Source organism: Arvicanthis niloticus, chromosome 6, assembly GCF_011762505.2.
Source record: "Arvicanthis niloticus isolate mArvNil1 chromosome 6, mArvNil1.pat.X, whole genome shotgun sequence".
Lineage (NCBI taxonomy): Eukaryota > Metazoa > Chordata > Mammalia > Rodentia > Muridae > Arvicanthis > Arvicanthis niloticus.
Genome location: NC_047663.1, coordinates 78,383,111 through 78,527,289, shown reverse-complemented (window position 1 = coordinate 78,527,289; position 144,179 = coordinate 78,383,111). Strand labels below are relative to the sequence as shown.

The window sequence follows — 144,179 nt, the reverse complement described above, 5'->3', positions numbered from 1 at the left end:
TTTTAGTCATTAGCAGAACCCTGTCTATACACAGTGAGGTAAAAACCTATGATGTATTACACTTTCCAAGGCTAAATCACGATCTTTTAAAGATATCTCTATTGCTAGTGCTTGATTTTGTTTTGCCCAAAGGTTCATGTTTTAAATACTTGTCTTCCAATGTGTTGTTTATGGAAGTTGAGTCAACAGAACAGAGTTACATACTTTGGACCCTCAGTCAGACTTACAAACTCTTTGGCTCTGTCTACCCCTTAATACCAGACCCGTGTGTGTGTGTGTGTGTGTGTGTGTGTGTGTGTGTGTGTGTGAATCTGGACCCAGAAGACATTAAAACTTAGAGTTATTATTTGAGGCAGAAGGAAAAAATCAACCTCTGGATACCTAGTGTATGCTATTAGCTAGATATGACCTGAAAGCTTTCTTTCTGTGTGCTACCTTCTATGGTTCCTGAAAGTTCTATGCAAGGTGCCAAAGGAGAGAAACAAACAGTGTAACCCAGATGCAACATCTATGAATCATGGCAGTTAGCATCATGCCAGAATATGCATAAAGATGTAATAAGTGGTACTCTTATGCTGGTGGCAACTAACAATTGTCTAATTGGACTTCATGTCCACTCAACAGTAGGGAAATCACTCCTGATACTGGAAACATAGTCAGGTTTCTGGGTATAGTGATGTCATAGACATGAGAAAAAAATCTACTAGTAACTTTTTGTTATAACAGCATAATTTCTCACTACATTCTATATATGTCTTTATACACAGCAATGGAGCAGATAAAGAACATCACAAGAAAGGAAGGAAGAAAGGAAGGAAGGAAGGAACTAAAGAAGAAAGGAAGGAAGGAAGGAAGGAAGGAAGGAAGGAAGGAAGGAAGGAAGGAAGGAAGGAAGAGAAAGAGCTATAACTATACTTAGTGCAGAGATGCAGGGCAGATGGCTGGGAACCCCAACATACATGTCTATATCACTGTCACTACATATATGGCTGGAGGAAGATTGTAGAAGTGGGAACAGAAGAAGTGAAAGAGCCACAACTGTGAAACAAATCTTTTATAGAAATGACTACATAAACATGACTGAAAATATGGCAATATACTCATGTGGAAGCAAGAGAATATAGGGTGTCTTCCCCTAGACAAAGAAGCACAGTTAACTACTGATTGCTGATTGCTGAAAAGAGAGTCAGCTTCTCTCATGGATGAGCCTCCTTATTGGTTATTGTCTGTATGTTAAAATCCTCTTTGAAATTGGTTTGTAGCACCCAGGATTTTCACATCTTTCCAGGTCTCCATGGAGCTGAAATCACAACAGAGTAAACTAGCACACCTGCTTTTATTTAAAGCTGACAGCAAGGCATTTGACCTTCTTAGTTCATCTCTTATACTGTGTACAGGCTCATATTAATGATCTAGTTGGTATTGTAATTGTCATCCACTTTTTTGCATTCAAACTGATAATTTTAATGTTTAAAAGTATTATGTCAATCAAAAGGACAGCAGTGCTATGTAGTATTAAGTTTCAGGAGGGTACAATGTATCTTATGGAGGAAGTGTGTGTTATTTATGTTTTATTTTATTGTTGGGAAGATAGTTCTAATGTCTATGTGTTCATTGTCATTTCTGTGTTTTAGAAATTCATTGAAAATAGAATCATTAGTTAGCAAACCCGTGGCTAACAGAATCCTATATGTTTTCCAAAGGCAAGTGATGCTGTTGTGATTTGTACAGTGTCTACAATGATGTCACAATCACATAGCTATTACATGAAGAGTCACTGTGTCTATATCCCTGTGTTACTTAATCAAAATGCTGTTGAACCAAATCCCCCAGTTTCTGAGACAGAATGATCTGTGGCATGAGATATTTGGTAAGCCTCAATTCCCTCATCAACAAGCATGAATATTCATGCTACTATGGTGAATTATTTGGATGTTCTAAAATCAACTAAATAAATCAAAACAAAGAAAAACATTACTATAAGTTTCTGAAGATTTTTTGAGAGTTAGCATAGTTAATATAAAGTGTTTATATTTTAGTGCCTTCCTGAGAGAATAAAGGATCAGGATCCCATTCATCCCAAAGGATGCTTTTTAAATTTTCATGTAAATAGTGGCACTGTGACTTGTGATTTTTCTTAGAATTCAAAATAGATTGTACTAGAAGAGGTACCCAGATGACTGTTATTCTTGTGTTGCCTTCTGGTCCTTGAAGAAGATTATTTTGTTTAATTTTTTTATTATTTCTGGTTTTTTTTTTAATATAATCTCACCCATAATGGCCTCAAAATCATGTCAATTGCCCTGCCTCTTGCCTCTGCTACCCAAGCATATTGATTCCATATGAGTACGATCATGTTAGGCTAAGAGTGTGGTAATTTTAAGTCATGTTCAATTCCCACTCCACAACAAGACTGCTTTGTGTGCTCAACAAAGCTCTCAACATCTTTGGACTCAGTGACAATGTCACCGCCTGTCCATCCTTCCCTGCTCAGAGCTGAGAGCTTCCCAGCTCCCAGTGTTCTGCTATTTAGTTTGCTATGCTGGTTGGTTGCTTAAGGATTGCTTCTATAAAACTCTAGTCAACATTTTACTTTTAGAACAAAGAAAAAAAGTTTTCATTCTTTTGTTTTTACATGACAAACCATTATATTCATTTATTTTTTTAAAAAATGCGTAAGTCATTGGGTACATTCTAAGCAAAATCTGGGTGACATGAAAATCTACCTGCTCATTCCTTTTGTATGGAGAGTTTTTTTTGCGAAGCCCTTGCTCTTTTGGGCTTTAAATTTGAAGAGGCCTCTGGCCATGTTTCAGACTTCACAAGAAGAGCATTTTCTTTAAGCAACAGCACAGTGTTGCATTATCACGCTGCCCACACTGTGCTTGAGATGAAAGGCCTCTAAGATGAGCAAGAAACTGGAGTTTTGTAACCTTGCATGGATTTGGCCATCAGCATCTATTTTCTTGTTAAATGATGAGGCCCAAATACCAGGGTTAGGGCTTAGTTTTAGCTTCCAGTGTACTTTCTGAAAAATGGCATTGCTGGTGGTTAAATGAGGCTTCTCACAAATGTGCCCTTAATTATTTCCTTCTATGTATTACATATTAAATTGTGTGACATTTAGAGGTATCTGTATTCTACATTCCCAAGTGCCCAGGATCTGTTCCTGACATGTCTCTCAACCACTCTTTATTATTCTTTCATAAGTAAAACCATGCCCCTTTGTATACATCTTATCATTCCTCTATCATTAGCTCTAACCAACCATTCTGTGACTTTGACCTGCTTAGTTACACACAGGAGTGAGACATAGCTATATGTTTTTCTTTATGTGCATTATGTCTTCTAGATTTGTTCATATTAATTCAACAGATGGTATTACCTTTTAGAAATAATGTTCATTCTTTAAGGTAAAACATTGCTTTTTATATGTATCGCATACTATATGTGAACCACATTTTTAATAGTTCTATAATGGTCATTAAGTACAAAGGTCTCCTAGATATGCTCATTTCGTTGTTTTTGGTTCCATACCTGTAAGAAGGAATGACTTACCATTTGGTACTTCTGGTAATTTTTTTAGTAACCTCCTGAATGTTTACCATAGCAGCTATATCAATTTATATTTCTACCAAAAGTGCACACATACTTTCTTCCTCCACATATTCAACATTATTCCCTGTTTTACTTTATTTATAACCATGCTAAGAGGCAAGAGTGCATGTCTCATTATGGTTTTCAGTTGTCATCTCGGGGCCCTGGTTTTTCTAACTAATGAGTTTCCTCGCTTGTGGGAATGTGCACACTGATGGGTATTTGTGCCACTAGAGTGTCACCCTACATGTCATATCTTGTTGATGCAGCAGCAAGTTTAAGACCTAATTATGAAATAGTGGGAAAAGCTTTACTATAGTTTTTTTTTCCTTTGCTTTGCTCCCATGTCAGCCTCACTCTTGTTTTAAGGTACAGAACGAGTAGCATGTGTCACAACAGAGTGAAAGAGGCAAAGTCTTTCTGAGTTTTAAACTCACAAACATGTACAGGAAAGTCCACAGTAGAATTTTGTCCAGAAGAGAATGACAAACATGATTTCGAATGGCAGATTCAATAACACTCTGCTCTGATTTGCTTCTAGAAACAGTATTAGTATATATTTGCTAATGAAAACTATGTATTTTAGCATTTCTAAGGAAATCAGGGTAGTAAGGCTGGTGTGAAACAAAAACAAAAGAGTAGCAACAGTAGACATTTGACACTTGTCGCATCCCACAGAACTAAAGAGCACAACACAGAAACCATGAATTGAAGCTACCTGGGTTACATATAAATTCTCTGTCAAATAAACAGACACGTAGCTTTGATTTATCAGGGAGGTTGTAAAAAAAATGCTTAATTTCCTTCCTCACCATGATCAAGGTCAAGAATGAATTAGTGTGGTTAAGCAGAGAATCCCTTCTCACACATGCCAGTAAGCATATATTATTCAAAAGTGACTAAGGAAATACCTGAAGAAATTAAGGTTGGAATACGTGTGGATGGAAAAGCAGGGCAGAAACATTTCTGGCTAGCCTTTCATAGATTTAAGGATTGGTTTCAATACTAGACACCAAGGAATATTTTCATGGCTGCCTTCTCTAAATGATCACTCTAATTCACTCTCATGGCAGCCTATTGTTTCTTGCATAAAGGATGCTTTGCTTGCATTCTTTACAGATGCTTCTGAATCCAAATGATTTTCATTAAACCTCTGTTTTGAAAATATGTTACACCTCCATGTAATAAGTGTATTTACTTAACATACATGCACTTTTAAAACCAATAAATATTTACTGAGATTGTACTAGACACCAGTCACCAAACAAAACAAAACAAATTTTAAAAAAAGAAAGCATGTAGTAAATTTTCTGAAAGAAAAGTCAAAAGATTCAAGCCTAGGATGTCCTTCTCAGTAGCAGAACATTTTCCCAGCCAAAACACTTTCTTTTGACAATATAAGCCAAACCTCCATGTAGTAAGTGTATCTGCTTAACATATATGTACTTTCACTATCAATAAATATTTATTGAGAATGTCGTTTATGCCAGTCACACACACACAAAAAAACAAAAACAAAACAAAAACAAACAACAAACAAAAAACATTGCATTAAAATTTAACAGAAAAAAGTCAAAAGATTTGGATCTAGGATGCCCCTCAGTAGTAAAACATTTTCCCAAAAGGTATGAATCAAACACAATCTTTAATGCCAAATACATTTCAAGTCAAGTATCCTGGAACATACCTGCAATTCTCATATCCAGGAAGGTGAAGCAGAAGAATTTTAGTTTGAGATTACTCTGTGCTATATATTTACTTTGTTGCCCTCTTTCAGAAAAAAATAAAAAAATAAAAAAAAAAACATAAAGCTTAAACACATACTGAAGGCAGCAGGGCTGTAGAAATAGCTCAATAGTTAAGAACATACACTGATCTCTCAGGGTACCTGAGTTTGATTCGGGCCATCCTCATTGGGTGGCTCCCAACCACCCATAACTCCAGATACAGTGGATCTCATGCTGTCTTTTAGATTTTTAGGGCATCTGAACTCATATTTTTTACATATTCATACATATATGTGTATATTAAAGATAACAAAAATAAACCTTTAAACAACCCAGCTCTTGGTTAGCTTCTAATTGTAGTCCTTGGAGTAGAACCTCAAAATGACAATTCTTCTTGTTAATAAATATTCATGATCTAATAAAAATATGTATAACTTTATGCTATACATGTGTTTTATTACTGTCATAAAACACACTAAAGGCAACTTATAGGAGGAAAAGTTATATTTACTTTATAATGCTAGGTCCCAGCGTATCATGAAGATTAGTCAAGGCAGGATATTGAAGCAGCAATCATGGAAGAATGCTGCTACTGAATCACCTAAAGGTTCACGTTTTGTTATCTTTCTCAGGGAGCCCACGCTCACATGCTCAGGAATGGTGCATTCCATACTGGCATAGACCTTCCTACATCATTTGACATTCTTGCAAAGATGTGTCTGCAAGCTAATTTGATGAGAACAATCACTTAATTGAAACTCCTTTCTCAAAATACTCTGCAATATATCACAGAGATAAGTAAAGCTAACTAGGGCAAGAAGAAAAGTTGTTTATAATATCTCCCAATTGAAAGAAGTGTTTGTAGAAGTTTCTGATGTTGACTCTCATGTTGTATACCTGGCTGGGATAAAGGCCAGCTCCGTGAGAGTCTGTCGTACGTATCATACATTGCCAGTTTGGAAAGATCAAAATGCACATTTTAAGTACGTATTCTACTGAATGTTTATTCCTCTTATACCATTACAAGGTCAGACAATTTTATGTCAAATAATTTGATATCACAAGTTAATGCTTGCATTTACCTGTGATGCTGTTAATACAATACATGGCTTCTTTACTTGATGATAAACCCCTTGACTACCTAGTACAGTACAGGGAACACTGAATTTATACGTACATGAATACTCCAAGATAAGATGGACCACACCTTTGGTTCATTGCATCAATAGAAGTGCTTAGTGTACATATTGTTGTATAATTTGTCAGTGGTGTTTCTATGCCACTTGTCCTTAATATCTTAAACCATCACTTTCAACTGGGCAGTGATTTTTGCTCCATGAACCCTTAACCAGTAAAAAAAATGTTTGAATTTTACATCAGAGAGGACTGGAAGAGGAATGCTGCTGACTTCCACTGCAGAGAGTACAAGAGCTTCTTAACCCATTACATAGCACAAAATACCAGTTTTAAGACTAAGAAAGCTTGATGTATATGTGTTGCTTTATTACTCTCTCTGACCTCATTTCCCCTCCTTTTCCTGACACCCTTCATTATTCCCCAGTAAACTGCCTCCGATGTGTATTAATCAAATTATTGAAAGGTACTCAGATTCATACCTAATGTTCTTAGAATAATAAATGCACTCCCTCAAGAATAACATTTGAGGAGTGGTTTCCTTTAACTCAGACATAATTAATGTTCATGTCTTTTTCTAACAACCTGTCAGAAAAAATATATAAAAAGAGGAAATAGTTATGGAGCCAAACATTTCTTCACGGCTCCAAACGATTTGAAGCCAAAAAGGAAGTTTTAAAAAAAGGACTAGAAAACATAAACAAATGAAAGCTTCAAAATATGCAAATGATGACGTAATACATACAGTTGTACAATTGAGCCTAAATCTTTCCGAGGAAAATGAATGATCCTACCATCCCAGAGTGTGAATTTGGTTAAAGAGTGGCTTAGCATTTCTCCTTCTTAGGAAAGACACTCTGTAATGCCTTAAGTAGAAGTATTCAAGGAAAACCAAATTGCTTCTAACCCATCTCAGTAACTCCACAGAAAATGGGCTGACCAAGACTATAGAGTACACAGGTTAACTTCACCTAGAGCTGCTCAACATCAGACCTTTTCACTACCATGGCTCCATTCTTCCAGTATATTATGCACATACTCCTAACACAAACAGAAAGGATAGTAGTACTCACCTCTCAATGTTCTAGTATCAAGCAAATACATTACAAAATACTGATCCGTTGTTTGCCTACCATATCATTCCAGTGATTAACTTTATAGAAAGTTGGATCATATCTCAAGAAGACACCTTTGTCCCTATTTACCACATCCAAGGATTGTTATGCAAACTCCATGAAAACTAGTAATTAGGTGTAGAATTTGCAATAGCAATTTCAAGTGATCTTATATATTAAGTGGAATGTGCTGATAACAACAAGCAAGAAAAACTCTGACTTCAAAAATGGTAGATGTCAGCCACAGTAGCTATTACACACCTTATAACAGTAACTTGTCTATGAGACTTAACGTATGTTAGGGGTGTGTTTAGTAGAAGCAGCAGTGCTGGAATAAAGATTAACACTCAGAGTCTTTTTTGGAATGTATGCTTATGAGTTGAAGAGAGCATGTTTGAGCAGGGTTTTGAGCTGTGACACAGCCAGTTCATAAACTCTCCTGGAGCTGAAGTAGCTCTTTGAAATTACCCCAGGCTGAAGCACAAGAGTCCCATGTTAATCATTTACTGGCATTGGTTGCCCTTTGAAAAAACAAATTTTTTAGAGACCACCTGCCTGAGCTATGGTAGTCTTCCAAAGTAAGTCACTCAGTCTTAAAGACTAGAAAGAGGGAAGTTTTGCATTTTGTGTTTTAAGAAGGATCATGCTTTCCTAGCTTCACAGTCACTGAGAGAATTCCTGCACTAACTTTGAAAAAGTGCTGATAATTATGCACTATGTCCCTCTCTTTGCCTTTGAGATGCTGTTTCAAAGCTTTTGTCTGTGGTGTAGAACCACTGGCGTCACAGAAAAAACAGGATGAAATAAAAGTCTTAAGGTTCAAATTTCACAGTGTTTGTTGTGACTCACCAAACTTGAAATGTCTTCTTAATGTCTTCCTTTTGTTATTGACATTAAGAGTCAGCTGTGTGTCCTCAAAAGTCTGGCCTTGGAAGGTACCTGCTATGTGATGTGATTGTATGTGCTTTGAATTCTAGTCTCCCATTCTCACTCTCTCTTGCCTTCTCTCCTTCTCTTTCGTTCTCTCCTCTAATCCATTTTAAAACGTGTTTCACATGTATAATTATATGACTCCAGTAACAATACAAAACCTATGTGTGTCCCCATTCGTATCAACAATGAAGAAATTAATTCACAATTTTCTCCTCTAGAATTTCTCTATGAAGATCAAATGAAATCATAAGTGCAAGGTTATTTATAAACTGTGACATGCAGTGCAATCACAAGACAGGGTAGCAATAGCATCACTCTAACCTAGACTGCTTTAGCAGCCAGGAAGTACGATTTGTACTTGATTAATTCTCATGTCATTTTGATAAAGCAACCTTGTTAAATAATAGTTTTAGTGTGATTGTTCTCACATACCAGCAGAGGAGAGAGAGGGGAAATAGCATGTTCAAAGAATTTGAAAAAAATCATTCAAAACACACAAACAAAATAAAAACAATTTTTTTTAACCTAACATCTTTATTTTTCCCATGACCATGAGAGCAAGAACTAAAACCTTTACAAGTATTTAGTGTTCAATATACTTTCTGGTCCATGTTGTTTCTCTCAGGGACATTCAAAACAGTAGTTACAGAATGCAGGGATGAACAGAAAGAGGACTTGAGGATTAGATCATCATATTTATAAATGTCTTGAATGTTACTGCAACCATCCATAAAATAAAAACTGGTCTCAATGGGCCCATAACCCATCTCTGTGTTCAGGATGGTCTTCAGAGAGGCAGTCATGTGTATATTTCAGTGCTGCCAGCTGAGTCAGAATGGAGTATCTTGGACCTTGTGATAGGAGAGGGGAATGACTTTTAAAGCTAGCTGGCAGTTTCGTCCAGTTATGAGGAGTCAAAATGTCCATTTGAAGGTTCTCTTACAGTCCTCATTGGAGCTTGAATAGACAGTGTTGAGACTGCTTTACTTCTAATAAGTAGGACAAAATTGAATTAATGGATATGAGTCTCAAATGTTGCATCAATGAACTGTGACGGGTTTTCTCCCTTCATCCCCCACTCCTCTTCTCTTGCCTATTCTTTCTCCTCCCACACACCTCCTCTCTCTCCCTTACTCTGGGGAAAATAAATTTCCAGGATATAAGCAAGCTTTTAAGAGTCACATGGGAAAGAATTCAAGCTTCCATGATGTAATTAATGAGAACAAGACTGTATGCATGAGAGGAGCACAGCTGTGGCCCATTGTAGAAATCAACCAGAGATCAGAACCATTCCCATAAGTTAACTCTCAATGTCTGGTGCTCAGAAGCTTGTAAGATTTTTAAGCTTGCTGCATTTAAAGACTGTTTCAGGGAAATGTTGTATGTAAAAATCGAGATAATTTAAAAAGATCTTATCACAGGTACATGACTGTAAGAAAACAAAGTAAGGGAACTGAAAACATTGCACTGTACTCATATATCAACATAGTCACCAACAGCAGCCCAATTACAAAGATGGACTTTTGCAATCCACCATTGCCTGATGACTAACTCAGTGCACAAAATGTTTTTGATAAAAGTAGAAAACAATGCTTCTTATTCATGTGGAGTAACATGCTTCAAACAGAAAAAAATGGCTTATTATCCTTGCTTTTCAAGAGACATGGGAAAAAAATCGCCTGCTGAAATCTCCATGTCACTTCATAGAATATATGGCCTTTGAGAAGATGCAGCCTATTCCATGGAAAGGCACTTGAGAGAGCACGCAGACTCGAGACCAAACTGTAATTGCATTGTGAGCTCAGATTTCATTAGAAGTATCACAATATACTGTATTATCTCCCCATGTTTTTCTTACCTTTTCATGGTAAGGAGAACAGTGAGAGAAATCCCAGACCTTCGGAGCCCTCATATGTGTGTCTTCTAAGAACTCATGGTGCAGAGGCACATTTCATTTCAACAGTGTTGTCTACAGATGACATACAGAGGAACAACTTGGACTTTCCAATGTTTACTTGACAAAAAGCTATTTCAGAGACCATTTCAGTATTGCTTGCTCAGTCAAGCATCTGTGTCCAGCACAACGTCTGTCAGAACTTGTCACATTTATTTAAGAAAGGCTTTGACACATAAAAATTCTATTCTAATAAAGCTTCTGTTTGATGTTGACAGTTTCAGAGTATCTCATGCATGTGTCCACTGTGCACGCTCGGATCACTTCCCAGCAGGTTTTCCTCCTTTGCCAACTTGGATAGATTCTCACCTTCTTTTAGCCCAATTTCTAGTGAACTAAAAAGTGTATATGAAAGATATCACAGTTTTCTGAATTCTCTGAGGATTGTGTGAGAAAACCTATTCTAGAGACAAATGTAATTTACGGCCGCTAAGGGAAATGTCAATGTAAGTGGTACAACAAGACACATAATCACAGAGAACTGAATCCTCAACGACATGTTTTCACTTTGAATATTCTATTGACTAAGAAATAAAAAGTATTCACTTAGTTTTACCTACATTAGACACTAAACCACAATGCAAATTAAGTGTGAGACTGATGAAGTCCAAATTGCATCTCCTTATCTGATCTAATATAATCATCTTCTATAATGAATTGCTACCATTTGTGATTCAAGGAGAGGGTGTTTTCATAATCTTGTCAATATTTCTCACTCATTATGATGTGTATGTGACTCAAAGATTTGACTTATATGCACTAGTACATATAACACATTCACATTTATAAAATACCAACTCTATTTAGTACTAATGAGAATAATTTTCAGAGCAGACAAACATATCATTCAAGTTTATCTTAAATAAAGTTGCCCAGGAAAGATGGTCATTTATAAGACAAGTGAGTAGTTATAGATACATGACGTTGGAAGTCACGAATACATGCCTATTGAAGCAAACCAATGTTCTTCATTAGGATGAAGAATAATGACCAGAAAAATAATACAAAGTGTTAATGGTATACACCTTAATAGATAAAGGAAGATGAAATGACTGATACTGAGGTATAACAACACCTATACCTAGTTTACAGAGGTTCTTAAAATCTGAATACCTGGACACGCTGAAGAAATTGATTTTATTAATTGTGTTATAACTACCTAATTTAGGTACACATCATTTTTCCTCAACTCACATTCACTGTCTTGCCTAATCTTCTATAATTCTTCTCATAATTCTGAGACGGATATATATTAACACCAAGCCAAGAGAATTATAGACAAAAGTATCAGTGACTATACTGCTGTTTGTTCTAATACATTGATATTACTGTGACAATGTAACTTCTGTATAATGCTAAATGTACAAACCCAAGTTAAAAAATTTAAAAAGGCTGTATACGATGTTTTCAGCTTTTATAAGTTTGAAATTTGCTCAAAACAAAATGTTCACAAGCAAATAGCATGCTTACTCTTCTTACAGTTTCAGACTGGTAAAACTCTGAGATATGGAAAAAGCCACTGTGCCCATAGAAGACTCCAGGAGAAGGAGAAGAAAACACTTTCATGGTGTTAAGATGCAGAATTTAGGGTTTAAGATCGATCTAATTGGTATAATCATTTCCTTCTTTCAGCGACCTTCAGTTTGTCAGCTTGGTGGTAATGTAGCCTATGAATGGGCATCCCCGTTTCTTTCAGCTCGGTTAGGTCCAGTCCTTACACTAAAGCAATTAAAAAGTGACTGATGCTGAACAACTAGAGAAGAGGTAAATCTCTTGTGTTATTCAAAGCCCAGGGTTTCTCAACTACTGAATTACACTCATCCTCCCCAATCATAGGCCCTTTGTCAAATTTAGAGCTGTTTCTGTTTTCATAACTGGGGAAATAACAAAAGGAGACTGCTATTGCTAAGTACACATTAATAGAGCAGTAGCTGGCTAATTTCAGAAAATTATTCCGCTAAAACATTGGTAGCATAAAGGTTAAAGAACTTTGATCTTTTTAAAAATGTTGATATGTCAGATATAAAATAATGACCTGTATCCTATGTCAAAGACAGAAATGTCACAAAGATATAGAGCTCAGAAAGGTGACAAAAATGGGTTCTTTTTGCAAAAATATTTTTCTTCATTCTTGAGAATTTCATATATGAAATCTGTATCTTATTCAGCCTCACCGAACCAACTCCTTCCATGTTCTCTCCAGGACATCATCTGCCTAACTTTTAAACATGGGATTTTGTGCTGTGAAAAAAAAAAAGATTCTTGAGACATCTCATGGTGTCTTTTAAACTTGTCATTTTATAGCTGGTACAGTCTGTGACAGTATAAAGCTATTAGGCAGAAAAATTCGATATTGTTTCAAATGTTAGCATATGATATGAACAGTATTATAGTGTTAGTAGTGATTGTAAGTAGATTGTAAGTAAATCCTCCTAGCACTCTAAAGGTGCTGCCACCAGGTACATTCAGGTGAAATAATGCTGTCTGAGTTTCCTTACACAGGGCTGGTGTTGTGTTCCCTGGCTGTGTGGAATCTGATGGTTTAGTTACCACGTATTTTCTTTAATTTCATTTGCTAAATGAGTGATTTAGTTAAACTTTAAGCTATTCTTCAGAACTAAGATCTATAAAATTATTATAAAAATAAGACCATAGTATGTGTGATTGTGTGTGTGTGTGTGTGTGTGTGTGTGTGTGTGTGTGTGTGTGTGTAGGGAGAGTGGGCATGTGGGAGTGTATTTGGGACAACATGATTTAAAAGGAACAACTACTTTATAGACTAAGCCTTTGATAATTATTACAAATTTTATTTTTAGATTGATTAAAGTGGTGATATTGTTTGTAAAAACTCCTATTTCTTCATGTTTACCCAAAAGGCTGAAAAATCAGTGAATTTAGTTTGGGCATCATCTGAGTCATACTGAAGAAAAATCTTAAAATGATGTCTTGATCAGAATTAATATCAAATTTGGCATCTTGATATAAAAATATGTCTCACTGCATAATCTTTTCATTGGGCTTAAGTGTGTCCAATCTGAACTTTTGAAGCTTGGAAGATAGGACATAGCAAGAGATGGGAAAAGAACAGAGGGTACCCATATCCTTAGAATAACATATGTGAGAATGCAATTGTCTATGGTATTTTTATTCTTATTTATTTGGCATAAGGAATCCACCCCAAGACACTTAAAATAGAAACAATAATATAATTTGGGGATAAGTTTGCTAAGATATAAATTAATAATTGAGAACCACTGGATGCATTAGCTAGATATCATATTATTTACTAAGAAGGCACATGGCATATTTTAGTTTCCCAGGATCCCAGGTGATGCTGTTGTAGAAATAAATTATTAAGAAACTAACAAAATATGCCAGATCTTTAGAAAACTTGATGAGCAAGTGATGAGACCCAACACTTGCACACTTTTGGTTTTCCTTTAAAGTGACAGGCAGTGACATATCAGATATATAATACTGACCTTCTATATCTCATGGCAAAACGCCCAGAAATGGTACTAACATTAATACTGGCAGAAATATGTGAAGCTAAAATAACAGAAAGCTTTTAAATTCTGCCCACATTTTCAGCACTTAGGGAGCTTTTGACTCAGAACTACAATTTTAAACCCCAGTTATTATTTTTCATATATTTGATTAGTCAAAATCTGTTTATTTGTTGCACCATTTCTTTTCACTGAGACTCTAAATGAAAACACATTTTACAAAGAAAAGTGGTATATCCTTATATCTCCTTCTTAACATTATTCAGATACTTATTATGTACACAGAAATCATACAATGTTATTTATGGTCTGACTATGTAACCTTGATTGGCCTAGAATTCTGTATGTAGGCAAGGCTGAACTGAACTTAGAGATATACCTGCATCTGCTTCTTAAATTTTGGGATTAAAAGCAGGCACCATCCTTCCTTGCTTATACAGTCTTTCTTACTTTAGTTTTTTAAGTCAGCATATAATGGAAGCATTTTCCCACTTCAATTCTCTCCCTTTAATACTTGTTCCCTTTGCTCATTTTCAAATTTACAGTCATTATTATTATTATTATTATTATTATTATTATTATTATTATTATTATAAATGATCAGCCCTGAGTTCATTCACATACAAGTAGCATACACACTGAGAAGGTTGTATTTATATTTAGGGATATATACATATATATGTATGAATATACTTCTTAAACAGATATCTCTTTGGAAAGAATTTAATAAGGGAACAAGCCAGGAAGTCCTTGCAGAAGTGGAGATAGTCTTTCTAATACATTCATAATTGAGCAACGTGTGTACTATAATTTTATAAGGCACAAATTAGGAATTCTTTGGCCACTGAATTACCGTAATTGCATGAAGTATAATTCCAGATAACATAGTTCATTCAATATATTGTGAAAAAGATGAACAGGCAGACTAGTAAGCAAAAGTACCTTTATGCTTACTTTTCTACTGTTATTAATATGTCCAGGTTTACTAGTACTAAATGAAGATACATATGTGTGGTTAAATTTAAAATTCAATAGCATTAACTCTGATAAAAGCAGTTGAAATGTGATTTCACTCCTGAACTCCTCTCTGTAATGGCTTCAATCAGTGGAATTAAATTTAATCAACACTTTTATGGCTTGGACAGTCTGGTATTGCATTGTTTGTACTAGAACAAATTCAGTCATATTCCAGAACTTAGCCATTGGTGCAGCACTTTCAATAAAAAGAATAACCTTCTTAAGTATTTGGTTCATGCAGACTCTACAAACACATACAAAAACAAAATCAGATATGCATAGCATGACTTCACAGGAATTTCAATTCCATTTAGGCATTTTTAAAGATAAATAATGAAAACCAAACACAGAAGAACTTGTCCATTTCAGTGACTAAAATTAACAGAAGTGAGCACAGAAAATGTTTTGTGGGTTTGTACAACTGGAGGGATTGATTATATATTCTTGTTGAGGCTATGAATTTCTACAATGTAATAGGCTAAGTTCTAGTAGTTTAACTCTAAAATTCAACATGCCACTATTGTCTGATCTAAAATTCCATCACTAGCTATCTGTTTAAGATATTTGAATTTATATGTGCCTAAATGACTCAAAAATCAGTATCTATAGCAGATTTGTTAGATATCATCTTAAAATAGAAAAAAATATTAGATAACCTTCATGGTAGATGAAAAACAAATAGCATTTTATTTATACAACATCATTGTAATTCAGAAATATGAAGGAGAAATCTATGTAACAATATGATTATCAGATGTATTGTCCCTTTTAAAAGAAAATTTGCAACGAAGAATTTATGTTTCCATTTTGGGAGGACATTCTAGAACAAATAATATCTATACATAAAAATTCAGAACAAGATAGTTTTGCAGAATTGATTATAAGTTCCCATGATTAATCAGGAGGAAAGTCTGTGGAGACAATAAAATGATATTGTTAAATCAGTTCCCATTTATTGGAGAAACAAGAATTTCACTGCTTGAGCTTGCCTCTACTCCTTGGTAACTTTTACACAGATTCCTGCTGCTCATTTATAATTAATCATCTTACACACAGTCCTGTTCTCAACCCTGAGTATTATACAGAATACCAATTCTATTAATACTGTAGTGTATCACTCATGGAGCAGCACTCCTTCAGCCTTTTAATATTGCAATTTTTTGTTAAATATAAGCTTAGTATTGATTCTTTGAGAATTTAATACAATGTATTTTGTATATGTATTTTGGTCATATTCACCACCAATCCTCTTACGGCTGGTTTCCAGATCCACCCACCAAATTATGTGTCGTTAAATTTGAAAAACAATAGCATTAACTGTGGCCATTATCCTTTCCCAAATTTGGGTCATCTTTTAAATTTTTTAAATATCCCATCAACCCAGTTTGTGCTGACATCTACCCTTAGGTATAGCGCCATCCACTGGAACATGGTTGGCCAACCATGGCCATATCCTTAAAGATGTCTGTTTCTCTCTCCTCCAAAAGCCATCAATGTCAACAGCTCAATAACGAGTCAGGGCTTGAGAATCCTGCTGCTTTCCATATTAGAATAGTGACTAACTTGATCATGTGCAGGCAACCAGAACTGCTTTGAGTTCCTGATTGCCTCAGTCAGTATGGTTAGAAGAGATGGCTTCAATCCAGTCTTCCTGATCTCTGACTCTATCTTACTGGCTTTTATCCAATGAGCTTTGAGTATCTATGAGAAGGGTAATAGAAATGTCTGATTTGTAACTGAATATTACACAGTCACCTTTTCTCTGCACTTTCACTACTTCTGAGGCCCAACACTACCCACAATCCACTGCACAAAGAAACATTTTTTTTTCTGACTTGGTCTTTGAGCTGAGCTTATCCATGAGAATAAAGATACAAATTTAGACAGTTATATGGTACTATATCCATTTAGCAAAACAATTGTAGCAGGTTCACCCCTAGGGCCTCTGTGTTCTGCACCCCTAAGTTATTGACTTGATCTGTAGCAGAAGGCATTTCATTGTATAGGTAGATCATTTCCTTGGACAGGTATATTCCACAGGTTTGTTGTTGTTGTTGTTATTGTTGTTAGTTTTTGTTTTGTTTTTGTTTGTTTTGTTTTTTGTTTTGTTTTTTGTTTTCTTTTTGAGTATTGGGTATATTGTAAGTGAGACTGTTTCTGTGACTTGTTTCCAGGTTTGTTTGTTCTTGGTGACTTGAGTATGTCATGTAATCTTGGCAGTTAATCTTGTAATCTGCTACTTTAGTGGATGTCTGTATCTGTTCTAGATGTTGCTTTGTGGAGGTTTTGTTAGTATTTTTCATGGGTAAATTATGTCATGAGTAAACAGTGATGATTTGGATTATTCCTTTCTTGCTTATATCTCTTTTATTTTGTCCAATTGCTTTAGCTAAGATTTCAAGTACTACACTGCATAGGAGTGGTAAGAGTGGACATTCTTGTCTAGTTGCTCAATTTAGTGAAAACGCTTTAAGTTTAATTTTCTTTTTCCCCATTTGACATCATAATGGGTATTAGTGTCTCCATAGATGCCCTTTATTGTATTGAGGTAATTACTATATAGAGAGCTATATACCTCTATCTTAGACTTTCTAGGATATTGGTATTATTTCTTTGAAGATCTGAAAGAATTTATGCTGAGTCCAACTGGCACTGTACTTTAACATTGGGAGATTTTTGATTACTGTCTCTACATTATTGTTTGTTATATGTCTCCAAAAATGTTTACTTCACCTTGACTCAACTTTGGTAGGTCATATATATCTTCAAGTTTTTTTTTTAACTTTTCCAACTTACTTGAATATTACATTTTTAAAATACAGCCTCATGATTATGACTTTTCTCAAGTCTGATGTAATGTCTCTCTTTCCATCTCTAATTTTAACAGTTTGAATTTCCTCTGCCTTTTGATTAACTTAATAAGGTCTTGTCAATTTGTTTCTTTTCACACATATACACAAACTTAAAAATTATAACATTCACAAATGATAAATAAACTGAAGTTTTGCAACTTTTAATGAATTATTCAATGTATCCTTTTATAATCCAAACAGTTAAATCCCCAGTTTCATGTTATCAACCACTTACTATACAGCTTCAACTAATAAAGAGAAGCTTCATGACAAAAGGTGAAATAAAAAAGAGTCCCACATTGAAATCCTCTTTCTGATTTGCTATTGGATAAGCTTCTAGTTCTGGAGTAACATACTTGCTAAAAGCTTAGACATTTTCCTTTACCACCTCTCTGCAATAAATCACAACTCTTGTAGCTTCTGAGGTTATTTCATGTTATTGTTGTTGAAAATAGATTTTTCTTTCATCACCACAGTTTTCCCTCCCTCCACTCCTCCCAGATCCCCGCACCTACTTCACCCCTAGATCCCCTTCCCCTCTCTTTGCTCTTCAGAAAAAGCATGCCTGCAAGAGAAAAGCAAGGCTCCAGACAACTGCAAACAGGACAAAATACTGCAAGGATATGGTACTTTCCCTCCATCATTCATGTTTACCACAGTATCTCTACTCTAATTGCCTGTAGCATGTTCTTAACTGAGGGCCGTGTTTTAGGTCATGGCTTCTCCAATCCATTTTTTACAATTTAGTCTCTGTGAATTTCAGAAGTCAAATATGATCATGTCACTTTTTGGTTTATTTAAAACCTGTCAATATCATTCTACTGCCTTCAGGATAAAATCCTCATCCTTAGCAGGGCATGCAAGGTCATTCTTGAGGAAGCATATGCTTAAATTCCTGCTGCTTCTGTCAAAGGTATTCTCCTTCACTGAAAGCTCAAAAATTGGGACATTTGAGGTCCTCAATCGTGCTGCATTTTTTTAAAAATATTTTTTTAAAAAGGTAATTTTCTCCTGCCTAACAATTTTATTCTCTTCCCATACTTAATATTATCTTTCAAAATTTGGCTCAGAGGTAATGTTCTTCTGTGGTCTTCTCTCTCCAATGAGGCTCTACTTCTTTTGTTCAAGAGAAGTGGGCGTTTTCATGATCATAGAATTCACCGGAAGCTTTCATAGTTGATTTTATGCCCACAGCTTATACCCCCCTTCAGAGCTAGATAGCTTGACTTTCTTTTAGCTTAGTTTTCTCAGAATGAAAATCCAAGGGAAGGATTCAATGCATGTGATTTTGAATGTGACTACAGGAAGGAATAGCAATAGTATAGAGACAGATAGGAGACATTTACCATTATTAAAGAACCGTCTCAACAGGTATGTGGCACTTAGTATATTGGGGCATGCTGGGAGTACCTGTAAAATCTATGTCTCTACTCACTGCAGCTTAGTAAAGATTAACATTTACAATAGAAGCTGTATGCACAGCTTCCTGCAAATAACTCCAGCTTGCTTTGGTTACTGATTGGAAGCAGGTTAACTGTGGAGGTAATTAAGTGTAAGTCTTGGAAATTTTTCGCTCAGGGTATCTAACAACAGATAGATATGAACTTCTGTTTATTAGCAACAGGCTTTTTCATTGTGCTAGTCTTTGCCTTTATAGGTATTCAAAACCATTTACCAAATAAGTGACAATTTAAAATTTAAAAACAAAATTTTAGGATTTTTTTTCATTATTTTTCTACCATCAAGCATTCTTTCTGGCAACTGATACTTTAGATGTTTCAAATGACTAATATAGTAAAGGCATCACTGAATAAAGCAGATTAACTTAAAGGTATATAGATGCTGTGAGATTTCAATATATTTATATTATATACATACACACATATACACACACAGAGAGAGAAAGAGAGAGACAGAGAGAAAGGGAGACAGAGAGAGGTATACACATATACACAGCAGATAGAGATAAATTTCTGTTGTATTAACAATAGGCTTATTCACTGTGCTAGTTTTTGCCTGTAAGTATTTAAAACTATTTACTAATTAAGAGAATAGTAATTCAACTCCACAGTTAACCTGCTTTTCACCAGCAACCAAAGGGATCTGGTTTTAGGTGTAGTGTATACATAGACACCCTATCTTCTCTTCTTCTTCTTGTCTCTCACTTTCTCGTTCTCACTTCAGAGTGCCTTCTCAAACATATGGCTTTATTGTCTTCCATTCTTCTTGGTGATTTAACTGTTCTTCGCCAACCCATATTAATGAAGAGGACTTTTTAAGCCTACTTTCTTCAGTGTTACAGCCTAGTGGCTGTGAGTGATGTCAAGAGAGTCAAGATGATAAAGCTGGGGACCACTTCAGAACTTCTAAACTCACAGTGGGGCAGTGGAGCACAGACCGACTGTTGCCACCTGGACGCCACCAGTGGCATAAATGAAAAGACATCTCCAGTCTCAGGGCCACTACCCTCTGGATTTTCAAGAATTCTTTCTGTAGTTTTTTTTAACAGAAAGGGAACAAAAATAGAAGCTTGGGTGTGGGAGAAGTTGAGTCATCAAATAGTTTCCTGAAATGTCTTATAAAATGAGGCAGCCTCCTGGTGCAGGACAAACATCAGCAGATGTTCAACATCAGCAGAAAGTGAAGGCATACAACTTTGAATTTTTGAAACAACTGTCAAAACCAAATCAGAAAATTTAATTTTTTTTGATTTGGTGAATTTATATAAGGTCTACTATTTAGTTCTTATTCTGTGGTAGAATTTTCATTTGTCTAAAATACAATTTTATATTAATTATTTACATAAAATTTAAATATTTTAATCAGGAATTTCTATCCTAGTTCCATACCACTCGTTAAAGATAAAATTAATTTATAATTATAATTAAATTATACTGATCACAGTAACTCACACACCTGTATTATACCCAAGTGCCCGATTAGATCTTTTATAGTATGCCTCATGCCTTCTGTATGATAAAATAAATAAATATACATACATATTTAATAAATTTGTATTTTAAAGACAGGTATGGAAAGTATATTTGTGAATATGCCTTTATGGGCAGCCACACACACACACATGTGACTACATTTACATAAATACACACACAAAAGAAAAACCAAATTTTAAGATTAATTTGGGCAGTAGTACCATTCATTAATCCCAGTACTTGGAAGGCAGAACATGTGAATCTCAAGACCAGCCTAGCTTACAGAGTGAAATCTAGAATGGTCTGGGATATACAGAAAAACCCTGTCTCTAAAACCAACCAACCAAACAACAAAAAAGAAAAGCAAAAGGAAACAAGCCAAAAAAACAAAACAAACAAAACAATTCAAAGAAATAACATTTCTTGTTGAAGCTTGACATTTGCTCTAGGTTACCAATGTCGTCTCCAGCAACATACTTACTGATAGGACTGTTGTGGATTCTGTAGTTTAGAATACGCTACTGTTAACAGTCTGCCACATCTTTTCAAGATGAAGTCTGGTTGCATGATTTTGTGATGAATAATTTTATGTTATCTTGACACAAGTTAAAGTTACCTGAAAGGAGGGAATCTCAATTAACCAGATATCTTCGTAACATCTGCTATAAGGCATTTTTTCAATTGATGATTGATAGGGGAGGACTTAGCTTATTGTGAGTGGGACCATACCTGTGTTTGTGGTTCTGGGGTCCATAAGAAAACAGGGTGAGAAAACCATGTGACAAGCTAATAAGCCACACTCCTCCCTGCCTCTGCATCACTTTCTGCCCCCAGGTCTTCACCCTGCTTAAATTCCTGTCTTGACCTCCTTTGATAATTGTGATGTGGACATATAAACCCAATAAACCCTTTTCTCCCCAACATTTCATTATGGTGTTCCATCACAATGAGAGAAATCCTAACTAACACATGAGCAGAATATTAGTATTGATATTCTTCAACAGAATTTAAAATGTTTGAAATTTTCTGTCATTTTTTTAAAAAAATGTTTCGATATACGATTAGCTAACATTAACTAAATAAATAATTAGATATCTTCGTTTGAAAAGAGTGACATGGTTGGATCTTGAAGTAAATCTATTCTCAGCTGCCTGAGGAATGGCCACACTATTTTCACAGTAAGTTTATACTCTCACCAGCAATAAATAAAATAGATAGATAGATAGATAGATAGATAGATAGATAGATGATAGATAGATAATTAGCCCTCTTTGGATGTAATTTGTAAAGATATTTTCCCATTCTGTAACCTTCTTTTCCCAGCTGACAGTGCCCTTTGTTATACAGAACTTTTTCAGTTTTATGAGGTCCCATTTGTTAAGGTTCTTGATCCATTTGGAGTTTTGTACAGAGGGACAATTGCACTCTTCTACACATGGCCATTTGTTTGACCATCACTATTTGTTGAAGATGCTAAATTTTACCAGTGACATACATATATATATATATATATATATATATATATATATATATATATATTTGTGTGTATTTATTCCTATCTGTTTATGAATTATTTTCTTAAATGTATCTTTTGAATAAAGATTAATTTTACGACAATCTAATGCATCAATCATATTATCATTAACACACATACATATACATACATACACACATACTTATACCTATACCTATACATCATATACATCAATCATCATATACATCATATACATACACATACACACACATACATATACATCATATATATATACACATACACATCATATACATACACATATACATCCTATATATATACATACACATACTTATATTGTATATTGATTAACATTGCTCTTCTTTAAAGTGCTTTTAACTAAAGTATATTAAAACATAGTTCTACAGGAAAAATTTGTTAAGGTTAAAAATGGAGGAGCCAAATATAGTAATATAAGACACAAACCGTTCAGTCTCACAGGTTAATTGTATTAGGAACGTAAATACTAAAATTCAGAGATGCATCTTTTTTTGTACATATCTTTTCTTCTGTCTTCACCATGACTACTAAACAGACATTTATTGCATGCAAGCTATGAGCTACCATAAATGACAGAACATTTGAGAGATTATAGAAAGTATTTTCTATTCAATGGACTAGGATAAAAAGAGGAATTCAGATGGTTAGAAGTTACAATGTGCAGGTTCATGTGACAATTCAAATATGAAGAAGTACAGTTGGAATCTCAGTTAATTACTTTTTATATCTATGTTGTTTATTCATCCCTAGCTCTCTGCTTCTTCTTAGTGAAAGGTCTAAGACTCCCCAGAAGGGGACCCCACTTGAGTCTCAGGACAGCACGCACCCAAAGACATATGAGAGACTGACTTGATGCAAGTACATGAGGCAGTTTAATCAGAGCTCTGGACCAGTCCATATCTCCATATCTCACATAGGGGATAGAGGGACTGACCCCTCAGCTCAGGGGTCTAGGGTTTATATATGGACAGGGTGAGGAAAAGGGGGAACTTTCACACAGGTGCACACAATTGGTTGTTTTACTTTTTTGAACATGGGTCCATGAGGGCAGGGTGTAGTTCCTCTCTTGGCCAGTCAGTTTCTGGGATGTTTTAACAGGCCTTTGTCTTGTAACTCCACCTCCTCTGTAACTAATTAACTGGACCCAAACCTGCTGGCAGGCACTTTTAACTATTTAGGTTAGGGAAAAGGAATCACAAGGCCCTGTTATTTTTATTAGTTTGGGCCTATTTCAAAATTCTCTTTCATTAGCTGTAGCTTTTCACTTACTTTCAATCACTCTGAAGACATAAAATGGCTTCTTTCATACATCTCATGTGAAGTATATAAAAGAATCAAAATTATACTCTAAAGTATACATATAGCAAACTAATATCAGGAACATTATCATCCTTTTATTTTCTTCTGTTTGGTATGAGGACACGCACACTAAACCAAAACTTCTCAAAATTGGTTTTTGATGAAGTTTGAAAAAAATCAATTAACACAGTTATAAATGTGTCCTCCCCCCTCCCCCCCCCCCCAGCCTTGAACAGGCCTGAATGAGTCATTTACCACAGTGAACCAAAACAATAGGACCTAGAAGGCATTGCCAGCCTTCGGACCCACAGTTTGCTACAGGAGCTAAAAAGAATGGACTGCCTGCTGAGCTTGCCTTGACACCTCTGGGCTGCTATCACCTCACCCCCAGCTCTGGGCTGAAGAGACTCTGGGGGTGGGGCTTCCCCTTTATATGTGAAAGCAAAATATTAAACTTCCGGCCTTGATCAGAATACATAGTCTTGGCCCCATGTTTTCTTTTGCCCTCCATTCCCCTTTCATTCCCAGCCTTCCTTTCAGGTGAACCCAGTTACCCGTAGCTGCAAGCAGCTACAAAAAATGTTTGTCTTAAAAGAGTAATATTTTTGGTTTTGACTATTCTTAGACTGTTTCTGTCTTGAAATATCTCACTTAAGGAAATGGGTTTTTTGTGTGTGTGTTTATCTCCAAAACAAACTGGTGTGTGTGTGTGTGTGTGTGTGTGTGTGTGTGTGTGTGTGTGTTTGTGTATTAAGTACTGGTTGTAGGAAATAAAGATTGACAGGTAGACTCTGCAGTCTTACTTTAAGAAGCTTGTAGCTTCATAAGAAAGGTTGATTCTGTATACATGTTGTATGTCTTCTACACGGTTTACGTTTATTCAGCCTCACTCGAAATATTTAAGAAACACACAGAACAAACTGTTCACTTCAAATGGTTCAGCTGTTGTCACTTAGGCTTAGCTTGTGCCAATTAAAATGTAATTGTCTCTGTAGTCATTGCATTTGTAAAAATAGGACTTTGCTTTTGTTATTTTTAGCTTTGAACCCATATAAAATTGTGCTCTTGGGCCTCCAATGACTCAGAGCTCTGTCTGTTTTTAAGCCTGGCGATAACAGAGGATAAGTGTTGGCTCAAAAGGTCCACTCTTGGCTAAAACAGCTCAGGGCTGTCTCGGCCTGTGAATGCCTGACTGACTTGGCAGCCTTGCTGTGAGGAATAGACAGAGTGCTGTGGCTATTAACCCACATTAACTTGTGGAAATCAGTTGTATGAAGACTTCTACATGACCTTTATAAAACTATTTGGAAACTTTTTCAAAAAAAATCATATGGACCTCTAATATTCTAATATAATGTTTTTCCTAAAGAATTCTTTATTTTTGTCATATATAGTTATATAGATGAAATGTATATATGATACATATGTATGTATATATACATAAATACATATATACATTATATATACACATACTCACACATACATCATATACCACATACATATACCATATTCATATACATATACGGCAATTTACCTGCATGTGTGCCTGTTCTTCATTTATATGCTTGGTGCCCAGTAAAGCCAGAAGAGGGTGTTATGTACCCTGGAATTACAGATAGTTTTGAGCTTAGGCACTTTCTCTCCCATTGAGGCCAGACAAGGTAGCCCAGCTAATAGAACATATCCCACATACAGGCAAGAGCTTTTGAAATAGCCTCTGCTCCAGTTGTTCAGGACCGACATGAAGGTCAAGCTGCACATCTGCTGTATATGAAGAGGGAAGGCTAGGTCCAACTGAGTATATTGTTTGAGTAGTGGTTCAGAATCTGAGAGCCCTAAGGGTTCAGGTTAGTTGGTCTTCCTGTGGAGTTCCTATTCCCTCCACAACCCACAATTCTTCCTCCTATTCAATTCCATAAGAATTCCGACCTCCATCCACAGTTTGGCTGTGGGTGAGTGTATCTGTCTGAGTCAGCTGCTGGGTGGAGCCTCTCAGATGACAATATGCTCTTGTCTGCAAGCATAAGATACAGATAGAGGGAGGGATCTGGAGGGAGAGGTTACAGAGAGGGGAATAGGAGAGTAAGGATCATATGTGGAGAAGGACAGGAGAAATGGCTAGATGGCTATGAAAATGAATGAAAATCTGCAACTGACTGGTGTGAGGAAGTGGGGGGCATCTCCAGGAAGAGACAGGGCCTGGGACAAAAGAGGTGCCCAAGAATCAATGGTGTGACCTTAGCTTCGACTTACTACACTTGGGATATGGAACCTGTAGCCAGAAAAGAACCCCATTGGAGTCATAAAGACACCAACATACCCACAAAATATTCAACCCAAAATTCATCCTGTCTACAAGTAATACAGGCATGGGGTGTTGGGGTGGGATCAGAGACTGAGAGACTGGCCAACCAATAACCAGCCCAACCTAAGACACAGCCCATGGACAAGCACCAATCCCTAACACTAATAATGATACTCTGTTTTGCATCCAGTACTCGTATCTGAAGAGCTCCAACCCCCCCCTTTTTTTTTTTAATTTAGAGATTTATTATGCAGCATATAGAACTTCCCCCTTGCCTACCTTTTTGTTCCAAACTTTTAAGTTGGTATTACTCTGAGGTTTTTGTCAACCTCCTCTATTTATTTTCTTGTAGAATTTTGAAGACAGTATGGGCATACAATCCTTTTAAAAGAACATCTTTTTGACACAATAACAGTACAATTGAAAAGGCCAAATCTCTCATCTTCTTCAAACATGTATAATAGCTGAAGACTGCAGATGTAAATTCTTTCCTTTTTGTTATCACAGATGCTAAGTTTTGGAGAGGTTTTCAGGGTGATATCCATTTTACTTCTCTGGATCCACCATCCATCAGTCCACATCATGAGTCAATGAGGAGGCTGAGACTGACCCCTTTGGGAATTGAACCCTTGACCTCTCATGACTGAGCACTAATTAGAAATAGCTGCCTTTATTAGATCTAATGCTCTTGGTGTGCAGCTTCTGCTTTTTTAAATTCCATTTAGGACTCCTTTCTCTTTTATTTAAGTTTCAATATCTAACAACAATAAACATATGTATGCCAAATTTTCCAATGTTATAACTGAACAATAACAGAAAGACAAAAACTATTATATAAAGTCATAGTTGTATGAAAAAATGTACTAAAATATAAATATGCACAGTATCCACCCTTATACTTATAAATCTCCAGAGCTATATTCGTGATTTTTATCAGTTAATTTACCTTTCTGTCTACTTCATCTATGTGTTTAAACACTCGTGGACAGGAGAAAAGGTGCATTTTTAGGGATGAGTAGTGAATTCGTGATACTTCTTCAAATTTTGTGAATTTTTATTACTCATTAATAATCACAAATGAGGTCCCTAAATCAATGATAAAGTCTTACATTTGGCAGGGCTTTGTACAAAAAAAAATGTTTTTGTGGAGTTACTCGCAGGTAGAATAGTGTTCTTCTATAATGACTATTGTGTCTAGCCCTCGTAGAGTTATTTGTGTTTTGGTTTATTCCTTGTGTCGTATTCTTGATGTTTCAAGACAAGTCATGCTTGCAATCGTTCCCTTTCTAACCTCACACTGCCTAGCATGAAACTTTTGCTTACTGAAAAGCTTCCTGCTGAATTCACTTTATAGGTCCTTAATCAAAATTACTTTGATGAGAGTTTATCTCAGAACCTAATACACACAAGGTTCAGAGAAAATATGCGGAAAATTTATATAGCAGTAAGATAGACATAAAGATAAACACCCTGATTTAGGATGCAAATGAAGGCTGAATTATGCATGCCATATTTTTGTTGCAGCATTTTCACTTAAATTATGTTTACTAAGAGGACTGGGTGCATGTTCAGTATTTTGATGAAGTAAACACTAGGATTAGGTCATTCTAAATCATATCAAATAGTGGACAAAATAAAAGGAAATACCTTACTCTGTTAGTAAAGCCATAAAAATATCCTAGATCTAGTAGAATATTCAGAAATGGGAAAGTCTCTTGAGAAGTATTTTGAGAGGAGTCTCAATGCAAATTAATAAATGGCCCAATGTGTCTATGTGGAGATAATATAGTTTAATATATACTTGGAGGTTCAATTTGAAACCAATAATATTAGCTTCTAATAAATGAGAAAGGAAACATAAAATAAAAGACCACTGGAAAAAGAAGAGGTCTAATCCCCTCATTCAACTATGAGAAACTAATCTCACAGCAAAAGGAGTATTTAGGCAAATTTTTCTTTTATTGATGGGCTAGTGATTGTTTTCTTTCCCATTTTAATGATTAAAACAGTATTCCTGTAACTGATAGCCTCTGAACAACATAAACATGGTTCTAACACTCAATTGGTTTTGTTGTTGTCGTTTGTTTTGTTTTGTCCGTTCATTTTTAAGCTGAGGAAAATAACATTGATTCATTTCATAACATTGTTTCAACTATTCTGTATAATGAAAGTATGTGATCCATTTCAATACTGTCTCTATTTTGGAGGTGAGGAAACGGAAGCACATAAGAATTGTACAACACTGAAACAGGTATGGAGTAACCTGTTTGTAATTCTAACACTTCAAATACTGAAACTGAAAGACCAAGAGTTCAAGACCATCCTGGACTATACAGGGAGATTGTATTACAAATAAAGTAACTGATATAAGGTGTTTTATCAGAGCCCGGCTTTGTACATATGAAATATGAGACAAGAGCCTCTGACTCTCTATCTTTATAACTCAAAGTATTTCAAAAGAAACTTAAAATTGATTAATTGTTCTATTTTCTGTAGTCATAGAAGGAATCATAATGGCCAGCCAGCGCTGACTATAATACACAGCACCATTGCATTGCAGAAATAGTAGAAAGAAATATCCTGCAGAGAAAGAATAGCTATCAGAGTTCTCAGGCAGGCATCTCTTGTCCCATGCCTTAGAGACAAAGCCAACTCTAGGTCTGGACATTTTTTTTTTAAAGATAATTTCAGGTCTCTTTATCTTTAAAAGAGGATTCTGAAAAAAGTAGAAAAAATATTGAATGGTAAGTAGTTGTCACATATGATGAAGAGTAAAAGAAGTACAAAATGTCAGTAATTATTATAAAAGTGTAGTATTTTTGTAATTAATAGAGTTAAGGAAAGTTTTAGAAAAGGAATCTTCAAGCACAAAGGATATTAATGGATTTACAGAAAGATAATATACACCAGAATTTTACTTCCAAATTCAGCAAAACTATGAGACAAGGTGGAAAGAGCAAGCCATGTGACCTTCTGCACTGAGAATACTGCAGTTACTGTGGTGGAGGTCATTCCTCTACCTTCTACACTTCTGACAAAAATCCATAGTGACAGAGCATAGAAGCAGCACTTTTTTTCCCCTACATAATCCCCACAGACAACACCATTTGGTTAATTTAATTTGACCTTCATCACAGAGTTTAATGCTAGTAGTCAGGATAACATTGAGATGAAAGAGAAATGCAGGCTTTACAAAAGAATATGCCCTTAGCTGAAGATAAGGCACTGGGTAAACAGCAGAGAAGACCTCTGTGAAAACTATCCTGACCTGAACAGAAGATGAGAAACAGATGTTTAAATCAGATGCAGGAAAACACAGCAGGGCAAGACAATGACAGGTAGGAAAAGTTAGAACAGATTGTCAGTACCTTGTTTCATTATTTTATTCTCAGGAGAATTTCAAAGACTTCTGAGAAAATGGGACACTGTCATTGAATCAGAGATCATTGGGTCTCTCTGTTTCAAAGTTTGAAAATGTGATTCTTTAGGGGGTTATCTGGGCCTTAAACATAACTATTCCAGTTTATAAAAAATTTTTTAACAGACCTCAATTTTCAACCTATATTTCATCTCTCTTCCTCCTTCCCTACTTCTATTCTGTCTCTGCCTCTCTGTGTATATCTCTGTCTCCCTTTCTCTCTCTTTGTCTCTCTCTCTCTCTCTCTCTCTCTCTCTCTCTCTCTCTCTCTCTCTCTCTCTCTCTATCATCTATCTACCATTATCAATCATCTATCTATAATTTATCCATCTATCTATTATTTATATCTATCTCTCTCTCTCTCTCTGTGTGTGTGTGTGTGTGTGTGTGTGTGTGTGCATTTGTGTGTGTGTTTGTATGTAAGGGGCAGGGGTGCTTTTTCATGTCAGTCCTCACTTTTCACCTTGTTTGAGACAGTAACTCTTTTACCATCACTTCATGGACCCAACTAAGTGACCCTTAGCTGTCTAGGTATTCTTCTGTCTCACAGTAAGAGCACTGGGATAAGAAATGTGCAAGCTAATGCATCCAGCTTTGCATGGATTCTAGTATTCTGAATTCAGGTGCTCACGGCAGGTGTTTTCTTCATTCAGCTGTCTCCCTGACCCCTACTTGTAGTTTAATAAAGTAATTGTATAGCAGGTCCTCCTAAAAGAGAACAATGTCACGTAGCACCATCTTAAAAAAGATATATTTCTCTCCTAGAAGGGGGGCTGATTTCGTTGGAGTGGAAGGAACTGAAGTACATTGGTACACTAGAAGTGAGAGAAAATGTCTGACCATCTATTATTAGGTATCATTGACTGGGGTAATATCTAATTTATAGCTTATACAATAGAGGCTTTTAAATGTTGCCTTGTCAAGCAGCATTCCAATGATACTTTAATTTCAACTTTGAGACAGAGTCAATGGATGTTTACTTTAAAGGTCCTGTGATTGATAAGTCTGGGGCCTCCTCAATCTCATTAACTCTTGTGTCTTACTTCTTCACTCTATCCGCAAATGCTTAGCTCACTTATTCACTTGACTCTGTAGCAAAGAGATTCACTTGCTGAATGCCAGAAACAGAGTTCACCAATAAAGCTCATGGTCTTTGTGGAAATAAAATTGGAAACAGAAGATAACTCTTGAGAGAGAAACAGAAAACATTTCAACCAGAAAACTGAGGTGCCACCATGGAGTAGAATGCAGCATTTTTATTGTAAAAGTTCATATGTTAGGCAATTCTCTTGTGAAAAGGTTTGCAAATACATAGACAGGGAGCAGCTGATGATTCAGAATTGAATGGTGCATAATATATATATCCATATTTCCAGTGTTATACACATGTTGGAAATCTAGCTTTAATTTTTATTTCCGTGTCCCGCCTGCAAAACACATTTCAAATTGACAATAATAACTTGTTTCTCACAAACTAAATTTGCCAGCAACTCTCCCAAAGAGTCAACATTGACTATTTTGACACTTTAAAATGAGAAATTAATCATTTATTTACATCTGTTTGAGGTTATATACTGAAGCACTGGTATATTAAAGGTTTGTAAAACCAGCAGCTGAATGTTTTCAAGATTCATCCAGATGAATTGTAATGACTTCATGTGGTTTTCTATTAACAGAGACACTTTCTTTAATTGGCTTATTATCTATAAAGTTACACTATGATTTAACTTTGATTTGAATCAATATTTTTCTTAAAGAAGAACTGACCATAAGGTCATAGTTTAGAAAAATAAGGATTCAGAATAATCGCATTAAGGTCCTACGCATCATGTCTGAAGTCAGTCAATCACTCCATTTAATTACTATGGAGCAAAATGACCCCACAGTCAGAGGCTCTATGTCCTCCATGCAAGTTACTCAATGATGTTTCTGTTTTTAATTTAACCTTCAGTACATTGCTTCCAAGCATACTGTATACCAGTCAGGTATGAATATTGCTCATACTTTCATAGGTTCACAAGCAGAATTTTTAGCAGATATAATTAATTCTTTTTAAAAATGGGATAGTCAAGAACTCTATGCTTAATTCATCAATTGCATACATAGGTATAGGAAACAGATATTATTTTAAAATAAATACCCTTTGCATAAAACAAACTTTTGAAAATGAACATATAGGCTACAGTTCTTTAGATTCTCTGGCTGTTTCTACAGATGAAGAAGCATCACATTTCAACAGCAATGTGAAAAGATGAATCACTTGTTCTGGGTCAGAAAAAGTTATTCACCAGACTACAAGAGGACGTGTTGCTCCCAGCCATATTTATTGAGCACTGACTATATGCCAGGCACAGTGCAAGATGTTGAGAACTAAAAGAAGAATTGACAAGGACTCTGCCCACAAGGCATTCACAATCACTAGAAGCAGATATTGAAATAGAGAGCAAGTTCTCTTAAGAATGCACATCTTCAAAGAAAGGTAAAACATCAGCAAGCATATACATTTACTTTATATGCTAGTGATGAATTTGGGTGTATTTAGAAGCTGTCAAATGTCAATCAGCCTAAATTGTACTCAAGATGTTTTAATGTCATACAAGACAAACATAATTTTAAAACCTGAATTTTCATGCATGAGGGAGAAGGTAGTAAACTCCCTCCAATTTCAAGCCCAAATCCTTGTAATTATATTAATATATTATTTTATATCCCAAAGGAAAGAAAATAAAAGACAAAGCTATATGATGATAACATGAGTTTATTTATTTTTGACTCTAAAGAGATGCATGCATTAAACCTGAAGCATTCTACATTACTGAAATATTTACATCACTGTACATATGATATGAAGGAAATTTGCTTCCAACCTTGGAATAAAGGTATAATAAGAGTTCTAATCTAGGCTTTTCGATTGTGATTCTTCACAAACACGGGAGGTATTCTAATTTGTTCCAATTTACCACAACTTGACCCCCAAGTGAACGTAGCACACCGCTTTATACCATTTGTACTAAACTATACATGAATCAAAGACTGATAGTGCCACTTTAAACACAGCTTTCACTGTTTCCATTGCTGTTGCTCAAAGATATCTTGCTCAGTGTGACAGCTCTTGTTCTAACTCTACTTTGCTTGCAGGTTTGAAAGACAGTGCACGCTGAAATTCAGATTACAATAACCAAAGGAGAGTTGGGCACGGATCACATGACATTATATGTATTACTAGGTTGAGACAGAGAAACACATTCAGTGACCACATAGGGGATTATATCGTTGGACTTAGAAAGGACGTTTTTCTCTCCACGAGATTCAGCGAATAAGACCCCTATCAATAAAACCCATACTTCCTCACAGATAAAGATAGGAGACCCAGTAAACAAGATTGAACAAGCAAAAGGCGGTAGGGAAGAAGATCCGAGCATAGGAGTCCATTTTGGCAATGCGAATATGTATCCTCCCATGTCTCCAGGCTCCTGTTCGGCAATCTTCAAAACAGCAGAAGAAACTGGCACAGTCCTTGCCATCCAAACACTCATAGCCATATTCTTCATCCCTCTCTTGAAGGTGTGTGGCATTGTTCATTTGGATGGTTGCTGATCTGGGACGGATATCAATGGTAGGGGCCTGAGACAGGGTAGGTAAGGAGAGAGAGCAAATTTAGTTACAGTGGAACTATATAACACAGTCTCTCCACAATGTCATCAATGAGATGATGAATCTGAAAATGAGTATTCAGAAAATTGCTTATGACATCGTGATCTACGATGGTAAAATTGAACTCAGAAAGATAGCACGGTTGCAGGTTTCAGATTTTGAGCTTAAGCAGTGCAGCTGGAAATAATGTCATCAAGCTAATAGCTACAGCAAGACTATTGAACACCAAAAGAAATCAAAGTATAAATATTTAAATCAAACTACATGGAATCTCATTCTTTTAATTATTAGATGTGAAGCTGGTTACATGAAACTAGCTAATGATACTGCAAGTGAGTAAAATAGATAAATAAAAATGCATTGATTTTCAAATCAAATTGCATGTCATGCTAAGTTATAGGCAAATAAGAGCCATCATACTGAACAACTATATTGAACAATTTTAGTAGCAAATGCTAATATGCATGGAGAAATGAAGTTCATTGATTTTATGAAACAAAGATTTAATTTATATATTAAAAGTATGTAGTTTGTCTAAAATTCACCAACTTAAAATTTAAAATTATCAGTATTTACATACATTGAATGAGATTGAGAATTCCAAAAAACAGGACATTATTTTTGTTCGTTTTTCTTAGCAATATGAACTGTCATTAACGACAAGGTAATCTAAGATTCAGTGCATAACCAACAATAAAATTAAAGCAAAACTCAAGGCTTCTTTATAGCTTTTAAAGTGTATCAAAATAGTAAATGGTAGTTTATAAGTCAGTTATTAGAGAGAACAAAAACCTCTTTTCAATATTTCACAGAGCCAACAGGCCCAGCAATCACCTTGGCAGAAAAGAAAAGAGTTTAACCTACAGTCTGGTAAAGACAGTTCGATTATTATAAAGTTCTCAAGTATATAGAGATTAAGTTCATAAATTTTAAATCTTTTAATTAGTCTTTAAAGAGTTAAGTTTTAACTTTATCAGTATATATATGTATGTATTAACATATACGTGTATATGTATAAAGTATATGTAAAATATGTAAATTATAACAAATGAAATGGATTTTATTTACATATGATGAGACATGGACTTTGGGTTTATAGAAGCCTTGTTACCTATGATAGCTCGTGGTTTTGAGCTGAATGTAGAATCAAAGCCTATGCAAATTATGTCTATTTGCTGAATCAACTCTAGAGGTATGTGTAGTGTCCTCCACCTTGGGTGTCTCATTGTCTAGTAGGTTATTTAAATGTTTACTCATTAAAAACAATAAAGCACCATGGGAAGCATTAATAGTTAATTCAGCAGTCGCATGCAGTGAAATTTTCATTCCAAAAACAGTATACCTTGAAGGAAAACATCCGAAGAAGCTTTGGATTTGTAGACAGAAAAGAGAATTGCATATTTTTTTTTAATAAAAAGAAGGAAAAGGAAAAAAAAGAGAAAGAGAAACAAAATAAGACAAATTAAAAATACATTTTGAAAACGCAGTAAGTAAAATGAACTGAAAGCATAAACACAGAAGGTGGGCTCTGAATCTGTCGAAATTTGCATATCTAAAGTTAGAAAGTGAAAAGGTGTGATTGGTAATCCAATCTTTTACAAATTAACACCCCCCCCCAAGTATGGTACTATGAAAGCCAATGTTGTCAGCTGCAAGGATGCTTCCTTGTGAATACTTGCCTGTAGAAAAGTAGTATGAATTGTGTAATTGTCCTTTAAGAAGACCCCATATGTGACTCCTGACAGTAAGGAATGAAGGGCATGTCAAACAGGAAGTTTACAGCTTCTAGTTCTGGTAAATAAACAATGTGGCTTAAAAGGAGAAAGTGTGTTAAAATTCTCCAGAAATTATATTTTCTTGCTTTCTCTGGTCTCTTTTCCTATGGGCTTTGATTCTTTTTTCCTCTTTTGCTATTGCTATGCACCTAGGTTAAAGAATCCAACTATTTCTGTCTTTGTAGCAGTTTCTACACTGAAGTGACAGGAAAGCCAGGAGGCTTTGCTAAAGGACCTGAGCTTTCACATAAAAGCCTGCATCCCATCTTCATCCCAAATGTGTATCAGCACAGCCATCTTTTGAAGGAAGAATGACTTAGGAAATGAGGGCGAGAGATGAAGTAGAGAAACAAAATTTAAAGCAAGAAAAATCAAACAGGAACATGAAAAGGTGGAAAGGTCGAGACCGAAGAACATACAGGGAAAGGAAGGACCACATAGAGTACAATCAATATTTGGGACATTAATATCAAGCATTTCCTGTTTTCCTTAACCAGTAAGAATAATGATACTATTTTATTTACCTTCCACCAAGTCTTACTTTCAAACAAACATGTCATTTGTCAAGTTTCTTCAGTATTTCTGAGGTGCATCGGGGTAAGAGTCAGATGCAAATAGAGTTTTTTATAGCCACCCTACAGTTTACGGTCAGATAGCTAGCCACTGTGGTGTTGCTCATGCCTCTCAGAGCAGAAAATCAGGAAAGGATGCCAATCAAGAAGGTAAGACTCCTGCCATCCTCTCAAAAGGAGGTAAAATTTTACTGTCATGGGGACTCCTGTGACAGAGACATTAGGCTCAGGTGGGTAAGTGCGTATCTTCATGTTGCCCTCAACAGTCCCAGTAAAAGGTGAAGACTCTAGTTATTTATATTTATTCCTCATCCTCTCGTTTAAAGGTTTAGTACAATCAGAAGTCATCTTACCTGTCTCCAAATCAAGCAGTTACCCAAAACAAAAATCAGGTTGTCAACGTCCATTGCCATCCATCAAGGTTAAAAACCCTCATATGACTTTTTCTAATGTTTTTATGTTTTGTTGGTTGATTGATCTTCAACATAAATTTTATAGAAGCCTTATTTGACATTTGTTTTTAATATATTCATCTTATTTTATATGAGAAAGCAAAGACAAAAGGCCCACACAATCCCAACTCATTTGTTTTGAAAACAAAACGATACGTGTAGGGATATAACTAGTAGAAGTATTTTAGTAGTAAAATGCATATGCCTGCATAAACAGACAGACAAACATATGTGCATGTGCGCGTGCGCACATACACACATCCATGCACTCACACACACATACACACACTTATACGTACCCACCTCTACACATGCATATGCACACACATTAAGTTATTTACAAATCGGTATGACTTAATAAACTAATACAAGAACCTAAAATTTGGAATGCCTTTGATGTGGATTTTAATAAAAAATTAGTTAGGTAAAAATAACTTGACAATAACTTGATAATAACTCAAACACATATGCATCTCTGAATATTCTTTAACTGCCCCCACCCTCCACCCCCACACATGTGGAAGACAATGGGTCATTATATTTGCATAAAGAATCTGACTTAGAGTATCTTGGAACTCTGATCTAACTAATAATAATAAGTGAAACTTTATGTCCTGATTGAAATCTCACTTATTTTCTTTTCATTACAGAACTCAAAGTACTGAGCCTCAGTGTTCAGTTAACCTAAGCACATCAAACCCAATGGCCTGTCCTCACAAAGAGTTCACTTGTCCCGATAGAAAATGATACATACAGGGTTTTTCTTCTTTTTGTCTTTATCCTTGCTTGGTTTCCGGTTGCTGACAAAATAATGCAGGGTGCCATACTCCACCAAAGCAGAAAATACAAAGATGAAGCAAACAGATACAAAAAGATCCATTGCTGTGACATAGGAGACCTTGGGCAGAGATTTTCGGGCTATGGTACTGAGAGTTGTCATGGTCAGAACAGTAGTGATTCCTATGGAGAGCACAGTAAAATAAATCACATGGTGACATCAGTGATATCCTAAGCAAAAGAGGAATGATGCTCTGTCCATGCTCCTATGGGTAGAGATGCAATTAACACATGGACAGCCTGACAACAATTATTTTACACTGGACTACATTTTTAATTTTCATATGTATTTATAAATACAGGAAAATATGTATAATGAAAACCCAGGAAGTTGGAAGCTAATGAAACATCTGGATTTGGAAAGGGATATGGTTGGGAGTCTCCACCACCAGCTATTAGTAGAGAGATTGCCCTAGGATTTTTATTGGCTTTTAAAGTGTTAGATTTAGGGTTGAGGATGGGAAAATAATGTCTACTTTTATAAGGTTTGTGAGAATTAGATAATGTATTAATGTGTTGTTTTAAAAATCTGGACTGTTGTTCAAGGTTTCATGTGATAAGAGTCTTCATCTTGATGCTTTTGGGACATGGAAGAACATTTAGTGGCACAGGGGGAAGTTAGGGCATTGGAGGTGTACAACTGAAGCGACATTAAGATTCCAGTCCCATCTCTTCTCTCCACATCTCATCTATCTGAACGACCTAAGCAGGTTTCCTCCTTATGGAACTTCAAACATGATGTCTCATGGCTCAGAACAACAAGGCTAAATGACCACGTTCTGAAACCATTGAAACTCTGAACCAAAATAAATCTTCCTTTCACACTGATTTATTTTATATACTTGTTACTCTAATAGAAAACTGACTACCCACACCACTGAGGTCGAGTAACGTCTCAAGTATGCTTACATACTCATGTTGTTTATTTTGGAGATGATCTACTTCCTATGCTAAAAGAAACTAATTAGGTTGGGTACACATTAATTCAAATTGAACTCCTTGATTGTACCTAATTGCCTCCTTTATTTTTGCAGAGACCTTTAAAGCTGATGTGGAAACTGGGCTTTTATTTCCACAATCAGGCCTGAATCTATATTTGAACATTGAAAATGTGAAAATGTAACTATTTTTGGTGGAAACTTCAGATGAGTTCATTTCAGAAGACCCTGCATGTGACACTTAATTCAAAACGAATTCTGACACATAACCTAAGTACTGATCTCACAAAGCAGAGAGATGTTATTTAAAGGACACAAGAAAGTTCATCATGGCTACACAATGTGTAGCTTGAGGAATTGTTTCATCATAGTTCCAGGGTTCTTCCTGGGGTCACAAAACAACAAAAAATAGTAAAGCTATGACATTTGGAAGGAGGGAAGTCATGGTTTTACCTGACTCACCAACCACCAATTAGGTAATGATGAATTTGAAGCCCAGTTTTACCGAATGGACAAATTAAATTTCTATAACCTTGGCAAGAGAAATGAGATGTGGAGCATTCACTAATTACTCCAATTTTGGCATGAAGTGAGATTCTCAAGGATGCTGTCTTACCTTAGAATACTTGAGTGAAAAATACCAGCACATGTTTCATCTTGCTCTGCACCCATTCTCATTACAGCATGATTAACTTTTACCAGTACCAACTGTGCAACAAACCACATTCATGTATTACAAGATCCAGAAATAAGTCACCAAAAATTGGCCCATATCTCTGAGTGTTATTAGGACCTCTGCCATTGTACAAGTCAGATCTATCTGTTCTGTGATGAGAAGCTCAAAGTCTGCAGATGTTCAAGGTAATCTCATTTAGATTTTGATGATAAATACCTGAAAAGATCATGGAGCTTCACAAATATGCAGTCATGTTTTTAAAAGTAATGGCAGACTTGAATCTTTGTGAAATAAAGCATTAAAACACAAAAGCCTAAGACCTGGCATAGGCTTGAGGTAAATTAAATGAAGTACCTCATGGGTAGGAATAAGTTCCCTCTACTTCTCAAACATTCTTAGTGTTAGAGATGCATAGCTACATCTTAAAAGCACTAACCTAAAGAACTGAGAAAAATTTAAAAGAAATGAATGCTCAGCTTGGCTTCTTTTCTTGGGTGACAAATAGAATTGAGCAAGTCCTCACACCTAGGACAAAGCCCTGGCCAATTTTCCAAGTTGCAGGTTTGTTATAAACTTACTGTGTGGCTTTGTGGATATCATTTAACATTCAGCACATCTGCTCGCTTATCACAGCTCTAAAATATGACAATTTGTATTATTACAACTTTGACATGTGATTGCAAAGCAATGAAACTGTGCTAGAAACATCGAGCATTCCTGATTAACACACCCTCAAAGGAGAACCTGTTTCTTGTCTAATCGAGGGCCTTCCGTCAAAACACCTTGATATTTTCTTTTTAAGGGGTTTGTTGCTAGAGAACTCTTGTTACTGAGTAGTAGAAATGAATTGGTCATGTGGTCATAAAAGATATATCAGTCAAAAGAATCAGGCCTTCTAAAGAAAAGGCTGACTGAAATATGTTTTTAAAAAATAATTTGGGGAAGATGGTTTATTGGAATACATCAGTGCATTTGTTATATCTAATCATACACATAAAATTTTCAGTGAATAATTACTGATGCAGTCGCATGTTAGAAGCTCTATGCCAGGCATGAGAAACACATCTACTATTTCCTCTGAGAGATGCTCACCTACAAAAAAGAAACACTCTCCCAGGGTTTTGCTTAACATACTTGGAATTTGTTTCAGTACATGGCATTAGACAGGATATTTGAATTTTTGAATAGGATTTGTAACACGAAGTACTGCATATATCAAAAAAAATCAAAATAACTTCATTTTGAAACAGATGGGAAACTAAATTGGGTTTGAAAAAGGACAGATATGCAAATGTTGTCTTTTTCTCAATAATCACTTCTGCCCTCAGTTTAATAACCTGGTACAGATCATTTTGTCAGAAACGATAAGAGTCACTACCATTTTTGAAGCATTTCTCTGTTCAATGTGCTTTGCATAAAATATGTTACTTTAGCCCAAGAAAAACCTTCACGTTATGAATCGAGAATGATATCTGCTTTACATGTAAGGAAAACATGGGTTAGAGAGAATGCAGTTTACTGAACCACCCTATTCTATATATGGCTGGGAATTTAAATTAGTAGACCTTATAATCCATGTTGTTCTACAACATTCCCCAACATGGGTTTAGCAAGGCCTGTGTTACTCGGTTGTACATAAGGAGCCTGAGGTTTTATATTAAGTCTGTGGATGGAGACTATAATGTCCATATGAGGCAGCCTTGCTTTGGTCTGTAGAAGTCTTCTTCCACAAATAAGGAAAAGATGAAAACCCAAGATAGGGATTACCATACCCAAAATACTGACTAAATTACAAATTATTACAAAATAATTCTATTGCCTAGATTTTTCAATAAATGTTTCTTGCTTATTAATCATTTAGATCCTCTTCTGGAAAAAGTCAGTTTGTCTAAATATCATCACACCAATTATTTGTGTTGGAATTAAACAAGAGTGGAAAAGGGAAACAGTTGACTCTAAAAAACAACTGTGTCTGATTTTCTGTGATTATCTTCCCAAGATACTAATACTTCTACTTTGTCAGATCTCAAACTTCTTCTGTGTCATCATTAAGCAGATAACTGAGAAAGGATATCCATGGCTAGCTCTTATGAGTAGGTACGGAGAGACTAGACAGCTGTGTGGAAAAAATCACAAAGTTCTCTTGAAATTAGGTTTTTGTTTGGTTTTTATTTTGTTTTAAATTTCTTACTAATTGTACTAAAAATACCTATGCTAATTTAAAAAGAACTATAGAAGTAGTAAACTTTAAAAAGGATAGATAGATAGATAGATAGATAGATAGATAGAGAATCATATTGACTGTCTTTAACATAATAAAACATGGATTTTCATTTGGCCTTTGAATTCAGAGCAAACTTGCTTAGAAGGAAAAAATAAAGACCCCTTTTCTTGTATACTTATCTTGGTTGATCACAGCACCCAGAAATATCTCTCACCTAAAGATGTTCTGGCAGGAACAGCATCCTTATTGATCCAGAAGGACACCCAAGACAGGACCACGATGAGTGTGCAGGGAATGTAGGTCTGGATGGTAAAGTACCCCATTCTTCTGCTCAGATCAAAATACACAGACATGACCACATAGTCACCTGGAAGAGAAAGACTAAGCTATGGGAATGCACCAAACACTGAGTGTATGTTCAACTCTTACACACTCACATTTAATTTCTGACTTTACATGAGAGCTAACTTGAAAGCTCTTTTCTAACTACTTGATCAAAAAGGCAATAACAAAAGTATGAAATACAATCCAGCCTGGGGTAAAGCCTAACCCTTCTAGAAGAAATGGTACTATCAGAGAGAAAAGGGAGTATTTTTGCATTTTAAAAGTATTTCTTCTTCTGGATGATTCTGGATCTTGACTTTCATATGTAGCAACAACATACAAGATCTTCTTTGGTGTGGGTGAAAGGATATCTTCTATGCATTAAGCCTTGCTTGTGGGTCATTTAGTGAACATTCAGTAACAATAATTTCCCATATTACCTCTATATATACAGACCACTAGAGAGTGTATTGGTGACTGAGACTTGCAAAATTAATATTTTACTCAAAATTTATAGTCCCTTGCCTACAATTAGATATTTGCTCACGGTTTCACTGAATCATATGGTAGTTTCATAACAATTGCATTCATCCATGACTATGCTTTCATTTGAGTGCTGTTGATGTTATAAGTGCTGTCATCTGATTTAATGTGCATGCATGAATCCCTGGATGGTGCCCATTTTCTCCAGGATCACACAGTCTGTACTTAGCATAGTGCTTGAGAGAAAATGAACAGCCCTAATATTTGATGATACATTCATAAAATTATAATGAGTATTTGAAAGTTCAAGAAGCATATTATGAAACATTTGGGTTTTAAAAGTGGGTGTGGATATAGTACAACATTTAGATTATCAAAAGGTGATGTTAGGGGTTGAAAAAGAATGGAATTCTGGGAAAAGGTTACATGAAACTTGAAAGGGTGTATACAGCTATTGTTTTTCTAGTTTCAACTATTATCATCCTCTTTTTCTTCATTTTTCAGGTAACTCAGTGAACACATGTAACTGATAACAAAACTGTAAAGCTGCAATATAGATCCATTGCTTCTGAATGAGGATTCTAATGGAACAGAAGTCCACTGAGACATGTAGACTCTGAGATGGTGCAAGTGTGTGATGAGTGGCTACCTTAAATCTCAGCAGGTGAAATTTGTATTTGTGAGTTCCGTGCAATTAGTTGACTCTGTATTTTTAAAAGAATTTGTTACTTTTAAAATAGATTTTGGAACTTTTCTATAATCCCAACATGAAACAGGATGATAGCCTAATCAGTTTGTATAGCAGTCTAGGCTATATAGTGAGTTCCCAGACAGCCTGTGTTATATAGTAAAACCATATCTCCAACCAACAAATAAGCAAGCAAGCAAACAACCAAAACTAAATCAAACCAACCAAACAAAAAAACCTCCCATCTAAGAATTTATATAAAACCAAACTGACAGATTATTATTTATAAATCAAGTTTGATGAGGCGATCACTGTCTACAGTGGTTCAACTTTTAAGTTAAGGAAAAACTTTTTTACTTTTTAGATAATATGAAATAAAAACTAAAAAAAATTAAAAAGTAAGAAAATTTTAAAAACTGAAAAAAAGAATTTATATAAAAGAATTCAAGAATTTTATTTTAAAATCTCTGAGATATTAAAGAACAGCCGCCATACAGCTATTCATAAAAATAACATACTTAAGACAATCTAAAGTCAATGCTTTCAGAAAGCGAACATGAATAAATTGCTTGTAAAACACTGTCACCAGCTTGTATCATTCCTATAAAACAAACTACTGTCTCCTTCAAGATTACAAGACACGACAGGACTCATCTATCAACTAATCTACATTTGTACTTTCAAAATAAAGAATTTCAACCACTTCAATTTTAGTAACTGTTTTTTGGTTTTTTTTGTTTTTTTTTTTTTGTTTTTTTTTGTGTGTGTGTGTGTGAGCAAGTGAGAGCCTACACTTTTACCTTAATGGTCTGACTCCTGAAAAGTGAACTTTAATTTTGTTCACCATTAACAAGATTCTAATCTTGGTTTGATTCTCCACTTCCCTAAAGGGTCTGGCCTCTCACAGTTTGCTTATCTGCCAGCCTCTATTATAAGTTGATGGCTTTGGAACACCTTTTCCTTGCTTGCAAACCCTGTACCTTTTCTAGCAGTGGATTATGGATGGAAACCTCAGACCAAGCCACTTAAAAGCAAAGCAGCTTCAGAGAGACAGCATGATGCCTGTCTTATCACCAAGCCCACATCGCCTTTTATATGCTTAAAAACTCTTATGCTGAGGAGCCCAGAAAATCTAATCCTCTTAAAATGCTGCATCAGTGATTTCCTCAAGCCCCAAAGGTTAAATGCTAAGCAAGTCAATGATGGTGACACTTAAATCTACCTGTTCCATTGATAAGTCCGGACACTTAATACTTAAAGTCATAGCATTTGGTAAATTAACCCCATCTCGGTTTATACTTATCATGGAAAGATACATTCTATAATGGAAGGACATGAAAAGTAAAATTTGAATTAATAAACACAAATATTAATCCTTTTTAAAAATTTTTTTAGGAAGTTTCCTATGACTGGTTTGAGGAGTCGAAGCCTCAGTGTCAGTGAAGGATGAGGCCCTAGTTACTGTTTAGCTATGGTAATAAAAGTAGTCATATGAAAGCATTGAAATTCTTTAGTTAGAGTTTGACAAAAGCCAATGAGACAAATAGCAAAACTACTAAGATATGTTAGATTTTAGAAAAGGCTACTGAATTAGACCAGCCTATAAACATACTAATTAAAAAATGGGAGCAACAAGATATGTTATATTGGGAAGGAGATTTTCATTTGTTATAACAGGAAAGAAAAGCTCTATCTTCCACCCAAATTATTCTGTGTTCCAGGTCACTGGTTTGATCCTACCTCAACTGCATCAAAGCTGTTTCCTTCTAAGACTTGCTTCCAGGACAACTCAAAACAGCCAGCTCACTTGGTCCAGAATCTTAGACTGTTCCAGTCGGGATTTCATTTAAGCCTGTTCTTTCTCAGCACCCAGAGACTGGACAAGTGCTACAGCTATCTTTCTTAAAACTAAACATGTTTCTAATTTTCTTGGACGACCCCTCCCCCCAAAAATATCTTTGTCTCAATTTCACAGGAAACAATGATAAGAAAACTGTCATCTCTATTCCTTAAGTTGAGGTGCATAGTTCTGGTAATTTTATAAGTTACAGAGATATATTATCAGTTTAGGGGATGATTACAAATAATTATGGTCTTGGATAGGAAGGAAACAAAACAGAGGTTAGAATAAAAAATTCCTTTCTTTATCTTTCTTTCTGCCTTGGGTAAGTAAAAGGGGGTTGAAAACAAACACGGAGAATATAGAATTATAAGGAATTAGACAGATAGGGGTAGATTATTGAATGAACTCTTAAGCCTAAGAACATTTCATATACATAATCTTACATTGGTAAAAAGCTTTATATTTTGATGCAAAATTAAGGTTGTATTTTGTTACATTGGTGCAGAATTTTGTATATTTATACAGGTTTAAGGTGTATACATTGGTATAACATTTTAGATTTTATTTTTGTAACATAATTATTTTATGTTTCAATGCTTGCATAGCTATAATTCCTATGCAACTCACTTAAAATACAAGGTTTAGTTCCAGTCCTTTTAATACCTGCTGTTACAAACTCTTTAGATTAATTAAGTAATGCAAGTTAATAGTCAAAGTCACAGGGTTGAAAACTAGATAGTCATTGTTTTACTATAAGTTTAATTTGTTTAGGATTTAAGACAATGTTCGTGGTCTAAGATGATATTTTCAGGTTGATAATACAAGTTAAGATAGAAATTGACTTAAATACAGAACTCTGAATTCATCAGGATAGGATACATAACAGAATACTTTCTCCTGAGTTTCCAAATCAAAACAAACTGGACTTTTATAATGAACCTCTTATCTAATAATTTTCATAATTGTTTCATAATTTTTCCTAGTCTATGTTGTTTTCATTATAAGAGAAAGAGCCTTTTTATGTAGACAAAGAAAGGAGGAAATTGCTGAGACATGGTCTATTGCTATGTATTATAATGCTACACTCTGTACTTAAAGATCTAGGCCTATGAGTGAATTCTCACAGTTACCAGCTTTTGCTGTGCAAACCTTCTTCATTAATTTAAAACAGTTGGCTCCAGCCAATTACTGGAGGGATTATAGGTGAGTGGGTTTTTGAGTTACCTGTCTGAAGTGAGAGATAGGAGAGAACATTGAGGTGAGGAGAAAGTACCATGACAGGAGGTATACCATGTGCACATGGCCAAGAGAAACAGCAAGTATTTGGCAACACCCCTGGCGAGGTAGCCAGGCCAGCATTTAGAAAAGTAGATTAGTCTGGGTCTCATTTATTTGTAAAGTAGTCATGGACAAACCTAAGTTGGTTCTACGACATTTGACCTTGTCTTTTATACACAAAATTGTTTACTCTGAAAATCTTAATGGTTTCATGGAAAGAATACGCCTCTCGAGGAGCTCTGTGGTAATTAGAAGGTACCTTGAAGTTGCCAGTAGTAAGGGCTTGCTTCGTGTAAGCACTAGGTTGAAGAGTTGGCATGCATTTTATGAAAATGTCCTACATACTTTGTCATAATAATGAAAAAAATAGAAAGAAAAAAACGAACTTCAAGTACACTTTCTCTTCCTTCATCTCTCACAATGCTAAATCTGCTTACATATGGTACATCTGAGTACATCTACTAGATTAACAGTGAAAGCAAATAACGGTTTACTCTACCTTCCTTTCACATATGCCTTTCTTACCAACAAAAATAAAGTTGCATGATGTTACAGTTGGTCCTACTTTAAATGGGTTAGATGGAAGGAAAGTGTCTAGAAGCCAGCAATAAATGTGATGAGGCAAAGCATTCGGCCTGCTTTTATCATCTCCTTCCACATTGAGATTGAGAACACCCTCCATGGCAGGAGAGTTGATTGACTCACTTTCATTAGATAAAATTGTTTTCCAAAATTAAATCTGTCCTTCACCCTAACACACAAACTCCATACACACTTCATGTATAAATAAACTCAGAAGCAAGTCTAAATGCAACATAGAAAAAATAGATTACCTTCATAACACACAAAAAAATTAGGTAGACTGCCTTTATAACCTAAAGTAGAAAATACTGCATATACATCATGAAATATAGGGGACATAGAGAAATATAAACAAATATACTACTTAAAATGAGAGCTTATAATTATAATAAATTCCATAATTTTTGTGCAAGGCAAAATGACAACCTTGAATAGATTATTTCCCAAATAAATAAAATAGCAAGACTAATGTCTTTAATATTTATACAGAATCCCCAATAGTCATTGAGGAAAGAAACTTTTCATAGATCTGTATTTCTCAAATATATAACTTGATCTTAAGTCAAGAATTTCTTGGTAATTCCTTTTGTGTTCTCCAAACCCCATCTAAATGAAGTTAAATATTTTTATTAGATGCATCTGTGATTTCTCTACCTTTGCTCTCCTTTGCATCATCCCCTTCCTAAATAGTTTCTTGCTCTTTTATTCAATTCAACATTCTGACATACAGAGAGAGAGAGAGAGAGAGAGAGAGAGAGAGAGAGAGAGAGAGAGAGAACCACAGCATCTAGATCAGTGCTATTATGGGTCATCTTGATGTAGTTTATATTCTGATGTTAATAGTAATATGTATGTCTCTGTACACAGAGACAAATCTGGGACCAGCTGGACTATATACAGCTAATAACTCTCATTAGATACAGAATTATCATGACTTATTATTTCATACCATCCTTTAAGATGGCATGAACGAAAATTTATATTATAGTTTGACTATGTAATCAAACTAACCTCTAAAGAAAGACAGTTTTCTTTCTTTATTGATCTTTAATTGATCTATACACCTTATACTTTCCATATGAATGTCTTTGCAGAGTTATGTATTGCTTGTAAGGTTTGTGTGTTGCAGAATGGAAAAGGAGAAAGGTGGCCTTGACAAAATTTACACTCTAGGATGCTAAGGTTCTGGGACTTTCCATTTCAGCTCCTTGCTTGATCGTACCTCAACTATATCAAAGCTGTTTCCTCTAAAGACTTGCTTCCAGGACATTTCCAGAAAAGCTAGCTTGTCCATCTAGCCTTTCAGACTGTTACAATCAGGACTTCAGCTAAACCGTAAACTTTCTTAGCACATAGAGAATGGATGACAAATGATACCAACTAGCTTTCCTTTGACAAAATCAATTTTCCTATTTCCCTTTGGGACCTTAGGAAGGAATTCTCCACCCCAGTTCAAGAAGAAACAAACAAAAGAAAATAGTCATCCTAGTTCCTTACATTGGGATGGGTGGTTTTGATTATTTTATGAATTATAGATGTATTGTCACTTGAAAGAATAATTTACAAACAGTATAGCTTTAGACAGGGAGTTTAAATTAGAGAGCTTAGACTAAGGAATTTCTACCTTTCCTTTCCTCTTCTTTATCCTTCTTTCTTAGATAAAGGAAGGGTTGGGAAAGAAAAGGGGGGATATAGTAATATTATAGAAATTAAACAAATAAACAAATTAGGAATAGGATATTAAATTTACTCTTAAGCAAAACATTATATAGCCATAATCCTACATTGGTAGAAACCTTTATATTTAATGCAAAATTGAAGTTATAATTTCTTACAGTGACATAGAATTTATGTATTGATACAGATTTAACATTTTCATTGGTATAAATTTTTTATATACTGATACACAATTTAAAATTAATATTGTTCCTCTTAGATAGGCATTATGCTTATACAACTCATTTAAGAATTCAAGGTTTAGACCCAATCCTTTTAAAAGGTGCTAGTACAAACTGTTTAAGATGGTTAAGTAATGCAAGTTAATACTCGGATACTAAAACTCATGGTCATATTAGATTCTAATTTAGTTAATTACAACAAGTGTTTTCAAGATTATTCAAATAATAAATAGCAAAGAATAATCAGTGCTTGACAATTCAGTTATGCTATATGTGGAGACAGACAGTCTTCACAAAATCAGACATTCACAAAATATGACTTTTATTGTTTTTTCATTATTAAAAGATCTTTTGACAACTAGGCATGTCTTCTCCTGACAGTATCCCCCATTCCACTTCGAAGAAGATATTGAACACCATTACCTCCATATGGAGTTGTCCCAATTGTGTCAAGATAGCCACTGGGCAAAATTTGCCTTAATTCCATATGCAGAAAAAAGGCTGCCCCCAAAAGAACAAATTAGTGCAGGATAGTGGATTAAAACCGAACTAAATAAAAAGAAGCAGTGGTCCAGCAATCTAATATACACTTTCAATGCTCAGTGATACAACTGCCTAACAACTACGGAATTCTTGGCACTGTGAAGCTTGTCAAACAGTTGTATATTTTTTTAACTTTTTTTTTACTGGATAGTTTATATATTTACATTTCAAATGTTATCCCCTTTCCCAGTTTCCCCTCCAGAAATTCTCTATCCCATCTCCCTTCCCCCCTGCTTCTAAGAGAGTGCTCCCCAACCCACCCACCCACTCCTCCCTTCTTGCCATGGCATTCCCCTACACTGGGACATCAAGCCTTCATAGGACCTCCCATTGATCCTTCACAAAGCCATCCTTTGCTACATATGCAGATGGAGTCATGGATCGCTCCATGTGTACTCTTTGGTTGGTGGTTTAATCCTTGGGAGCTCTGGACTGAAGGAGCTGAAGTGGTTTGCCACCCCATAGGAAAAACAATAATGTCAACAAACCAGACCCCAGAGAGCTCTCAGGGACTCTGGAGGGTGAAACAGTTTCTTAAGTGTAAAAAATTCTAGCTCCTATTAACCTAGATGAACCTTGACTCTTCATATCTTATGACCATGTATCTAGATCTACTTTACATTTTCACAGGGTATGCTTTTCTAGCCATTTTAACTTTATAACATTATGAAACACCATTCTGAGCCATAAGAGAAATGTTGTTAGACATGCAGTAGAAAATTGACATTTGAAAGAACCTTGGGAGGTATCTCCACCACTCTGAAAGATTCAACCTGTTAAGGTCCATGCATGAAGAAGAAGACATATTAATCCAAGACAGAACTTAGCACTAGTAAACCCAGGACTCTTGTTTCCTAAACCCTAATGCTTACTGCAGAAATAAAATAGGTCTCTATTTTCCATCAGTGGTTATACCATGGTTATACTGTAGGGTCACACCATGAGAGACTTGCTAACATCAGTTCTCTGCATAGAGATACATAGAGAATAGAAAGAGTCAAAAACTAAGCAACAGTTACATGAAGTTTTCTTATAAAGCTGATTTGTGTCACTGGAACTCCTGACTGCTGACAAAAGTTGTCTTGATTTAATATTGAGCCTTCTATGATGCATATTCTAAGAAGACAGTCTGAGTAGATAATTTCAGAGTTTTCCCTTTAAAAAAAAAGTTTTAGATGAAAGAAACTCAATGTTCACAAACTTTTCAGAGTACAGTGGTTTCTCTGTCAAGTCACACAATGAGAGACTTGCTAACATTGGTTCTCTGCATTTTTTTTTAACCAAAACTTCTCTCATTAGCACAATAGATTCTTTCTCATTTTCTAAAAGCCCACTACAGATGCCTAGCCCAATGTAGACCTTTGTAGCACAATTTTTTATTCTGAGGCTGTCATCCAATTCCAGAACTGCAACCAAAGAATTCATCCAGGGATCTATTTAAATAAAATAACTCTGGCTCTTATGTCTGAAACAGTAACTTCAAATGAATATGTGTGTCACTGTTATCTATCAGAAGAGGTGGTGATTTCCCAGTTAATTAAGTCTAACTACCGCAAACATCTGACCAGATATTAAAACATGTTTTACATAAGTACAGAATAGTTCCCAATAGCAAATCTAGTCCCAGAATTCAGGCACAAGCAACAATGGTAGCAAGAGATAAGAAGGGTAACAAGGTTCCTAGACTTGACTAAATCATCTAAATTCCCAGAGCAAAATAATGAGACACAGACTGTTGTTAAAAGTATTATGTAGATCTCATTTGCTCATGGAATGGAAGTATTTTGTAATCTTTCAAACCAATGTCCAAATAAGGAGCAACTTCTTGAAGATAAGTGCTTGGGGAAATAACTTTTATGACATTAATAAGTAAGTTTCTTGATGAGTGGCAAAAATTTTAATATTGTTAAAACACTGCATGCAATTCTTGGGAATAATAGAATAGCAGGATATCCTATTATTCTTGTTTATAGCAATCTGAGTGCATCCATGAACATCATTAAATATCCTCTTACCTTAATGTAACTGAAGAATTTGATACGGAAAAATTATGTTAGTCTGTTCATCTCAGATTTTCAATGGCAGACAAGTCACAGATCATAAATAGTATTTAATATACAGCTACTCATTGTTTTACATAGTGTGTGGCAGAAATGAATCTCCTAATTTACCTCAAACAGAAGCCCTATTTGAGAGAAATTTGGAATTGGAAGTCCTCAGGCTGCTATTAACTCTTAACAGTGCAAGGGAATTATTTTAAAGAGTTAGTAAATACTGTAGCTCACTTCATAAGTAAAACTAGATGGTAATAAAGAAAACAGGATCTAAATAGGTATTAGTGATGCTCGGAGAAAGCATACAGTCATTAATTCCTAATCAACTTCACAGTTAAACAAGTACGTAGAGGGGAAGGACTCTATGCACTTTGAATTAGACATGATGGTTAATTTGTCAAAGTTGTTCACTCAGAAACACAGTGAAGTCCTGAGTGTATTATATGGAGTCATGCTGGTGCGAGAATAACAGATTGCACTAAATGGAAAAAGTAAAGGGGAAGCAACACTTCCACAGGCCTTTCCTGGAACACATCTGCAGCCACCCACAGCCCCTTGATCCATTCTCTCTTAGGATAACAGCACCTTCTTCAAATAGCTCTTATTGCCCAGCTCTTTGTTTCTGTCTTTTGTTTTGTTTTTATTTGGGGGGGGGTGTTTTTGTTTTGCATTTTTGTTGGATATTTTATTTATTTACCTTTCAAATATTATCCCCTTCTTGGTTTCCCCTTTGCAAACCCCCTATCCAATTACCCCTCACCTCTGCTTCTATGAGGGTGCTCCCCCAGCCACCCACCGATACCTGCCATACCACCCTAGCGTTCCCCTACACTGGGACATCAAGCCTTCCCAGGACCAAGGGCCTCTCTTCTGGTTGATGTCCAACAAGGCCAACCTCTACTACATTTGCATCTGGAGCCAAGGTTCCCTCCATGTGTACTATCTGGTTGGTGGTTTAGTCCCTCAGAGCTCTGAGCGGGGTCCTCTGGTTGGTTGATGTTGTTGTTTTTCCTATGGAGTTGTTTTTCCTAAGGAACCCCTTCGGTTCCTTCAGTCCTTTTCCTAGCTCAGTCCAATGGTTGGCTTCAAGCATCCACATCTGTACTTGTTAGGCTCTGGCAAAGCCTCTCCAGAGTCATATCAGGCTCCTGTCAGCAAACACTTCTTGGCACCCACAGTAGTGTCTAGGTTAGGTATCTGTATATGGGAGTGGATCCCCAGAAAATATTATTATAATCACAAATACTGAAGACACGACATACTTATTTCACCAAACATGGAATGAAAGATCTGGTGCTCAACTTGAGATTCATGAATACTGACAACTGTTTGCAGTATTGGAGGTACTCTACAAACTCTAAACTCCCATGTGCTAGAGAGATGGTTCAGCAGTTAAGAGCCCATCTCTTTGTAAAAAAAAACAAAAAAATCGGCATTAAGAACTGAGTTTGTGTTCCAAATTAGTCCAGAAGTATTTTGTGATGTTAGATTATTTTAAGTAAATAGACTGTGCTTTGATTTCTTCTACTTTTCCCATCTTTTATCTAATTAGTCAAGAGCCATTGAGATCTTTCCATACTACATTCATCCCAATGATCTGGTGTTTGTTCTCCTTTAGAGAGGCCATCTGTGTGAAGCTACCAACGACCATGAAGGGACTTCACAAATGGTTTGAATCCATTCCTACCTTGGATATCAGACAGCTACTCTAAGCAAGCACATCTATCTTGCAAGTCTGCCTTCTTTTTCAGTTAGTGAAGAGCAAAGAGGAGTCTTGGAGAAATATTAAGCAGCCAATCTTTAATTTAGCTAATTCTCTAAAGTAATGGAATCATCAGTAAGAACATACTTGAACTCAGCCATAGGAGAGAAATGTTCTTAATGATTATATCCCTACTATTTTTTTTTTTGAGAAATAAGCATGTTAATAGACATGCTTTATTTTTACTGCCACCCATCTTCTTTCAATGAGTTTCTTAGGACTGCATTTGAAGCTGTGCTGAGGGGTGCAACCCAGGCCTTGATGTTTTCTTAAAGAAGAAGTTCTATCAAAATTGAAGGACCTGGTGTTAGCAAAATACCAGGCCTTGTAAAATCATTTGCAAAGCAGCTGGGAAATAAAACCATGAGTGTTCAAATCCAGGCAACCATAGTCACTGCCTGCAAAAGGTCAAATAACAAACTGAAGCCCAGGATGTCAAATTATTTTTCAGGGTGTTCCGAAAAATTATAGGCTTAAAAACTTGGCCTTTAGTCCTCAGCACTCAATTTTAAATTCTCCCCAAGTCAGTGGAATTCTTTCACTCAGGAAGTCTTCTGGCTTGTGATTAGGATATTTTTAAGATACTTGCTAAAGAAATAGTTTTCTCCAGGGTTGAGAACACCAATTTGGTATCTAATAACAAGTGGTTTGCCCTAAAATCATGGGTACAACTAACATTGTATAGGCTGAGCAAACTATATATAGGTATGTAACACACACACACACACACACACACACACACACACACACACACACAAATGCATATACACAGGCATACATGTGTGTACCCAAATGTGTGATAACAATTATTGAAAAAACAAAGAGGCCACAAATTTGATAAAGAGCAAAAAGAGGAATATGAGAGGGGTTGCAGGGAGGAAAGTGACGGGAGAAATATTATAATTACATTAAAATAAATAAGAAAAAAATCATTTCACACACAGAGTTCTGTGTAAATGATACCATATTTTAGGCAGTTAGTTTCATATATCTTAGCTTCTCTCCTTAAGGAAACCATTTTGTGAGGAAAATAAGATGACTATCAGAAGTACTAGAATTTAATTCCGACTTACTATGTGAAGCTGGGTAATACCATCTCCCCTTTACTTCTCTTTATCTAGTCTCGTAAAATATATTACAAATTCAGTCAGATGATAGATTCAGTGAAAATACTACATAAATATTGATTATATTCTCACTAGGTTTGTGTCATTTTGATAGTTCCATTGGCACATTTGGAAAACATGTCAAATTCCTACTGAAAGTTCTAAAAAATATTTATTTTTACATGTAGAAATAAATAAACCACTTGGCAGAGAATAATTAGAAACCAGCTTTTTAAATTTTTTTTCCTAGTTTCATATTGGAGAGTTCTTATGTGGAAAACAGGAATAATAGTCATCCCCACCACTTACAGCTATGGCAAAGCTAACAGATATGGGTTTCCACAGAGTGTTAGAAAGGTGCAGAGATGAAGCAATGTTAATGGATGAAGTTGAATGTTTTTATTTATTTTTTTTTATCAAAGGTCTTCCTTTCCTAATGTTTACATTCAACCTTAAAGGTCTTCTGATCTCTAAAACACAGTTGTGGATTAGATCTTGTTTAGATTTCCACTTATGATGAATTTCTTTGCATTTTTTACACATTGTGGTACAGGATATGTCGTAAAGTCAAAAATCATAATCAAATTCCTTTGTGATCCAAGCTAAAACCTGTTAAAGACTTGGTTATGACCTCCTCTCTTGAGCTGTAATGTATGCTTTTAGTTCCAGACAAGATTCCACTATGGAAGCAAACTAATGAGGCATGTGGCCCATCTTAGTTATGGGAAGCTCCTTGTGATGTTTGGTGCAGAGGGGGCTGGTCTTTATGATACAGAGGCAACTGTTGCAGACTGAATGGATAAGAAAGATGGCATCTTTCACTCCTCTGCTCCCACTGGATGACATCATCATCTTCTTCGGCCTTCCAAAATGTCTTTGCTGCATTTGACTCTAAGGATTTTTCTTTTTAAGTTAAGTAAGTAAAATTATGCAGAGACTGAGAGAAATATGTAGCCTTGAACATTTTCATATTACATTTGATTTTCAAGACTCCAAGTTGTTTATGTTTTCAGTCCACACGTCAAAGATTAAGCTATACTGTCAAAGTGTTTGTCTCATGTGTGTTATGTGTCTGCCATTTTCTAAAGAGCAGATCTGGAAAAAGGCTATTAGCATGCATTTTTTTCGAGAGAAGATTTGGAGAAGTTTTTAGCAGAATATCCTCTGAGTGCAACATCTCAAGAGAAGAGTTGTATGAGTCAGAAAGTGAAGGCATCTGGCCCACACCCACTTCCTACCCTTGCAAGATTTGTGTGGAGGATAACCAGAGGCCATCTCTCCATTCTTTTGGACTTGGTACCTGTCTGTTGGTTTGATTTTGTATAAATGACATTCTATTTTACCTTACTATCAAGAACAAAAGAAAAATCTGCTCATCTACACAAAACTTTATCTGTCCTTATTTTATGGAAAATCTGCCATTTTCTTTGATGCTGTTAGAATTTAGATTCCATGCTATAATGTCAGAGCTCAAGAGAAATGGAGAAAGGAAGATGTCCTTCATTTTAACAGGTTAGAAAGTGGAACCCTAAAGAGCTGCTAACAGTCACTGACTATACCACAGACTTTACATCTACAACTGGGCTTTTCATTTCATCCAAAGTGAGTTGTTTTTCCGAATACTGTCACATAAATAAAATTTGAATTATAAAATTCAAGGTTCATACATTAAAATTTTAGTAGACTCTATCATGCCTTTCCTCTGCTTAATTTTCTGAATTATCTTCAGAGTCGATGAATCCTTGATGTGGAATAAGTACTTATATGATTTGTAAGGAAAAGGGTGAAGAATGGCTTTTAAATTTGAAAGAACCACATTAGCTTTTGTCGCGGTTCTCTCAGCATAGAGACAACCATTTGCTGATTGGGAGCTATCCCTCTAGGAAGGAAGACTTGATGCCCACTTTAATGCATTTGCAGCCTACTTGAAATTTGTTTCTTCAATAATGGAAGAATTAAGGTTCCTGTCTTCCTTTCTTCAGTCTTTCACCCAGAAAAGAGAAAAATCTCCCTCTTTTCTAGCATTTGTGCATGTTTGTTGCAGGATTATATGTGTTAATGTAGCCCCTTTCGCCAACGTATTTTTTAACATATAGAACATATATTTTTTAGCATATAGAATTCAGTTGCAAGAGGTTAGTCATGTGATAATTGTGGAAATCTTTGGGTTTTCACACGAGACACCAGATAAAAGAAAATGGCTGTTCTCAATTATATTTTACTGTGTCATATTTTCCTCTAATATGAAAGATGCAGGCAATGCTGTCTAACACATGGATCAAACTCATCAAGTTTACAGAATTCATCTTTTACAACAGGAAACAAAATTGAGGCTGGGCTATAGAAGAATATCTAATTAGCAAGTTCAAGGCCTGAGGTTTCATAAACACACACATGTGTGAGTGCGTGTATATGTGTGTGTGTTTGTGTGTGTGCACACACATGCACATGAGGGAAAAAGTCCATTTACATAAAATTTCTTATGCTACTATGACTATGATAAGTGAAGCACCCTCCAATTCAGAAATCATTTATTTAAACTAACATTATTGTAAGGTAAATTAAAAATATACCAATTAGAAAAGTATTCGGTTTAGACTACTTTCATTAAAAGAATATTAAGAAAAGCTGGGCTAAGAAAAGTGGCACACTTCGTTAATCCCAGCACTCGGGAGGCAGAGGCAGGCAGATTACTCTGTGAGTTTGTGGCAAGCCTGGTCCACATAAGCAAGTCTAGGAAAGCCAGGGCTCTGTTACACCAAGAAACCTTATTCTGAAAAACAAACAAGCAAAACCAATAAGAAACCAAACAAACAAACCAAAAAATTAAAAGGAAATATTTAAGTTATCTACAAATGAAAAACTGGAGAATTGAGATAAGCCAGATTTAGGGGTGCGTTGGGTAACCCCATCATTTGATAAACTAAACAGATGTATTTTGAGCTCAAAACCAAGAGGCCACTCTTGCATAGCAAGAAACTGTCTCCAAACCAGAAATATAGAGCAAAAAGTTAGAGTTTAAACTGCATCCATAGAGTCACTACGGTAATTTGTTCCAGATCTGTACCACTGAATTTCACTTGCTGCTTCTGAACTTAAAATATTCTATTGTGAACTTCCATTAAAAGCTCTGTACTGCTTCAGTGCTTCTTAGAAGGGGGAACAAAATACTCATAGGAGGAAATATGGAGACAGAATGTGGAACAGAGACTGAAAGAAAGGCCATCCAGAGACTGCCCCACCTGCGGGTCCATCTCATATACAGTCACCAAACCCTTTTGCCAATGCTATTGCCAATGCTGGGGAAGTGCTTGCCGACAGGAGCCTGATATGGCTGTCTCCTGAGAAGCTCTGCCAGAGCCTGACAAATGCAGAGGCTGTGGCTCCCAGCCAACCACTGGACTGAGTGCCCAGGGTTGGGGGTGGGGTCCTGGTGGAGTAGATGGAGAAGGAACTGAAGGAGCTGAAGGGGTTTGTAGCCCTGTGGGAAAGCAAAAGTATCAACAGGCCAGACCCCTCTCCACCCCCACCCCCCAGCTCCCGGGGACTGGACCACCAACTAGAGTACACATGGAGGGACCCATGGCTCCAGCTGCATACGTAGCAGAGGATGACCTTATTGGGCATCAATAGGAGGAGCAGCCCTTGGTACTCTGTGTGTGTCTGATGCCCCCGTGTAGAGGAATGCCAGGGTGGGAAGGCAGAAGTGGGTGGGTGGTAGGGGGAGAGGAGATGGATTAGGAGGTTTCCAGAGGAGAGACCTGAAAAGGAGATATTTAAAATGTAAGTAAAGAAAATATCAAAACAAAACCTTACTGTACGTTTTTTGATGGGGGGAAGTACTTGTCCATACTTGAAATAACACAGCATCTATAACCAGAGAAACTGGGATTCTACGACAAAATTGTTTAATCCTTTCAATGTAAATAAAACAACTAGCATCCTTCATGTCTCGGCTTTAGTCCTGGAAAATTTGCAATGCAAGTGCTCCTGTGTTTGAGCAGATAGTGTATATAGCAGATAGAGAGAATCCAAAGAAGCCATTGTGGTTTGGCATTGGGAGATGTTGATTATGTACCTGCTGAGAACTAAGCTTGGGGCAAGGATCGTTTTGCAATTGCTCATGTTTCCCTCCCTGATGTGAGGAAGAAGGGAAGCCAGGGCAGCTTCTAGAATTGTTCCCTGAAGAGTTGTGGTATGTGATTATGTAAAACAAACCCAGACAAGCAAGCTGTGTCACCACACTTAGTCAGCTCTCCACAAAGGAGAGACTGACAGTGTCTCCACTCACAGCCACTTCGAAGGAAAGTACTGTGCTTGCTGAATGTCGGCTGAACAACCCAGATGAGAACCTGAGATGAAATCAATACACTCTCCCACTGTATCTCCACCAAAGAACAGGCTTGCAATAGCTAATCAGAGGAGATGCTTGCCTTGGTGCATTGCCAGGCTCTGTGCTCTCCAGTCAAACTAATGGCATGCAGAAAACTGGTCTGGTACTGAAAGAAAAGTGGGCTTTCCTACTTCTGGTTAATTGGCCACTGAGTAAATCATGACAGAAGCCAAATTTCTACTACCCCAACACCCAACTCTCTCTCTCTCTCTCTCTCTCTCTCTCTCTCTCTCTCTCTCTCTCTCTCTCTCTCTCTCTCTCTGTCTTCCATGAAGCACAGATTTCCCTTCTACTTTCTATCCAGTTTCACACAGGGCCTTTGCAAAGCTTGTTTATCTGAACAACGTCTAAGCACTCACTGTGCCAGTTCACGAAAAATATGTGGAAGTTGAAATCGAATTGGCACTTTGGTTCCTGCCAAGTAGACAACCTTCACATAACTATTTGGCAAGTGCTCTGCAGCTCTGTTCAGTTGCCACGGCGGCGTGACATTCCCTACCTTCTGGCTGCTCTGGTGGGGAAAGTACAACGTAAAGACACAAATGTAATGATTACTTTTCTTATTTTACGGAGAATTCTTAGAGAGACAATGTTTTAAACCACCTCCATAAGTTCTTTCCTATGTGTTTTCTAGTACCACGGAATAAAGGAAACTAGAAACACTCAGAGCCTATGTGACCACAATTTAACAAGATTTACTCTCATGTGTACATTGATATCACAGTTGTTTATGTCTGTAGATATATCAGTGGTGGCTAAACTTCATAATACTAACAATGCCCTCCAGTTGATAATCCTATAAAACCTTAAGATTAGTTGTGCCTCATAGTAATTTCCTCCTGTGCTGTCTGTGACAGTGTTAACAACTGAGTTTTAATCTTCTCTGTCCAATCATCTTGCTAAGAAAACATCAGTTGTAGAAAGGAGAAGCAACTGAAGCTCATGGAATTAAAGTTTTTGTTAAAGGACACAGGACCAATATATGCTCGTAGATGGTCTGACTTTATTCCTGGTATTTTTTTACACTATGATACAGCATCTAGCTCAGGAATCGTATTATGTACAACTAAGTTTAAAAAAAAATGCTTCCACAGAAACAGTAACGAAACTTGAAAATTCCATTTCATTGAACTTTTAGATAGCCTACTGACCCTTATTCAGTTACATAGTCCTTAAAAGAATAAAGAAACACTTCAAGTCTCCTGAATGTCTAGATTCTAGTAGGAAACAACCCTCATCCCCTCTCAATCCCACCATCTGTCGTTTTCCCGCCTTATTAATTTGCATTTGTATTATTAGATTTTATTTAAATTGTTAAATTTAACAAAGCAGACTTTGACTAATCGTGCTTGGTAACAACACTCTCATTTCTTTCATTGGGCTGTTTCTCTGGTTAAATTAATACACGAGATCAGAATTTTTATTACTGCCAACCCCTGTGCTTAACATTAAAGGAGAAGTGGAAATTCTAACAATAATATCTCTAAATTGGCTTAGCTTTTCATTTCTTTCATTTTTCCCATCTTTGAATTTATTTTAATGTTCTTCACTTTAAAAAAAAATGAGAACTATAAAAATAATTACCTCTCAGCTACTTGTTTGGTTAAAATTCCCTAATTTTCTTTTAGGAGTGTATGGAATTTTTCCCTTAGCTATTAAATGTGAGTAGAATTTGGGCATTTATAACACTTCTAAAGCTAATATAAAGATATAGAAGCATAATTCCTGTCATGTCTGCATTGTTTGGTGGAGGGATGGTTATATAATCAAATTTAACTCGATAAAGGGAGATATTAGGGTTCTGATGAGATAAATTCTCACTAAGAATTGATAATATGGAAAGAAATATATGATCTGGTCTCATTCACCATAGATGTTATATTTAGTAAAAACTGAGGAAAAAATCTGAATTGTCACGATGGCACTGCCCTGGGTAACCATGCAAAACATGGAGAAAATATGTACCCATGGTTAGATGTTGGATCTGAAGGATGTGTGTGGTTCATTTATTTTAAAAAGTGGTCTGAGTAATTAAAGGAGGAGAATAGAGTTCTAAGGCAATGGTTAGCAGAAGTGACACTATTCATCATTACCCCACATTCTGTTTCAGGCTAGGCCCATTTTTGTCCATCTATAATTAATGACAATTATAAAATATATGCAGTCAGTTTCATAAACCACTTATCACACTTGTAAAAGGTTCAAGTAGGTATTCAAAGCCCACATGTCATGGGACACTACTCTCCTTTAATATTTAACAGTTTTACATAATTATACAGCAATACTCTCTTCTTCTATGTTCTCAGGTTTATTTTGAAGATCATTACTTTGTCCTAAATAGCACACCAGCAGGAATTTTTCTTTGTCAATATATTCTTGTGAATACAAACCCTGATACTTTGATTTGAGTAGAAAAAGAGCAGCTGTATTAGCCACTGCACCCAAATATCAAAACAAAAGTGAAAATCCCAGGCCACTGCTAGTACAAAATACCTAGAAAGTCATCAGTGATTCTGAGGTTTACAATGACAAAATATTTCTATACATGATTAAAAACTGAGTACTAATTGAAGTCTGCAATGTGCCAAGAAAAAGCCCTTCCATTCTTCATCCCTCTTCCTTCCTTCCTTCCTTCCTTCCTTCCTTCCTTCCTTCCTTCCTTCTTTCCTTCCTCCCTCCCTCCCTCCCTCTCCCCTCCCTCTCTCCCTCTCCCCTCCCTTCCACCCTCCCTCCCTCCCTCCCTTCCTTCCTTCCTTCCTTCCTTCCTTCCTTCTTTCCTTCCTCCCTCCCTCCCTCCCTCCCTCTCCCCTCCCTCCCTCTCTCTCCCCTCCCTCCCTCCCTCTCCCCTCCCTTCCACCCTCCCTCCCTCTCTTCCTTCCTTCTTTCTTTCTTTCCTTCCTTCCTACAATCTTTCTACCTTTCTTTCTTTCTTTCTTTCTTTCTTTCTTTCTTTCTTTCTTTTCTTTTCTTTTTTCTTGGCATGTGTTTAAAGTAATTATGTGGTCCTGACTTGGCTCTCTCTGCAAAGCTTGGAAATGGAGTGTGGGGAGAATTGTAAAGATCTTTGAACCAGAGAGAACACCAACATGTATCCTCTACAGGTGAGTGTTTTAAGTTCTGAGCAGAAACTTGTGGCACAAAAGACACAATGAAACAGAAGAGTCCAGCATGTGTTCACTCCATCAAAATTAAAAATTGACATACAAGTTAAGTTAGTATTCACTAGGCACCTACGTGCATACATGCGGTGTGCTACTTCTGTGAGAAAACAAATGTAAGTGACCACACTTATATTTTCAAGCATTTATATTGAAACATGATTGATATATATATTAGGCTATATAGGTTTAAAACATGCAATCCATTTAGTTTTATATCTTTACATTTTGACCCTAGCTGTTTTAATTATAGTCATTCTGATAGATTGAATGAGGAATCATGAGGTAGCTTTAAATTTCACTTTTTTAATTGCTAATTATATTGAGTATTTTTTCCTGTACTTCTTTGCCAGTCATTACATTTTTCTCTGTGATGGACGGGATCAAACTCAGGGCCTTGAGTATGCCAGAACAAATTCTGTGTCTCTGACTAGATCACTTGTCCCCAGCTACCTGTGTTGTTGAGGAAGTATGGTTGCATCTTTACCTTGCTCATCAGTTGCATTTTTAAAGCCTTATATATTCTCCATAATAGGTCTCTCTCTAACAAATTTTGCATAGTTTCTTCCTATGTGTAGATTTCCTTTTTCTTTTATTGTTATATTTTTAAACAGAGTACTTTTACTTAGTATAAAATACAATTTATTTTTATGGATGCTGAAAATAAGAGAAAAGAAATTCAGTCAACATTTTTTACTTCCCTTTCACAAAATCTGTGGCATTAGAGGTTTTTAAAAAAAATATATCTACTATCAAAATATATCTACTCTCTAGATTGCATATTTTAAAACATTATTACAAATTCATCTAGATGTTTCTTTTCTGTGTAACACTTCTATTATTATTGCTTCAGATTTCTAATATTTTTTCTACAGTATCTAATCCTCAATTAAGTATACCCACTGCTTTCCTTGTGCCACCTACTATAACCTTAATCTTGAGAAATTCAATTTGTTCTTTAAAGTTTAAGATATAAGCCATATAGGTGCAAGTGTTTTAGTGACCATCTTTGAAAATTGTAACGTTTGTCAATTCTGAATTAATTTCTAATAACAGATTTTTTAGAATATAGTATTTTTCTATTAAATGCTAACTCAGAACCTTCTGGAAATTTTCCAGTTCTTTTTGTGCACATGTCCTTCTGTCCAAAATTCTGTCTTGTGCACTCTTTGCACATGGCACTTAGGACTTCCTCAACTCCCTCTGATCAAGTCAGTGACCTGCGTGTGCTAGAGAGTCAGACAGCCACTACTGAGGATCTGTATAGGGCTATTCACACAACTCCAGATGCATTGCAGGCTCAGAAAGAGGATTATACACAAAGACAACAGAGGTAATCTATAAATATATGCCAGTGATTGTAGAATAACTTCAAGTACTAATTGAGGTCTTTAATTTTGAAAGTTTTTAAAAAATTATTTCTTCTATTTTTCAGATTATAACACAATTATATTATCACATTTCCTTTCCTCTATAAACTTCCATATATCCCTCTTGTGAAAGCATACATACAATTAATTATACAGACTGAGAAATTCTATGTAGTAATATATATACATATATGTATGTATATATATATGTGTGTGTGTATACATGCACATACATATATTTATATAGCAACCATTGATGAAAAAGAAACCATAAATTTCGAAGAGAACAATGAGGTTTATTTTGGTGGATTTGGAAGGAAGAAAGGGAAGAGAAAAATGATGTAATTGTATTTAATTTAAAAATAAGAGTAATAAAAAATAAATCCATAATACAGATCCCATTGGGCTGCTACCCTGTCTTGCTCCTCTCTTTGGATAGGTGACTTTAATCTTTTCTTACTCAAGAAACTTCTACTTAAACTGACAGTGTCTCTTAGCCAAATTTCTCACTGTATAAAGCTCAGAACCAAAGATAACCTGCTACCCAAGTTAACTACTTCTATTTTCCCTGGCTCAGAAGTGGATAGATAGATAGATAATAGATAGATAGATAGATAGATAGATAGATAGATAGATAGATAGATAGATAGAGACAGATAGCGATAGATAGATAGATAGATAGATAGATAGATAGATAGATAGATAGATAGATAGATAGATAATGGATGGATGGATGGATGGATGGATATATAGATAATCCAGGAAGAGAAAGGAACTCCCATAGATTAAAACTTGCAAGGCAAAGGCAGGGAAAAGGCAAATAGGAACCACACAGCATCCAACTTAGCATTAAGGTAGTACAATAATGGAAAAACCTGGCCATTATTTGTTGTGTAAGCAAATACTCTTCAAAGTAACAGCAGCTATGGATTTCTGGAATGGCAAGAGAACCCCGCAGATAATACTCCTGCAGGAGCTGAGTTTGGAAGACACTAGTCATTGTAAGCAATTGATGTAAGACTCCCAACTGCCAGGAGGAAAGGTGGGTGGAGGCAGGCAACTTGCTAAAATGAGCCCTGTAGTGATAATTAACTACAATAGCTCTTAAACAAGATAATGACTGCTCTGATACCTTCAAATTATATTTTAAATATATACTGAGGTATTTTAAGGATTCGCAGTATTTTTAGAATAATGATTTTTTTTTTCATTCAGAAAAGTAAATGTGAAGATGCATAGTCTGGAAGCACATTTGAACTGATGCGCTCTCCTGTCATAAAAAAAAAATGCAGATGCATATGGTCAGTGATTTGTAGATGCATCACATAGACTAATATAAAAAACTATTTTAACTCCAACTAGATATGGCTTATCTTTATTCTAATGAATAGTTTGCTCTAGAGAAATTTATCTTTAGGAGATTATTAGTAATATTACAAACATAGGGGGCCTTAGATAGATAATCAAGGTGCTGAGTTGAGCTTAACTAAGATTTGGACCACTGTCAGGGGCCTCTTGCAGCATCCTGCACATGTATACAGGCAAGTGTGAGGGATCTAGCCTTTACTCAATGGCTGTGTCACTTTGGCCAGTTACTTTTTGTATCCTGGCATCATACATTCTATCTACAGAAATGCTGTATGGCAACTCATTGAGTGGAATAGTTGTAGACAATTATAATTGATACTGTGAATCTATTATTTAAATAGCCACAGCCTGCCTACTTAGATGATTTGGATGTGTTCAACCACTAAGTCACATAAATTCTTCACATATATAAAACTGCTGACTATTCCTCATGTCAGTGAAATTCCATAGTCAACACGACTTTAGGAGGTAAGAAAGTTGGTACATGGAAATATCCGTTAGCTGACCTTTAATTTTTTCCTCACTTAATACCTGGGGAGAATTATGGGTGTGTGATTGCCTGCCGGGCAGCCTATAGCTAGCTACTGGAAGCCTGGCAAGCATCTCTCAGAAATGCCTGTGTGAGCATACAGTGTTTCTACAGCAAACTGTTCCTTAGAGAATTCTTTATACCCTTCCATTCCTCCTTATCCCCCTGGACAGAATTTCACAGAGTCTGACATACAAAAAAATCCTGAAGAGCAAATTTTCTTTGACCTTGGTTGGCCATTGTGGAAGACTCTCTCTGATTTCAAATCTATTTTTTCCTAATGGCTGGAAAGAGGTTGGACTAGTTACTGAATTTTCTTGAGTTCAATATCCTTATCTATAAACAGTATTAACATATATTTTCAGATTTTTGTGGTAATCAAGAGAGACTCCTTGGGGAAATTGCCATTACAGTTTGCTGTATTTATTATTCACTCAAAAATAAAATAAATTATTAATTATCACAACAGTGGCTAACTAAGAAGTTTGAATATAAGTAGCAATTATCCTGGGAGAAGTATATAAGTAGGTTTTTGGTTTTCAAAAAAAAAATAAGTTGAAGACAGAATATAGGCTAACACTAATGTAAAGTTTTGTAATTTCCCTTGCACAGCAGTTAGAGGCTAGAGGATGCCATGATTGTTTTAAGATAAAAAAGGATAATGCTTTAAATCTATTTATAAATCTCTCTGGAGAGGCTAATTTTTAATTTTTTTCCCTATTGTAAGTTTAATTTTGATTCCCCAAAGAGGTAAAAGAATGTTTTAAAGAGGTACATACAATTCTATCTCATATCACTGGAGGCTTCAAAACTAGGTAAGGTGATAGGTCCTTTATTGGTTTTAGGTAAAAATGCCGGAATATAAGTGCCGTCCAAACCTTGTGTTCCCATAGGTTTATCTTAATGTAATCCCTTTTTCTTTCCTCTCCCCAATTAGTCTTCATTCTTTAACAGCAACAAATACCAATGTGTAAGGAAAAGCTTGAACTCTGCCTTCTGAGTGACCTTGACAACAGACTGGCTGTGTTTGTTTATCATGGCTCTAAAATCCTACTAAGTCTGATAGCAGGACCCCAGGAGTGAGAAGCAGCCATTTCTGACATTCTCAACCTCTTTCATTTGGATTTTCGATACTATTCATTGTTTTTGTGGTTGTTTTTATTGTTCTTCTTTTTATTTTTATGCCACAAATTCTCATTGGACCAAAGTACGTCTACATTTGTAATCTTAACCACAAAATCTGACTTTAAAAGATCAAACCAGCAAATCTTACAGATAATGATGAGAGAGAGAGATGTGTGAGGCTTTTTGTCTGGGAAACACTTGAAATATGCTGTAAGGACTTTTGACATCATTATCTCACTGGAGTTTCTCCACAGCTTTCTGAGTAAGGAAGGCTATCAATATCACCACATCTGGAAGGTAAAAGTCCAATACACAAAGAAATGAAAAGATTTGTTTCTGCTGGTCAAAGTTATAGGTAGCCTGGGTCTTGCAGCAAGAATTAATGCCTTTTACATGAGGTTTTTTTCTGTCAACACTACATGACATTCCAATGAATAATTAATAATTATATACACTACCAAGAAACCTAAACCAATTGTAATATCCTTCAGAAAATAATCAATATCCAGACCTTCTAGTCAATGCAATTTTTAGGCTTTATTTGTCACCGTTTTTTACTCTTAGGTTTAATTTTCATTGTTATGATATGTTCCACTCTCGCATAAAACAGAGATCTAAGAAAAAGAATGTTTGAGTAGTTCTAGAACTGGACATGAAGGATAGAAGGTGATTTATTAGAGTAGAATCTGGGAATTGGTCTTTATATGCTACCTTTCCTATGAGTTTATTTTATTTGGAAGGCAGTATACAAGACAATGTATTTATGCACACTTCATTTCTAAAAGTATAGCAAATAGTGGCTTGTAACATTACTCATTAGGTAAAGGTATATCTCCTACAAATCTGGCGACTTTAAGAATTTGACCTAAGAATCCTTGTGTCATAGTTTTTGTCAGGGTGAAAAAGTTAGAATCACCTAGAAAGAGAGAACCTCATTTGAGGAATTGTGTCTAGCAGATTGGCCTATAGGCATGGAAGGATCTCTTGTTGACATAGAGGAGGTCGGCTCACTGTGATATGCCAGCCCTGAGCGCATGGGCATGGGTGATGTAGAAAAGGTAGCTGAGAAAGTCAGAAAAAGTAAGCCACTAAACACAATTTTTCTGTGGTCTCTCCCTCAGAAGAGACCACAGAAAAATATTTTTCTGCTTCCAGGTTCCACCTTAAGTTCCTTCATTGGTTTCCATTAATGATGGATTTTTAGGTAGAAATATAAGTCAAATACTTTACCTCCTAAGTTGGGTTTGGTCAATTACAGTAATGGAAAAACAAAACCAGAAGGAGAGAACAGGCTTCTCAAAGTTATCCTCCAGCTTCTAAGAGTGTACCCTGGTAGTACCTTCCTTCCTAGATATATGTCATGAATACAGTACCATCATCATAAAAAGGAATTTAAAATGTTTTTTTTTTAATTATAGAAAATAAAGGTATTCAGCTAAGAAAGCCAAGGTTGCTCCTGATTTGCATACCTTTTTTTTTTTTTTTTTGTATTCTATGACCAGGATATAAAGTGTTATAATCGTATAAAATGGAAAATAAAATCAGATATTAAATTGGGTGTATAGGGCACCCAGAGCCACTCAGATTTAATCAAAAATCAGCATGACCTTGACACGGTACTACATGCCTTTAATCTAAACAGAGATAGGAGGATCTGTATACACAGAGAATTCTAGCACAGGCAAGGATACACAGGGGGAACATACACAGTGAGATAGAAAGAAAGAAAGAAAGAAAGAAAGAGAGAGAGAGAGAGAGAGAGAGAGAGAGAGAGAGAGAGAGAGAAGAGGAAAGTCAAGCCAATGAACAAAAATTCCCATCCTTCAATCTTTTTGACAGTTTCTCAACCACCACTCCCAAAGTCACTGTATGGGGCAGCATTAAAACGGCCTCACTATCACCATCCACAGCCTTTCTTTCTGCTGTCTTAATGAAATGTTACCAGGCACACACAATTAGACTACTGCATTAGTCATTAACTCCTACACACTTTCAATAAATTATGAATCACTTCTGTTTTTTGGAAGTCATTAAATATGCCAGACAGTCTTTTAGCAATTTTGATGCAAACATTTTAAGGGATAAAATGCTGAAAATCATACAGTTCTGATCATATGGTTATCTGTTTTCAAATAGTTGAAATACTCTATGCATGTACGGTTATGTCACTTAGCAATTCTGCCAAGGTAATCATAATTCTTATCTATCTAAAATGAACAACGTGAGATCCAAGATGTTTATGTGACTTGCCCTGCTATATACTAATCTTAATAAGCCTAACTGGAATGTCAGGCCCATTCATTTCATGTTAGTCCAGTAGTCTTTCTTTAAACTTCTTACTGAATGTGATGTATTACTAATTTTGCACCCCTGTGATTATACCCAGAGTTTCTTTCAGATATAGATAAAATATTTCTAATCATGGGAAACACTTAAACTGTCTTTATTTTTAAGATGCTACACATAATAATATGCCAAGTTAAAGTCAGCTATAGTACTCCAAATACTGCTGTCACCTTCATTATCATATTTAATAGTTTGTGACATTATGCAATTGGCATGTTTACATTGGAAATGTATTCTTTGTTTTATTCACACACACAGGGGAGAGAGAGAAAGAGAGAGAGGGGGAGAGAGAGAAAAGAGAGAGAGACAGAATCAGAGCCAGAGGGTGAGCACAGCAACTGTTCACATAGCCTGTTTCTTTAATAAAATTACTAAGTTTCACTCTACCTACCAGCCAGACCCAACAGAAATTCTGAATTTGCCAGAGCCTGACATATACAGAGGCGAATGCCCACAGCCAACCATTGAACTGATCACAGGGTCCCCAATGGAGGAGTTAGAGAGAGGCTGAAGATGCTGAAGGAGTTTGTGATCCCATGGGGAGAGCAACAATAACAACCAACCAGAGCTCCTAGGATCTAAACCACCAGCCTGTGAACACACATGGAGAGATCCATGGCTCCAGTGGATGGCCTTGTGGGGCATCAGTGGGAGAGGATGCCCTTGGTCTTGTGAAGGCTGGATGCCCTAGTGTGGGGGAATTCGAGGGCTAGGAGGCAGGAGTGGGTGAGTGAGTAGGAACACACCTTAATAGAAACAGGAGGAGGGGAGATGGGATAGGGGGTTTCTGGGAAGGGAATGGGGAAAGGAGATAACATCTGAAATGTAAATAAGTAAATTATCCAATAAAAATAGAAGAAAGAAACCAGGAGCCAAAAACAAAAATGAAGCAAACAAAAAACAAAAACAACAAACAAACAAACAAACAAAAGCATGCTCTCACAGCTACCAGATATGTGATTTTGAAGATAAACTTGAGAATACCATCTAAAGTCATTTAGCTTCACAGTAATTACCCATTGGTAAAGTGTCTAGCATATCTCTAATACCTATACCTAGCATCAGCATACCATTGTCCATAGATTGAGATTGGCAGAAGTTTAAAGCTTCAGTGTTCCTCTATACTCAGGTATTTCCTGTCAGCCAATGAAATGGAAGTACTCTTTTATTCTCATTTGCATAACCCAGTAGACAGGAGCAACTGCATCTGGAGCGCTTGTTGATTAGCTCCAGTCCCTGCTTTCGGGTTACCATGTGATAACTTACCAGAGCTATTGCTCAGAATTCATTGATTAAACAGAATTCGAGAATAGGGGCTGAAAAGATGGCCCAGCAGTTATGAACACTTGCCTCTATTGCAGAGGCCTTGGGCTGTTTCCAGCATTCACATGGTGACTCATAACTGACTATAACTCCAGCTATAAGTTCTAATGCTTCTGGCCCCCAAGGACACAAGTATCCATGAACATGTGGCCACATGCGCGCGCGCGCACACACACACACACACACACACATACACACACAGACACACACACACACACACACAGAGAGACAGAGAGACAGAGAGACAGAGAGACAGAGAGACAGAGAATTAAAAGTAATAAAAGTAGGAGACAAGGGCTATGACCACAGCTCAGTGCTTCACACTGTCCTGACAGAAGAATAGATTTGGGTTCTTAATATTCACACAGTAGCTCACAATTATCTATAACTCCACATGAAGGAATCCAATGCTTTCTTCTGACCTTTTCAGGCACCAGGTGCACACATGGTCCACTTACATATGTTACATACATGCATACAAGATACACATATACAGAAAACAAAAATAAAATGATCCAAACTTTTTAGTAATAAAAGTAACTTAAAATAATTGTTCATGAAAAAACACTTAATATATACCTCATTGTTAAGATTCACTACAACAAAGTCTTTAATTTTGATTTAGACTACTTAACTATATTTTTTATTGTACACAGCTTTACTAGAAGCTTAAGGGTTTTTTTTTTACATAAATCATACAAAAACAAGCCATCAAGATAACCTGGCCTTTTCATTATTTTTGATCATTATGTATTAGAGTACATTCACTTATTCCCTGCTACTGACAAGAAGATAATTCTAGTTCATTTTTCTTACACATCAGCACCGAATAATATCTGTAAAATTAAATTTAACACAGTTTGATATATATGAGCTTGCTTTTTGTTGTAATTAATAAAACTATATCACGAATACAGCAGAAATAGCTTATCCATATTTATAGCACATGACTATTCTCACCAACATGCGATGATATTCATGTTAACATCATATATTCTTAACTTGTCCTGTGTGCAGACACGTTTATGTAAATAACAAGTCCTTGACCAAGTTAAGTCTCTTGACCCCACATTACCTCTTTGAAAGAGAATACTCTGAAGCTGAGAGACATTTTTGGCATGTGCTCTATTTTCCTTCAGAGTAACTTATTATTTCATTTTTCAAGGACAATTGATACTAAGATGGGACCTTAAATTTGAAGTTAAACAGAAAGTGAAAGTAAAAAGTTACCAGCAAATGTTTTACCTTTAAATTATAAACAGTTTGAATATTATTTGCTATTATGGTCTAGTGTAGTTCAGGTTTATCTGTGCACAGTGACTACAAGAGAGAGAGAGAGAGAGAGAGAGAGAGAGAGAGAGAGAGAGAGAGAGAGAGAGAGAGAGAGAGAGAGAGAGAGAGAGAGAGAGAGACAGAGAGAGAGCAAGAACTAGAGATTTACAAAGACAGATTTATAACGATATAGAGACATGGCAGAATAATAACAAGAAAACAAATTGCAAGATAAATAAAGTAATAGAAACATCTTTCTGCAAACACAAGTTCACCAAATTCTTTACCTTAAATAGAAACTGACTTGTTCAAGGTCACTAAACCATATGGTGTTATGATTAAAATGACAAGCCTTATACAGGAATTATACGGTTTTCCCCCTATACCAGCTGTCGCATCACATTGTAGAAAACGAATAATAAGATTCTGTTGCAGATGTTGTAGATCTGAGCACTACAAGAAGACTATGTTGATTGGCTCTGTAAGACTGCTGATCAGTAATATGCTGGAAAACAGCAATAGAGCTTTGAGCTCCTTACATGAGATCTAGGAAGTCAACAAAATGCCTGTAGGCACAGATAGTTGTGCATAGAACTGTATGGCCCTATTTTTATCTAACCTCCATCTCCTGCGAATGTGGATAGCAAAAGGAAGTCAGCTAAATTAAAATCAATTTAGTTGTTCATGGTGGATGTTTATGATATATAATTCCAAGCATAAAGGTGAAAAGGACATGATTCTTAGAAAGAATATGCTCCAACATTTCCTTGGGACCCATCTCAATGCCATTTCTCAAGAATATTTTGCTTGTGTGCTTTTTTCATATTTATCTCGTAGAGTGTTGGTCTATGAAGTAATTCTCTTTGTCTTTTAACAATCAGTAACGTTTCTTTCAAAATGTATGTGCTGTCACTCAGGATTTATTATGTTTAATTTTTCCCCATTTTCCATAATAGTATAAGTTGACTTTGAGTTCCAAAATAGGGAAACATTAGATCAGATGTAAAGTCAATACTCCTGAGGGACAATGAGAAGACATCCTGAGGATTTGGGTAAATTGAATTATTTTCTATTCTTTGTGTTTAAGCAGTTGCTGACTCCTCTCTTCTCAACAGTTTGCCTTTGGAAATGGGCTTAGATATTTAAAATATAAGAATGTTTAACTTTACTAGACACTTCCTTGTTGTGTAATGTTCACTGAAATGAACCAAACTGCTCAGATTCCCCCTCTTCTATTTAGGTGCTTTTTAATTGGTTGTCACTTTCCAAGGTTTTTGACTTTACCTCTATATTAATTTCTTTCTGAGTAAAATTATAATTACCACTGATCCTTAAATCCTTGTTTTGTAATGACTTAATTTCCCTCTCAGTCACTAATATGCTAGCCAGAATCACCAACCAAGGAACTGTGATTATTTGATATTACAATTGTTGCTCCTGATTCGCTATCTTTTTAACAACATGCTATTACATGGCTCGTGAGTTAGACATCATTTTTCATATTTCAGAGATTCTCACTATTCAGCATTGAACAAGAGATATAATTGAAGAAAATAAAAGCACTGGGCCTTGATAGTCACATAAGTGTAAGCAGATTAGAAATCCTGTAATAAAGTACTCATGGGTAAAGGTTTTATATTGTGCATTAGTTTAAAAATGAACATTGAGGAGATGGCACTTTCTAGTGTATCTTTGTGTCATTTTGAAAAATGTTTACTTCAATCAACAGATAATTTTAGAGTATATGGAGATTGAATTGGAAGATAAAAAAAATGCACATCCATGTTGAAAGTCTATGGCTATAGGAAGCACTATCAATTTAGTGTATTTTCATCATACATTTTTCCCAAGTTCAATTGACGTTACCTCTAGGGGCTGAAGGGATTTTAAAGAGATCACCCCTAATGTAAGGAATGGGTCATTGTGGGTGTGCCCTTGAAGGGACATTTGGGACCTGGCCACTTCTTTCCTTTCCAGATGCTCCGAATATGCCATTCTCTCTCAACACATACTCAGGCCAACAGGACCAAGTGGCCATGGATTGAAGTTTCTGAAAGTATGTAAAAATTCAAAATTTCTTCTTTTATGTTGACCTTTGAGGTATTTTAACACAGCAATGGAAAGCAAATACAGAGCCACATGATAAACTCAACAGAGAATTTTATTTTTACTCATGATTGACATATTTGTCAGTACTTTTATTCCAAGAGATTTTCAGAACTTTTGAAGATGTTCTTTTATATTTATTCGTGTGTGTGTTTGTGTGTGTGCGTGTGTGTGTGTGTGTGTGTGTGTGTGTGTGTGTGTGCACTGTGATGCATGCATAGACATCGGAGGAAACCTTGTGGGAATTGTTTCTCTCCTTCCATGATGTGTGTCCCTAGAATCAAACTCAAGACTTTAGTTTAATGGTAAGTACCTTTATAAAAATGAGCCATCTTACCAGTCCTGATTTATTTTTAAAGTAGTTATTTTATGAGGTAACTTTTGTGAGTAATAAGTGACAAAAGTAAACTTTGTTTTCTCAGTCAGGCAGAAAATTATTATTGAGGGTACATAAAGGTCTAGGGAGATAAATTCCTAAGAACCTAAGTTCAGTCCCCACAACTCACATGAAATTCCAGGTGTTGGGACATATCTTTGTAATCACAGAATTGAAAAGGTGGAGACAGAAGGATCCCTAAGATTCATGGGTCACTATAGCATTTATAGTAAGCTCTAGGCCAGTCAAAAGCCCTGCCTCAAAAATTACAAGGAGAATAATTACTGATCAATAGTACCCAAGGTTGTTCTTTGACCTCCACATACCTGTGTACACATGGGTCTGCTGTATGTGTGCATGTGTGTGCATTTACACCCACATGCCTGCATGGACATAAGGCACACATAAATATACACACACAAACACACACACATACATGCACAAAGGGGGAGAAAGATAGAAGGAGAAAGAAGAGAGATGAAAAATAAATTTTTTCCAAGCTTTTATGAGAAACAAAATGTTGTGACCTTCATAGTAATCTTCTTTTAATGAAATAAGTATATTGTTTTCTCCAGGTATTTGCTCTTCTTGGTGTGTTACATACATAAGCTTTTTAAGTCTGCAATATTGAGCAGAACATTCTATAAAGGCAGATCATCTGTTCACAGAAAATAAGTGTATTTGTTTGCAGTTAAAATACTGACCTTGTGCTCTTTGTCACATTTCCTCACTCACATTTTAATTTTCATCATGCATTTGATTCATTTATATTTACTTCAAAGCATCACATGTATTAGGAGACATTCATTAGTTTCATATTCTTACACCAATGTGTCTTTAAGAATTCTACTGTCTTCGAAAAACAATGTGTATAAATTGCTATGCTCTAACCTCACTGGTTTCTACTTACTATCAAAACAAGAGAGTCATTCTTGCATTTATTTTAAATAGTAATCACAACATTTTTATATTGCATTTATTTAAATAATATTTTTAAGAAACAAATTTTTATAAACATAGTGAATTCTTATTACATATAAGAATTATGATGCAGAGATTTCTTCAGCTAGTAAATAATGGGATCATGTTAACTGTAAATGTATTTCTAGAACTGACAGAATATTATTTAATTAAATATATGACAATATTTACCATTTATAAACACTTCTCATGTTACTAGTGACCATAACTGGTTGTCATAAGAAGCATTTTATTTCATTAATGCATGTCTATTAATGTTAGCCATTGTTTTTTAGTGGTGATATGTTTTATTAAAAATTAGTCAACATTGTAAAAAAAAAAAGAAAACTGCAGCAATATGTTTTGTGACTACATATTAAAATAATGTCTAAAATACTAGCCAATTCAAGCCACAAACATAAAATGGTTAATATTATATGACCCATTGCAGTAACGCAATGCTCAGGATTGTATGGTATAAATCACTATAATAAAGTTAAATAATTTCATGATAATATTAGTTGATGGTGAAAAACTTTACATTAAACATCTTATGTTTCAGAAAAATGTCTCAGAAAATGCATAAGATGGAAGTTTAGCATGATGAAGGACATTTAAAATACAAAACAAAATAGTATTAAATTTTATTATGAAAAACTGAATGCCTCTACCAAAGACATAGGATGCTCACTCTCCACATTCTAGCTTTTTGGTTCCAAAATGTTATATTTAAGATTTGTTTCAGGTCATTAAACCATCATCCAATGTTTTAAAATTGTACTTATCTCATTTGTCATTAAGTTATAACATCTATTTGTATAGAGTACATTGCTTAGGAAATGGCTTTAGTTTAAGTATTGTCTGTGGTTTTCTTATACCTTCTGTATCACTTACTGAAATGTCATATATTCACACTAGAAATATCTTGGTCCCTTATAAAGACTCCTTGAACTGTATTCATGTAAATGTATTATCAGATAGTTTATTTAGTGTCCTCTTATTATTATTATTAATTGATTATTGTATTTATTTACATTTCAAATGTTGCCCCCTTCCCAGTTTTCCCTCCTTATACCCCCATCTCAACCTCACTTCCTTTTGCCCCTAAAATGGTACCCCCGATCCATCAACTTCTGCCTCACCCTTCTAGCATCTCCCTAAAATGGACAACAAACCTCCACAGGACCAAGGGCCTCCCCTCCCATTGATGCCAAATTAGGCGATCCTCTGCTAAAAATGTAGCTGGAGACATGAACCCACCCATGTATACTCTTTGGTTGGTGCTTTAGTCCCCGAGAGCTCCTGGGGTCCAGTTAGTTGATATTGTTGTTTTTCCTATAGGTTGCAATCCCTTTCAGCTCCTACAGTCCTTCCCCCAGTTCTGCCATTGAGGTCCCCAGGCTCAGTCCAATGGTTGTCTTAGTCAGGTGATGGTGGAGCCTCTCAGAAGGCAGCCATACTAGGCTCCTGTCTGCAAGCAATTCTTGACATCAGCAATAGTGTCAGGGTGTGGTGTCTGCGGATGGGATGAATCCCATGTAGGGTGGTCTCTAGATGGCTTTTACTTCAAAGAATCAGCAAAACTAGTAGCTAGTTCTTTAAGAAAATCGACAAGATAGATAAACCCTTAGCCAAACTCACCAAAGAGCACAGAGGCAGTATCCAAATTAACAAAATCAGAAATGAAAAGGAAGACATAGCAAGAGGAACTGAGGAATTTCAAAAAATCATCAGATCATACTTCAAAAGCCTATAATCAACAAAACTGGAAAATGTTAGCCATTGTTAAATTCAGCCATCAGTTTCTTTTTTAAACCAATCTGACTTTTCATGTACCATGCTAATGAGTAGTGTGGGTAAAAAGTTATGGGTCTGGTAAAAGACTCCATTTAATATCTTTGAGCACAATACTTAAGCCTGTAAATTCCCATGTCTCCATTTATCAAATAGAACATAGTGATTCCATCCTCAGAGACTTATGGAAATAAAACCGTATTGTGCATAATTCCCAAACGCTAAATGATAATAAGACTTTTGTCCCTTCCTAGAACACAAAGAAATGATACTTTCTAGTTATGCTTTGTCTTCCTAGGAGCATACAACAACTTTTTGCCAAGGAACACATGTCACCTTGAAACCAATCAATTGCTTTTGGAATTCATAAAGGGCTTCTCTTCACCCATGGAAACCCATTTTAGGAAAGGTTCAGAATAATACCAGAACAATATTGGAATTTAAAAATCAAATGTACAATATGTAAAGTAGCAGAATAGTCCAGTATTACAGCTGATAAAAAAATGAGATATCATTTTTGATTACCAACTTTAAAAAATATATCTGTTAGTATCATGAAAAACAAAATAGGTGGAGAATGAAATTCCCCTTAAACTTATCACCTACATATCAATATATTTGTTTGCATTCGATTTCTTTTCAAAATCATATTGAAAACCCAGAGGAGAAGAAACGTCCTAAGAAAACATTCACCTTTGAAGAAAAAAACTGCTGCACTTATATATCTGCGACGTATCCTTGGTTGCAGCAGGAGCTGTGGAATGCTCAGGACAAGGGCTTTAGTGACACATCTATTTAAGTACACTCCTTTTATAAATAAGGGATTTCCATTCCAGAGCTGGAAGAGCTTCTCCTGATGCCCCAGGCCAATGGCTAGTTACATTATTTAATATTTCCTTAAGTAAAATAAAATTTAACTTTTTAAATTGAATCTTAAAAATAAAATAAAAGCCTGTGGTTGTACAGTCATTCATGGATCTATTTCAAGATAGCATACTGCTATTTCAAGTACTCTATAAATTAAGTATTGGTTAAAATAGATTCATGACTCACATAATCTCAAAAATACAAAGACTACATGCTAATGTTACTGTAGCTGAGTTTTCATTCAGTTTCCTCTCGTTTAACTTAATTAGTATGAGAAAACCCTACTAAGTTTTATTTTTTTCATTTCACTTCCTGCCTCTCCCATTAATAGAGTTCACTTCAATAACAATCCTTTGATCTCTTTAGTTTCTTTAGCAATCTAACTTAACCTTAAGTTAGGAATTTTGATTGGTATCCAGAGAATTATTTCACTATACATCAATGTGTGTGTATAAATGGATTGCACTTGGACTTGATATCAAGTAAACAAGTGGAAATGAGTAGAGATGGCAGAGTAGGCAGAGATCCTAGGGACTAAACTACCAACCGAAGAGTATACATGGGTGGATCCAGGACTCATGCCACAAATGTGCCGGTTCATACTGAATAGTGTTGTATGGAAGAGGATGATGTCCAAGGTTTGATGATGAAGAATAAATAGCAGGTAATTCTAGACATCAATCAATAAGCATAAACATTACCCAAGGACTATTATTCTAAATTGGGGTCTATGTATCAGAAATGCTGAAAATAAACACCCATTTAATGGTATGGGCATTTAGAATATTTGGACTTATGTATCTAGTGTAAGAAAAAAATTAAGAAGCAAATATATTTACTTATTAGTAATTTTTTGGTTACTATGACAAAATAGCCAGGCAAAGCAATTTAACTAGGGAAGAGTTTATTTTGGCTCAGCGTTTGAAGGGTTGATACATTATTTTGGGGAATTTCTGGTTGCAGGAGCTTTAGGCAGCTGATCATGCATGGTCAGAGAGCAGAGAGGGATGAAAATTGATGCTCAGCTCAATCACCATCACCATCACCATCACCATCACCATCACCATCACCATCACCATCATCATCATCATCATCATCATCATCATTATTATTATTATTATTATTATTATTTTGCCCTTTCCACTTCAGGTAACTGTGAGCCTGAGGTCAAAAAGTAGGTGCAGAAAACAAAAGAAGTAAAAAATCACTAATCTGCAATTTCTGACAAAATCTGTATGAAGGTGCTTTATGACAGTGGATGGTTCAAATGCATTGTGAACAATGATGTGGGAAGTTCAGTGGATAAGAAGGATATAATAATTTTCTTTTTGGTTCCTTCTGAAGGTATTTAGTTTTAGTTGGTAATAAATTTAAGTTCCTCTATGAAAATCACTAATTTATTTTCTTTATCTCAGAGTGAGAACATGGGAGAACAAAGTTCTCCTTCACATCACACACACACACACACACACACACACACATACACACACACACACACACTATGGAGACAATCTGATAAGCAAATTCTATGAGTATTAATAATATGAGCAGAAAGAACTGATATCTGGCTTAAACCTGTAAAGTGGGAAAATGAATTCTGCATTGCTTATTTTAGTTGATGAAACAGATATAGTTTTATCTAAATAAATGGTCACATTGGTAGCCTGAAGGGTTAGGAATTGAGAATAAAGGTCTCTGTGTAAAGTTAGGGACTAATTATGTTTTCACAGGGTAATGGGATTCATGGTAGGCAGTTGATTGGATTTTAGTAATAGTTACGGTGGTCATAGTATCTGTAAAGAAATTTCTTTCCTTTGACAAAGGGCTTCCAACAAGGCAGAACACTTGAAACTCTTTTCACTTGGCTGTACTTTTTCATGTGGGTGCTAGGGGTACAAAAGCAGATTATAATGTGGCAAGCATTCTTACCCAGTGAATCATCTCGATTATTCTTAAGTTATATAGAATACTCAACTTCATTCCTAGGGAAATCCTATGACAGACAGTAATGATGTTGAGTTCAAATATACTGAATGATTTCTGAGGAGGGCACGTGAATACCAAGAGTAGAAGCTGTTTTGAAAACTTGAGTAACCAGGATCTAAGAGCGCATGCACACTGACTGCCGAAGCATGTTCCATATAGTTTTGGAGCAAGCACCAGAAAAAACACTAAGCGGGTACTTGTTTATGAGAGTTTGATTCTCAGGACCTACATGGTGAAAAGGGGAGAGTCAACTCCCATGGGTTTGAATTGATCACCACATGCACAGTTCAGTACACACACACACACACACACACACACACACACACGCACACACACACACACACAATTAATAAATGCCATGTTGCTTTAAAAATACTGTAGGTGGGTTTTTAAGAAGACTCTGTTAGAGAGAAAGGAAATTGAAATTGAATGTGAGTATGGGGTGGAGAAGATCATTTCAGGCCTATATTAACAGGTAAGTTTTGTGACAAGCTGAAAAAATACAGAAAATGATGCTGAAGGTGGCATAACACTGGAACCTCAAGAATTTGCTTCATTCTTGATATAGCTGGGCTTTGTATACTGGGGGCTCCCAGCACCAGCATGGGAGCAAAACCGTGTAATAAGTAAGAAAAACCAAGTACTTGGGAGCAGGCCCATTAAATTTATGCTCTGCACTTGCCCTCGATTCTCCCAAAGAATTAAGAAGCTCAGACACTGACTTTGCTATCAGCATAGTTGGTAATTGGTTAGGATTGCGATATGAGTGATATAAGCCATATTCACAGAGTGAATTCTGGAGCATGTTATAATGTTCAAGAAGTTCTGCTGCTTTCTGTTTAATTTACAAGGCACACACCATAGCAGAGAGAGGCTGACAGCAGGGACATGCCTTAATAAGCTGCCGACATAGTCCAGATAAGAACAGACACATTTGTGAACTAGGACAGTGGCAATGGCAACAGAAAGGAGGACAGTTACACAAGAGATTTCAGAGGCACAAGTGCCTTCATGAATCATTAGGTGTGGGAGGCAGAGACATGACTCTGAGTGTTCATGCCTGCCTCACGGGGTCACGGTGGTGCTGCCGCCAGATAACGAACTATCAAGAAGAGATGGAGTTTGGAAGGAGAATTCTTAGATCAGGATTCGTGATAGTGTTGTAACTGAATTGAAGGTACTCACTAAGTGCTTCACTAAGTCTACCACCCGGAAAATATTTTTCTCCAGGGATCACACAGAGATACTGAGATACATACATATGTGAGATATATACACAGAGATACAGATATATGTGTGTGTGTGTGTGTGTGTGTGTGTGTGATATGTAAGCTTGGGTACTAGTTGTAGTACATTTTGCTGTTTCTTCCTCTCTTTCAACATACTTTGTTTTGGGAGCACAAATATACATACATACACACATATATACATACATACATACATACGTACATACATACATACATGCATACATACGTACATACATACATACGTACATACATACATACATACATACATGCATACATGTTTATTATACTTCACAGCAACTTCTATTTATAGTAGCTGATTCTGGCTTACTACTTTTGCTAATTTAAAAAAGCATTAATTTAGCTAAAAATACAGTAATCTAATTTTAAAAAGCAACACTGAGCATAACACAGCTTCAAATTCAGCCATGACGAGCCACGGACCACTTTCCTCAGTCTTTCCACACCGTTTTCCCATATCCTATAAAGGACCATAATTAAAGTAGTATACAAAATGCTCCTCTAAAACCAGGGTTTCATCAGTTCTGGAAATGCACTGGGCATTTTTGATGTTAGCTTGATATCAACCAGGAACATACTGGCTTTGGTATGTCACCTTTCCCCTAATCATTCAATTACCTTTCTCTTCCTCTAACCAAAATTCCAGATAACCCCCAGTCTTATTGCTGCCTTTGCCCATGCTGTCCACTCATCCAGGCTGTAATGCATTGCACTCCATGCTGTTCTCCATCTGTCCATCACCCTCTTCAGCCCCAGAGTACTTTCCATCAGTTCTTTTTACACTAGGTTTTCTAGAATCAAATTTTTGGAAGAAACAAGCTCTGCTATCAGTATTGATGTTAATTTTCAGTCCTTCATTTTCAGAGAAGCCATTGAAATAGAAATGCACAAAAGGAAGAACAAGGAATAGAACGAAATGATAAGTGTGAAATCTAGCCACCCATCATTAAATGAAGTCATTGTATCAACCCTGGTATTTTCCTTTCCTACTGCCTCACTGTGGTTTCCTCCAAACGATTAATATTCCTATGGGACCTTGGTAACTCATACCACGTGAAAATTGATAATTCTCTTCTGTATATATATCTTAATAAGGTCCCTCGGATAACATCCAAGTGACATTGAGGGTAGGGGATTATACTAGCAATTTAGGATGCAGCATCTGCCTTCGTCAGTTGCCATTTGTGCTGAACATCTTCCTAGAACAAAATGACTAAACAAAAGTGTGCTAGTCATGAGTTTGTGATGCTGTTTTAGAGTGCGGGGACAAATATAGAAATGTGGATATACAGCAGAACTTAATCCCAGTTTCTCTTTCTGGAAGCAATAACAACTGGAGATTATTTTTATATTACTTTTATAGATGGGAGGCTTTAGTTAAAAGGTAGCCTTGAGATTTTGTTTTTTTTTTTCTGCCTGAAACAAATGAAATATAAAACTGATCTAGTACATGTTGATCAGTATTCCTGTGAATCAAGGAACAGAAGGTCACCTTTCTAAGCACTGCTTTGACCTTTTTGCTTGCTTGTCTAAAACAAAGGAGTGTTTAGAAGAACGTTGTGGGTGGTAAAAACAGTGAAGGGATCAGATTCTTCTCTATTTTGGAGAGTGATGTGTTGAAGGCAGATTTCTAAATTTCAGTTTTGGTTAGTTCCTGAATGTATTCAGTCTCTGAGCAATGGATGAGGTACCTTCCATATTACTCAATACAAAAATTATGTCCTATGAATGTATGAAAAGGAACCATTAGAAATCTGATAGAAACTTAGGTACATAATTAAGGCTTGCCTTAGTATTAATAATAAGGTGAGAACATAATGTTTATGTCTGAAATATTTCACTTGGCATGATAACACTGAGTTGTTGGAACACTGCATAAAGCTTGCGTTCAGCTTTTCTGAGTTCAAATTGGCTACACATGTGTATAGCTGGTTTTTGCTACTTTATGGGTTCTTTTTTTCCCATCATTGATACCCTGATTTCACCATCTATCACTAGATAGGAAAGCACGAAGGATAGAGGACAGAGAGATAGAGAGAGAGAGATCCTTGGATTTAATTTCTTTCTTCTTGTTTCTTCTTTAACCATGATTACTAACAAACTGCAACCATCCCCGTTGAATGACCAACAACCACTACCAACACCTCTCAGAGCCCTAGAATTTATATATACTTTGAAAAGTTCCTAGAATTCCAAATGTAATGCAATTACAGAAGCTATCTCTAGCTGGCAAAAACATGCCTCTGCTAGATCATGAGGCAAATCACAATCAGCTGCTGAAGACAATCCAAAAAAGTCCCACACCCACATGCCTACTCCTGGGATTAAAATGAAAATATATTCTTAAAATATTTCTGTGTTTTTTTTAAAGTAACAAAAATTCCAAAATTGTCACTACAAGTATAAAACATTCCTCATCTTAAAATATGTCTAATTTGCTCCCATGAAGGGATTTTAATCTATAAAGCATATATATCTATATTAGTTACTTTTATATTACTGTGCTAAGACACTATGATCAAGGCATCTTACAGAAGAGTTTACTGGAGGCTTACAATTTTAGTGGATAGTCAATGACCACCATGCTTAGGAGCGAGTAGGCAGGCAGAGTGCTGGAACAGTAACTGAAAGCTTGAATATTCGAACATAACCATGAGGCAGGATTTTGAATGCTTCAGGCTTTTGAAATTTGAAATCCCATCCACAATGGTACACCTTGCATTAGTTTGAGTTACTATTGTTCTGATGAAACACCATGAGAAAAACCAAATCGAGGAGTAAAGGGTTCATTTCACTTGCATATCCTGAATCACACATCACTGAGGGAAACCAGGGCAAGAAATGAAACCAGGCTGGATATTGGAGGCAGGACTACACAGACCATAAAGAGTGTTGCTTATCTCCCCCTGTGCCCCCGACCCCCTGGGGCTTGCTTAGTTTGTTTTTATATAGCACCAAGGACCACCATCCCAGGGATGGTACCAGTCATTATTGGATTGGATCTGCCCACATCTATCATTATTAAGAAAATGCCCTACAGTCTTGGTTTTGGCCCAATTTTATTCACACATATTCTTAGTTAAGACCCCCTTCTCTCTGATGGCTTTATCATGTGTCAAATTGACATAAACTTTCCAGTATATATTTCCTCCTACAAGTCTGTACCTCCTGATTTTGCTTAAAGAGTTCACTGACCTGGGGACCAAATATTCAAAACTGAGTCTATAGTAAGCAGCCTCATTCAGCTCACTGTGCCATTAAAAGTCATGAGATTTCATTTTCAAATACTGACTTTCAGCTTGTCTTCATAATTTAATGTTCCATGTGCACTTAACAATTGCAGTTGTAAAAGCATTTAATGATTGACAACTTCATCAATGCCACTATCATTTTATAATATATATATATATACATATATATATACACAAATATACACATATATACATATACAAGATGTATACACACACATATATACACATATACATATATATACACATATATATGTATAGACTCTCAGTATTTCTTTTAATACATATAAAGTATTTGGAAATTTTGGTTCCATGAGAATTTCAAATAATGTCGCAGTAATTATAGCTTATAAATTGATGCACTTGTGTCATGAGATAGGTCTATCCAGTATGTAAAGCTTGTTATCTCATCCAGTTTTAGAGCCGGTATAAAATTATTAAATTGGACAGTGATTTCCATACACACTATCCAGTTGTCACTAAGAACTCATAGCAATGTGACAGTGACAACATGCACAAGGACTATGCCAGCACCAACCAGAAGAAATCCTGGTATAGAGGTGAGTTATCTTCTAGATGAAGAGCTATTATCATCCCATAGGCTCTGGGAGAAGAGGGTTCAGAATTTTGGTTTTATTTGTTTGTTTTATGATGAAACTTCTGATAGGCTAATCTTTATACATTAGAACAGACTATAATTCCAATACTAGCTGGACTACAAAAACTAGATGAAAAGGGAAGAAAAAAATTAAACACAAAGTTGGTGAAAAGAAGTGAAATAATGGTAAGGGTTGGGTTGGAGATGGGGCAATATGTTAAAAATACATTTCATGAAGTTCTCAAAGCCTTAAGAAACATAATTTGAATACATTAAATTACTCAGAAGTCAACAAGTCCTCACCTACTTCAGTTACTTGTATAATTATTAAAAATGTTACAATTTCAGTATATTAACAAACATACACCCTAACAGAATAAGTTAATATATACCTAATAAACATGTTGTTTTCACAAATAATCACAATTCATTTTAATAAATTAGTACATAAATTACTAATCCATTTTAAATCCAATTTATCTTATATTGATGAAGTACATGTGTATTTATCTATGCTACTAGAATACCAGCTATGATTTTGTCTAAAAAAATTAATCTGCTTTGTTATGTTTTTGAGTGTCATTTATAAGATGTGCATTAAAAAGCTTTGCAGACTGTGCATATGAGTTAAAATCCTTTTCAAGAATGTCTTACCAGAAGTTGTCTTCACTACTTCAGTGGTATTCCTCAATCCAACAAAGGAAAATTGATACAGCCTCCATGACCTTGTGTCACCCACTTCAACAGAACTGCGCTTCCATTGATAAACAATTTCTTCACGAGGATAACCATCTACCATGAGATGAGAAAGCTTACATTAAATACAACAATGAATGACCAGCCATAGGAAGCAACCACCTTCTTTGAACAAATTGTAAATATCAATAGAGAACAAAACTGAAAGTCATATGAGCACCCTGGAGTGACCTTGAGGAATTTGCCTCACAGAAACTTTACATAATTCCTATCACACCCTGTGGGAAAATAATGTGAAAATAATAAAATCAAAACTGCCTTTGAAAAGAATATTGCTTTTAATTGCATGTAATATAAACAACAACAGATATTCTAAATGTTGTATTTATATCACCTGAGAAAAGATATAAAAATGTCCAGTACAAAATGAAAATTAGATATGTAAGAAAATGTTTTATAATGGAGGGTGGCCAGTAGTTCAAGATTTTGACAGTCATGTACACATAGGAAACACTGAGAAAGATACAATAAAGAGACTTCCCCATTAATTATCCTACTCTCATGAGCATTTACATTATCAGACAACAAGTTTTCAGTCTCCTGATTTTTATTTTTAGATTTGTGATTGGGGAATAAGAAATTTCTATAAAAGTAGCCCATGTTAGCTTGAGTCAATCATCTCTTGTATTCACCTGATTACAAGGATTGCACCAATTGTGTATGACAGAAACCAAAGAGAAAAAAAAATAGGATGCTATTAAGATACAGTTTGAACTCAGTTTTAACATACATTGAAAAACTTAAAATCATTGTGTCCAAATGCCAATGGGAACACACAAAAAGCTTAGGTAAAAGTCTTCATGAGAACAGGAACAGTATTACTCCCACAATCAGGGTAAAACTGTCATGAGCATGATTTCCCTAGCTACAATAGGAATTTTTAACTACGTTTTAGATAATTCTTAATAGAGACTATTATAATTCCTATACCATACAACTAATTGTCACTGTATATTTCCTGAGTGAAAAATGCTATCATTAATTAACTCTGGAATGTCCTTTTCCCAGTAAAATATGAATGTAATGAAATGTCAAGGTTGGCAATACAGCTAGGTGTTAGAATGTGTGTCTAGCATGGGACAAGGCACTGGTTTCATTGTCTAATGTGGCCCCAAATGAATGGATGCATGAATAAAGAAGTGAAGATAAATAATACTTTAACTGTTTGCATATTAACAATGTGAAGTGAAGATAACCATTGACTATAAAATATGAAATTCTGTTTGAAGAAAATATTCTTTCCTTTATACTTTTATTTATTTTTGTTTAAATCTTTGTTTGCTCTTGTAAGAAGTGAGCAGAAAAGCTACATCTACTGAATTGTTGGGGATGTGTAAAAGGACTCACTGAGAATGGAAAAAGCATCATGCCACATGGGAACACTAAGGAGTGTAGTGGTGACTGATTTATTTTTGAACAGTAAATGGTATTACATCGTGTGTAGGTTTAGGGGAAAATTGTCAGTTGTCACCTGGTGACATGAATTATTTATTGTTTCTGAGTTTTAGCTGACTCAATAGAATGGCAACTCTGCTTGGCTAATCTCTCTAAAAGTTAAGGAGATGTCAACTTTATAACTGAACACACTCTACTCAAATAGATAAACATAAAATAGGATATATAATGGACAATTTTATATATAATACAATTTTATATAATTGTATAAATTATACATAATACACTATATATAATATATATGTATATTATATATAATAAATATTATTATATTAATTACATATTAATATATTATATGTTATATTATATATAATATATGTAATATATATTATATATAATATATAATATATTATATAATATATAATATATAATATATATATGATATAATATATAATATATAATATATAATATATAATATATAATATATAATATATAATATATAATATATAATATATAATATATAATATATAATATATAATATATAATATATAATATATAATATATAATATATAATATATAATATATAATATATAATATATAATATATAATATATAATATATAATATATAATATATAATATATAATATATAATATATAATATATAATATATAATATATAATATATAATATATAATATATAATATATAATATATAATATATAATATATAATATATAATATATAATATATAATATATAATATATAATATATAATATATAATATATAATATATAATATATAATATATAATATATAATATATAATATATAATATATAATATATAATATATAATATATAATAAATATATAATATATAATATATAATATATAATATATAATATATAATATATAATATATAATATATAATATATAATGTATAATGTATAATGTATAATGTATAATGTATAATGTATAATGTATAATGTATAATGTATAATGTATAATGTATAATGTATAATGTATAATATATAATATATAATATATAATATATAATATATAATATATAATATATATGATATATGATACATCATACATCATACATCATACATCATACATCATACATCATACATCATATATCATATATATATTATAAATATATATATCAGCCAGAGATGGCTAATCTAACATAGATATTGAACAGATAGGAGAACATTTAGAAACTGAGGCCTGTTTGCTTTCAAATGTCTGTGGAACTTTTAATATTTAATTGAGAGTTGTCAAGATCTTCTTGATATGTTATAGTCTGATGAAAATAATAACAAGTCAGGCTTTTATAGTATTGGCATGCCATGCATTTTTGCAAACATTATACCAACAGAACAGTGTTAATGTGAGGTTCACTTTGCCTAAGAATGTGCTATAACATTATCCTGAGTCCCATGAAGAAGGATATTGAAGGTATATTATCAACCATCTATATCCTTTCTTATTGAGTCCTGGCCTGGTCTTACCCTTCACATCAACAACTAGTCTGGGCTCCCACTGTCTATTTACGAAGAGTTCCCTATTCCATAAATTCTTTTGCAAAGATTGCTTTAATTGGGACAGTTCTGAATTACAATAAAATGATTTAAAAATCAATAGCATAGCTCAGTGCCACTATGCAATTTCTCAGATTCATTGCATTAATTGACAAGGCAATTAGAGTGGCTACATGTGGCAGCAGGGCACAATCTGGAGAGAATATACTTACAACTGGAGAACTCCAGGGGGCAGGAGTGTTCATCCATTGGGAAGTTGTGTAATTGCAACTGGCACTCAGCATCAATTGTTAGCCTAATTAGAACAACAATAAACATACAGAAAAATTGCTAACATCATTTCTACAATGAACACTTAAATCCTTTCCAGAAGAATCTTACATTGTGATTGATAACACAAAGTGACCCTCTATGAAAAAAAAAAAAATCCAAGTTCTAGGTAAAAATTATTTCAGAGCAAATTTGATTTACATAACAGACAGAACCACCTAATTCACTTCAACTCCATTTATTCAAAATATGTGGTTACTTGTTTTGTATTTTATCTTATTTATTTTTGCAAATTGACTGCACACTGGAGATTTCTCAGTGAATATATTTAACTTATTTAAGAGAACAAACTGTTTTAGGAACTTTAGCTCATTTAATGTTTGCATCCAATGAATGCTGACAGTTCTCTGATCTTATCAGCTAATTAACACGAAGCCTTCTGTTGGCAAGAACTTGCTGCTTTTAAATTGCCATAGGTGTGTTTTAAAATATCTCAGCTGCACAAGGGAATAATGAGCTCTTTTATGACAAATATAGGTAAGTAGATAGATAGATAGATAGATAGATAGATAGATAGATAGATAGATGATAGATAGATGACAGCATATCCTGTCCTGTATAGAGTGTATTATATAGAAGGTTATCAAAATGCAAACAAGAGATGCTAAAGGCACATATACTGAGACAATGTGAAAGACTTCACCAGTGAGTCTCAGTTTATACAAGGATAAAACTCCACGATGTGCAGTTTTAAGCCCTGGGCTGTGACTCAAGAAGGAATTTAAAGCTAAAGGAGTCTAGATGTTCTGACCACCTTTGGAGAGGCATGGACAAGAATCACACCTTAATGGTGGTTGGTGGTTTTCAAAATGTTCATGTTCGTGAGCTACATTTCTTATACCAACAATACCAATACTTAAATAACAGAAATGTTATTTTACAAAAATTTAATTTAAGGAATTTTCTAATTAGCATGAGTTTTCACTAGGGCATGTTAAATGTTTTGTGGTACAATAGAGCAATGAATAATCTTTCTGCATATCTTCAATGGCAGACGATATTTCAATGAACTGAATTACTTCTTTATTAAGTGCTGCGATGGTTCCATTGCACTGAAACTTATTCAAGGTCATAGGGACCAGGGACACAGTTATGATTTGCACTGAGACACTTCAATCTTCACAGCAGGAGATTTTAATCATTTTCTCTATGATCATTCTTCAAAGAAAAGTTTGGCTTTACTCACAAATGAGATTTTAATTAAATCTGGTTTTTATTAGAATTATCTCTCAAAATTAATGTGATATTACTTTATAATTAAAGATACTATAAATAGATTGCAGATATAAATATATATTTAGAAGTATAAATAGCTACAAATATATGCACATATATATTCAGACATTTATAGCTCAGATAAGCAACTAAATTAAAAATCATCTTTCTTTGTATATACACTGTTTCAAGTCTTAAGCAGATCATAATTGACACTTAAGGAGGTTTCTATAATTAAACACTGTTATCCAAATTGATAGAACTCAAAATTGACTACATTATGAGATAACAAGACTTGAGATAGAGTGAATGGTTGCAGATTTCACAAGCCAAAATGAAATCTGATCTATCAGACAGACATTAATTTCCACATTTCTAATTCTAGTCATTACCTTATCAGGAATTCAATAAATTCCCAATGAAAATGAATTTGAAATAGACACAATGGGTTTTTTTTGTTGGGTTTTTTTTTTTTTTTTTGCACTTGGAGTCATTTTTCTCAGGAACCGCTCTAACTATAGTAGAGATTTCAAATCATTTGAAAGTATTATGGTTTATTTGTTTAGTATTAAGCATTACAAGGCATAAATATATTTTATTGGAACCCATTACATGTTAATATATATTGTATAGATTTTGCTAATATGTAAATAAATCTTACATACATCATACCCCAAGGTTAGTATTTCGCCTGTCAGTAATATCACCTGTAACAAATTGGTGTGGTAAGATTCTTACTGCTCAGGTAAAGAATCATTAGCTATAGCTCATAAATATTAAAGAATGGGAGGTAAGTTAGTGTGACATGATTGTACTGAACAGTGTGAGTTCCAGGTTCTCCACTTAGCATATGCCAAAGTCCCATGCATCCAAGTACTATTTAAATAGAGATATGTACATTCAGTTTTCTTATAATAAAAGAATTCTAAAATGCCAAATGGTCATAAAAATACAGTAGCTCCATCTTTTCTAATATTTAAAATCTGTGTTCATTTAATACAGCTAAATAAAAAATATAACAAGGGAAATACTCTGCTTGTTATGTAAAAAAGAATGTTGATGTGTATTCTAGAGCAAAGTCCATTCTCATATATACACCTTTTAGCAAGTTCTGTACAAAGAAAATTTTTAGTTACCCTAATTCATGGGACAGCAAGATAGAAAGCAAAGAGTCATATGGATTCTTTTCTTTCCATCCTTCTTTCCTTCCTGAAAGCATAAAGTTGATTTTGTTCTTTTATTTCCAACAAGAACTTTTTCCTCCTCCCCCGATAAAAAGTACCTTAAGGTGTAGAGAACTCGACCATCATTCCAAATTCTCAGCATCCTGTTGGGAGTGGTGATCCAGTGAGCATCAGCCTTTTTGGAGTTCCTGAAGAAAGTGTCTGGAATCCAGATTTTCCCCACCATATTGCTATTCAACCGGAGAACTTTAATGGTACTGTTAAATTTCAAACGTCTGTCATACCAGGTTTGGGCAAAAAAAATATCAATTGTATATTCCTGTTTTAAAAAGAACAGAAGATTTAAAATGTTTGCATTTTTTTCAGTCTTGTGCTTTATTGCCAGTGTGAGACAGCATGGGATAGTCCAAAAGGAAACAATAGCCTTGCTAGTGAGGTCTCTACCTCACCTGTCTTTCACACCAGTTTCATACATTTATGATTTCTGGCCAAATATCCAATCCCTGGTGAATACCTTCCTTCACACACATACAAAGCAAGAAGGCAGACCATTATTTGCTAGGGAGAAGTGGAGGTGGGTCCTCCCCTGTTCACTGTAGGATGGTGAGCATGATCTCTGACTCTATGTCCCAGATACCAGTAGCAAATCTTCCACCTCACCCTAACCATCACCAGATATTACTAAATGTCACCTAAAAGAATAATTGTTCAAGGCTCACTATTGTAGAGCAAGCTGAAGCCTCATGTATCCAAGATACTTAAATGAAGATCTGTAGGTTTCAGCTGCCTCACAATAGAAGAAAGGCTCTAAAGATGTCAAATGGTCACTGCTGTAAAAATATAAAATATATAAAATGCTTTGCCCCTGACAAATAGCAAATGAGAAAGACAACATGCTAGCAGTTATGATTGTTTATTGCATTTCTCTAAATAAGATCAAAATAAATAAATGGCTTACTTTGCTTAGCTTTGCAATGCTTTTATTTGCAAGTTGATTGGAATAAAGTTCTCTTATTAAGATATTAGTAGTGATTCATATGCTGAATTAGTCTCTCTTGTGGAGCATATTCTTACATGTAATAATGACAAGTGAACATAACAAATCACTTTTAAGTGCCTATCAAGTATAAGGACTTCAGAAAAGGACAAGCAAGTACTGTGTGACATTCAGATCTGCAGGACTGAGATCAGAATACAGTAGATCTGGTGTGGCTGACACATTCATAGGCAGTCCTGAGGAGGAAAATCCTTCTTTATTAGTTAGGCTTTGTTACCTTCGTTTTACAGAAGAAAAACTAACCCTAATACATGGGTCCACTTTCAAGGTCCTGGATATATGTGGTCTTTGTGTTTTGACTTTGTTATCAGTGTGTGAGGTTTTAATAAAAAACAAATCCTGCTGCCATTTTATATGGTTTTGTTGTTGCTTTTGTTGTGCTTAGACATTGGTTTTAATTTTTTGGTGGTTCTACAGCACTTTAGCAATTCTTGTGTTGGATCAGTTTCTGACTAAGTGCTTTGCACTTGTCAACTCACTTAATAAACCACTTTACATCTATAATCCAAATAATCAACTCTTATAACAATGAACAGCATCTTAAATTATGTAGTATCATCATGGTTCCAAATAACCATTTCTGTACCTTTCACTACTTTATATATTGGTTTCAGTCAGCTTGATCTTAAATAGGAAAAGCAAAACAAATGAAGGCAACTTAGACTTCTTAGAACATGGAAAACTCAGAAGGGCCTCCTTACTTCTCCAGTATCCCATACTCCATTTTATGCTATAAAGCATGAGGCAGCAGGGGCAGATATGGTTTATCACGACGACATGCAACATCAGGATGCATGTATGTTGCTGCATGCACACTATAATCCTTTCATCTATACCACATGATCCTGGGTCTCACTGTGGCACACTACAGTCCACTGTGTCCACCCTGCACCTTGCACACAGTTTACTTCTCAGTTTAAAATCCTTTTTTATTATATTAATTATTTTATGTATTCCCCTCCCAAATCTTGACCCCATTCCTCCTTACAGAGTTCTTTCCTTCATTCCTTCTCCCCTTTGCCTCTAAGAGGGTAGCCAGCAAAGAGGTCCAGAGGGCCAAGAGATTGAATGGAAAGATGCAGCTGCAAGGGGTGGGGTTGAAGAGAAACTCTAGAAAGTCCCAGAGACCTGGGATGTGGGAGAATCCCAGGACGAAATGTGGGTTACCTTAGCCAAAATGCCCAACAGTGGGGATACTGAACCTGAAGAAATCACCTCCAGTAGTCAGAGAAAAAAACAATAGAAGGATGGGAAAATCACCCCACCTAAAAAGTTTTAACCCAAAATTGCTCTTGACTGAAATTTTCAAGTATTAGGGGAACAACCAATTTTATTAACTATTTCTGAACTAATTAATGCTGAATTTAAAATAAAGTGACACAATAAATTTGGACACATTTTAGCTCCAAACAAAATAACAATAAAAACAGCATTTTATAGAACTAAGAAAAGTTCCGAGAGACTCTCATTCTGACCCAAAGCTAAGCTCTACCTTTGAACACTATTCCAGCATGGACAATGCTAATTTATTACTTATAGACTATCTTTAAATATATATACTTTGTGTCAGAATATTTAGGTTGTAACATCTGAGATTACTTTCATGGTTATGTAAGTAATGAAAGTAACTGAAAGTTACATCATCCTCTCTGTGTTTCTGTACATAACAGTGCATCATAAAATAAATTCATTGTACCATGCTAAATACCAGTTTTAATCATAATATCACTATAATTTATTGTGTTATTATATTATGTTAAATATGTTACTATATTATGCTCTGGTTTGAAATAATATTTTTCTGTTTCTTTACTATATTCTATCACATTATTTATATTAGAATATGCTATACATCTATTTAATAAGTATATTAGATATTCTGTCTAGTTTTTCACTTCAGATTTGGGTTGAAAATATAAATATAAAATATGTGACATAAGAGACATTTCTAATTTAAAGCAAACTATTATTTCTATATCATAAATCTTCTAAAAAGAAGATAGACTTCATATGTATTTTTGGGCTAACATTATATCACAATTACACACAATAATTTCATATCTAACCACATTTGATTCTAATGACAACAATCTTCAAATTTTAAACAGCATCATAACATAAAAAATAGGTCTTTAATATTTTCTTTTCTTTTCAAAATCTTCATTACTTTTAAAAAATATAGTCCTTATTTCCAAGTTAAATATAGACAGACAATTAAATTCTGTAACTCACCATATTGATAGCATTCACTGGACCAATGCTGTTCACATACATATCTGTGTGAATTAATGTTGGTTTCACTGCAAGAAAATTAGAGGAATATATGATTTTTTGGTTTTACTGGGAACAAAATTGTATCCATTTAGTCTGCTTTTTTAGCCTAGCTCACTAGAAATAATTTATTCACAAATAATTTAGTACTAATCAATACTTCACATTTTCATAATAATTTTGTTTTCAAAGAAATGTCTCTTTTTAAGCAAGTTGTTTAAAAAAATAGTGTAGTAGTAAGTAGGAGATGTTTCTTTCTGTTAGCTTTTCTACAGTGTTCTCTCAGATCTCGTGGTTTTACTCACTTTTTCCCCAGGAAGCCCTTTGAGCTTCCCGACTACTCTTGATTGATGCATGTAAGATAGTGATTAAAGAGTGTTAGAGTATCTAAGATTTAAAAGTTCAAAGTAGACATGAAGAACTGTAATATAATAATACCCTTGCTGATGCATTTATCATCACTTCATCCTCACACATCTCTAGCCAACTGCAAATCAAAATCTTCCCCCAATGACCTACTGTATGCTGTAACTGTATAGATAGTATAAGAAACTATAAGGACGCCTGTTTCATACTGATTCATTATACAGAACTAATTTGTTATACAGAACATGGTGTAGCATTCAAGATCGAATGAGCATGATCTATTTTAACATTTCATGAGCAGAAGATACATGAGATGGTTCTGGGCTTCAATTCAAGCCCACTTGTCTCATCTTTATTCATTTTCCTTGAAAGTACCATGCCCAAATTCTGTGGCAGATGGAGTTCTTCATCAGTACTGACATGCACACCCTTTCCCTCCTGGGAGTAAGGTTACTTTCGTCTCTTGACTGGGGGGGTTGGCAAATCCTACTTAGACAGACAATATCTAAACAAAACTGAATGTGCCAATTCAAAGCCCGAACATTAAGTCTTATGACATTCCATCTTCTTTCTCCTTTTCTTTTACTATGAAAAGGATTCTCCTAGCTCGGGTGCTGGATCTGTAGAATAAGAGCCCAGTTTGGCTTAACATAGATTAGTTCTTCTGTCAGTGTGGTACCAAATAATGCTTATAGCTAAGGCCACTGAAATTTTCAGCTGGTTGTTCCATAGATATATGTATCCAATATCCTGTCTGCTAGTCTTTACCTTTATTTCCCTTCTCTCTGGTGCCATTTCATAAGAAGTTGTCATTATTTCATAAAGTCTTTGAAACATCTAGGAAAATATCTTGACTGCTTTTAAGCTTCATCATTGCAAACCTAGTCTTGACTGTTTGTTTATATGCCTTTTCTTCTCTTTATTTTTGTTGGGGTGTGTGTGATAGTGGTGGTTTTTGTTTGTTTGTTTGTTCAAGACAATGTTTTTTTGTATAGCCAGGCCTCCCTGTCCTAGAACTCACTCTGTAGACCAGACTGGCCTCGAACTCAGAGAATTGCCAGCTCTGCATCCCCAGTGCTAGAATTAAATGTGTGTGCTACCACTACCCATCTTTCCTTTTCTTTATATTTAAAATTATAGACATAATTTAATTTTTTGGCTCTACAAAATTACCGATGTTATTCTAATTAACTAATGCTAATACATTGCTTTCTATAGCACAGAATCTAAAGCCTCCTCATACCTCCTATGTCAGGTCGAAGTTTGTTGTCATACCCTTCCAGCAGATTGTTTAAGATGACAGTGACATCACCCTCGGGAACTTTTGGCGTCAACACCCATGTTTTATTAGAAGCATAATCTTCATAGTCATCATCTGACTTTTGGCTAGTGAAGCTAAGAAAACAAAAGTAATGGTCATAAAACACTTAGATCACTTCTGAGTTGACTTCTACCATAAACAATCAGAGTAAAGGAGAAATGAGGCAGGATCTCACAAATGCTGTAAAGGGTTTGCTCAAGGGTTAATCTAACCAATTAAACTGTGCAGGTGGAGATTAAAATATTTCCTCTAGTTTTCCAGGGTGTTCTGCCCACCCCTCTATAAATATCCTCTCATCTATAAATAAGCCATGTGTTATCTTTAATTTTTGCCTTTCCTTATTTGATGTTCATCCTTCCCAACCTGCCCAGCCTCATAAAGGACATTTAACTAATTGTGAACATAATATTTAAATTATTACAATGCAGCCTAGTAATTCAGCCATAATATCGTAACATCTCCCTCTTGTTCCTTTGAGAAGTTAACTTATTCCGACCTATTAATGAAAGTAAGAGAGTGATAATTAGATTCACTCCCAACTCCCACAGTCCTCAGAGTAGTTCCTCCTCCCTCAATTGAGTGACTGAGAAGAATTCAGGCTTACTGCCTTTTCTGTCCTCCGGCTACATGGTGTGTATTTTCTCCACTTTCTTTTACTGAAGGCTAGTGCCATCCATTTATCTTTAGTTGTTAAGAAACTGGTACAATGAAGAAAAATGTAGTAGCAGACTTTAATTCACCCATTGTCACAGCAATATTAACTAAGCTGGAATCTCACAGTGATGCTGGGTATGCTGTAGTCATAGGAATAAAATTCATTGTTTTGACAGATCAAATAGTCACAGGATTATATGTTCTCAGTATTATATGCTAAAGTCTGTTGAGAAGTTCCTCATAATTGGTATAGAAGTAAGGAGTGGATTTGAAAGATGAATCAAACCTCATGACTTTTATCTTCCCTGTCACACCTTCTAGCCCCTCCTCTCCCACAAGCAAAATTATTGTAATGTTCAAGGTTGAGGAAAATGTAAGGTTTTGTCAAACCTTTCCCTTTCATTTCTATCAGGACTCCATAAATCTGTACTTTAGGAGGAGATTTGAGGATTGTGGTGAGTTAACATATAAAGAAGATTCAAATCCTAGCCTTAGCTTTAGTTTTAATCTCCTAACTGTGCTGTAGAATGTGTAGTATTAGAGAAAAGATTGCCACTTTAAAAAGAATGTATATGTTTTTAAAAAAATTTTTATTACATTTATTTATTTGGAGTTATTTAATTATTGGTAGGAAAGTGTGTCATGGTGCACCTGTGGAGGTCAGTGCTTGAGGGAAGGTCAGCAAACAACCTGGGATAGTCTGTTCTCTCCTTCTACCATGTGGTTGCTGGGGAACCAAGCTAGAGAAATGAGGCTAAGTGGCAGACACCTTTACCTGCTGAGATATGTTTTTTCCCCCCATGTCAAATTTCACTTTCCTTCAGTCTTAACAATTATTGAAATATTTATAGATAAAATATGGAGAAATTAAATATTTATATGCAGTTTAAATATATGTGTAGATATATTTGTACATAGGTGTGTATCATATGTATATATACATATAGATAGAAAATAGATAACAGTATGTGGATGACTAAGACTATAGGAAATGGTGACTGACAGAGTTATTAATGTTGGTAGTAAAGAAGAAATAAGGTGATTGTTTCAGAGTACACACTAACTAGTTAGACTAGCTTGGGAAGCACTGACAGTAGTCTCTTATTTTATAGCTTTGGAAAATAGTATCTAAAATAAATTATCTATTAAAATCTTTATAGGAATGCACTAATTAGTAAGCTTGTGTGTGTGTGTGTGTGTGTGTGTGTGTGTGTGTGTAGTTCAAAGTACTTTATATTAAATGAAAATCATAGTACAAGGGATGGGACAAGTTACTCATGAGTAATATTGCCAAGGTCTTTGAAACAACAAACCATATCTTAATTACCCACCATAACCACATGGTAAGACTTTTATGGCTGAAGATACCACACATTTTGCTTACAATGTCTTGAGAAATCAATCTCAAACCAGCTGAGAAAATTCCTTCCCACTGGCTAGCTTTTATAGTGCTGAAAGGGGTTATGTATCTATTAAAGGAGAAAAGACATCAAGAGTCTTACCTATCACTGAGTGTTGCATAGTGCAAAATTGATCTGCCAGACAGGATAAGCCTAAAGGTACAACTAATGCACCTGTGGTTTTTGGTTACTCTTATAGGGTAACTACATGCTTTCTGATTGATTTGCAGTCTCTTCCTCCAGAAAGGTATTCATGCCTGGTACCATAATTCTGGCCCATTGCTCTGAAAGTCACAAAGGCTAGAGGGGAACCTGATGCTTTTATTTTCATAAATTGCCAAACTGTGTCCTAAAGATTATGTGTATACCCACAGACCTAGGCTGCTCACAACTTTGGTCAGAGAAGCTTCTTTTCCCAGTAACCAGTAATTAGTGCAGAGACTAAACTGGTCAACAAATTATAAGTGTTTGGCTGTGAGCACAACATATTTGTTAACAACCTTCCTCACCCCAATTCCCTGAGCCTCCTAAGAACAAGAAAACATCACAGAAGAAGAGATAAAAAGAATGTCAAAGCTGGAAAATGAGAAGGCATGCTGTGGAATGTGTTCTTCTGAAAATGCCACTGGTATGACAATCATGAATTCTCTATAGAGAAAGCAGTCATCCAAAATGTTAGTATAGATGGGGGACCATCTCAAGAAGCTCTGCACCTCTGAGGTGCTATTGTCCATTGATAATTGCTGGGGAAGGATGAATCATTGTTTGGTGATATCGCCACTGGTATGTTGTCTATGCTCTAGTAAATGGCCTCCTCGTATCTATGATCGTAAGATAAAATCTAATTAGATATTTTAAGCAATATCTTTTAGAATGAGAGAACATGAAAGGAGGAGGGGAATGGATGTATTGGTGGGGGTTCCATCATGAATAAAAAGTGAAAGGATGGTTGGATATGATCATGTATTATGGTATACATATATAAAATTCTCAAGCAATAATGCTTTTGGAAGAATGGAAGTGATATAAATATAACATATTCCTATATGAAATTATAAAACAAAACTTACAAAAAATAATAAAGTACATGGACAAAGATGATTAAGGCTTATCATTTATAAAGATTATGGGCGTCTTTTATCTGGGAACTAAATGGTCACAGAGGAGAAGAAACCCTGATTGAATTTAAAGATTTCTACAATAACATACCAAAGATAGCATTTTACATTTTGTATTTTAATGAGGATAGGAGCTTCAAGCAAACCTTCATTTTTAGAGAATACTGACTCTGACTCCGATAGGCTGGCAGTGTTTCAACCAGCTCTCCAAAGAAAGGATTCATTGCAGCCTTGACCAGCTCTCTGATAGAAAATTGCCTCTGGGTCTCAAAGCCTCATTTCACCAAAGCACTGCTAAGCACTGCCTAATGGAGTTCTAATCCTTTGACCCAGATCTTACTAGTGTGAGAGGGGAAGGCTTTCTAGCAGGAAAAATTCAAGTTGTTTAGTTTATGAAGAAAAGAATATGTTTGGTTCATCAAATGTAACCATGATAGTATATTAATACCATAAATACTCATGCAAAAGTATAGGTACCTTTTAAATCCCCATGCATCCTTCCATTTCAGATATATTGGTGGATTCTCTTTTTTTTGTAATATGAAAATATGATGCTTATTTTGTTATTTAATATGCGTATTTATAGAAACTTTCCATATTAACAAATGAGCATTCTAAGCACAATGGTACCATATTAATATTACTTTTACTGTCTAGCATATAGAATAAAAATTCAGTTAATATAAACATAAATATACTTAATTAGAAGGAGGGATGTTATACTGATTAGAACTAATAATTTTCCCAATGTCATCACTTTCCTATCAATTGCTGAAACAAAACTTAATTGGTTATTTAAAATAAATATATCAGTGGTAATTTTATTTCCATGCTTCAAAGTAGACATGAAGAGTTACAACAGAGAAATTAAGAGCCTATATTTGGGAGTCAGGAATATCTGGCTTGCCCTGTATGTTAATTTTTAATTTGTCACCTGAGATAGTTTGCTCAAACTTGGTAAATCAAAAGTTTTAAATGTTAAGCATGAGAGATTATCAGTGCTCATATTAAAATGTACAGAAATAAAATGATTATTTAGTATTCACAAATATCGATAAGGTGAGCAATGTTGGGTTAACATTATGTCTCAAAAACCTGTAACTAAAGTCTGACTCTGTAGATGCTGCTTCAAGGCATTTACCTAAGAGTACTTCAGAAGACCTAAAAACAGATGTTTTTCAGGAAGAAAAATAATGAGCCTCTATATTATAAATAAATAAGATTTAGCTTCTCCACAGCTCTCCCAGCTGAGATCTAAATTAAAGGGGATGATGCATGATCTGGGATCATTTCCAGATTTGTTTGAAAAAAAAATTAAGAAAACCATTTCACTAGTTCATGGTAAGCTATTTTTTTTCCTGGACTTTGGGGTGGGGCTCATGTATTTACAAATGAAATATGATAATGTCTAACCAATACATTAGGCATCTTGTAAAATTGCAAGCATGCCTGGGCACCAAGAGATTGGTAATGATTTAAGAAAACCCATTTAACAGTTGTATGGCTTGAAAGCAAACATAAACTTGAAATTCTAAGTTCAGGATACAATTAGAGTCCCCTGGAAATTACTTAGAGTTCATACTCTTTATGATGCCTTAAAAAAAAAACTTCTTTATAGAGGAAAAGAAATGAAGTAAAAATTATTCTTAAATTATCAAAAATTTTAAAGATAATTCACCTGAATGATGTATCTGTGGAACGTGCCCACAAACCTTCAGTCTTCTCATTTGTGAAAAGCTACAGTGGTTGTTATAAGGTCCTTTAATTAAGAATCATGGACTAGTAGCCTAAAGAGTCTCAGTGGATTTTCTAGAAATGCTGAACTCTAAGATCTAGCTACAGTCATAAGTGAGGCTCTTTTTATCATTGGAATTTCTTTAATAAGTTTTTATTCCTAATCTGCCATACTCATTTGATCGATTTCTCCATGTTGTAAATCACAGTATTCATTTTTCTTTTTTTTTCAGAATTATACATGGTTTGACCTAAGCCATAACTATAAACATTAACTCATTTTAAAAAAAAGGTGGGACTTGTAATAACAAAGTACAATTACATAACAGATTCTGAATATTTGATTTTTGATATATGTTTGAGATGTTTACTATCAAAAATTAAATACTTGTAACAAGGAGTTTTATATACTTATCTAGGTCATATCCTAGGGAGGGGGTTCCTATATTTCATTCACCCAGCATAAAAGAGCAGACAGACAAGAATTAAACTACATCTGTTGCTACAAATAACAAATAAGCTGTTATTTAAACCCATTCATATTCACTGTCTCATAAATGTACTCTATAGTTTTCTTCCTCTCATATAGGTAATGCATTCAGATAAAATAATAAAGGAAATATCATTTATTTTTATACTTAAATATGTTTAAACCACACATTCAAGTGTTGTTTATAAATCAGTGCACTAATGCTATGATGGCTCTGGTTGTCCATTTAATTTATAGACACAGTGATTTATATGCACAATATTGTGCATGCCATTATATATCCTCCAGGTCATAGATATCAGAAAAGTGACTACTTAGAATAATTAATATTAAAAAGTCTTATACATTGGAAGTTTGCTCTCATAATTTCATCTTTAGAGATGGAGAATTACTTCAGTCATACACACACTACCACAACTGGGTTTACAAAGCCTCTGGTAATTTGAATGGAGATATTTAATTGATCCACTGAGCCATATGGTTACCTACAAATAAAAGGTGGGTGTTGGTGGTTGCATACTTGTTTTTTAATCATATAAATAACAATAGCAACTGTAGATACTATAAAATATTCATAATGTTATAGAAAAAAACTTTTAAAACCTCAATGTGTCTCTCATTCATGTTTTAAACATGAATGCTCCCATAACTGCTATCTTCAGAAATCATTATACACATCCATAATTATCAGTAGGCACTTTGGTTTACCAAAACATAATATATATTCTATATGTTTCAAGGCTTTGAGAAAGAATTAAGATAAAAGAATCTTCTATTGCAGTGGTTCTCAAACTTCCTAGTGCCATGAACCTTTAATACAGTTTTTCATGATGTGGTTACCCTAAACCATAAAATTATTTTTGTTGCTGTTTTATAACTATAATTTTGCTATGTTATGAATTTTAACGTAAATACTTCTGTGTTCCAAACGTCTTACATGACCCAATGAAATGATCATTCAACCTCCCCAAAGGTGGCGACCCACAGATGAGAATGTCTATATGGGTAGTCATCAAACAGACAACAAAAATGATGGTCCCAGTTCATTTTCCCTTAGGAGGACAAATTAGTTTATAACTGAGCTCAGTGAACAATATAGAACCTTCAGCACAAAGTTAGTAAAGTTCAAACTTTATAAATTTGACACTGTTGACAACAATGATTTGATATGCCCTTGCTGGGGAATAACAACAAAGTTTGCAATTTAAGTTAAAGGATGTGATTGATGGTCTCATTCCAACTCATGTAGTGTTTGGAAAGCAACACTCTCATAGAAGCAAGACAGTTGAATTAACTAGAGGATATATCTGAAAAGGGAGGATTTAGTAGAAGATTCATGACTATGTGGCTAGAGGCATTGATATCATATGAGAGTGCAGCAGAAGCTGCACGTAATGCTGGGATCTTAGACTCTATCCTATTTTCTAGACTAACTGGAACTCTTGGAAGATATCTTGGCTTTCATGAATGGAGGAATCACGACAGCAGCAGTTTCCTTTGTAGACCCTTCAATAGTCTGTGCATTTGTCTGTTTCCTGGATGGATGTATAACTGTCTTTCATAGTCATTGTTAAGAAGGGTTCAATGGATAAAAGATGTACATGCATGTAGATCACTCTGAGAGCAGATCACCCATCTGGGAATAATTTTCTTCATTCATATATAGCTCAGTTCTTAGAATTATATGTGTATCTGCTAATAACTATGTCTGCTTGGCTCAATCAATTATCAAACACACAGTTCAGCACATAAAATTTAAAATAATATTTATTAACAGATATCACACATAAGTTTCATTAGCTGAAATGAAGCTTGACAAGTTTCAGGACCTTCAGATTAATTTGGAAAAAAGGAACACTAATAATCATAATGGCAGAGGCAGGCTAGACTTCAATGTGCATTGATACAGTTTTAAATTGTGAATTAAAGACTGCAGGTCCAGGCTGAACACAGCTGTTTATGACTGTATTCTTACCACTTGAGAATCCATGAACAAAGACTGCCATGACTATGAAGCAGTCCCAGAATGTGTAAGAATTTTAGGCTATATGGGTTACATAATGAAAACGATTCAAAAAAATATAAATGAAACAACACCACAAACGGGACTCTATGTCTCTTCCCTTTTTCCTACATACTATCAAACAAAAACATGCTTTAATCACGTGGTCACAAGCTGTGGACAACTCTCCTTTTTTTTTCCTCCCCTGTTTAAGTTCTTCAAAGAAATAAACATTTACAAAAGTTTTCTTTAAAAGAGAGGATGTTTACTTTCCAAACAGAGAAAGTCTGATGATGTGTTTCATGGAGGATGGTATAAAAAACCCAATATTTCCAGCTAGATGGTGAACTATGCTTAGGGTTTTACCTTAATTATTTAATCCTACATTATATTCCAAGTTATAATTAGCTTCCCACAACATGACTGCTTTACATAAATCAAATGAATATTGGAATATACGAGAAGGTGATAGAGTCAAGCTTGAAGGCAGTTTCTATACTCACAAAGATCAAAGACGTTCCATAGGCAAATAACAGTTAGTTAGTGTTCTAGGATTACTACCAAGATACATTTGCCCTGAGACATCTCTCTTATCAAGCTTTATTCTTATTTTTCTTTAACTCTTTCCCCCTAATCGTGTGATGACATGGAGTGTTTATGTTTAATACACTGGTAGGAGGAAATTAGTTTCCTATTATGTCTGTCATGGTCATCTGTACATCCTAGATTGCAGCCATTCCACCTGTAGTTTTATTGCAGAAAAATACACATTCTCATATCTTCTTAAATTCGTGTATAAGGACATCCAGAGACTCATTACTCTGTTGATTCATAGACAGAAATGAATATAACCCAAATTGACAGTAGAATTGTTTCATAAAATGTGGCATGTTCATGTAATGAAGTGCTGGATGTCAATGAAGTTAGAAAGGTGTGGGTATATGCAACAAAATAAACTAAAAAAAAATAGAAGTCTAAATAAAATATGATGCACATACAAACATATACATAAAATGTGAGGTAAAGTTTAATGGCAGAATAAAGTAATTGCAATGTTAACATGAGGACAGCAGTTTGTTGGAGGCAAGAGAGAGAAGAAAGATTTGCAAATAGATGAAGATATTTACTGAACTTTGGTCCATATTTTCTTTCCAGAGTTGGTTAAGACATAAGTTGTTTTCTTCTTTATGCAATACACAATATCTATTTTCACTTTGTGCACTTATTTACATTTCATTTCACAAAAGACAGCTTAAAATAACCAAATTAACCACAAAATTTAGACACTAAAAAAATAGACTGCTATTAGGTATTTCTGACCTCAATAGAATTTTTTTCAAAATCATCAAGTACCTAGCATTTGCTAAGATGTCCATTTAACATCATTTAAAAATATTGATTGGATCAATAATAACATGTGTTATTTGTAAAATTTGTTAAAAATCTATAAGTTAATTTTCCCTTAATAGTTTTATAAAACAATTACAGGCAATAAATATGCAGATGAACTTCCTGTTACATTCTATTTCCTATCAGCCACTCTTCTTTTCATTAAATGCCAACCACTCCTCTGTGTGAATATACAAGTGATGTACTTGAGGTACACTAGAAGTAGGTTTTAGGTCCCAACATCATGAGTTCAAGACCACAACATGCAATAAAATATAACGTCATCTCAACTATGAAGGTTCTCTCATAGGATGGAAATAAAAAGTAGTATTAAACAGGGTTAGGAAGAAATACAAATGGATAATAACTGAATCGGCATAATTTTACTTATCGATTTATTTATTAGAAAAAAAGCAATGTTTTTGTTTAGAAAACTGAGAAAATACTATTTTTGACAAGTATGCTGGGGATAAAACCTAGTGTTTTCTTTAAGCTAAGCCATCAAACATCTTATCAATTCAGCTATACCCCATCCTTACAATCTGAATTCTTTATTCTGTTCCAGCAGTAGAAATCAAAAATAAATTCTAACAATAATGATATGCAAAATATACAATTTAATGTCATCATGGAATGTGATTATATGTACCACCAAGAATTAGTTCAAAGAAGAAATAATTTATATTTCTTTATATGTGCTAACTATTATACTTCAGATTTCATAATGCTACTTCTTCTACAACAATTTTTCAAATAGAGTCTAGACAATTTAATTTTAATCCTGCATGTGGAAATTATGTAAAGGTCTTTAGAAAACTACAAATGTTAAACAAAAATTTTTTTAATTGGTGACTTAACGATTCAAAGATGAAGTCAAAACGATGACATTCAAGTGATTGTGAAGTGTGGAAAAAGTAAGAGCCATTGAAAAAGAATAAACAGTTTCTTGGATACCCCTTCTTAAACTTTTTAAACCTCTTTGTGTTTACTTTTGATGTAAATAATAATTTAGTATTTTTGTTATGCAACTCAAAATACACTGTCAATCAAAAATCACTGGCTTTAATATTTGTGTCCTACTAAGACAGTCTTTATTTAACCTAAATCTTTCAAATCATTCTGAGAAAACAAACAACTTGAAATGTCATGTATGCATAGTATCAAAAGACATTAAAAAGATATACAGAAAGCTGTTCTGTTTTTAATATTCTTTCAGCATATATAACCATATTTGGTAAAGTCTCAGTTGTCTGTAATTGGCATTCAACTATTGTTTCCAGTTTCCTAATCTAGTTTGTAAAGAGAGCAATAACAAGATCATCTGTTCTGATAGATAAAAAATTATGTAATAAAAGCATAGTAACATTGTTCTGGTTTTATTGCAATTACTTTGTAGCTAGCTGTCTTCTATTATGAAAAGTGACACTCATTTTTAGTTTTTTAACATTTTTAAATGAATATACTGAGATTATAAAATTACACTGAACTAATAGCACTTGAGATTTTAAAAAAATCCAGTAAACAATGGGGTGAAGAGATGGTTCAGTGATTATGAGGAAATAGTACTCTTCCAGAAGACCTGACTCAGATCCCACCACTCACATTAGTTAGCTCACAACAGTCTGTAACTCCCAGGTCCAAGGAACCCTATACCTCTGGCATCTATGTCACCTGTACTCACACGAAAATGCACACACATATACACACACTCATGCATGTACACACATGCACGCATGCATGCACTGCATGGGCTGTAATTAAAATGAAATAAACCTAAAGTATAGAAATTCACATTCAATATGTAAATTGCCACATGTCATTTAGTTGCTGCGAAATCATGTGAGTGGCTGAATTTCAAAAGTGATGTTTTGTAGGTTTAGATTTTCTCATCCTTCAGTTAATCAGCTTTGGTTTGCGACTCATATGCAAGACACAGCTGTAGGTAGACAAAGAAAGTGGTAGATGTGGTGCTGGTATCAAACACCTCTATTTTTATTTGTGGAGACAAACACTTGAAAACGTAGAGAATGACAACACTTAACATGAAAGACAATCCTCTGTCATTCTTTTAGAGTGTGACTAATCTGTCTCCCAGTGCAACTAACTTGACATTAAGGTTAAATCTACTGAAGCGCCTCTTCCTATTTTAAAGCTCAATATTTTGTGACAAAGATGAGTATTTTCTTCCAGAACAAATACTATTTCAAGCAATGGAAAATACTTTTTGTTTTCTCTTGTATCAAAAATAAAAAGGAGCTGGAGAGATGGCTCAGCAGTTGAAAGTATTTGGCTGCTCTTCCAAAGGTCCTGAATTCAGTTCCCAGAAAGCACACGGTGACTCACAACCATCTGTAACAGGACCTGATGCCCTCTCCTGGTGTCTGAGGACAACTACAGTGAACTCATATACATAAAATGAATAAATAAATCAAAAAAGAAAGAAAAAAAAGTTAATTGTCATAGTTGTCCAGTTATTTCAAACACATTTATTTATAGTAGTTATAAAAGTATCTCTCTGTATATTGAACTAATCTGTTAATATAATCCTACATGTATACCAGCACAAATTTTATGCGTTTATAACAGAAAGATAGATGCACAGGACAATCTGTGCATTCTTTCAAATAGTCTGTGTGACAACGGTGAAACTGTCTCAGGTCTAGTGATGTCAGAAGGTCACTGAAAGTAGGTTTAAAAGAGAAGGTTGTTATGCTTTTTTTTCATATAACATATATGCATATATCTAGATATGTAGTTAAATGCACCAAATTCAAAGGCATTCAAACAAGATTTTATTGATGTCCCCCAACCAAAATCTATGAAGTACTGTCATACTGTCTCGAACTGTGCATATACCTAATAAATACTAGCTTAAAGTGCTGTATTTCTAGGTGATTTATATTTTACAAGTTTAGATGAATTTCAAAGAATAACATTTGCCTTTTTATTTTATTTGGGTTTATGGGATTATAACAGTGAATATTTTATTATTGACATAGTATGCTGGTTTTGTAACTTTGTTAGACATTTTAAGTATTTATTTTTGGTGGATAGATAGTGCATTATATTTCTTCTTATTCTTGTATGCAGGTTAATTTTAGCTGTGTTAACACAGACCCCTGTTCTCAGCAAAAACAAGAGAGAATTTGTATCAGCTAAATATGAGAGATAGTCTCCCAAGAACACAAGGTCCCCAGTTAACCTGTTCTACTGTGGAAATGGCTATAGAAGTTAAATTTAAACATGTTTTAAGACACCATGTTGATTTCATTAGAAAATAAAAAAAAATTATATTATGAAAAGGTGGTTTTTAAAAATAATTTATACATTAATGAATTAATAACTTTCACCTTGTCATAAGATTAGAACCACTTAGTCATTCCAAATTAATGCTATTGTTTAGATAAAAACAGAAGAATATCATAAATTGGAGCATTTGAAAATACTTTGGTAAGAATGTCAGATGAGCAAGTGGCAGCAAGACAGGGGAATCTGTCATCAGCTTCAGATTATATTGGATGATATTCTTAGCTTTGAGGTATATAGAAGCCAGTGGCCTGCTGAATCACCACACTCTGGACCTTTTTCACTTGCAGTTAAGAGGCAGTGGACAATTGATAACAACTAAGAGAACTGAAGATGCCTATAAAAAAATTGAATCTGGATTTTAAAAAAATTACTTCTTGCCCAAATCACAAACTTTTAATAAGTCAGTCTTCAGCATAGGTGAATCTTAATACTGCTAACTTTAGTCCACACTAATTAATTGTACAGGTAACAAATTAAAACATATCTACTAATCCTCTCCATGACAATTTTTTAGAATGTTTGAATCAATCAATAATACAGAATTTAATTATTATATGAGAAATTTCTCACCAATTTTCTATGCTATAATTTTATCATGTAAAACTAAATTTGTATGAATATATCAGTAAATATACAAAGAGATACTTTTATAACTACTATAAATAGTTGTATTTGAAATAACTGGACTATTATGACAATGTGATTCTTGACCTTGAGATTTCTGAGACAGGAAGAATCCAACAGTTAATAAGTTAATTGTCAAGTGATTGAAAATTGGTGTGTGAACTACCAAATTCATCCTTCTCCAAAAGATATGCACATATCTTCCTTAAGAATGAGACTGTTAACCTGAAATATTCTTACCAAACCAAAGCCTCTACTTGTGCTACAGTTTGAATTTATACTATAGCTGTAAGCCTGGGCTCTAAGAAATAGTTTCTGGCTTCCAAAATTTTTTCTTTTGAGTTTCTACGTTTGGTTATGGCGGATCAAACATCTGTATTTTTTTAGTATTTAAATTATGTCAAAATCCTATTTCCTTAAGGTCCTTGTATTTATTTGCTCTTAACTCAAACCATTCTAATCATAAGTATGATGTTTACTTAATCCCATAATAATGTCAACTTCTCTTAATTAAAATAATCACTATGACTTCTTATTCATTATCCAGAATGATTTTTCCTGATCATCCCATGAAAAGTTAAATTCCCATAATTTTGTTTTTAATCATATTACAAACCTTATTTGGTTTGTTTTTAACAGATATTGTAATGTTAAAGTGTCATTAGTGTGTGTGTGTGTACATGTGTGTATTTTTCTTTTATTTTTTACTGTTGTTTTATTGTTTATCTCTTTCCTGTCTTCCTTCTTACTGCAAGGCTGGTGTGCATTTGTGTGTGTGTGTGTGTGTGTGTGTGTGTGTGTGTGTGTGTATGTGTGTGTCCCAAACCATCTGTCTGTGTCTGTGTCTGTGTCTGTGTCTGTGTCTGTGTCTGTGTCTGTGTCTGTGTCTGTGTGTGTTTCCGTGATATGTTGAGAATAAAATAGGACCAAGCAATTCTAGGAGTGCAGTGAATATTCACTAAAGACAAAGAAACCAAGACATGGAATTATGGAATGGATTTATCTACTTCAATTTCCACTTTTGTTTCACAATCACCTGAGCACTTAGGAGCTCAGGAGTGATACATATATGGCCATGTCAACCAAGGGAACATGAATGGAAGTTTGTAAATGTAGTTGTATAAAAATGACTGAGGATAAAATATATCTCAGTTATATAACTTTTTGGAGTCAGGAAAAATAAGTGAAAAAGGTCAGTAAATAAGTATACCATTGGCTGAGTAAAGTTTTAAACATAGGCTTATAATAATATCATATGTAATATAACACTATATTTTAAAGGCATGTTTTTATTCTACAATATTAGTACCACAAGAACAAGTGCTTACCTTACTTAGCTCTGTTCTTTAGCATCCATCATAGTTATAGGAACAGAGCCTATACAACATCTTTAAAGTTAATAGAAAAGCAGGATGTCATGTTTTGAATCCCCTAAATAGGCTTGAATCTTTTATTTTCACCAACTTTCTGCCTAAAATACATTTGAAACTTTTTGATGTACTCCACTGAGACTTAAATATCTGCTAAAAGTTGGGGAAATTTCTCAAAATCAGAAGTCAAAGAGAATTAATTGAATGAGGCGCTCTCTCATTCCTTGTGCATCAGCAAGGATGTCTTTGATGCTTGTTCACCAGAAAAATTGTACTGCAGGTGCGAACAATGAGTTTCTGGAGGAAATTCTTTTAAGAATCTGGGAAACTGTAAATGACCTACTTGCTGGAGAATCACCTGGAGAACCTTCAAAAACTGATATAGATATTTTCAGAAATATTTGAATGCTACATATTTGTGATTTTATGGCATTGCTATTTTTTGGTATATATTTAATACTATAAATTCTCTCTCTTTGTCTCTCTGTCTCTCTCTTTTTCACGTGTGTGTGTGTGTGTGTGTGTGTGTGTGTGTGTTGACTTGCAGTGTGACTGGGAAGCTTTACTCCTTTCCTCAAGGTTGACATTTTATTAATTTTTGTTTGCAAAATTAAAAATTAGTTTTGTGAATATTATTTGACTTAATACCTCCATCATAAAGCATGAGATATAAAAGAAGTATGTAAACAACTCTTAAATTCTGACATAACTCATGAATATTTCACGTGAAATGGCTCAAAGAAAATGAGAAGTAGATAATAAGCTCATAATCAGCAAGTTTGGAGAAAAATAAAAAATGAACTTGGTGTTTAAGGGCATCGAATTGCATTCTGTGTGGAATACAAAACATTCTGTCATAGAGCAGAACCCTCTCATTGGAAGGATACCATGCTCATCTCAGATTTTCAGTTCTATAGGACTGTGAGAAACAATTTTCCTTTCGTGTATTTTAGCCAAAACCTATGATATTTTATATAGTAGTCCCAGCAGACTATGACAACACCTTTCTTTGGAACACTGTCACATGTCAGGATTTGCTGGGGTAACTAACCTCCAGCATAAAGCACTAGTGATTGAAAGTAGATTACTTAGTGCATTTGGATATCTGTAGAACATCATATATCTTCGAGACTCTGAGCTATCAGTGCTCACCTAAGCTGCTCATATATGTGTTTCTGTGGAAATTTGAGAAAGACATGTCTATTTTATCATGCTAACTTTGGATAATTGATTATATAGACACATGAATTTTGCAAACGGTTACGATCTAAAGCTGTGAAATTTGCAGTGACTTTCACTGTTGTACACTGGAAAACTCTTCCACTAAATTATTGTAGTGTTACCACACAGATTTTTTTTTTTGCATCTAAAAACTTTCATCAAGAGAAATTAAATCATAGTCTCAAAAATAATTATATAATAATGTAGATGGCAACATTATCCCATAAACTCCAATGCAGATACACCATGAAGATGACTAGCTATATTAAAACTCAACATTAAAATGATTTTATGATACATGTGTCATCATTGCACCTCAAATTATTGTGCTGAAGAATAAAATTGGCATAAAAGAAAATGTATAAACACTTAATTTTATTATTACTAATTGTAAAAGTTAAAATCTCTGACAAATTATATTAAAATGCTATCAATAAAAAACTAATCTAAGTAAACATTAAATCCTGAAAAAATTACTGATTTAATTAGTTTTATATTGAACATGTAAGCTTAGGGAGTTTTTGTCACAAAGGAATTGGTAACATTTAAAAAATTGTATAAAAGCAAAAAGGAAAAGGGGGCATGGGATAGGGGTTTTCTAGGGAGGGGAAATGGGGAAAGGGGATGGCATCTGAAATGTAAATAAAATACCCAATTAAAAAAACTCAAAAAAAAAAAAAAAAAAAAAAGGAATTGGAAGGAAGGAAACATGTGTCAGAAAGGTATTTTTGGTGCTGTTGCAGTAACCTAGGTGACAGATGATTTCCCCCTGCTATGATGACATCAATGAGGCACAAAAATATTGGAGAGTTATTCATGATCATGAATAGCAAAATATAAGCTTGTATTTTTATCTTTCCTAGTACACTCTAACCATTATATGTGTATATTCTAACAAAAACAAACTTGACTATCAAGATAGACAAACCAAGTGTGTCCTCAATAATGACTTTATTAATTTTGCTTAATGAATGCATGTCAGTAGTTTGATACCATACAATGGAAAATAAATATATCTCTAGAATCATTTAGGGATCTTATGTTCAGGGAGGAGTCCCACGACATGATACACATTCTTATTAGATCTTTACCCACATCATTAGAGATAGCCCCTGGTTCACAGAAATTATGTACTTAAAGTGCAGATATTCTAGAAATTACAGACTTCTTTGCAAATTAATTACCTCACTCCAGTTAAAAGAAGAAAATTTATAAAATATAAAAATCAAAGTAATTAGAAAAATTTAATAATGTACATCTTGCATGCCCACAAAATTTAGAGTTAGGAAGGGGAGACTGGATTACTGTGGTAGAGAAAAACATTTAAGAAAGAACAAAGACACAGGAAATGGTCCTGCAGTAGTAGCAGCAGTAATGGGCACAATTAGAGCCTTCAATCACTGCTCAAAGTAAACATATGAGGGATGATCACCTTCTTTCTTAGTAATTGCCTAACTACAAATGAATGTCTGACTAAATACAATTCAGTAGTTGGTCCTCTAAAGACTTTTTCATACCTTAGAATGTACTTCAAGAATAAATTTTGTTTATTCTTGAAGAGTGAACATAGAAAGAAAATGGGGTGAGAAAGCACTTAATTTATTAACATGAATACTAGCCTTCACTTTTACCAAAATATTCTATATTAGAAATGCTAAACTTTCATAAAATTAAAATAAAAGCTGCTGATACAGTAAAAATTCCTTGTGTGTACTCATATAACACACACTTCGTTTTTCACTTAAAATATGAATGCCTCCATCCCTGTAGTTTTGGTTTTGTTATATCCAAATGATCTTGCTTTAATACTTCTGGAGTTGGCTATAGAATACATTTGACATGCATACTTAAGATGATCATGGTATATGCTATGACTGTATTTGACCATTATATTGAAATAACAAAGATTAAAAGAAGATATATCAGTTGGAAATAATATGTATATATATATATATATTCTTTAAAATATACATATTTGAAATTTAAGTTTGCAGACATTGATAAAGTACTTATTTCTCCTTTAATATAACATATGTATTATATATAAGTAATATATGTATATATATATATATATATATATATATTTCCAGTTATATAACTAAAAGTCTCTTTTTATATTAATATGCCATACTGTCTGTTATATACTATAGTTATATATTATTTTGATATATTTTAAATTATATAACATATATAACACAACACACACTAAATTTTTGCAAATTTAGTTATGCCAAGTCAGTGCCATAGAGACCAGGATGGCTTTAATCACTGGCCTTTGCTTTCATTGTTGTTCTGTTTTGGGTTTGTCTGTTAACTAGTTATTTTCTAAATACTAAGAAGACATTTCAAAAAAATGTATACTTCTCTTTTTCAAATATTTACCCCATTAATTTATAATTTTGTTATATTATAAATGATTGCTTCAGAAGTATACTTAAAACTGTGAGGAACAATTTAAAAAAAGAGTGCCATCATATTAAAACTGTTTAACTAGATGGTTATATTTGAATTCCAAATGTTTGTGAGTCTCAGGTTCTTTGTTCTGTGTTTTCCTAGAACTAGAATTCCACTCTGCCCTATTACAGCAGCATCCACTACACAAGCATCTCTTGTAATACCATTTATCTGGTTAAAGTTTAATAATTATTTCTATACATGCCTGGTCATAACTTATATCTGCATGCAATAGACTGAAAACTCAGAATATCAAGAACAGATCTTCTGGCCTATCTGTTCTATAGTTCATACTTAGCTAATATAGTAAGTCTAAATCAAATACTGTCCCTTTAATAACTAAAGAAAATTGCTCTACAAATTTTTGCTTTTAGTTTTGATGTAAGGTCTTTCTATTTTGCCATGCTGTCCTGAAATTCACCATGTAGACCAGACTGGCCTTGAACTCAGAGACTCTCTAGTGCCTTGGCCTTATGAGTGCTGGAATTGAAGGAATGAACCACCATACTAGACTAATTTATATCAAATTTTGTGTATAGGATGTTTAACATCTATGTATTTTAAACATATTTTCAAAAGCAACTTATGAAAATGACTGATACTTACTAAACAACAAAAAGACCATTTATCATTTATTTTTCCCTAACACAAGTATATATTAAATATCTACAAGCTATATTTAGCGGTATTTTTGAGACACTTTACCTAAATTTGCCTCAATAAATTACAGAATACTTTCTATTTGGCCTACTACATAGACTTTTTTCTGTAACTGAACTTGTTTTCATTGAAGGGTTTCAATTACTACCAAGGATCCTTGCTTTTAAAAAACATCCCTTGTTTTGCCCACTGCTATGTTATTTTCTGTTCTTATGGTTTTCTTTATGAATGGGTGGAGAGTGTAATGTCAATGTTACTTATTTTCCATTTGCATGGTACTTTATCTATGCACAGCTGTACAATGATCTTATAATAATATATAATTATTACTGTGTTTATATTACTTATATATACTACAAGGATTAATATGATTTGAAGTTAAATTTTATTTTTACCATAAACCAGTAATATGGAACTTAAAAGGGCCTTTTTTGTGTTTTCTTTTAAAGGATATTCGTCCTCCAGTATGTGGAAATAATGAGAAGGAAAAAACTCTCCCAGGAATGTGATGTAAAGAGGCCTCTTGGGTTTCAAAGCAATCAATGTGATTTCTTGTACTAAGAGTAACTTTCAGGTCACTGTACCTGAACAGACCACAGTCTGTACAATAGTAATGTAACAACGGGTATCCTGTTCCTCACTAAAGCTCATATTTAAGGCTCTTTAATCTGCTTTCTTCTTGGTTATGATAGGTCTTTGAAGAAGAAAGCAGTAACTTTCTATTCTAACTAACAAGTCTGTTGATGGTCTAAGAACATTGCTATAAACATTCTAGTAAGACAGTAACATATCAGCAATTCCTAGAACTTCTTTTTTTTTTTCTAGAAATAAAAATGTTTGTGTCTTGCTATTGAGAAATCCCATAGCAATATAATTAAGTAACCTCTAGCATGATGGTGGTAATTAAAAGTCAAAATCACATTCTTTAATATTTACATATTTGAAATTTAAGTTTGCAGACATTGATAAAGCACTATTATTTCTTTTTTAATATTCGGTATTATTGTCAGCTTCAACTTTACATCTTTCACTTTTCTAAGACTTTTTTGTAAGGACATTGAAGAATGACACTGAGAAAAATTTTCTGTGGGTTTGCTCAAAAAAAAAAAAAAAGAGTTTTTAAATGCTGATGACATTCCATAGTAGTTCCTGCATAGTCAAAGAATTGAAAATTAAGCTATAAAAGTAAGCTTACAGATACATGACCATAAAAAATATTTTTCCAAGTACAAATTATAATTTGAGATCTAAGTTGTTGTTTTTAGTATGTTCTTAAGTACATAAAGCTACTGGATACCATGATGTGTCTAAGTCTGTCTGTCTAGAGACTACAGTGTGATTTCATTTAATGACAGTATATTCGGTAAATGCTAAGATCCCAAGAAATCCTCCCAAATGTTTGGTAAATGTTTTAATTTATCCAAGGGCCATTTTGACCTAATATATGTCTTCTAGAATCTGTTAAAAACCGATATAGTAGAATTGCGCTTTATTGAAATGACACATACGTGTGATTTTCCAGAAACGACTTTACCAAATTGATCACAGAAGACTGCTTAGAAGTTCTAACTTCACTGTCTGGTAGGTCAAGCAGTACGGTTGTCAAAAAAATAATTTGTGATTTCAATTTAGACAACTACTCCATGATTTTGTTCCACATGGATGCCAAGAGAAAAAAAGATCATCTCACTGGAGAAGTGGCTCGATTATAGTGAGTGTTTACTATTTCTATGTTCTAGAGCCAATTCCCAGCTGGGTAATTAAAGAAAAACAAGACATATTCAAAGTCAGCGATAACATAGACATACTTTAAATTGACTTCTGTCATGTTTGTAAGTATAGTGAGCCTTATATATGTGTGCCAGTTATGTGTAATCATCTCTATGATCTGGTGAAATAGTAATTGCCCACAGGCATGAAACACTAGATAACTGAATTATAACAGATGAAGTGGTTTGCTGAAGATACAAAAAAATCAGAAGTAACAATATGAGACTGTATGTGGGTTCATATAGAAAGATACGTGTGCATAATGATACGTAAACACAATACATGTGCACAGTAAGTGCAAAAGCATGTGTGCGCATATAAAATAACTGGCTGTATTTTACATCAGCTGCTATTACCTGTGGTGTTATTGATTTCAATTACCTGTCGTCTGTTCTTGTAAGCTATGCTAGTTTGACAAAATTGATGGTGCTTAAATTTTTAGGCATCTATGTTTCACAAACTAAGATGCTATAACCAACAAGGAACTATGGGCCTGGTAGCACAATACAAACAGCAGGACCAATGTCCCTACAACCAGCATTGACTTCCTTTTAAGAGTGAAAATTATAAAACACCCAAACAGGTTTTTACCACTAAATTTTCTGTGAATTAATTACTTTAAGTTGAATACAAAATGAATGAAAGATAATCAAAAGGAATTTGTGCAGTTAATTATTTAAATGAAAACCTAATTTTTAAACTGGTGTGGAGCACAGACTATAAACCAACCTAGAGTCCGTGTATGAACAACACATTAATTAAAGACAAAACAAAACAACAAACCAAAAAGTTTTGAAATTCCAGCCTGCTATCCAGTTGTTTGATTTATGGTGTAGATGGAGAAATAATTCTTGGAAAATCTGAGTCATGCATGCATCCTCATTTTTTACCCTTTCATGTGAATGCTTAATGCAGACTAATTGGAATCCTGTGTCAACAACCAAAACAATTACACGTGCTTATGAAAAGCAAAAGTAATTTTCAAGATAAAACAAGGTGAAGAATTTGTAAAGATGTAGAGTAACAAGCTTGCCAATGAAGATGAACTCTGTAAACAAGTTGGATTAAGTTGAAAAAGCAGAGTATTTCCTTTATGTTTATAGTTATGGCTCGCAAACGTTAAAATCTGCATAAGGCATAATTATGGCATAAAAAACTTTCACAGTTTTCAATGTTTCATAAGAGTATTTTATTCATCAACAGCTAAGGACAGAAAATAAAATGCAAACATTAAATGATATTCAATAAACATGTTTGAATGTGACAAAAAAGAATTAAAAGAGGTCATAATTTGAGACTGAGCAAAGAGGCAATACATGGAATAGCTTGGAAGGTATAATAGAGAGGAGAAACATTGAATTATGCTGCAACCCAAAATTAAATACAGTAAAAACCTTAAAACTATTATTAAAACTTAAAAATAAAATTGATTGTAAACAGTTCAATCTAACTTGTTTCTGACCAATCTAATTCTTTGAACATAATTATCTATCATCCCAAATATAGTATAAGATAATTTTTGATAATCAAAATGTCTTCCTTTATATAAAAATTTCTTCCTATACTCATTTATTTCTGATGTATTTTATATGTTTATATCTTTTAAAACTGGAACAAAATGAAGTTATATTAAAATAATCTACCAAATTTTTAAAATTTGTCTTAAACAAACTTGTTAATATGTATATTTGAGGTATGTAGAATTTGGGTCTATACTAACATAGACATTTACATAGGTACATATGCAAAAAATTTTCAAGAAGTTTTTACACATGACACAAACATAGTAAAATCTTTCATGGTTTTCATGTGCTATTCACATGCAATTAGAATGTTTATGGATATGGCACTGATTTCACATGCCAGATGAATAAAATTGTAGGAAACAAATTATCTACAAACATTAACTGTGAAAATAAGTACACTTTTCTAAAAGGGCGAACTAAAGGCCTATTTCTTTAAAGGAAGCTCTGAGAACGTGTTAAAATTAACATTCTTAGACTTCACTCAGACCTCATGACTCAGAACCATCATCCAGTGTGTGGTTTAGGAATTTCCATTTTAGTAAGTCCCCCAGTGATTCTCACAAGTTGTAAACAAGATACATGGAAGTTGAGCAAATTTATGTTTGCTAAATTCTCACTCTACGGAAAGGCATAGCTTCTAATATGCTCATTCTGTTGCTTTGCTTTAAGATTTATTTTGCTTTGATATAGACACAACCTAGTGAGTTTAGTCATTTAATAGAAAAAAAAGCTTATTTTGAGATTTATAAAAAACGTTCATTAAATATTTCTTTTCTTCTCTTACAATGCTCAGTATTTTTCTCCTGCTACTGCTTACAACATTGACTCTTAGAATCCTATTTTTTTGTTCAATATTATCGTAACCACCCTCATCAACCACTGACAAAGTTTAGAGATCAAAGCTTCAGTTTTTCATACTTAGCCATTCAGATTATTTATGGAACTAGAGCAAATTAAACTCCGACCACGTACACTGCACCAAACTACAGTGGTTACTTCCTCTATCCTTACTGTGAGGATACAAAAAGCATCTGTCTGAAATTCTCATAACACATAAATCCCACCATTTAAAAGTTTGTTAAAGCCCGATTAAGACAATCTTATCATTGCAATATGTAACATCAAGTTTCAGTTTTTAGATGATACTGAATTCAAAAACTGGAGTTGTTAGAGAGAAAAAAAACTATCTGAAGTGCTATTGCATCACACATTATAATAAAGTAATATTTTTGGATTAAAATGGAATGTTTAGAGGTGAAATACATAAAAATATACTCAGGCAGTTACAAATTATTTATCAAAATGAATGGGAATAAGAAAAGCAGATACATCCCCCACCCCTGGTTTGGTCTAGATTTTATTCCACAGGTTTCATGGGTTGAAGAAATACAGGGAAGGTTGGCCCAATTTATTGATGCTCTGATTCACAAAACAAAGTTTTCTAACTTTCATAAAATGTGTAGCAGGAAAATGTGTGATGATTTTGAATAGAAAACATTTTAATGGTTTTTACTACGGTTTGTGACTTACAATATTTTTCCCAGTAAGTGTTTCTCTCCTCATCTGGGAAAATTTCTTCAAGCTGTAGTTCTTAACGAAACTGTCTACTACCCTCAGTGTTTATTGTCAAGGAAAAAGGAAGGAAAGTGGGGAAGGGTGAGAGCTAAGCACATGCTAACTGCCTTAATTGAGAAAGTGAAGCTTCTACTTTTTGTTTTGCTTGACTCTCCTCTGTGTCTAAAATCAACATGTTCTATCCTCAATACTAGAGTAAGAAGGACAGAAAACCGTGTAGATATCTGCAACAAAGCAGAAAAGTAGTAAAACCATAACCCCTTCACCTTTCATTATCATCATCATCATCACCATCATCATCATCATCATCATCACCACCACAACTACTACATCAACTTCCAAGGAAACTTTGGAGTAGTTCCTTGATATTTTCCATAGATTTTTTTTTTATCAGAGATGGGGGAGGTCACAACCATAGGAGTAGTTTGTACAGTAGTTTGTCTCAAAATGGACAAATTCAGAAAGTGCGAATACAGAAGTGCATGCCACAGAAAGTGTGGACTTCTAGGCTGCTGTTAGTTCTGGTTGGAAACTGTAATTTGGTGAGGGCTACTTCCATGGATAGAAACATGATGCACTGTGCTTGGAGATATTCTACCCTCATAGGCTTAGTTCAGGGAAGTACTTAATAATCTAGAGGACACACATTTCTTGGGAGCACTCATGTTCAGGAATTTGACAGGTTCTCCTCCCCACTTTTGTTTGTGCAGGAAGACTGTAAATCACTCGTGCATGCTTCACAATTTAGGCATTGCATTCTTTTGGGTGAGCATGTTTGCAAGATTGCAGCCAGGCCAACTCTGCTCCAGCTATATTTCCTAAACATTCATTTAACTATATTCACTACCTCATATGCAGTAGTCCCCCTCCCATCTGAAGGTAGGAGTAGCATTATTCCAGTGCCGGGTCCCCAGGCTTCTCTGCTGTATCTTGGCCCGCTGGCCTGACTACATGAATGTCCTTTGTAGATTAAGGGTTGCTGTGTGGTTTGACAAGCCTCTTTCCATAGGGCCCTTAGCTGGACCGCTGTCCTTGGTGCTGAATCGTGTTTGCCCATCTGGGATTCAGCTACCGGGTCAATGGAGCTGGATAGAAAACCTGGCTGACTGAAAGCTCAGGTGCAGGACCAAAGAAGACTGTAGTGTATGATAGAAACAGCTCTGTCCCCGCCCCCATTCCTCCCTCACACAGACCACGCTTGTGTTCGCCAGGATCCTATTTGTAATTTTCTCTTCCAGACCCCCACCCAAATGCCTTCAATATGGCTTCAAATGCCGGCGTGTGCAAGCACAGCCCACTTCATATCAGATTGCAGCAAATTCAAAATCTATTCCCCAGAACACGGAGTCTATGAAATGAGCTTTAGCGTTTTGAAACAAAACACAAACAAATAAAACCTAGTTCATTAACAAATAAACCAATATGTCCTTCCTCTCTCTCCTGTCTCTCTCCTACCCTATATAGTCACTCTTCCCTAAATTATAGAGCTTAAATCCCAAAAGAGTGTCTCAAATCTGGGTGGTCTCCCTCCTTCAACAACCTTATCTCTCCCCCACATCTCTCTAGAGCCAAACGACGCTGAAAACGGCCCATCTTACCCTGGGTAGAGCGATAGCAGGAGCAGAATCCACAGCGTCATTTTCTGTGAAAATACAGGAGAGTAGACTGTGCTTCCAATGCTCCATGTATTTGGCGAACTCATCGCTTTTTTTCCTCTCGCCTCTCGCCTCTGGGTTGCAGAAGAATCCCTCCCCTTTGTATTATTATTATGCTGATGATTTGATGCTGGCTCCCCCCACCTGCCTCTAGTAGGTCCCGTCACTCAGGAGATGTATTGCTACCAGCTTCAAAATTAATATTCAGGGGGCAGAAATAAAGATCAGTACAAACGCTAGCAGATACCATCAAAGCGTCAGCTCAGGCAGCAGCTTCCAAGTCTGGGAGGATAATAGAATTGAGGCAGGGGGATGGTACATGCAGAAAGGCAAATGAGAGAAACAGAAAGTCGCTCACATTCATGCCCTGTGCACTCACAGGAATTCCCAGGGGTCCGTCCTTTTAGGTTGTTTATCTGTTTGCTCTTTTTTCATTTCTTTCATTTCTTTCTTTTTAGATAGGGCTGTGCTCTCTTTGTCTGGTTCTGTTGTGTGTTTGATTAAAAGAAATAGGAAAAAAAAATTACTCACTAGAGGCTTTGCCTGATTAACTCACACGGATTAACTGTGAGGTCAAAGTGGAAGAGATGTGAGGATGCAGGAAGAGTTAACACATGCGTGAATTCTTGCCAGCACTATTTAACCCTTTCCTGTAGCACATACTACGATTTCCATTCATTGGATAAAAAGAGATGCTTTAGTACTCCTAGGAACAGAGTCACTAGAGACAGGGTTTGTTTTGCTCTATTTGAGAACAATCTTGTAAACTTAAATCACAATTGCAGTGTCTGGGGGAGGGGCAACAAGCAGGGAGAAAGAAGTAGCTGTGCTTGGAAAACCATCCTGAGGGAAGGGTTTGGTGAATTTAAGTAGAAGGAAAGCAGAAAACTGATAGACCAAGGCATGGTGAAAATCAATCTGATGGAATGCTGATTAACACAGGTCTGTGGAGATAGGTGCTTAACCAAGATCACGAAATAGGGCCCTGGTTAGCTTGTGCCTGTATGTACCAGTGGGCAAAACAGTGGGAGATTTAGCAATGGGAGACAATTCTGTCTGTTTATTCTGTAATCTCTGAACTTCGGGGTTTTTTTTTTTAATTTTAATTTTACATGTTTTGGAATCAGTATTGGAAATTCCTGCATTAACACACTTCTTTCTTGATCAAGTGAGCCACTGAGACATAGGAAAACTCTTCTTATTCCAACCTAGTTAAGCAGTCATGGAGGAAGTCCATGCTCTTATATCCTGGGATAGGGAGTGATAAAGTACTTCCCACTTTCTGAAGAATCAGCATCTCATATGCAAGATGTTCATTAAAAAGTGCAGGGGAGGCAATTGTCTCACCATTTTTTTTTTTTTAAACCGCCAGTGTACCATCTCTAAACCAAAACCTTATCTGAAAAAAAGATCATGCTATATGAACGGCATTTGAGCAAGAAGTCCAAGAAATGGGAATTGAACAAGAGATAATAGGATCCCAGTTCCATCCTTACCTTCAAAATTACACCTTCAGACCCGAGGGGAAAAACATTATTGGCTTCTGTCAATGACATTGGCCCAGGAGATTGCTTCTGGTAGATATGTCAAGGAAACCTGCATGACAGTATCCTTAAACACAATTATTTCATTGTACTGCACAGGACAAAATTCAATTAAAACAACAGCAGCATTTACATGAGGTCAATGGATTTTTCCCACTGTGATTTCTACATAGGCAGAGCAATTTTGAATATCTTTCCATTGAGATGCTCCTCAGTCAGCTACAGCAGGAAGACCAGGGTTTCCCTCTACAATCACAACTGTATTTTACTCAGATCCAAGGTTGTCTACAGTCACATGTTGTTGGGGACGACATCTAATCTCATCATAGCATTGAGAATAAAACCTAAAAGTATATTTTAGATGCTTCCAAAAAAAGTGATATGAAAGAAAGAGACAGGCTAGTTATGGATCACTGAGACATTAAATCCAATGCCCGCTGGAGTGGCTATCAAAATACACCTGTCACAACCAGCCAGAGTTGCTAGACAAAATTGAAGTAAGACATTTTTGTAGAATATCCTAAGTGGCCAACCAAGCAGTTAGGCAGCCCACTAATTCGCTTTTTTTTTTTTTTTTTTTCTAGATGATGTAAGTACTTGTGTGGGAAGAATCTATCCTTTCCCCTATGGGACATTTCAGAAATTCCAAAGTACTTTCTCAGATAAATTCAATTAGTCACTCAAATAGTGAACCCCATGGGAATGATTGTTATCATTCATGAATTTTCATATAATAGTAATCCTGCAGCGCAATGATAATGTTCATAATAATCTCCACAAATTATCATCGACTTCAATAACAGAATGCCTTCTCAGATGTTAAAAGAATCCATTTTAAATGTTCTGTTTTTGATTAGTAGGCTTCAATGTGCCTCAGTGGATCTTCTTATCTGATGACCAGTCTTTGAACTAAGCTATTTTGATGTTTTCAGATATTGCCATATTTTATTCTCTTATAAAATATAATATTTAATAATTTATTTTACAACTATATTACCTACTTTATTAAGTCTATATCAGTTACTTAATAAAATTAGGCTCATTTATTATAAATTACATGCATGCCTATATCTATACATATGGATTAAATAATATTAAAATATACTATTTGAATATATTGAAAAATATACTAGAAAGTAAAAACGAAGAAAATGACTACTCACTTCCACTCGACTACAAAAGGAACTGCCATTATATGAGAGTATTTATATTTATTGTTTCTGTGGTTGTTAGAGTTATTTGTGTTAAATTTCAAATTTGACTCTTAATTTGAAGAACTTTTAATAGTATTATCTTGTGATCAATATCCACAGAAGCAAGTTATGAGATTAAGCATTGTGGGCCAGTAGGCTTTATCTATAAAAAAAAGTGCTAGTGGTACAAGCCCTGAGTTCAATCCCTGGATCCTCACTTCAAAAGACAGATGCAGTTGTGTGGTCCAATCATCTAGGCATTTCTATCATAAAATACACAAAATAAAAAGACTGCACAGAAGCTTCTGTGGACAGAAAGATTGGATCAAGCTGTAAAGTGGCAGGAAAATGCAGAAAGACTGACTCAATATGGTGGAAGAAAATAATCGATTCTTGAGAGCCATCATCCCCGCAAAGTTGTCCACTATAAGTGTTCTCTAAGTGCATATGCATGTGCGCACACACTGCACACACAGACACACAGACACACGCACACACACAGAATAATTAAATAAGTAAATAAATTTCAAAAACATTAAAAGTGAGATTGAATAATCATTCATGAGAAAGTAAAATATATCACGTAGATGACAATTCTTGGGAAAATATTTGTAACACTTTGGAATATGTTAAATGAACAGCTATGTAAAGTATGAGAAAAGTATGTGCCATAGTGTGAGGTATAAAGAAACTAAGGTAGATTGAAAACAGAATTAAATTAGCTGTAAGATTGCACCTTTTCTCTGGCAACTTAAATGGTCACCAACTATTCTCTATTTTCCTAGGATTTCCTTGTTGTAGCCACACATGGAAAAACCTACCCAACCTCAGAAGTTAGCTAGAGAGAATAGAATCTGATTGACAAGCTTCAGAAGGCTCTCCTGATGGCATAAATTGAGAAGAAAATCAGAAAGAAACAACAGAAAGGAAGTATTTTACGTGTTATTAAGGTAAACTCCCCTTCAATGCTTGTTTCTATGGAAAAAGAGGCTAGGGATGTTGAAGAGCCCCGAGACTACCAAAGTGAAAGATTGGAAAAGCTGTGCCAGCTGTATCAGCTGCCATTCTCTGCCACACAATATGACAACTAAATTCCATCAAGTGAAGGTTCTACATCAGCATCTCACAGCTCACTCCAACTCCCGGGACCAGGACCATGAACATTACCTATTTTAGTGAAGTACTGATTAGTCATAGGGTAATGACGAAACTAAGACTAACCCACTGAAAATGGTCTAGTGTATTCTCCACTTGATTATGGTGATTGGTAAATAATTTAACACTTATCACATCAAAAATAGTAATTCTTCAGAGAAGCAACATGCCGGAATAGTGTTTCTACATTATGTAAAACATCAGACACATGGGGAAATCATTAACTGTGCACAGTATAGAACGTGAAGACAAAGCAAACATAGAAGCAGGTAAACCTGAGTGTCCTAAATATTGCAATTAGCAGACAATAATAGTCAACCACAAAATATAGTTCAAGGACTTAATGGAAAAATATGCTCATGATGTTTATCTGGTCAAGTTAATGAATGACATTTAATCTCAGCATCAAATGAAAACTGTATTAAAAAGATAAGACAGAAATTTTAGAGTTAAAATTTTCCAGTGCCTAGTAGAGAAACTTACATAGTAGTAGACAGACAACTGGGAATAACAGAAATGACGGAGAAACATAAAAGAGGATGAAACGGGATCAGTGGAAAATGTGCTACACATAAACACTGGACAAATACTACAAATCAGACCCTAAGCGTCCTACGAATAGGGATCTAGAAAGTGATGTTGATGCAGAAGAAGAGACTACACAGACACATATCAAAGGCAACAAGAATGCAAATTCCCCAAATTAGTAAGGAATATTAACATACAGATTCGAAAAACCAAGATTCCAAGCAGTGCAAACATGATAAAAATTAGGCCAAAGGTCTTTATGGTCACCCACATAAAATAAAATATAGAATGCTATACTGTGACATTACAGGTCAGCAATTTGATGATAGATGACATATCAAAAATGACTGTAGCCTTCCAGAGTTAGTAGTTAAAACCTACTACTGCTACAAATTCAAAAAAGAATGGCCCTGACCCCAGTGACTACACAATGTCCATACTATGTAGCAAGGTATGTCCAAGCACCTGGGGTAGAATTAATTGAGCTATATCATCACCATAAAATAAAAAGGACATATTTTGTGTAGGCTTTGGGGTGACATAAAGGCATTTGGAAGGTAGACATAGAAGTAGGTATGATTATATACCATTGCATGTGTGCATAGGATGCTCAAAACTAAAGATTTTTAAAATTGTAGCTAAGAGACAGCAATGACACCTTTAAATGGCTAAGATTAGATATATACATGAGATTCAGCAAGCATTTCATGAATTAAAAATAAAAACATTTTTATACAAAGGATGACTGGGAGAGATTGTCAGCTAAACTAAAACTAATGCTAAAGACCTTGTGTTGAGAGAAGTACCAGATAGAAACACAGACCCATAAGGAAGGACTCTAGAAATACTGACTATAAAAGAAAGCAAAATGTATCTGAATTTTCTTAAAGTCCATTTTACCATGTTTTTATGATGAAAAATATTCCACCATATAATGCAAATAAAACATTAGAGTGTAGTTTGTAACATATATATATATAGTCTAAGGAGCAGCATCACAAAGAAGCCCAGACATTGAAAGACATTGAATTAAATAAAATTATAGTTTGGTACATTTCAAGCCAATCCCTTGAAAAGGTTATCTGCAAATAGATTTTGACAGGACAGAGATAAAAATTCTCATCCTTAAACTCTATACCAAAAGATATAAAACAAGGTAATATATTTAAGTGCCATTAAATTAAAACCTAATTCTAAAAATAAATAAGTAAAGACAACAACAACAAAAAACCCACCCCAAAACAAAACTACTGACTGCATGGTTTAAAGGATAGCTTAATGGGTAAGAGCACTCACTCTTTGTCCTTCCAGTGATTCCAAAAGCTACATGGCGGCTCATAACTCTCTATAACTCCAGAGGGAGTGATTACACACCCTTCTCTGGCCTCCACAGGCACCAGGCAGTCATGTAGTGCAGATATTTACAAGAAGGTAAATCAGCCATATACATAAAATAACAATATTTGTAAAGGAAATACTGAATACAAGGGGACTATATAATTCAACAAACAAAATAGCTAAATGCTGCTTGAAAGCACTTGTGACTGAGAAACATCCTAAGTGTTGGTGTTTTGAATAAGAATGCCTCCCATGAGCTCATATACTGTATGCCTTGTCACCAAGGAAAGACACTGTTTTTTATGGATTAGAAGGATTATAAACTGTGGCCTTGTTGAAATAGGTTTGACATTACGTGAGGAAGTGTGTTATAGGGGATGGTCCAATTCTCCCTCTTCATCTTTCCCTCTTTTTCTCCCCCTCCCCTCTCCATCTCTCCCTCCCCCTTTCCCTCTCTCCCCTCTCCCTTTCTCTCTCCTTCTCCTTCCCCTCTCTCTCCCTTTCCTTCTCCCCCATCTCCCTCTCTTTCCTTGTCCTTCTCCCTCTCTTTCCCTCTCCCTGTCCCTCTTCCTCTCTCTTTCCCTCTCCCTCTCCTTCTCTGTCCCCCCATCTCTCTCTCTCTCTCTCTCTCTCTCTGTGTATGCAGTCTGTAAATCACAGTATAAAACTATCACAGTCTGTAAAACTATGCAGTCTGTAAATCACAGTATAAAACTATCACCTGCAGTGTTTGTCATATCTGTCTGCTTTCTGCAACATCATGGACTAACCTTTTATAGATGTAGCAAAGCCCCTACTATATGCTTTCTGTTATAAAGTTGTCTTGGTCATACTATTTCTTTGCAACAGTAAAACAGTAACTAAGACAATGAGAGGCATAAATTTATCCTCACGTTGTTAAAATAATTAACTATTAAGACATAGGAATCATAAATGTAAACAACTGAAAACAAGGCTTCAAAATGAATGGCACAAAAGCTAATGGAGAAGGAGGCATAGATACACACACACACACACACACACAAACACAAAGATACAATACACTGACCACACTTCTAGATCACATTCCATAACTGCAGAATAGACTGCAACTCATGCATTCCTTTAAGGTTTCATACAATAAGTAAATCTCAAATATGCATAAAATTACTATTTTAGAATCCACTGAGCAATCTACCATAAACAGAAAAATTCTGATCTAGTTCCGCTTTTCCCCATAATCAGGTCTTGGGGGGACCAGGAGTAGAGACCCAAGGGCAAGCAGAATGAATGGAAATATACAACCTTGGGAGGTGGGGGGACCCTCTAGAATTAATTCAAAACATAAACTCTCTAGCCTATGTATGATCCTTTGGTACATTAGAGGCAAATCAAGGATTTGTTCAAATGACATGTGATAATGCTATGAGATCTGTTGACATAAGCAAGCCAGGTGTAGTCTAGCCTTACTATCTTCATTTCAGGCTACTTTCAAAACTGCTGTCTGTATTCAGACCACACTGGTGCTTCGCAGTGTGTAGAACACGTTTTTATTTCCCAAGTCTTGGACTTGCACACATGTGTTGTCTCTGGATAATAATGTTCTTTTTCTTAATATTTATTTCCTGCTTATTTAAAGATCCCCACTTAAAACCATTTCTTTCCATGACTAATGCATTTAGTTAATTTTCTACATTAAGAAACATGGTTTTACCAGGTTATGGTAGCACCTGCTTTTAATCCAGCACTCAGAGAGCAGAGGCAGGAAGATCTTTGTGAGTTCAAGGCCAGCCTGGTCTACAAAGTGAGCTGAGACAGCCATGGCTGTTCAAAAAGAAATCCTGTCTTAAAAATCTTCCCAAAATAAAAATAAATATTAAAAAATTGGAGTTTTTTATCCTCATGAGTGAGCCTAGAACCTAAAGTTTGCCTAAGGAACTGTTTACTACTAAAGCTACTTTTCTAGTTGCATCTTAAAATTTACATTATTTAAAACAAAAATTATATTCTCTGCAAAGCTTAAAAATTACATGTGTTTTTCACTTTTGCCCAGTGTACTGGCTGGTTTTGTGTGTTGACTTGACACAAGCTAGAGTCATCAGAGAGAAAGGAGACTTAAGGTGAAATATTTGTTGACCTACTTAATGAAATGTTGACTAATTATGAGATCTTAATATTGATTACAATGGCAAGCAACTCTTTATGAAATTACTTGAGCTTGTCGATGTAGTACCTATGGAATTAAGTGATCTAAGAATTTTGTTACTTTGTCCACATTCCAGTGAATCAATGTATAGTTGAGCAGTCATCAAAAATATTAATATAAATTCTTTTCTAAAATTTACTTTAAAAATTATCTGACCAGGTCTTCATTTTGGAAAAGACAGAGAGGTAGGGAAAGAATATTTTAATGTATATCTTTTAGCCTTATTGAGATTTATTTTATCATCTATAAATAATACAGGTAACTAGCTTGAAGCCCATCAAAAGTAAAATAAAATCATAATAACCAAGTACTAATGACCATGTGGATAGGATAACTAGCCCTTTAACTACAATAAGATCTCCCTGTTGGATTGCTTAATGATGTACTTAAATAGATATTGCAAAATTTAATATGTAAACATGTTTATATTACACATTTGAAACTTATTGTAAACATGTAACATTTAATTTTTCTAATTTCATAGATGCCAAAGATATTAATTATATTAAGAGCTCTAAAAATTACATATAAATACATATGACATAAAGAACTGTTATAACCTGTGATGGATTCCTTGCTCCTGTTTTGGTGGAAATTTAGAATTATATAATACAACCAACAGCTATTAAAATCACGACATCTACCATCCTTATGAATTACCCGTATTGTCCACTTACGCATAAGTACATTTTATATTGGTGTTATTTTAATTTTACTTTCACAAAATCCAAATTTACAGGAAAAGCCAACACAAATTTTGGCGTTGTCAAGGATCGTCTGAGCACTCCAACGTTTTAACTTCCATGCCAATTTCAGAGCCATTTCTCCACAACTTAGTAGTAGAAATTATTAGGTAAATATCACTGTTCTTAAATGAACTATTACACGGTTTACTTGTTAAGTAACCATTCCATTAACTGACAGTTCTGCTCCATCTCTTCAATGTATTAAGAAACTATTTGAAATCTGGAAATGCTAAATTACTTGCTGGAGATTACGCAGTAAACATGCTAACGACAAACAGTTTTTCTCAGGCTTCTCTCACCCTATGCTCCACCTGTGGAAGGAACTCTAACTCCCTCATAAGCTAAAACTTTCTTCTTCTGGGACTCCTACTTCAAACTTTAAATAAAATTAAATTTCCTGTATATATCTTTCTATTTATTTTTGCTTCTGCCTCTGCTTGTGTCTGTGTCTGTGTGTGTCTCTCTCTCCCTCCCCCACCCTCATATCCAACTAAACACAGAAGAGAAGCAACATTTACAGGATCTTGGAATAAATGAGTTTTCATCTGTACTAACAACGCTCAGTCTGAAGCCTTTAAAAGATAATATCAAAAAACTTAAAGTTTAATGCTAATAAAACTGTATCAGGAAAAAGTGTGGGTATATAAGCCTGGACATGTGTCCACATAAATGTAGGTATGAGAAAGCTAAATATGCTTAAATTTATGTAATATGTATTTAATATATCAATATATGTTATCATCTTTCTTTCTTGCCTGTAAAATTCTCAAGTATATAGATTGTACTTTTGTTTAGTTTGTTTTGTTCTGTTTTTGGAAGTCTTTTGTTTTTTTTAAGACTTGACTATTTTCAGAATGAATAGCTTTCCTTCCCTCAGTTAATTTCAATGTACATTACTGGCAGTTAATAGATTGCTAATTATTAAAAAAAATATTTCAAAATCCTTCTCCCTGACATCAGTTATGAAAGTCTAGAATCTGTAGAAACAATGAGTATCACGTAACTGGGAACACTGAACAAAAATAATCTGAAGACCATAACTAAAAATTAATAAATACAGACCATTATGCTTCTAATTGGTCACTTATAATAAAGTAATAGAGTGACAATCGAGGACCCTGCTAAATTTGGGCAAATGCAAGCACTTTAAGGAAGTAGGCTCAGTGTTATTGCTATCACCATTCAATGATGAGAGCGGATGAGCTCAGGGATTTGAATTCCCAGATCTTATGCTACGTAAATAACATGAGCATTTCTCTGTGTGACCTGAGGAGAAATTCTTCTCTTACATCCTCAGGTTGAAGGTTTCTTAGAAATCACATATAAAATCTCATTTTGAGTCATGCATAATTACAGCCCTAAGGGTACATCAACCCAAAAGCTTTGTGTCATAATTTAGCTCATCTCTCTCTCCCAAGTTACTCTGCTGTTCATTACATGAGAAAGGGCACACTTACTAGATATAGTGACCAGACAGTAGCAAGCACTATACTAATTTGTAAGGTAACAGCATTCCAGAAAGTAAAAATAAATCAGAAATAATTTCAGAGGTCTCTTACCCTAGTGAAGTTTCAAGAAGTCTGGTGAAATTCTAAGTGTGAGTATTTTCTGGAAGATGGAGAAGCTGCCATATCTGGTCTCTTTTTCAGTCAGAGTCTCTTTTGGTTTGAAAGGCAATGTCTATGGTTTTTTGGTGTGTTTTGAAATGTGCTGTTTATTGAGGGACCCAAGAAAGACTCTTCTCTTTTTGAATTGGGGTTCAGAATAAGGAAAGGTTCTACAATAGCCCCAGTTTATAGCAGTATAGACCCAGGTTTATATAAGAATCTAATTTCTTGGGTTATTAGCAAATTCAGGGATACTGTTTCCACTGTTCGGATTGTGAGTTTTAGAGATAAATCATAATGGATGCCCTCAGGGCTTTGGAAGCTCATAATTTACCTACTTTCACAAGTTTCTAGCTAGAGATGACTTTTGTGTCACTATGAATCATACCTGTGTCATCCAGTATCTGATTTAGGTCATCTCTAGCAAGAGATTCAACTTTAAATTTTAGAATTAATGTTAAATGAGGTAAGAGTTCTGTGATTATTGAAATGTAATGCAATACACACACACGCGTGCACACACACACATACACACACACACGTGCGCGCGTGAGAAAAACATGACTTTTAGCAGGCTAGAGATAGAATATAAAACATAAATTCTTGTGTCCCCTTGGGAGAAACATATTAAAGCCTGAACCCACAGTGTGATAGCATTAGAAGTGGTGGACTTTTCTTTTTTCTCTCTCTTTCTTCTCAGCAGGCATGAGTTTATGAGCGTAACAGCTATGTTATTTCCAGAAGACCAAATTTCAAAGCATTCCTTTCCACCCTTCGTCTCTTTCACTCTTCCCCCTTCTTCTTTATAGATTTCTTTTGGCTCTTGTTTGGGAGTCAGCAGAGGTGTCAGGCCCTGAGGGACTGAGTACACACTCCCTTCTCAGCACCAGGAGTGATTGTGCATCTCTGTATTGACTGCCGGCTTAATGACATATTTTGAAAACATTCTTTCATTTGTAATGTGTCAAAAGGAAGGGGGTTGAATTTTTATATGGCAACTGGAATACTCCTTGTCTTCTACTGTAGAGTCTGCTTTTTCAGTTACAAGCTTCAGGGGTTTAGTCAAGCTGACTTTCCTAAAACAAAGTACCAGCCATTGCTTCAAACAACCTACAGATATGTACATAAGAACAACTAAGAATAGGAAAGAAATGAACCATGTCCATCTATAACCACATTATCAGGTCTATACCCCACCCTTGACGTAATTCTTCCAGATTTCTTTCAGTTTGTTTCTTTTTATCCTAAAAGTTGACTTCTGAGAGTGCTGGTAATTGGCCCAGCATGTGTACAAATTGGGTTTCTGTTAGAGAATAGGTTTATAGGCACAGTAAGAGGGACATGCATTAACCCTACAGAGAATTGCAGGATGCTTTGTTGTAAGCCCTAGGTCAGTTACATCATGCAGTTATCTCATCCCTGAGGAAGAAAATACCTTGAAATATGCAGTAGTACCAAGTCATTTGTATTGTCAAGATGATGCATCTAATAAGTAGTAGGGCTTCATCTAGAAGACAGAAATTTGGATGTCAAGGGCTGTGTCCTAAAGTACAGTCTCATACTGTTGGAAAAATTACTTCATAATTTTTGCCGCCTAGGCCATATTCACTTCCTCCAGTTCTTCTCTACCTTTCACATTGTGGCTTGAGCTTCACCCTGAGAAGTTCACATTTAAAAACGCTTTTGTTTCTGATGTGACCTAAGCAAAGCTTCTGTGTACTAAATAGTGAAACTTTTACGATTGTCAGAATCACCAGCAAGATTTTTTTTTTTTTTCCGAGACAGGGTTTCTTTGTATAGCCTTGGCTGTCTTGGAACTCAGAAATCCGCCTGCCTCTGACTTCCAAGTGCTGGGATTAAAGGCGTGAGCCACCACTGCCCGGCAAGATTTTTATGTCCTAATTGCACTTGGTGCTCTATACACTTGGCCAGAAATTACTCAGAAATATTTAAGAATGGCACATATTTGTGAAATATCTTTGTCAGGTATTGGCTGCCATATTTAATGGGATGCTATATTCTAACCCTTTAGTCCATAATAAAACCACAAAAATGTATAGTTGAATTATGCATTTACTAAAGGTTTTATTTTACCTCATTTTGTAATACTTCATATATAATTATACTTTTAATATTTTCAACAACAAACATAAACATATATTTTCCTAAATAGTCGTAATGCATTTATCTTCCTTAGTTTCCAGCACGGAAACTGGGTGGATCACAAAAGCCTATAAATCCAACAACAACACACAATTGTTTTTTAAAAAACCAAAATGCAAAATCTGTAAAGAGAGTAGTTTAAGTAAAGAAATCTTTAATATGAAAGTAGGTTAGGAAAATCCATACTTTTAACTCTAATGTACAATTCTGTGAAGAGCTTCTCTTAATTGGCACATAGAATGAGAAAAGAATACAAACAGGTTTCTAAGAGACAATGAATTGCAAATGGCCAATAAATATACAAAGTAAAGACTTAACTACAATAGCAATCAGGAACTTGCATATTAAAACAATATAATGTGATGCCATTATGCTCTTTAGATTCGCACCAAGATACCTCTGATAGGAAGGAAGGTTGGTTGCCTGGCCACGATCAATTTCCTAATTATTTCTAAGAATCCCTGATTCTGTATTCCTTTGAATTGTTCTCACAACATTCATTTAGTACAGAATATCCTGGTAGAAAAACCCACTTGGGGTTGAATTCTAGAGAGTTACATTACCTGTTCCTGCATATGGCTTAAACACATATTAATATCTCAATGCAGGCAACTGAACAAGGTAGAATATGCATTTCAAATTCAAAAAAAAAAACAAAACCTATCTTGAAAGTTTAGTCCAGACTCCACTTTTAGTCTTGGATGATTTTGGTCTCAAATGAACATCTGAGAGAGCTGTAGTTAGTGGTCAGCAAGGTATGCTTGAGACGCCTTGAGGGAGAAAACGTGGATAAACAGCCCTATTTACCCTGCGAACTCCCAGTTACATGATATGACATAGAGTAGTTTTTGTTTGTTTCAAGCACCTGAAAGTGACACTTTTGTAACCTAAGAATAAATAGCCTTATGCCATCTCTCAAATGCTGCCCACAGTAGTATAAATCATTGCAACATTTGTGGATAATTACTAGTAAGAAACTTTTTAAAATTTTCACTTATTTTAATTCAGATACTAACACTAGTAATATGTGGAATATGACCAATTAAAGAAAGCAAAATTATACATATATATGAGATCTATTATGCATCATGTCATATATACATGCAAGCTATACATATATGTATATATTTATACATTTTAGATCATTTTTCTATTGGAAATAATATAAATTTTTAATACACGTATGATTGAAAGAAAGTAATGCAATACCGAATGCTGTATTATCAAGAACATTATTTCTCATTTAATCTGATGATTTGGAGCTGCCACGGCCCCTTACTAATCCATAAGAAAGCTGAACAGAAACATCAGACTCCATGTCAACCAATGTTTGCTACCATATTTTACCTAAAGGTAAATGGCTGATTTAAAAATTCACTTCAGAGAAAACACAGATGTGTACAGTTTAGATTTCTTGATGTCACCAGGAAAAAGTTGTAACTAGAGAAAATGGCCATTGAAAAATCCAATTGTGTTAAATCAGCAATCTACTCATAATATTCATCAATTTCAAATTTCTCCACTTATAAAGCATTTCCTGTGACTTTACTTTGGTCACCTAAACATTATGCATGTTGAACATTCCCTATCATTATATAAAATGGAAATAACAATTGTCTACATCTACATTTATATGCACAGCCTTGCTAAAAATCATGAAGGGAGTTGCCTGTGAGAATTAACTTTGAAAGTTCTAAAAACCCATAAGGCAATAATAACACTATCGGCTATTTTTCTACCATTTTCACACTTCAACTTAGTTTCATATGGAGTGTGAAATTAATTTTAATTCCATTCCATTCAGGACATTCACCTGACTTTTCTCACATCTTAGTCTTCTCCTTTTATGGAGACAAAGAATCTAAATCAACAAAATAGGATGTGGGTCTCATGATTTTTGCAGAGAATCTTGAGCGAGACACACTTCTATATTTAAAAGAATCATTCTTTGTCCTGAATACCAGGAGACTGTAATCTTTCCAATTAATCTGAAGAATAGAAGACTAATTTTTTTTTAGGCCTCGGGGATATATTTAACATCATCTGAAATGCTCAACGAAGAAAAACATACTCTGAAAGACGTTTTTATAATTTTGGTCAATGAAAACATGCTTCAACTATGACTTCACATGGCTCCTGGCATAGCATGTTTTGTGTTGCTATGATAGTATCCCAGGAAATGGGAACTTCAAACAGCATCCATTTGCTCTCATTTATGTTTCCCTTGAAACCATAATCATGGCACTGGGTTATCTTGCTGTGACATTGTGAGACATAAGCCAAAATGAAAAGAGTCCAAGGCATGATTGAACTTGATCTTTGATTACTACTTTAGTCCCTTGATGAAAGCTGGAAAGTGATGAAGAAAGTACCTTTTGATAGGTTACATCTCCTGACAGTTTCACCTCGGATTAAGTTTACAACACATGAAATCCTGGGATATGCATTCAAGCAGCTTACCTTCCCCTTCTGCCACCAAACAATACTTTCAAACACTGTATCACAAAGGTTTGCAAGTTGTCTAGCCACTATGCCTTCTTACAATACGGAATAGACTAGGATCACATGCAGTTTTTCTCTAATGTCAATTCCATAAAACACTTTTGTAATGATACAGCCTCTGTAAAGAAAAATATCATAACAAAACGGTTTGTGAAGGTGTTGATATGATTCCTACTTAGTGACAAATTAAAAATCAGTAAGTACTTTTGCACCCTTTAAATTATTTTTAAAGCAAGAAAAACTTTAAATTATTTTTAAAGCAAGAAAATTACTTTGTTTCACTTTCATGTCTACAGCTTTTGCTTGGTCAGTCTTCATCCTGAGCTAGACAAAGAATGTAAAGTAACTCATGGTGTATAACCTGATCATTGGCTATACAGTACAAGAAAGAGAAAATGTCTTTGATTATGAATACTGCTTGCTATTTCACACCTCTATTTTGTGCATTGATAGATTTGTGTTTTCTTATGGTGCACAGTTCACACTGTGGCAACAAGCAATCTTATTATAATTTATTTTCACATCATTCTTGAAAATATATTTCTCCATGAATGGAAGTAATTATCCAGTTTTGGTGTCTTCTCATTGGTCATGAACACATCAAGAGAATGTCTAAGATGAGGAAATAGAGTAAAATGTGCCTATGAATCTTGACAAGACTAACTTCATGTGAGTCAAAAATAGTAATTATAATATTTTTAAAGTTATTCTATCACCTTATTTTACTGGCAGAGTAGTTTAACATATTTTTTGTATTTTTTCTATTTATGATATTTTCAAAAGTGGGCAATTTCTAATAGACTATTAAGAGTATAAACTTTATAATTTCATAACTTCAATCTACCAAGATGAATGTAATGAAAATGAGGACACATCATACCAAAACTTGTGGGAGTCCATGAAAGCAGTGCTAAAAGGAAAACTCATAGCTCTAAGTGCCTACAAAAAGAAACTGAAGAGAGCATATACTAGCAACTTGACTGCACACCTGAAAGCTCTAGAACAAAAAGAAGCAAATACACCAAAAAGAAGTAGAAGGCAGGAAATAATCAAACTCAGCACTGAAATCAACCAAGTAAAACCAGAAAGAACTATACAAAATATCAACAAAACCAGGAGCTGGTTCTTTGAGAAAATCAACAAGGTAGATAAACCCTTAGCCAGACTAATCAGAAGGCACAGAGACAGTATCCAGATTAATAAAACTGAACTGAACTGAACTGAACTGAACTGAACTGAACTGAACTGAACTGAACTGAACTGAACTGAAAAGGGAGACATTACAACAGAAACTGAGGAAATTCAAAAAATTATCAGATCCTACTACAAAAGCCTATACTCAACAGGAAGTACTTGGTCTAGTGAAAGCTAAATTCCCCAGTGTGAGGGAATTCATGCATGGAGAGGTTGGAGTGGGAGGGTGGGCAGGGGCACATTCTCATAGAAGTAGGAGGAGAGGGGATGGGATAGGGAGTTCCTGTGGGGGTGGGGTGGGGAAAGGGGATCTCATCTGAAATGTAAATAAAATACCCAATAAAAAACGAAATCATAACTTCATCTTCTGTCTTTTAGAAAATATTTACAGGTATGTTCTTGTATCTTGTAAGTATTCAGACATTCTTGTGAGGGTAAGAAGGCTAATTTACTTATGATTTGTGTACAGCCTTAGTTAATTTTATGAAACAATAGAGATGACTTATGATTTCAGTTATTCATTACTGAATATGCCCAAAATGACAATGGGAAGGTCATCCAGCATGCATACAGATTACAAGTCATTGATATTTCTTTACATTTGTTGTTAAAACAGCTATATTTAAATGTTTTTAAAATGATTACCCAAACAGTATACTAATCCAACTCATATCTCATAACAATACGTATGTGTGTTCACTCTTACTGATCTCTCTCTCTCTCTCTCTCTCTCTCTCTCTCTCTCTCTCTCTCTCTGTTAATTTTTTGAGACAGAGTTTCTCTATGTATTACAAGCTGTCCTGAAACAAGCTCTGTAGATAAGCTTGCCTTGAACTCAAAGAGATCCATTTGCCTCAAGCTTCTGAGTGCTAGAATTAGAAGCATAAACCACCAAAGCCTTACTTCATCAGTCTTTTAAGAGAATTTGAGGGGGTGAGTCTGCCACATCTGCAATGGAAGCACAAGAGTTTGTCCCATCTAGAACATGCAGTAGCAAGATGAGGTCTTGAAAGCAAATCATTCCTTACTAGATACTGAATTAGACAACACATTGATCTTAGAATTCAAACATCCAAAACTATACTACATATAATTATGTAGCTTTTAAATTAATTAGTCTTAACTTCGTTATAGCATCACAAATATATTAAGATATCTATCAATTGAAAGGAACTCTGCAGCTTCTAAGTCATAACAAACAAGTGTTAACAAAGAAAGTTATACATAAATCTAACTGAGTGTCTAGAAACCCAGAAATTTATATTTTATATTAGAATGATGATTTAAGTGTTGATAATTTTTAAATATTATGATTACTTGCATATATTATCTCAGACAATAGAAATTTATTTTACCACTAATTATGTTTGAGAGATATTTTTATCTTCAAGTTACTATAACATATTCATTTCAATAGATATAAAAATTAAGAAAATCTGTGATTTTTCAATCATTTAAATGGAACTGTAGTTGTTTCTAGAAAAAAACTTCAGTTGAACAATACTTCTATAGAATTGGAATGTACTGGATCTGATTTAATATTGCTTTCAACCATGTGTACTGTAATAGTTTTGCTTACAAAGGCCTTAAGATATAAAATCAGGGCTGTAAGTTGAATATTCACTGTAAATTGTGGAGAGTCATGGTTAAAATGATGCTTACCTCCTTTTTTCCACTCCTACATGTGCATGTGATATAGTGAGAGATGTTTAGAAGACAGCAAAAGATTCCTCAGAAATGGTCACAAACAAAAATAAGTAGTAAGTTAGCTAGAGTTATACATGTGGCCAGTGATGTAATGCTTGATTTTTTGAACACTCTCTGGAGAAAGGCATCAATATTTCACAACATTTTAAAGACACAATGAAACCACAAAGCAAGAAGTACCTATTTTCAAAACAGCCTCCACAATGGCTTTATGAGAAAGATATAAAGCAGAAAGTGTTGATACCTGGAGAAGGGAAATTCAAAATGCAGTGATGATGGTTCAGACAAAACAACAGAAGAGGGATTCTGGTCTCCAAATCTTGCCTTTGGCAAAGAGGTCAACACTTCCTCAGGTATTTCAGAACTTTCTATTTTACAGATGTTAAGCTTTGCTTGAGAAATTCTATCACTTTCAAACCAGGGACACAAACAACAGGATTCAGCCATGTTTAGACACTCAGGCCTAAATTCTTATAAGGTGAAATTCTCTGTAATAAATCTCCAGTAACACCTTGTCAAATCCAATGTGAAATAATCAAAGGGAGAAAGAAAGCAGATGGCTCTATTCCAGCCCATAGGGATCATATCACTTCAGTTAAGAAGCAAAATAAATAAGGTGCTATACTTTTTGCTTAATAAAAATACAAATATTATAATCATAGTTTGCACGCAATCAAAATGTACAATTACAATTTGCAATAATTTTCCTGATTTTTTAATAGGTTTTGAATATCTTGTCCTCTAAATGTTATAATCATTCTATTTGGTTAATCATTTTCCTAATATTGGACATGTTTCTAACTGCCTCTATATCTGTTGCATTTTCGACATGGTGTTAAATGCTATCAGGAAGCATTACAAGAATTTAATACCTTTTTACTTTATTAAAGTGATAATAAATATAGTAGCATTATATAAAGAAATCATATATACATATATTGAATTTTTGCTTCATTTTCATACAAATATCATTAGGCAAATATTGCTTTACACAAGTACTGACGGTTACTCAACTGAATAAAAACACAACATTGTCTAATGTACATCCTAGTTACACTTCTATTGGCTGTCTTGTTAGAGAATTTTTGTTTGTTTATTTGTTATGCTTTTTTTCCTGAACATACTAACAAAGAAAGAAAACAACTACTCCCTTAGAATTACATTGACATTCCTGCTAAATAAGATCATTCTGCTTAGACTGTTGAGACACTGGTTCTTCAAGACTAACAGTGGCAAAGTTGGGCCTTACAGTCAGTGAGGAACAAGCACAGTAAATGATCTTATATGAAGTTACTACAGCATCTAATTTTTTCTTCAAAAGTAATATTCTTATTACAAAGCAATATTTGTTAGTGAAAAGAAAAATACTAATAGCATATTGACACATTCCCACTTGAGGAAGGCTGTGGAAAATAAAACATATATTGAATTTGAATTGACCCAACTCAAAGTTCAACAATGGTGAACACCAGATTTCGTGGTGGTAAATTGCACAATTATCAAACTCCAGTGTCACTTCTACAACGAGAGTCTATCTTGGCCACTCTCTAAATTTTATGCTGTGATTATACATTTTAACACATACACACACACACACACACACACTAATTTTAACAGAACTTACCAATATAACATTATATTTTTGATTGTATTTGTCAGGATATCAATGATTTTCCTAATTAGGGTCTAATTTTATTAAAACAAAAAGGGTGTTTTAAGCCCCTTCTGAAGTTCCAGTGCCCCAAGTAACTTCAGTCATCAAAAAATTTTGAGTGAGTTAATACACAACAAATTCATGAACAAAACTATGAAATTGAATGAAAGTGGTCTCACACTTTCTGAGCATTTAATTAACTAGTGTCACATTAATGTCATAATACCTTGGAGACACAATGGTAAAAGGGTTGAAATTATTAAATTTCACATTCAAAGACACCTAACATAAAGCATTGCCTTAACTAAACTTGAAAATGGTAATAAACCACCTAACCATGCCTGGCCTTTATTCATCTCATGGAAAACTGGGATAACATTTTTATGGTGCCTTGGAAAAATTAAATAACTTACCTCTGCAAATATTTAACATGTTTTAAAAAAGAAATGCTGTGGGTATTGGTTTCTTTTCTTGGTCCTGTAGTAAGATGTCTGATATAAAAAAGGAATGATGGTATCATTTAGGCTCATAGTTGAAAGATACAGTTCATCATTCTGGGAAGACATGGAGGCAGCAGGGACAGGCAATTAACAAAATATAGCATCTCCTTCACAAACATGCCCAGAAGTCTGTTTCCATGGTGATTCTAAAGACCCTCAAATGGACAATCAAAATTAATTATTATATTCCATAAATAGTAAGGTTCAATATTTTGATTAGGAACTCGTTACAACTTCTTCCCAAAATGAGTACATCTGTCCATGACCTTCTGATGCAAATTTTAAATGGAAGTTTCCAGAAATTAAACTCTTTACAGTTTAATTCCACAAGTCACTGTTTATATTTAAAGTGGGCACACCAATGAAAAGCAAAAGTTACTACATACCTTAAGTATTATCTATTTACAGTCAATTTGCTCATTAAATTTTACAATTATTTCAAATCCTTTTTCCCATGAGTATTCCAAAAACAGTTACACCAAGAAATGTAACTTGACGTCATTAATTACAACTTATTGTATATCAGAATAATATCACTAAAGGTAAATCATAAATCAAGGACATTTCTTTACGGCAAGCATGTGACCTCAAAAATTCATCACTGACAAGCACAAATGACTTAACTATTTTTAACACTGATAAATCAGTGTGGTTTTGAGATAAGACTGAGCTGAATTAGGCTCAGAATTTTTCTGCTCTGTGACTTTCAGATACAAGGTTTCCCTCTACATGTTTTTTGTGAATACCTTTTCCCAATTCTTTTTAGCTGCCTGGGGTGGGTAACTTATTTTCATATCTTTGGGTTAAAAATGCATCCATGAAAAATGCAATCACTAATCTAAGAAGGTTGAGTTTTTAATTTAAAATGTTAAGTAAACTTTCTTCTAAGTACTATTTTTAAAATATTTTCTAGATTATTTATTTTATATGTATAAATATTTTGCCTGACAATGTATGTATGTGAAGCATATTTGTGTCTGGTTTCTATGGAAGATGTCAGACAACCTGGGACTTGAGTTGAAGATTGAAATAAGCTGCCTTGGGTACTGGGAAGCAACCTTAGATCTTCTGAAGGAGAAACAAGTCTTCTTAAACACTGAGCCAAATTTCAGTTCCTCGAATAACTTTATTATTTAAATCTACAAGCAAATGTTTCAGGAAACATTAAAAATTAGGATACATAGCAGCATCTACCAATTGAGTCTTTCTTAGTTACATCTACTAAGAGAAATGTGAAAAGGCTCAGAGAATCTCTAACTTCAAACATTTTTCAAATTATTTACATATTGCTCTAAGGTATTCATAAATCATTCTGATCCAAGTACTTCTAAAATTGGTGCAAATCAAATGTGAATGGACACAGAACAAACAAACTGCTTCAAGCAAGGACCCTGGCTAAGTTAAATGCTCACTTTTGGAGACAAGACAGTCCACCATCTCTGCCTGATAGACAACAATGTGCAAATAAAGATCCCATTGTTGGTTTCATCCAGAGTTTTATCTGTTCCTTCATTATGTTGGTTTCTTTCTTTTTTCCACCCTGTTCTTTACTAAATTTGACTCTTTATATTGAGTTAATTAGGGCAAATGTAGAAGTACAGTGAAATTGGCAATTACATTTCTCTTATATATACATGGAAACACTGTCTGAGAACACACACTATATATCAATAAAATTAATGGAGTGATACTTTGCTCAGGAAACACTTGATGTGATAACTTTTTATATAAGAATTTCAAGAAACAAAGAAGGATGGAAAGATGTAAATATTCGTGCTCACTCATAACACAGTTTTCATTTATGTGAAGACAGAGAAAGACTGGCATGTGTTTTAATACATATTGTTGACCCTCTTGGGGACAGCTTCAAACACACTGAACACTGAGGAGTCAGTGACAGAATGCAGTCACCCAAAGTTAATTTAGACCCCTATTAATAGATGACAGCCAAAATTAGACTCTTTCCTTTGGAAATGACATGATGACAGCTGAAATGATGTTTGATGCCTCTTGAGAAAATCCCAGGCCCAAGGTGGAATCTGGCAGGTGTGTATGCACATGCCACTGCAGAAATATTCATCATGTCCTTAAAGTGGCCTCATAATCAAAAGTTCAAAATTTGAAACAGTATAGTTAATCCGCATAATCTGTTTATACTAAAACATTCCTTGGTATAGTCTGGACGAAAGGGCCACAAAAGACATCTCACATCATTCCAATCAGTCACAGGATGACACTGATTGAAACCGACACAGACTGCAGGAAATGTTACATAGAATCACTTAGTATAGATGGCTGCTAATCTTCTCAAATATGTTGAATAAGGTGACAAAAAGTAGGACCTATATTTTTAATAGTTTCCATAGAAAAAAATTTGAAGTGATTAACCTTGTTTAACAATAATGGACATGCCACTTGGCTACCTCTCTGGCTTCCATTTGGTCTCTGACGCACCTCACATAAGTGATTAGCTATAGCTATAGTTTTTCCTTGTGGCTAAGATTGAAAATCAAGCAGTTTGGATGCAATATTTATGAAGGAAAAAATAAACAAAGCTATAATTTATGTAACAATGTCAGATGACAAAAATAATGTGCACTGATAAAGATATGCATGGAGACTTCTATATTGTCATTTTTTATTTATTTACGTTCCAGTCATCACCCTCCTACAGTTCTTTATCCCATTCCTCCTCCCCCTTGGTTCTGAGAGGGTGCCCCCCTCCAGGGCCTCTTCGTTCCCTAGGGCCTCAAGTCTCCTGAAGATTGAGCTACTTTTTCATTTTTAACTAGCTTGGTTTTCATTTTTCTCTTTTTTTCTTAAACCTTAAAAGACAAATTCAGAGAAACTCTTTAACATAATCATAATGGAGCAAACAGAGGGTGGTCATTTTGAAGTTCATTAGTCACTGCTATCAACAAAACAATGTGTGATTAATGAAAAGTCTAAAATTAATTTAGCAATGCGACATCATTATGGTGTCATAACCAACATGCAACAGTCATGAAAGCTAAGGCAAAATGGAACCACTCTTTCCCAGTTCTAAAGGCTTCAGGTACAGATTCAAGTTCTTTCTGAATTGCACATGTCTGGTTGGTTCCCTTATGGTATCCTAGTTTAATTTTTGTTAGAATGAAAAGAAAACAAAAAAACCCCAAAAAACAAAAAACAAAAAACATACTGACCAAACAACATAGTGTATAAAAGGGCTTATTTGGCTTACAATTCCAAATCATATTCCATCATTATTGGAATCTAAGACAGTAACTTAAGACAGTAACTGGAAGGCAGGCCTATTTGCTATTACACTCTCACCATTAACTCATTGGCATGTCCAAAAATATAGGAGGAACTATTGAAAATGATGCTTGCTCAGCTAAATATCTTATAGATATTACGGAAACATTTTTAGGAGATGGCATTGTTCACAGTGCGCTTGACATTCCTACATCAGTTAACCTCAAAGACAATCCCCTATAGATCATCATACAGGGTAATCTGATTGCAGCAATTCCTGGGCTGTCTTCACAGATTGCTCTAGACTGTGTCAAGATGACAAAACGTTTACCAGGACATATGGTAATGAAGCCCGATTATTTTATGGCTCAGTGAAAATTTGATTGGTCTTTCAATGTACTCATCTCCAAAGATAGTCACATTCTATGTGACATTCCGCACATGAATTCTGAAGTAATGCAAAATTCAGTCCATAAAAACAGATATTATCTCTTCCTATTTTGATATACATGTATGTAGGATAAAGTTCTATGTTGTAGGCACCATTCTAGATTTTATAAACATCTCTTCATGTTTTTCCTATGGGATGTGGTGATAAACATTGTTGGTTTGAGTTACTTTGTAATCTTAGTCATTTTTACTCTACTCCTCTCCTGAATTTATCAACATGGATTTATTAGAAAGAATTATCATTTTAAAGATTGTAAAACTGTATTTGAAATTGGATCTCATTCTGGACCCATGGATTCAATGATGGAATCAGTGTTTGAGATCCTGTATGTGAGTCTTTGACCATCCATTCTCTACTTCCTTTAATACAATGCCATGCTAATTCTTCACTCTAGGTCTCACAATAGCTGAAAGTTGGGATTTAAGAATTATAGAGGTAAATAATATTCTGTATCTTGACCTGATATTTTTTAATCTGGTTGTTATCTAGGAGAGGCATTATATCCCCATTATAGAGTAATTCCACAGAAAATGTGTGCATGTATATGAGTATAATATAGGAAAGAGAGTTGCTAATAATAGTAGTTTTCCGTATACCTTCTTTAATGGTGTTCACTGTGAGTTATGCCTCCCCATACTCCCTCATTGCCCTGCCTTCTCATGCCCCTCCCTCACTCTATGTGTTCAATTATTCTCTTATCCATCTTCAGTCCAATGCATTCTATATCCTTCCCTTGAAATATAACTAATGTGCCCTTACTAATTTCCCTATTTCAATAGATATTCCAATATGATCTTCTGTAAACAGAAACTTCTAAAATTCAAAGTTAATATCTACATGTGAAATATGGCATGTGGCATTTGTCATTCAGGGACTGGGTAACTCACTGAAAATGATTATTTGTGCCTATAAATTGCATAATTTCCTTTTTCTTCACAGCTGAGTAATGTTCCATTGGGTAAATATACTGTATATTCATTACACATTCAACATTACATTTA

General features: G+C 34.8%; 1 protein-coding gene across 2 annotated transcripts; it reads right to left on the bottom strand.

Moving 5' to 3' along the window:
* Positions 1 to 31,626: 31,626 nt before the first annotated feature.
* Gabrg2 (gamma-aminobutyric acid type A receptor subunit gamma2) lies at positions 31,627 to 120,032 on the bottom strand. 2 transcript variants are annotated; one of them, XM_034505741.2, is made up of 10 exons: positions 119,418 to 120,032; positions 94,446 to 94,597; positions 92,798 to 92,865; positions 89,607 to 89,827; positions 86,992 to 87,074; positions 83,749 to 83,886; positions 40,664 to 40,816; positions 36,529 to 36,734; positions 34,318 to 34,341; positions 31,627 to 32,945 (listed from the first exon to the last, which is right to left on the bottom strand). In XM_034505741.2, exons 1-10 carry the CDS (start codon positions 119,519 to 119,521, stop codon positions 32,670 to 32,672), a joined length of 1,425 nt encoding a protein of 474 aa, XP_034361632.1. In that variant the 5' UTR covers positions 119,522 to 120,032; the 3' UTR covers positions 31,627 to 32,669. The 2 variants fall into 2 exon arrangements, with proteins under 2 accessions (XP_034361632.1, XP_034361633.1); XM_034505742.2 differs by lacking the exon at positions 34,318 to 34,341 and having other exon boundaries at positions 119,418 to 119,630.
* Positions 120,033 to 144,179: the final 24,147 nt, after the last annotated feature.

Excerpts from the sequence above, each read along its gene's own strand:
- Gabrg2 (XM_034505741.2), bottom strand. The coding sequence starts at position 119,521 with ATGAGTTCGCCAAATACATGGAGCATTGGAAGCACAGTCTACTCTCCT. Across the intron at positions 92,866-94,445 it reads ACTTCGACCTGACATAGGAG|TGAAACCAACATTAATTCAC; the intron begins GTATGAGGAGGC and ends ATTTTCTTGCAG. Across the intron at positions 34,342-36,528 it reads ACAAAAAGAAGAAAAACCCT|CTTCTTCGGATGTTTTCCTT; the intron begins GTATGTATCATT and ends ACAAATCCAAAG.